We start from the raw sequence: 132,761 nt of genomic DNA on the forward strand, positions 1-132,761 counted from the left end.
ATCTAAATGAAAAGAAAGGAAAAAAAAAAAAAGGCTGCTTATCATCAAATAGCATCGCCTAGGGCAATTCACAGGCTGGTTTTCTATACTAGGGAGTGACTTGGAGCAGGGCACAGCCTGGTCTCCAGTCTCTGTGTTGACAACCTTCCCAGCAAATGCTAGTGGTATTAGAATTCCAGAGAGGGTGGGTTCCTCTCCCTCCCACACCCCAGGGCTTTCCTTGCCTGAGTCTCAGTGCTGAGGGAAGAGACAAGATGCCAGGTGGGGCAGCTGAGGGAGGTCCTCTGGGCCTGACTTACATAGGGAGGGCCTTCTGGAACCAACCAAGGGAATGTTGGGAACTCTTTTTTTTGTTTGTTTGTTTTTGGTTTTTGTTGTTGTTGTTGTTTTTTCAAGACAGGGTCTCTCTGTATAGCCCTGGCTGTCCTAGAACTCACTTTGTAGAGCAGGCTGGCCTCGAACTCAGAAATCCGCCTGCCTCTGCCTCCTGAGTGCTGGGATTAAAGGTGTGTGCCACCACGCCCAGCGGGAACTCTTTGGAAGGATCTAGAAAAGCTCCAGAGAAGGGAAAACCCCAAATCTCCACAGGAGGAGCTACGGTCCAATCAGAAGGGCAATCCTGATGAGTCCCTTAAGAAGAAAAACTAGTTTATTGCATTTCCTGGTAAATCTTGTCTTATTCAGGAAGCTGGAACGTGATGGCTCCATCAGGCGGAACCCCCAGGTCACTGCCGCTGGACAAAGTTCCTGGTGAGCCAGGGCCAGCCACCCCAGCCCTGTTGACAGTCTGTTTAGCCCTTCAAAACTGTGGTGTGAGACCGGCAGTGGTGGCACACGCCTTTAATCCTAGTACTTGGGAGGCAGAGGCAGGTGGATTTCTGAGTTCGAGGCCAGCCTGGTCTACAAAGTGAGTTCCAGGACAGCCAGGGATACACAGAGAAACCCTGTCTCGAAAAAAAAAAGAGAGAGAAAGAGAGAGAGAGAGAGAGAGAGAGAGAGAGAGAGAGAGAGAGAGAGAGAGAGAGAAAGAAAGAAAGAAAGAAAGAAAGAAAGAAAGAAAGAAAGAAAGAAAGAAAGAAAACCGTGGTGTGAATTAGTCAAATGATGGCCCACTTGAGGCAAAGGCCCAGAAAAACCTAGATTGGACTTCTGATCCTCCTGTCTTCTCTGGGGCTCAGTTGGATTCCTGGACCAGCTTGTACTCCTGGCTCTGGTAGGTAGACTCCCATGCTATCCCAGCAGATGAGCCAGCATGGTCATCTACACGGCTGGTGCCTGTTTTCTTCCATCTGAACTCCTCTCCTTCCGTCTTGTGGGTCTGGTATTCAAGTGGTGAGGCTCACCAGCAAGGGCCTTTACCTGTTGAGTCAGCTCATGAGGGTCAGGAGGCAGCAGAGACAGGCCACACTCTTTGTTCTTTAAACCAGTTGCCAACAGGGAAGGAGGCTTTGTTGCTCTCTACTTTGAGACCGGGCTGGATGCCTGAGACACAAACCGACTTATTGATCAAATCTATTTCACGGCTCTGGTGGCTGGCTTTATACCAGGATAGCCCTTTTCAAATGAGGAAACTGAGGCTTGGAGCGCAAAGTGTGTTGGGGAGGGGGGCTTTGATGAGTCATTAGGTAATTCACCTCGGGAGTTATTGCTTTGGTGAGGCCAGACATGGGGAGGCCATTAGAGATCAAAGAGGGGAGACAGCAAAGTCTCCCCAGAGGAAGGAGAGCCCTAGCTGGCCTTCAAGGTATGTGTAGGAGTTTGCTGAGGTGTAGTAGAGGCAGAGGAATTGCTCTGCCACCTGAGTAAGGCCTGAGGTGTGTTTTGAGCTGTGGCCAAGGACAACCTACCACAGATGTCTGCCCTTGGGCAGAGGAAGCAGGGGAGACAGGCCCTTGGCATGCTTAGGGTGAGTTGACATTGTTACGGAGTGAGGAGTACACAGGACCCTGGCCAGGTGTTAGACACTGAGGGTGAAGTCTGGGTGTTCTCCCAGGTGTGTGGGTGGGTCTTGAGACCTGATGAGCACTAAATGACCAACCACATGGAGATGACCCCAGTGCTCCGGAGGTGCTGGGGGGAGACGGGTGAGGCTGAGACAGAAGGATTGTGATACATTCCAGCCCAGCCTGGCCTCCTGTCTAAAACCAAATCAAACCATGAAGCACTGGGGGGCAGAGCCGGGAGGGTCAGTAGCTGTACCCCAGAAAATGGCCCAAGGCCCGAACTTCAGCCATAGCTCTGGACTCCGAGTCAAAGCTCCGATCCCTGGGCTGCCGATCTGAAAATAAGCTCTCAATTTCAATGGGAAGCACCCACCACCAAAATCTTCTCAGTCGTCCAGAAAAAAAAAAAAAAAGGGCCGGGGGGGGGGGGGAGGGGGATCTACATCATGCTTTCTTTAATATGTAAAGAAGCCCGAGGGGAAAACATAAGAAAAACAATGTAATGTAAATATGACCAAGAATAGTAGCCAGTCACAGAAAAATAAGAAAGATGCAGACTGGAGCTGGGGAGTGTTTATGTAGGGGGTGGGTAGGGTGACATGGGGGAAGATGTGGGTTGAGCCAGGGGACAGTACCCCAACTCTTCTACATTTTATTAAGTCATCATTGGCAAAACATGGTAGCTTCCTGCAGGAGAGTACGGGTGGTAGGAGTCGGCGGCGGGGGATGGGGGGGTGGGGGGGTGGGGGGGTATTTATTTATTTATTTTGTTTGTTTGTTTGGTTGGTTTGGTTTGGTTTTTTTCGAGATGGGGTTTCTCTGTGTAGCCGTAGCTGTCCTGGAACTCACTCTGTAGACCAGGCTGGCCTCAAACTCAGAAATCCGCCTGCCTCTGCCTCCCGAGTGCTGGGATTAAAGGCGTGTGCCACCACTGCCTGGCCTATTTATTTATTTTTAATGTAAAAATTATTCAGATGAGTTTGTTGTAGTTGTTTGGGTCCTTTGCCTGTATGTGTGCATGCACGCCGCTGAGTCCATGGAAGTCGGAAAAGGGTGTCAGATCGCCTGGGTCTGGAGTTGTAGATGGTTTTGAGTCATGTCAGTGCTGAGAATTGAACCTGAGGCTCTGCACGGGGAGCCAGTACTATTAACTGCTGAGCCACCTCTCCTGCCCCTAAGGGGCACTTGGTGGTGGTGGTGGTGGTGGTGATGATGGTGGTGATGGTGGTGGTGATGGTGGTGGTGGTGGTGATGGTGGTGGTGGTGATGGTGGTGATGTGGAGGGGTGTGCACATTGAAGAGACACATCAGGGGCACTTGATATGGAGCATGGAATGATGGGATATGTTTGATATTGGGGTTTTAGAGAACCAGTTGTTTATCAAAGATATTCACTAAAGCATGCCTGAAATGTCCCTTTTTCCTTTGGGGTGTCCCCAAACTCAATCCTTCTGCTTCAACCCTTCCAAGTGTTGAGCTTATTACCACACCTAGTGAGAAAGCCCACAAAAGCAATTAAATGAACTGGGACCGAAGTCTTCTTCCAGAGTTTCAGCCCACACCTTCCCCCTCCCTCCCAACCCCCGACTCCCACAGCCTCTAGCAGTCACCCCAGGGTCTTCTGGGTCCTGAGAGGTTTGCCCTGCTACAGGAGGGCAGGCTGGGCTGTCCCCACACGAGGTGCTTCCCCAAATCATGGACCTCCTTTGAGGCTACTGCAGAGGGCCACCACCTCCCAAGGTCTTTAGCCCAACTGAGGCCAGTGGCACTCTTGGCCTGGGGACTTCCTAAGAGTCAGTTTAAGTGGCCTGGTTGGCCTTGGGACAGAGCAGCCCTTCTCTGACCCCTTCTAGTCATGTGACTGGAGAAGGGGCCTCTCAGGCCTTCATTTCCTCCTCCCAACTCAGGGACTGTAGCTCTTCTTCCTGCTGGCCGGTGTATGGGCAGTGAGGGGCTCTGCAGGCTAATGGGGGCTTTTCAGGAAGTGGAAGCTTGTGGAAGATGGCTTGCCTCACAGTCACAAAGCCCTCAGCACAAGCGCAAAGTAAAAGAGCTCTGAACAGTGAAATAAGCCCATTCGAGGTTGAAAAGAAAGGGCCAAACAAGCCTCATCAAGCCTCCACCTACTGAGGACACCTCGGGCATTTTCTTCCCTGTGCACAAATTGTGTTTTGTTTTCAACTGTGACTGTGTCTACATCCTGCTTTTAATTCCCTTAATATTATAACATTTCCTCATATTATCATAAGCTGTTTGTAAACATACTCTTTGATGCATGCATAACAATCCATTGTGCATTTGGCAATTCAGCAATACCCCAGTTTGTTAGACATTTAGATTTGCTCCAGTTTATACACACACACACACACACACACATATACACATACCCACAATTTCTTGTATTGCAGATGACTTTGTTAGGACAGAAGTTGGAAAACTTGGCTGGTTCAAGGCAAACACTTTTTTTTTTTTTTTTGGTTTGTTTTTTGTTTTTGTTTTTTTCGAGACAGGGTTTCTCTGTGTAGCCCTGGCTGTCCTGGAACTCACTCTGTAGAACAGGCTGGCTCGAACTCAGAAATTCGCCTGCCTCTGCTTCCCAAATGCTGGGATTAAAGGCGTGCACCACCACGCCCAGCAACAAACACGGTTTTTTAAAGCTTTGGGATAGCTAGCACCTTTCCAAAGAGAGCTCTCTACCTGAGTCACCTGTGTAGCGATGTGACTGTAGAAACATTCTCAACCAGGCGATCTTTATCCAACCCACAGGGTTCCATAATCCCGTCTCCCCCGGAACCCTTAGCAGGGGAGGCTGGATAGGGGAAAGTTGGGGGGTAGGGAGAGTGTACAAAGAAGAAAACTGCACTGGGAATCAGATTCCTGCTCCCTGTCCCAGCTAGCTTCATCCTAGAGTCTGATGGCTCCACATTAACAGGGGAGTGGGTGGAGGGAGGAGGCAGGGCAGATGGCCAAGAGCCCAGGCACGCAGGGCGTGAGTGTGGACAGAAGTGTCCAGCACCTCACCCAACAAGCATGAGAACCACGAACCCCCAGGGCTGGGAAGCCGGGGCGGGACCGGGAAGTCGGGGGCGGGGCTTGTGTGACGTCACGCCCCGCCTCCTCCGACTCCCTCCTCCAGGGCTCCGGGCTGGCGAGCGAGTTCTCTCCTAGAGTGACAGGTGTGCGCGTCTTCGAGCCGAGCCGTGGAGGCTGACCTCGCTGCATCAGGTAAGCCCTACTGGAGAAGCTCAGAGGCCAGGCTTGGCAGAACCTGGAAGGAGCCGGGTGCTAGTGGCTGGAGGAACTGTGATCCCAACTGTGATCCTCTTCTCTGGTCTCTTAGACACACTTACCTGAACTTTGGAGGTATTTGAGGCTCGGGAAGTTAAGCCGGAAGGAGCTGGTCTGAAATACTTAAACCACAAATACATTGTGACCGGTTTATATGATGCTGTCTTTAGAAGTGTGCACTTGAATGAATATTTGTTGAACCGAGGAAACTAGGGACGACGTCGTCGGTGGTACTGAGACCCAAACTGAACTGTTGTGGGATTTGGGTGTATGTCCTCACAGTCTTTCTGTGCTGGAGGGGGGTGGGGTGGGGGAGGTGTTTAGGCGTCGTTTCCTCATACTGTATTTACAGTTTCTATGTCTTGCTTTTCTCTCAACATTGTATAAGCATCTTCTGCTATTACTCACCCCGGTATCTGTGTGTAATCACTCTTATTAATGGCTGGGTAGTGTTACAAATGAGGGATGGCCAGCGATTGGGCGCCGTTCTGAACCCCAGAGGAAGGAAGTGAGGGGAGATGAAGGTAATATCTGCATTTGGAGAGCAGAGATCAGGAGCCCTAACCTCACCCCCGACCCCTCCCGTCAGTGGAATCTTGGGAAAGACCACCTTGCTCTGAGCAGTGAGACAGAGAGCTACTTTCCCAGGTGTGTAAGTGAGGCTTAAAGGAGTTGAAAGACAGCTGTACATTCGGAGCCTTGGACTGGGAGAAGGTACTGAGGGGGGAGGTCTCCCAGAATGGAGGTCTCTGGTCCTGAACAGAATGACAGGCCCCCGGGGTGGGGGGACAGTGTAGGACCACACTCTGTGATGCAGACACTCTGTGTCCCAGAGGCAGGGCCAGCGAGCACCAGGCATGTAAGAGTCAGCCTCTTGGAATGAGCCTAGGGAAGAGATTCAGAGTGGAAGAAAAGGGGAGGGTGCAGGGGGGCTGTGTGATCAACGCCAGAGCAGACGGCACTGGAAGATAAGATTTGTTCAGGATTCCTGTAGGCAGGGTGGTACAAGTTTGTGACCCCAGCTCCGGGGAAGTAAGGGCCAGAGGATCAGGAATTCAAGGTGATTCTCTGCTACAGCTTGGGCTGTATGAGTTCTTGTCTTTAAAAGGTGTCGGGCAGTGGTGGCGCACACCTTTAATCCCAACACTTGGAAGGCAGAGGCAGGCAGATTTCTGAGTTCAAGGCCAGCCTGGTCTACAAAGTGAGTTCCAGGATAGCCAGGGCTACACAGAGAAACCCTGTCAAAAGGCAGGGGTGAGGTGAGGTGGGGGGCTGGAAGTGGCTAAGTTGGTCAAGTGCTAGCTTAGCTTGTAGGAAGCCCTGGGTCCCTCGCACGGCTCCAGCCTCTAGTGGTGTCTCAACCCTGTAATCCTAGCACTCCAGATGTGACGAAGAACTGGATCAAAAGTTCAAGGTCAACCTCAGCTACCTTTTGAGTTTGAAGCCAGTCTAAGATACATGAGATCTTGTCTTAAAAACAGAGATCCAAGGGTGGGGCTGGAGAGCTGGCTCAGTGGTTAAGAGCACTGGCAGCTCTTCCAGTAAACCCAGAGAACCCAGGTTCAATTTCCAGTACTCACTTGGCAGCTTTGAACTGTCTGTAACTCCAGTTCCAGGGGATCTGACACCCTCGTACAGACATACATGCAGGTCAAACACCAATACACATAAAATAAGAATAAATAAATCATTTAAAAAAATTAAATTCCATATGGGGCAGGGCACGGGTGTGTGTGTGTGTGTGTGTGTGTGTGTGTGTGTATGTGTGTGCGTGTGCGCGCGCACGCACCAGTGAGATGGCCGCAAAGGTAAATAAGTCATTGTCAAGGTTGAACATTCCAGAATCCACTTGGTAGGAGGAGAGAGCTGACTCCTGACCTCCATGCAGCCTGCTGTGTGCAGGCACACACGATCTCAGAGATAGACTGGGATAAGAGTGGGTCAAGGGTGAGTCAAACAGGAGTCTCTACTTCTCTGTGAAATGGGTCTGACAGCTCTCAGAAGCATTCACTACCTGTCAGTGCTTAAGAAGCCAGGCCTCCTTGTAGCCAGTCTTTGTTACATTGTTACCTTTCACAGCCTTCCCATCCCCCCATCCCTTTACCTCCTATCACTAGATAGGAAAGAAAGAAGGAGAGAGGGGAGAGACTTCTGAACCTTATTTCTTCTTGTTTCCTCTTGGAGCATGACTCCTAACAAACTGCACACACACACACACACACTGAACGATCAACAACCACCCACCGTGCCTGTCCAGGCCCTAGCATTTATATACCCTCTAAAAAGTTCCCAGAATTCTGAGTGTCACACAATTGCAGAAACTACCTGCAGCTGGCAAAACCATGCCTCTGCTAGAGCATGGGACAAATCCTAGGCAGCTGCTGTGAGAAATCCGAAGCAGCCCCTTCTCCCACACCTGGGATTAAAGCAGAAGTACGTTCGTTCTTATAATATTTCTGTTTTTAAAAGAAATCCAAACTCCAGGATTTTCACTACACCTCCTACTCTGGGTCAATTTCTAGTCCTGCACCCCACCCTGCCTCTCCCGTTCTGAGCTTCCTAGCAGACTTCAGATGTAAAGTAATAGAGGACTGGGGTGGGGGAGCTGTGGCTTCCTGTGAGCAGCAGTTACATCCCTCTTCCCCTCCCCTGCCCTGCAGCTGCCCTCCCAGACTTCTAGCTTTCCTGTGATCTGCTCCACTGTGCTTCCACAGATGAGGAGCAAAGGCTGAGAGCCCTGGGATAGCACCTAAGTGTGGGAGCCTCCAGTTAGGACTCACAGTCCATCCGGTGTCCCTTTCCACCTGGTCTGATGGCTCGGGCTGGTAGGTAGCCAGGCCCCTTATACCTGGGAATTGAAGAGGAGGCATGTTCTGCTATTGTGAGAGTTAGGACAGTCACCTCTCTATCCACAGACAATAGGTTTCATTTTGTAGCCACAGGGCTTTTATTTATTTATTTATTTATTTATTTATTTATTTATTTATTTATTTTGAGACAGGGTTTCTCTATATACCCCTGGCTGTCCTAGAACTCACTCTGTAGACCATGCTGGCCTCGAACTCAGAAATCTGCCTGCCTCTGCCTCCCAAGTGCTGGGATTAAAGGCGTGCACCACCACCTCCTGGCCATAGCCACATTTTTAACATCTAGAGGGCCCATGAAGTCCAGAACTCAGAATCAAGTCCCTGCCTTGGGTCTGAGACCCATTTACTTCTTTTCCACTGATCTGGTGGAGAACCAGACCTCCCGTTGAGCTTGGACATGCACGTCTGTAACGTCTGAAATGCCCACAGCACTTGGGAGAGGTGGAGGTGGGAGGAGGATATGAGTTTGAGAGTTCCACACTGCCTTTAGCTGTGCTGCCTGAAACAGACAATAACAAACAAGAGCAACAGAGCACCAGTCTCATCTGGTCACCTTCCAGCATCCCTTACAGCAATGCCAAGCTGGGTTTTTAGTTTTTGAGACATAGTCAATGCTTGACTCGAGCTGAGGATGCTGTTGAACTTCTGATCCTCCTGTGTTGGGAAGGCAGGCCTGTGCTACCACGCCTGGTGTATGTAGTATTGGGGCTTGAGGCCAGACCTTCCTGTATGCTGACAAGCACCCTACCTACCACGTGAACTCCATCCCCAATCTGAAATTTACTCTTGTGCTGGGAATCGAACCCAGGGACTTGGTGTTGCTAAACAGGTGCCTTAGCATGGAGGATATCCAGCTTTCAAAGCAGTGCCAGGAATAGGGACATTGTCATCTTACAGATAGGAAACTAAGGCACAGAATAGTGGGCTAACCCAGAGCACAGCCAGGATCCAAAGCCAGGCCATCGAGTACCAGCGTGGTCCTCTTTCTATGCTGGTTGCCTCTTCTAGGAGAGTGTTTTACCTGCATGTGTGTTTGTGCACTACATGTATACCCGATATTGGCAGAGGCCGCAAGAGGGCATCAGAACTCCTGGACCTGGTGGGTGATGGCCACCTGCCTAATGGAGGTGCTGGGAACCAAACCCTGGCCCTTTGTCAGAGCAGTGAGTGTTTTAACCATTGAACCTTCTCTGTAGCGGTTTTCAAAACATTTGGTTGTTTAATATGTGTGTATGTGTGTGAATGCCACAACATATATGTGGAGATCAGAAGACAACTTGTAGAGTTAATTCATTCCTTGCAGAGATGGGACTCAAAGAGTCAGACTTTTTACCCCCGGGGTCATCTCACCGCCAGGCTATTTCTGAGACAGGAAACTAAGGTTAGAATGATCCTTTAATCCCAGTCTCCCAGCATGACCTGGAATAGCCAGTGAAGGATTTGTGTCCACACATACATGTGGCCTACTTGTCTGCCCGGTGAAAGTACCTTGAGCATGAATTTTATATATATGCATATTTATTTATTTATTTGTTTGTTTGTTTTTGTTTTGAGACAGGGTTGATATTTTTTATATACATGCTCACAGTTTATGAGTTCTGCCAGGCTGGTGAATGTACTATAAATATTACAATAGAATACATACAGTCTGGAGAGATGGCTTTGTTGGTGAACTGATCGCCATGTGAACGTGAGGTCTGAGTTTAAGCCCCAGGACTCACAGGGGAAAGTCAGGCGCAGCTGCTGTCATCTCTATGTCCAGTGCCGGGGAGGCAGATCCTTAGGGCGTGCTGGCCAGTCACTCTAGACAAACTGGAGAATTCTAGGTTCACTGACAGATACCGTGTCAACATTAAGGTGGTAAGGTGGTGTCCAAAAGGAGATGGATCTCAGCAGAGGCAGTAAGGCCAGCCTGGGAAGAAAAGAAGAGAAAAGAAAAGACATACTAAAACTAACAAGGCAGACGGTGATGGAGGAAGAGCAGTGTCAGCCCCTGGCCTCCACTTGAACGCACACTCAAGGGAACATGTCCCTGCATGCACATGTAAATACGTAACATCTAGAAGACCAAGCTGGAAGCCGAATAAGAGCTCAAGTTGTGGTTTCTTTATCTACCTATGCTCACCGGTTCTTGCTAGGCGCAAAGGCTCAGCCATGGACACAGCTAATTTTGTAGTGTTTGTGTGTGTGTGGTTCTTGTTGTATTTTTTGTTTTTGCGATAGCGTCTTACTATGTAGTTATACAGACCAGATTTGCTCGGGACTCATCTTCCCTGGTTTTGCCTTCTGAGAGATGGGCTTCAAGGCATGCGCCACACTCAAAGGATACAGCTATCTGAGTGGCCACCCAGCATCCCTGGGGAGTGGACTTGTGGTGTCCTTAAGCAAGAGGGCACTTTTGAGTGGGGACCTCAGGTACCAGGAGTAAGTATCATGGAAACAGAAGCAAGTATCACGGAAACAGAAGCAGAGCATGCTCCAAGATGGGTATATAAGCCCCCTGGGCTTTCACAGAGTTTCTGAAGGTAGGCACTGAGATTCTCATGAGCTCCGTGAGCCTTGAATTTCTCCCTGTACATAAGTAGGGACTCTTGTCTCTCATGAGCTTGTCCTTCCACTCAGAGGACAGCTGCAGAATTAAACCAAATGCCTGAGAAATGTCCAGGGGGCAGCCAGGCATATTGTCTATCCCATACACACCCCCTCTGGCACTCCCCCTGCCTCTCTTCCCTAACCCTAATCTGCACACAAGGTTCAAAACTGTCCCAAGCAATCTAGTAGAGGCTTCCCTCAGACTCCTGGGGTTGTTGGAGTGTGTGACCGTCTGTGTGAGAGTGGCTCTTGCTTCCCAGGAGTGGGGAATGGCTGAAGTAGCGTGCTTGCTGGGTTTATCCAGATTCCTAGCTCCTCTGCCTCTCAAATCCTATCTTCTTCCACTGAGCGAGCTCCCTCCTACCGCACTGCCAATTCTCTGATTCTCTGTAGACACGGTTTAAGGGGGCAATCTGGCTGTGGGAACAAGTCAGAGCTGTATTTGGACAATGCTCCATTGCAGGTTAAGAGTAAACAGGGCTGGATATGATGGTACACCCACAGTTTGGACACTCAGGAGCCTGGGGAGCGGTGTCCTTGAGTCTAGGACCATGAGACTAGTCTGGGCACTGGGGTGTAGCACAGTGGTGGTACTAACCTGGTGGGACGGTGGGTGACATGGATTGCCCTGGGGACAGAGCAAGAGAGTGAGTCCTCTCTAGAATGTTCTCTTGCTACTCTTTGCCCATCTTTCTTATATGATGAGCCCTGTGGTTGAGTCTGGGTAGACAGGTTGGAGTGGACCTCTCAGGTCCCCTCAAAGGAGCTGGCATCAGGAAGTGTTTGTGGACAGGCATGTGGCATGGCCAGAACACGAGCCAATGAGTCACCAAGCTGAGGAAGAGGAGAAATCCTTCTTCATTCTCATCCCAAGCCCCAGATAATAAGTGGTTGTGAGTCCCTGGAAGGGAGATCCTCGCTTCCCAGAGAGAAGAAGAGGAGGCATGTGGACAGCGACAACCTTACAAGCAAGGGGCAGACATCACTTTTTATGGGTTAGAGGGCTGGGGCGGTGAGGAGGCAGGGCCGAGCCAAGGGAAGGGTGAAGGGCCTTTGGGGTATGTGGAAGATGTTAGAATTTCTTGTGGTGAGTACTCCTGGCCCCTCTAGAAACTGATGGCCTAAAGGAGTCCCAGAGCTGCTTGGTAAGGTTTGCTCACTTCTGGCACAGCGCAGCAGACTGACAGAGAGCCACCGGGAGAAGGGGAGAGCTACCGGGTAGTGTGTGTACGAATACACGGACACACACACTTCTATGCATATAAATGTGCCCTCAAAGGCCAGAGGTACCAGATTCCAGGAGCTAGAGTTAGAGACAGTTGTGAACCATCCGACGCGGATGCTGGGAGCTGAGCTCTGTCTGGACTGAGTTCTGAGAAGAGCTGCTGCGTGTACCACTGAGCCATCTCTCCAGCCCCAAGGTTTCTCTCTCTTGCAGCTTATGTTCAAGGACATGCAGAACAGTCTTTCCCACTGCCTCAGTAGTGTGAAGAAAATAAAGCAGGCTTTCTTGTAAAGGACAGAGAAGAAGCCCACTTGTGACTGACCATGTGGCTGGGGGCTGGAGAGAGAGCTCAACAGTCAAGCACTTATGTTCATGCCGAGGACCCGGGTTCAGTACTCAGTGTCCACATGGTGGTTCACAACCATGCAGGCACATACATGCAGGCAAGACACTCATAGACATAAAATGAATATATCTTAAAGAAAAAAAAAGTCTCTATTGATGCAGGCCTGGATTCCTGGGTACTCAAGAGACAAAGAGGATTGCAAATTCAAGGCCAGCCTGGGCAACTTAGTGGGATTCTATCTCAAGACAAAAGGTGAAAAGAGGTTCAGACTAGCTTTGTGAGGCCCTAGGTTCAACTCCACAGTACCAGAGGTGGGTGAAAGGAAAGTCTTTAAGAAGTGACTTGAGAGCCGGGCATGGTGGCGCACGCCTTTAATCCCAGCACTTGGGAGGCAGAGGTAGGCAGATTTCTGAGTTCGAGGCCAGCCTGGTCTACAGAGTGAGTTCCAGGAGAGCCAGGGCTACACAGAGAAACTCTGTCTCGAAAAACCAAAGAAACAAAACAAAGAAGAAGTGGCTTGAGCCATCGGTAGAGGCAGCCATTGAAGAGTCTGGGGCAGGTCACTCTGAGGTACACAGAAACCATTAGGTGAGGTATGGAACTCGGCCTAAGGTACCTAGGAGCCAGATCACCATGACCCTGAGCAAGCGTGGACGGATTTCTTTTTCATTTTGAGGTGGTGGTGGTTTGAGATAGGGGTTCTCTGGCTGTCCTGGAACTCACATGTAGACCAGGCTGGCCCCAAATTCAGAGCTTTCCCCCTGCCTCTACCTTCTCAGTGCTGGGATCAAAGACGTGTGCCACTGCTCCTCGGCTGCGTGTGTGGCTTTCATCAGTAGGTATATTGGGAGCTGAGGACAAGGTGTTAGTGTCTATCTGGCTACTGGAGTGTCCAGGTAAAGCAGAGGCTGGTGGCAGGATTCAGCAGAGTGGGAACAGAGAAAAGAGAGAAGGACTCCCTTGTGAGTAGGAGGTGGCAGGATGCAAGCCCTTCCAACGGAGCCCAGGCTCCTGTATCCCCAGGGAATTCCCCAACATGGAAGCCTGGATCTGGAACACAGAGGAGGTTCCCATCCAGCCCCACCCCAGGGCACAGGGCAGGGAGACAGAAAACCTAGGCAGGTCATCTCGCTTGCCTCCCAGAGAGAGGCTTGAACAATGCAAGATTCCACTGAAGTCCAGAGATTAGATGGGACTCAAACCTATGCCTCCTGCAGCCAGGCCTCCTGGCTCTAAAGGAGGAGCTGCTGTCAGGGGCCTGAGCTGGTTGGCTTATTACCAGCAGCCTGCTAGAAGAAAGACCCATCCTCTGCCTGTCCTTGACTGGAAGAACACGCACGCACACACACGGAGGGGGAGGGGGAGGGGGAGAAGAGAGAACCTCGTGGAACATCTAGGGACCAGGCTGGCAAATCCCTGGGAGAACACTTCTCCGAGCACAGGTGAGTGAGATACACTTCACCGATATAGTGCACAGTACTAAAGGAACCCTCATTAAGAGACCCTGACTAGCTGAGCATGGTGGCCCATGCCTTTAATCCCAGCACTCGGGAGGCAGAGGCAGGCGAATTTCTGAGTTTGAGGCCAGCCTGGTTTACAAAGTGAGTTCCAGGAGAGTCAGGGCCATACAGAGAAACCCTGTCTCGAAAAACCAAAGCAAAAAACAAACAAACAAACAAAAAAACAAAAACTTAAGTCAACTTTCCTAAGAGCAGGAAAATTACCTACAACTGCTTCCTACTCAGACCTTCTTCTGAACAAAGATGTTTTTGTGGCTTTGTTTGTACTTGAGACAGGGTTTCTCTGTATAGCCCTGTATGTCCTGGAACTCACTCTGTAGACCAAGCTGACCTTGAACTCAGAGATCTGCCTGCCTCTGCCTCCAGAGTGTTAGGCTCTAGGTGTGTTCCCCACACAGCCTATTTATGGATCTGCATCATACTGCACTTTTACAAATGGAGCCTGGAGGCTTTAAGGAAGTTGCCTAGGATTGTCCGGTTAGAAAGCAGAAGACTCAGCATTTGAACACAGCTTCCTTCTTTTGTTGTTGCTTTAAGAACTTATTTTTTTTTTTAAAGATTTATTTATTATATGTAAGTACACTGTAGCTGTCTTCAGACACTCCAGAAGAGGGAGTCAGATCTTGTTACGGATGGTTGTGAGCCACCATGTGGTTGCTGGGATTTGAACTCCTGACCTTTGGAAGAGCAGTCGGGTGCTCTTACCCACTGAGCCATCTCACCAGCCCGAAGAACTTATTTTTAATTTTTAGTTGTGTGTGTGTGTGTGTGTGTGTAGGGTGGTTATGTGCCCAGAGTACACATGCCCGCGGAGGCCAGAAGAGGTATTGAATCCCCTGGCTGAAGTTACAGGTGACTGTGGGCTTCCCACAGAAGCCATTGGTATGAGCTCTTAACTGCTGACCCATCTCTCCAGTCAGTCTCTTGGTGGTGGTGGTGTTGTTTGAGACGGGGGTCTCCACACGTAACCCTGCCTGTTCTGGGACTTGCTGTGTAGATCAGGCTGGCTTCAAACTCACTCCTTTCTCTGTCTGAACTGCTGGGAAACCCGAGCTTTACTGCACCCAAGCCCAGAAGCCAGCCTCTTAAAGTCACGAGGACTCCTGGTTCCAGCTCCCCAGCCTCCTTGGACATCAGCCTGGAGGGGTGGAAGTCAGTGGAGGGAAGGAAGGGAGCCTCTGGTTGGCACTCCACAGTTCTCTGACTGGGAGACCAGACTTTTAAAATATTTATTATTACTATCGTTGTTGTTGTTGCTGTTATTGGTTTTTTGAGACAGTTTTTTTTTTTCTTTTCTGGATGTCCTGGAACTCCCTCTGTAGACTTCAGGCTGGCTTTGAGGTTAGCAATTTCACCTGCCTTTGCCTCCAGAGTACTGGGATTAAAGGTATTTATTCACCACCCCAACTGTCTAAAATACTTATTTTTAATTTAAACGTGTTTATGTTTATGAGGGCTGGAGACACGGCTCTGGTGGTCCTGACATTTATTTATTGTGCGCGTGCCATGGCAGGCAGAGAGAGGATGCATTGCTGAAATCAGCTCTCTCCTACCAGTCGGGTCCCAGGAAGCAGGTTGTCAGGCTCAGGGGCAAGGGCTCGTACCACCTCCCCGGCTCTGGAGTTGCCAGGATAGTTTATGGGATAGTTTGGAGCAGGAGCTAGAAAGAGGGTACCAAGGGCTTAGTTCCTCACAAGCCTGGGTGAGGAAACTTTCTATAAGGTCACTCTCTGCTCTGGGGATGGGTGCATTTCATGAGTCGGCAGTGTGGTCTGTTGCTAGGGCCTGACAACAGGGGATAGCGAGCGCTGCTTCATGTTTGAATGAAGGGAGGGGGGGGAGAGGCAGAAGCCTCTTTGCTGTCCATTTTTCCATCAGCTATTTATTAAACGCATACCAGGTGCCAGACACTATTATAGATATTCACAGCACAGTGGAGGCCAAAATAGCATCAACTCCCCACTTTCATGGACCGAAGTCCTCTAAGTGGGAGACGGAAGATAAACAACAAACACACCCAGGGTGTGTTATAGCACTGAGTGTTTGTGGGCGACAGAGTGCAGGAGTCTGGGCTCCCCGATGGATTTTATACAACTGACTTTAAATTTTGTTTGATGCTACGTGGGTGGGGCTGCATTGGTGCCACGGAGCCCATGTAGAGGTCAGAGGACAACCCTGAGAAATGAGTCTTCTCCTATCTTCATATGGATTCTGAGGCTTTTTTCATCAATCAGCCATCATGGCAGGCCAGCAATAGGATTGTTAAGTCAGGAGACAGGGAAGCCTTCTCTTGAAGGCCTGAGAATGGAGGGGCCCCAGCACCCCCTGAAGAGCATGGGGAACATGTAGCTCTCAGGAAAGTGTACCAGGCAGTTGAATGGCCAGGGCCAGGGCCAGGTCAGGAGGTCATAACAGAGAAGCACCCAGATCATCAAGAGAATCATAGGGACATGCAAGGGAAGGTCATTTTTAGGACCAACCTGAACACTTGGTAAGTCCAAATGTCCATAGTCAAGAGCCCTGGACTCATCTGCACTGTGCTGGGTGTCTAAGGCTGTGCCTGAGCCCCTAGGCCAGTGCTCTAGAGGACCCAGGGGTCAGGAGGGGTATGAAAGTAAGAAATGGTACAAGTGTTCAGCTCAGAAATGAGCAGGGGGCGGGAGAGGGGGGAATCTGCTCCTGACCACTTAGAACTGTCAAAAGCTGGTGTGGCCCCTGGTGAGCTGGGTTTGTCTGCCTGCATCTTGTGGGTGAGCAGAGGGTGGCCCCGGGAGAGATGCCATCTAGCTACACCTCTGGGCTTGAAAGCTGGAAGTTGAGGAGGGGAGGATCTTTGCGGGGGAGCTGAAGGCGGAGGAGCCCTTGGCGGTTAGAATGAGGCAGGATTTCTGCTTGGGATAAGTCTCCCTCCTTTCCTCCCTCTCCTCCACTGGGTTTTGCGTCACGGCTGTTTCCCCTTAGAGCTCAGCTGCAAAGCTCTGTAGAGGGCTCACAGCTTGGACTCATGAGGGTGTAGGAAGGAAGAGGCTCGGGCAACAGGCAGCTGTGTGGGGAGCCTCCTTCCAAGGGGGGTAGATCTGGGAGAGGGAGTCTAGGAAGGTCCAGCCACCCTGTACTCCTCTGAAGGTCTGGGGTATGTGTGTGTGTGTTAGAACTAGGGACTTTTAAGACCAGCTACCCCTCGATACCCAGCAGAGAGTCTATAGCTGGAGGGTGTGGGACTGGGAGAGGCTGCAAGTCCTGAAATGGAGGGCAGGTGACAGGATGAGGAGGGAAGCTGGGACAGTGGACTCCAGACAGAAGATTTGTTCCAAAGGATCTGCGATGACCAAGAAGGGGAGGAGAGTGGCTTTAGGCAGTGCTGGCTGAGTTCCATCTCCAGACAGGTTCACCCTTGATCCAGACCCCTGAGTGAGGGCTAAGGTACCTCCAATTCCCTTTCTGGAAACCACATGGTGAACATCAGCTCTGGCTGCTGTCCTCACTGGAGAGGGTTAAACGAGCTGAATGCCTCTCCTGGCGCTGCAGCAGAACAGGCCTACATTTGGAAAGCTGGGCCCAGGTTGGAAGGTTTGGGTGGTAACATTGCTAGGAGGACACTGATGCTTGCTGTGTTCTGTTCAGTCTTGCCAAGGCCCCACAGCCTGGGCTCTGACCACTGAGGCTGACTGCTGTCCAGACCAGCTGCCTCTGGTGAGGATTTGTGCCCTGCGTGGCCAAGGCTTCACGAGAGAATGCGGGTCTGTCATACAAAATCTGCCAATTGTGAATCAGTTGACAAACGCAAAGCCAAAAAGCACCAAGCAGGCCGTGCTCAGTCCACCATCTGGGCAAAGAGAGCCAGTTGCCGGATTTACCATCACAGACGCCTCTGGAGACAGCTCCTCCTCATTCTGCTGGTCTTCTGATCGGCATCCCCAGGTCCACCAGATGAACATGGCCATCTTGCTGGGCTGTGTGGGCCTGGGCAGACCTTTTGCCCTCTCTGGGCCACAGTATCCTGCCCTCCTGCCTTGTGACAGGACCTGGTCTATAGGTCTCCCAGCAATCTCCTCAGCTTCGGGGAGAAGATGCAGTTATTATGAAGTGACTCTTTCTGAGATGTGCTTCCGGGGTGATCAGAGGTACTATGTCCACAGTAACAGTTGTGTGTGTGTGTGTGGTGTAGAGAGAGACTGTAGGTGTGTCATAAGTTGGAGCTTTGCATGACCCACTGTAAATATCATCATTTTAATAGCCTTGTGCTGGGACCTTCCATGGCGGAGCTGGAAGCTGATGGGAAGCCTTCATTAACTCTCCCATGACCTGGAAAGGCTATGGTCCTTCTTCCTCGTTTGCAGTTAAGGAAACCCAGGCATTGTCTGGGGGATGACTTTGTTGAATGAGCACCTCTGGGTCCCTGACTCACGTGTGAGTTCTTGGTGAGAGGCAGGGGGCTTAATGGGTGAAACTACGTTGGAATCTGAGGGACTGTCACAGTGGATCTGAATGGCAGAGAGGATAGAGCAAAGAAAAGTGTCTGCCTGGAGTTTTCTCTGACCACACATCCTTGGTCCTTGTCCACGCCCCTCAGTCCCTATGCTTTATTCCCAAAGCCCCTGGCCAGTGGTCAGCCTTCAGGCTACGGAGCTCTAAATCTCTTTTGCAGTGCCAGGAGTCTCAGCTGATTCTCTCGGGGGTCCCCGCAGCTTTGGCTGGAGATAGGGCAAGAAGGCCGGAGTATAGGAAATCTTAGTTTTGTGTGCCCCTTCACCCAGGGTGGCAGCGTCAGAACACGCTCTCCGGGGGCTGCGGGCCCTTTAAATCCTCCGGGGCGGCGGCGGCGGGCGGGGGATGACATCAGCGGGCGGGCCCGGGGCTCAATGGGAACCGCGGGGACGCGCGCGCGGGCAGGGAGCGCGCGAGCCGGCGGCGGGGGCGGGCGGCGGGAGGCGGCGGAGCGCGGAGCCTGAGCCCGGCCGGGCCGAGCGCAGCGCAGCGGGCCGGGGAGAGGCTGGCGCGCCCGCGGCCCGGCGAATCCTCTGGCATCCGCCCCGGCGGGCCGCCCCGGCGCGGTGAGCATCGGGGGCCGGGGAAGCGGGGTTCCCTCCGCCTCTTTGTGTTTTCTTTTTGCGCGAGCGCGGGGCGGACACGCGCGTCCGCGCAGGGCTGGGGGCGCCGCCCGTGAGGACAAAGGCGCGGCCGGGGACGCGGAGGGGACGGGCGCTTCGCAGGCCTCCGGGTGCACGGAGGCGGCCCCGGGTTGGGGCGGGGGACCTGCGGCAGGGGCCTGGCTGGGGTCCCGGGGGCGCTCGGGTTCCGGGCCGGCCTCGGCCCCTCCTCTGTGCCCTGGGCTCCGGGTCACCGAGGCCGTTCTCGCGTAGGGTGGGGGCGCGCGGGGGTCCTAAGTGATGGGGTGCGTGGTCACCCGGGCCACCGGCTTTGTTTTCCTTTGTGGCGAGAAGAAGGGAGGGGGTTATTTATCGCTTGGATTCTCATTGCGGTGTGCGAGACAGCCTTGTGCTACAAGCCTCTGAAAGCTGGGTGCCTGGGCGCCTCAGAGGCAGGGCTGCGACTTAGGCCACCCCCTCCCCCTACTTTGTCCAGAGTTTTCCCACATATTTCTTAGCATAACCTCCCCCTGGAAAGGGGGTCTAGAGAGAGAGAGAAGGGGGTGCAGTTCCAATGAATACTTGCGTTTGGGACGCCTTTCCTAGGTTTAGGGCATTCCTTCAGTTTTTATTCTACTGATTAATTGACCAGGGTCTTGGCCCTGTGGAAGGTGGGTGGTGTGTGTGTCAGGAGGTGTGTGTGTGTGGCGGGGTGACACGGGACTGCCCATGTGCCCAGCTGCTTGTAGTTGTAATTTTTCTAACCAGCTGAGAAGTCTTGACTCCTCATGGCCACCCCCCCTTTTTTTTTTTAACTTTGTTTATTCCCCTCCCCCACCCCTCCCGTAAGGGACAGAGTGAAGAATTGGAAGGCTACTCTGATTCCCTGAAGAAGCCCCCACCCCAAAGTCGATTTCTTGGGGTGGTAGTGGAGGGGGGCTTTTAAGTGGAGGAGGGCTGGGACATGCTAGACTCCAGGGCTCTGGTCTCCAGGGTGGGGAGACCCTGGCGTTGGTGGGGTCCTTCAGGGTTGGTGATTGTGCAGAGAGCCGTGAGTGGAGAGGGGCTTGGGGGGGTCATGTGCAGTGTATTTATGTAAGACTCCCAGACAGAGGGCACTGGTATTTATATAACCTGGCGTGGGTATTTATGTAATATAGGATGCAGTATATTTATGTTCCTTTCCTAACCTGTGGCTTTCCCAGATGCCATGTATGGTCTCTGAGTCGGTATTAGTGGAAACCCGGCTTTGGGGAGGGGTGTTTGTGAGTACACAGCCAGCCCCCCCTTTCCTGTAGGGATCCTTAGTGTGAGCCTCTACTCCCATGTTCCCCTTGGCGGGTGCCCTTAACAAGCTGGACCATGTGTGGACCTGTGGTGCCAGGCTGGTGGGTTTTCTGCAGATATGCAGTCCTGTTCTTGGCAACCAGGGCAACTCAGCCATGTGGGCAAAGACCCATGATGGGAGAGCCCAGAGTTTGGCTGGCACCCAGCGGCAGCCACTTCCTTGTGGCTAGTAGAAGGACAGTGGTGGCTCTCGGAGAGCTAGTACTAGGCTAGGGTGTCTCTCCTGGCTTGGCTCTCTCGGCTCTTGGGCTGATGGAGGAGCCCTAGTGAATCTCTCCTGGTTTCCTTCCAGGCCTGGTATCTGGGGGCAGGCTTGGCACAGGGAAAGGGGCAGCACCCCTTACCCCCAAGCAAGCCAGCAGTCACTCTGTCTCACTGAAGGGTTTTACTTCTCAAGCCTGGAGTGAAATAAGTTCTGGGTAGGAGGCCACCAGGTGGGCCAGCTGGACCCCTGTTTGGTCCTAGGTGAGATTTCTGCCATTGGCTAGCTTCTGTGGGAATGGTAGCAAGGCCACTCCGGGCTCGGGTTCCCATCTATCTGCCAAAGGAGTGTCCTCTTGTTCCTCACACCAGCTCATGTGTAACCAAGCAGAGGCACCAAGTCTCCCTGTCTCATAGTTTACTATTCCCTGCCTCCCCATTCCCCAGCAGCCCAAACCTGCCCCCATTCATTGAGTCTTCTGTTTTGCTAGCCTGGAACACAGGTACCCAGACCTCTACCAGGCCAGTACAAGGGATCCCTGCCATGGTCCAATCCTTGTTATCCATGGGCTCGGGGGCCTCCGCCTCATCTGAGGAAGGAGCAGGCTATGCAGCTTAGACCCACAGGGACGGGACCTGTCTCAGGAAGCCCTTCCTCCCAGTCTTCAAGGAAGTCTCCCTGAGAGTCCGCGTAAGATGTGTGTGCAGAAAGGCCTGAGAAGTGGTTCTCTGTGGCCTGGGTAGAGCCTGGGAGGCCCTGGGAGGTACCTTACCTTGCCTCTCTCAGTGGGGATCAGGTCCTCTCATGTGAGGCCTATTGGAACTGGCCAGCTTAGCCCTCTATAAGCAGCCCAGAGGCAAGGATAGAGGTGGGCAGCCTGTGTCAGGAGTCTCATGGTGCCAAGGAGCTCTGCGGAGCTCTTCCCTTTATCCTGGAGGTTGCAACTTGCTGATGGGCTATTATAGCTTTCAAGATGGCCAAATTCTGTGGACCCCGTTCCTCCCATTTCTATCAGATTCCTGGGATCCAGGACGTCCCTGGGATATTTATTTTAAGTGTCTCCAGAGTGTATGCAGAGTGTAAAGCATTTTGGAGAGAGAGACTTTTGGCCTTTTCACCTCTAAGGATGGGTGGAGATTCACTGCTGAGCACAAGACACTAGACATGGCCCTTCCCTGTTGTTTACCCTTTGTCCTTGATTTAGGGCCTTAGCCCATCGTAGCCCATCGGGTCTGCTCGGCGTTCCCTTCCTGGGCCTTGGCTCAGAGCCCATCTTTTCTGAACTAAGTGAAACTTGTTCTAAACCTGCCTCGGCCGTGCCCAGGTGTGTGGGCATGAGGACTACCTGACACCTGACTGCCCTTGAGCTAAGTGAAGCCAGATTGCTTCCCAGACAGTGGGAGGGAGGAGGAGCCTGCCAGCCCTGGTGGAGGAAGGGTCTGGGCCCTCTGCTGCTGGAGGTCCTGTCTCTGACCTGTTTCTGCTTCTCCCGCAGCAAGGTTGAAGCATGGAGCTGCGTGTGGGAAATAAGTATCGCCTGGGCCGAAAGATCGGCAGTGGCTCCTTTGGAGACATCTACCTGGGTAAGTAGCTGGGCCTCCAACTGTGGCCCTTTGGGGCGGCTCTGGGATGATGAGGAGGGGAGAACCTGGGATCTAGGAGCAGGACTTTGCTCTGGTCGCCTGACATGGCTTACAAGCCTCCAGGGTCATCCCGGATCCAGAAGGAAGCTCAGGTGGTCTGGGGGGGAATGTCTTCTTTCACAGCTGGGCAGGCCAGGGCTCAGGAGGCTGCAAGAGCAGAGGAGATATATTTAGCAGGCTTCCAGCTGCCGCTGACCTGGGTCTCCATGGGGCATGGGAAAGCCCTGGTTGGGTTGGCACCCCCAGCCCTTGGGTCCTGGCAGAAGGATACTGATGGATAGAAAATGTTTTGGCTGTCCTGGACCCCTGGGGAGGCTCCCCGGAAGTCCAGGCTTCTCCCTTAGATGTGGCTTTCTGGAATGCAGCCTGGGCCTCCTTTGGAATGACAGAGGAAGGATCTCATCGCTCTGGGAGCTCCCTGTCCCTGGATGTGTCCCTGATGTCATTTTAGGCAGATTGCTGGCATCTTAGCGCCCCCCCCCCCCCATCCCCCTCCAGTGTCGCCTTCCTAGCCTGGCCGGCCATGCGCCATTTTGAGTGTTGTCAGCCTGGAGGGGAGAGTTTGCTTGGTAACTGCACAGATGGAGTTTTGCGTCTTGGAGTTGCTCGTGTGGTGGCAAGCCTCCTAGGTCATCCTTGGTGCTGCCCTGTGTCCTCAGGAGTAGGGCCTAGCTGTCTCTTGTTTTCCTCCTTAGAGAACGAAGATGAATCATTCTGCCCTGGGCAGAGGAAAGGGACATATCAGGACACTGACACTGTAGTCATTAGTCAGTTTGGTCAAGGGCTTCTTTTCCCTGGTGCTCAGAGCCTCTGTCCACTGTCAAGTATGAATTCTGCCATCCAGCAAACCTCGGGGCAGTGGGTAGGGCATACAGAGGCCTTCTTAGCTTTAACCTACAAGCCCCTTTCTGAACATTGTCACCCTCAAGGCAGCCCCCGTGTCCGGTTCTCGGTGCTCCCCATTTCCTGTGTGACCCAGGCTGTCCCTTTCTACTGATGGCAGAAGGCTAAGGTGGCTGCCAGGGATTGCTCTAGTTGGGGCCGCCTCAGCCCCACAGCCTCACTGAGTAGGGGTAGAAGAGAAAATGGGAGACAGACATCCCTGGATTCTAGACTTTATCTCGGGCAGCTGCCCTGGGACCTCAGTGTCCCCCATCTGTGTCCCCAGATGACCCGAGCACTGTTGCAGGACACAAATGAAACAGCCGTGAAGTAGTTTTGTACTTGGCGTCAGGTGCGCTGTAAGCAGCTTGCTGTTTCTCTATGGGGTGTGGTGGTGTGTGCCTGCAGATGGAGCTACTCGGGAGGCTGAGGCAGGAGGATTGCTCAAGCCCAGGAGTTAATGGCTAAGTCATTGTAAAGTAGTGGGATAACTGTTCAAAGAATAAGTTACAAGAAATCACAGTGCCTCTGGGTCTTGTCATTCCTTTCAGTAGGAGCTAATGTAAAGAATTTTGGGTCTGCCCCTCAACCCCACCCCAGGGCCCAGAATGTGGCCCGTCCAGAGTGGATATCCAGTGAAGGCTTGAGAAGCAAATAGCAAGGAAATGGGGGGGGGGGGCGTCGTAGCCTGTAAAGACCTCTGTGTGGTAGGGAAGGAGAGAGCAGGGACTTGGGAACTGGGTGGGCCAGTTTCTGCACACAGTGCTCCTAAGTGACCTGAGCTATCCTATCTCTCTATCTGAGCCTAGCACAAGTGTAAGGAAAGTGTGTGTGTGTGTGTGTGTGTGCGTGTGTGTGTGTGTGTGTGTGCGTGTATGTGTGTGTGTGCGCGCGTGTATGTGTGCGTGTGTGTGCATGTGTGCGTGTGCGCGCGCAGCTCTTGACACACTCAGGCACCTGTCTGAAAGAGACCACCCGGTGCTGGCCCCTCTTCTGCAGAAGGGATCCGAAAGCTTGCAGAAGGAGAGGCACAGCCCAAGGTCACTCACAGAGGCCAGTGTCCCTTGTTCCTGAGGTCTGCCTCCCGGGGGGGGGGGGGAGGACTTCCTGTTTATCTGTGGTCTCTATGATGCTAACTCCCTGGTCCAGATTTACTCCAGTTTTGTGTCAGCTCTGGAATGAATTGACCCTGGGTCTTTCCTTTTGCTGGCTGGAAGCTCTGGTTCCCTGCCAGCCTTGACTTCCCCATCCATCCCCAGCGTTGTGAGAAGTAGGGCTGGCCGCCCTGCGTGAACCCCTTGCCTTGCCTGTGTGGGGACAGAGGTGACCGGCCTCGCTGGCACGCTTTGTTCAGAGTGCCGGCCACATTCTCATCATGGTGTTGGGCCAGGGCCTGCCTCCAGATGGCCTCTACAGGTGGGGCCAGGCTGGGCTTCCACATCTAGCTTTCCAGGACTGACCTCGAGGAAGTCTTGGAATGAGAGCTTTGTGGAGTGGTTGTGAGCCCCTCAGCCCCCCTTCCTGTCCCTCTGTCTCCTTCCCTTTAGGGTCTAAGGTGCATCCTGTGAGAGCTCTTTAGGTCTGTTCAAATGGAGGGAGCCTCTGAGCTTCAACCCTCCAGGGGTAGGGAGCGGGTGGTTATAGAGAGGATCGTTAGTTTGTTTGAGACAGGGTCTCACTGAGTAGTCCTGGCTGGCCTGGAACTCACTCTATAGACCAGGGTGGCCTTGAATTCAGAGATCCAACTGTCTCTGCCTCCCCTGTTCTGGGATTAAAGGTGTGTGTTACCACGCACAGACTTCAGCCTTTCGATATAGATGTCAAAGTTGCTGCTGCTCTTGGTGCTAGGGTGGATGGGCTCAGCACAGCCCTTCCCGAGTCTCTGTCTGCATAGGTGGCCACAGCTAGCCAAAGGGGCTGCTCAGCCTCACACTTTCTCCATGTCCAGCACTGTTTTGGGGACCAGTCGGCTCCTCCATTTTGGTGCAGTGTGAAACTGTGAGCCAAGAAACAGGCCATTCTTTCTCGCTTCCAAGTCCACGCATATGTCCCCACCTCAGCGAGGCACCCACACCTGCCGTTTGCCTCTGTGGTTGCCCTTTTCTCTGTCACCCCCAACAGAAGGTGGACAGAGCTTTGGGAAGACCCTGGCAGACCCAGTGCGGCCTGCAGCCTATGTGAATAGTGCGCTTGGGAACTGGGAGGGAGGAAGTGACAGGCGTTGGGAGGGCAGAGGCGTTGGGAGACTGTTGTAATCCTGGCTCTGCTCCAGTCAGTTCTGTCTGGCCCAGGCCAGCCTCTTAGCCTCACTGCACCTTTTCTTAGTGCTTGGCAGGATTAGGGGAAGTCAGAGAGAGGCTGGCTACCTCCCGATAGGAATCAGACTGCCAAAGGCCTGTCGGTGTGGCAGCGGATGGGGACGGAGCAGTGGCCCTTGTCTGGGGGTCAGAAGGCTTTGCCTAATCACTTAGGTCCCAGGCCGCTGGCTTGGGAAGTTGTGTGGCATATGGTCATCCGACCTTTGTGTTGGGTTTTCCCTGTGTCAAATAGAGACTGCCTGTAACACTGGCAGAGTGGCCTCAATTCAAAGGACTGAAGAATCCCGCCTCTGCTCTCTGTGTCTGCTGAGTCATCAGTGACCCTAGGGGTCATCCCTGCACTCTGCCTGGCCGTGGCACCCTGCTGTGGCCGCCCAGGCTTTCCTTTACTCTCCAAGTCCCCTCCATCCCTTTCTTACACACTGTTGATTGTTAGCGAGAGAGGGGGTGACTTTTGTCTCTGGGGGGGCATTTGGCAACTTCTGAAGACACTTCTGGTTATGACAACATGAGGTGTCCGGTGGGTGCGCCCATGGCGTCCAGTGGGTAGAGGCCAAGGATGTTGCCAGACCCCGGACAGTTCAGAAAGAGTTGTCGAACCTCAGATGAGCCAGGGCGGTCAGGGACTGAGAACTCTGTCACCACATCACATCATTCCATCTCTGGCCGGGACACGTCACTCATCGGCTCTCCCAGTGGACTGCTTGCAGTGCGCTGGGGTTCAGCTGAGCAGCTCTCTGTCATGAACAGCCCCAGAAGCTCAGCTCAGCTAGCAGTTTGCAGCAGGCATCTGGCCTCAGAAGTAGGAGATCAGAACCATCTCTAATGGAGAGGGATTGAGGAAAACTCCCAGCATCAACGCTGGCTTCTGTATAGATGTATACATAAGTGCACGTACATATACACACAATGATGATGATGACGACGACGACGATGATGATGATGATGCCACCGCCATGTTGTCCCATGGCTAGGAGATGGTAGGATCAGCAGCTTGGCTCTATGGCAGACAGGCTCATGGTATACAGGCAGATTGGCTTCAAACTCACTGTCCTCCAGTCTCAGCCTCCAAAGTGCTGGGATTATAAGTATCACAGTCACATTCACTGCATTCTCCTGCTTTTGATGCCCATGGCAAGGGAGGGAACCACAGGACTCCAGGTCACTCTAGGTCCTTTTTTTGTGCCATATCCTATGAGCCCCCCAGATGGATCAATGATTGTCGATGTGTTCAAAGCATGGGAGCTGGGAGGAAAATGAAGGGCTTGCCCCACAAACCTGAGTGCCTGGGCAAGCCTGTGCCCTGCTCACACACAGCTTTTAAAAAAAAAAAGAAGCTGGGCCTGGAGGATCAAACTTGTAATCCCAGCACTGGGGATGCAGAGGCAGAGATGGGACCTCTGGGGCCTGCTGACCAGTGAGTCTAGCTGATTGGACAAGCTCCAAGTTCAGTGAGAGACCCTGTCTCCAAAGATTTACTCTTTATTTTGTGTGTGGGTGTGTTTTGCCTGCCCGTGTGTCATGCCCTGTGTGTGTGTGCTGTGCTTATGTTAGATTTCCTGGAGCTGAAGTGTCCGGTGGTTGCGAACTGCCACATGGGCGCTGGGAACCAAACCAGGGACCTCTGGAAGAGCAGCTGAGCCATCTTTCCGGCCTCTGTCTTAAAAAATGAGGCAGAGAGTAGTTGAGGAAAACTTCTCGACACCTCTGGCACACACACACACAATAATAATAGTAAAAATAAACTTTTTTGTTTGTTTTATTTGTTTTTGAGACAGGGTTTCTATGTATAGCCCTGGCTGTCCTGGAACTCACTCTGTAGACCAAGCTAGCCTTGAACTCAGAAATCCACCTGCCTCTGCCTCCCGAGTGCTGGGATTAAAGGCACACATGTGCTATCACTGCCTAGCAAACTTTGAAAATTTAAAGTAGTTTGCAAACCAGTCCCCAATTGCTCCCTGAATTTAGTCATCTGATCTGATTTTCTTTTAGGTAGCTCAGAAATCAGCACATTTGCAAACGTTAGGATAGCGTAAGTAAAAGAAGGCAGAAGAGCAGATAACGAGTGCTTTTATGTCACTACGTGTCCAGACTTGGCAAGACCAAGCAGAAAGTGGTTGTGATCACTAGGGGCTGGGGGAAGGAAGAGGGGACAGTTGCTAAAGGGAATAGGCCTTTGAGGCTGTGGTGGATGCCTTTCTCAGATTGTCTGTGAGCCGGATCGGACAACCCCATGGACATCTAAACAATAACCCAGTTTCGAAGTGCCCGTCTCTTAGTTTACATAGTTTACAAGAGCACGCCAGTAAAAAGCGATACGTGATAAGGTATCTGTGGCGTGCCTTCCCAGTCGGCCATTCCTGTTCTTCACGCAGCTGCAGCACAGACGCTTCCCCATCTGAAAGAGTGCAGAGTACAGGTCTGTGCTTTGTCCTTTTCACTTCCTGTGCCTTGGAGATCTTCCACCGCTACCCAGAGTGAGCTTCCTCCTCCCCGCACCATTGTGCTCTGTTACGGATCAGCTAGTCTTTATTTAGCCGGTCCTGAAAGACGGACGTGTGGGTGGCTCCCAAGCCTTTACTTACTGCAAACGCTCTACTGTGGACAGCCTCGGCCAGGCTCTTACACCACACAAGGCTGCTGGCTAGTGGGGCTGGAAAGATGGCAGAGGTAGGTGAATCTCTTTAGTTCCAGGTCAGGCAGGCTACATAGTGAGGCCCTGCTTTAAAAAAAAAAGTGCTAGGTGGTGGTACATGTCTTTAAGTCCAGCAGTTGGCTCTCTGAGTTTGAGGCCATCCTGGTCTACAAAGAGTTCAGAACAGCCAGGGCTGCACAGAGAAACTCTGTACAAAGAAAGAAAAATAACAACAAAAATAAATAAAAAAGAAAATGAGTTTATACTGCTCTTGCAGAGGACTTGCCTGGGTTTAACTCTCGGTTCCCAGTAAAAGATAGTTAAGGAATGTCGACCCATCTCCTAAGGTAGAGGTGCTGGTCACAGCCGGGCGGTAGAAAGTCACCTCCATAGCTGTGCAGGGAGAAGAGCCCAGTGGCCTTAGCCTGACCTGAGAGAAACATAGGCAGTGTGGGACTTGTGGCTGCGCTTGACGAAACCATCTTCAGGGTCTGTCTGTCTGTCTTTTGTGTCTGGAGGAGGCTGCTCTCTCCCCTGTGGGGGCTGTCAGCTCACATCTTCCATCCCATTTCCTGTCAGGTCTTTCCTGTCCACTAGCTGTTTGCCTGTGATAAGAATTGTGTGTTTTTCTTTCAACCTTATTTCTTGTGCTTTGGCCAGCATGAATGTTTTTGAAGGAGAGGGAACCTTTGACATGTTCCCCCTTATCCTTATTAGTATGTGTGTATGCTTGTGTGTGTGTGTGTGTGTGTGTGTGTGTGTGTGTGTGTGTGTGTAGGTCAGAGGATAACTTCTTGAGGTAGTTCTTTCCTTCTGTGTAGCTTCTGGGTATTGAACTCAGGTCATCAGGCTGGGCAGCAATCACCTTTACCTTCTGAGCCAGCTTGCCATCTCCTTGAGCAACACCTCCCCTCTCCCACCCGGATACACACACACACATGCGTGCGCGCACGCACACATACCACACAGACACCCTTATACCCTTCTCTCTCCCTGTGTCTGTCTGTCTGTCTGTCTGTCTCTCAGAAAATATTAACATAGGTGCTTGAAGGGTTTGTTCGTTTTTACATTTTAATTTATTTGGTGTGTGACGTATGAGTGGAGGCCAATTATCTCCATCTGAGACAGGACGTTAGCAAGTTCCAGGCCAGCCTGGGCTACATGGTGAGGACTCAGCAAGTGTGTAGTTGTGTGGCCCTTACTGCAACACCGTCCTCTCCTCAGCTAAGTCTCAAACGTCCATCACTTCCAAGAGCAGCTCCTGCCTCTGGCCCCCAGCCTGCTGCAACTCCAGACCTGCTTCCAGCCTCTGCTTGCCTTTTGTCCCTCTCCTCCCCGACCCTGTCCTCTCCTCCACACAGCCTCTAGGAACTACAGTTCTCTCAGCTTCTACAATGACTCACCAGTTAAGAGCACTGGCTGTTCTTCCAAAGGACCAGGGTTCGGTTCCCAGCACCCACAAGGCAGCTTGCACCTGTCTGTGACTTTAGTTCTAGGATATCTGACATCCTCACAAACAGGAACAAGCAGGCAAATCACTAATGGGCATAGGATAGAAATAACTAAATCATAAAAAACAAAACCAAAACAAAACCAAAAACCAACCAACGAACCTACTTCTGACCCATCCTCTTCCTCCCTTCCAAACAGTGTCACACTCTATAGCCTAGGCTAGAAATCATTATGTAGCCCAGGCTGGCCTGAAATTCATGTGTAAACTTAGGTGACCTTGAACTCAGGAAGTTCTCTTGCTTCGATTCCCTCCATGTTAGGATTGCAGGTATGTGCAGTGCCCAGGTTCTCTTGTGACTCCTGGAGCCAGGGCCCCAGGCTGAGAGCCAGGCCTTGGAGTGTGTAATTTCTGAGTTAGAACATCTTGCTTCCAGCTGTGAGAAACTGGGAGTGTGTGTGTGTGTTGGGGGGGAGCAGAGATGCAGACAGGCCCCTCGTGCCCAGACTCAGACGCTCAGAGAGCTGACTCCACGCTCCGTCTCTCCCTCGAGCCTGTATCTCATGTGTGTAATGAGGTTGAGAACCGGATCGGAACGCCCTGGGGTCGACTCTGGGGCTACCTTTGCGGCAGAGTGAGGGATTGGTTATTAGGCCCATTCCTTACTGCGCTACCCCACACTTGGCAGTTGTCGTGGGGCATCCCTGCCCCCTACAGCCCCCAGTGGGCCCCTGACCATTCTTCTCTGTGACCCTTCAGAGCCAACACACCCACTGACCCGCCAGTCACTAGGATTAAGTTCAGTTCGTCGTGGTCCATCCCCCACAGGTGTCAGTCTGTCTGGGTGCACCTGACCTGTGGCCTCTAAGCCTCTTAGGGTGTGTCATCTCCTTCCTTCCACATACTTGCCGTAGGCTGCTCAGGGGGCCTCTGGAGTGCCCACCCACCCACACACTCCCTGGTTCCTCTGTGACCAGCAACTCCTGGCTTCTTTCCAGTCTCATTGAGAGCTACTGATTCCCCAAACAGCCTCAGGCCTGAGTTACAGCAACCTCAAATGCTGACTGGATTGGCACCGTGGTCTCCTGAGACTGACCCTTGTCCTTTACCTCCTCTGACTCGGGCAGGTGCCAACATTGCCTCTGGTGAGGAAGTAGCCATCAAGCTCGAATGTGTGAAGACGAAGCATCCCCAGCTCCACATCGAGAGCAAGTTCTACAAGATGATGCAGGGCGGAGGTGAGGCAGGGATGGTGCTGGGGGTGGGGGGGAACGATGAATGAAGGACAGGAAGGAGCCCAAGGCTGGGGTGTCGGGGGGGGGGGGCTGGTGGTTCGGGTGGCGAGCAGGAGAACATGCGTGGGAGTGACCACCTCTGACCAAGTCTCTCTCCCGGGCCCAGTGGGGATTCCGTCCATCAAGTGGTGCGGGGCTGAAGGAGACTATAACGTGATGGTCATGGAGCTGCTGGGGCCCAGCCTGGAGGACCTCTTCAACTTCTGTTCCCGGAAGTTCAGCCTCAAGACGGTGCTGTTGCTGGCTGACCAGATGGTGAGTCCCCATCCCTTTCGTTGTTCAGGTGACTCTCAGGTGACTTCTCCTGCCCTGTGAGCCTCTCTCTAGTCTCTCAACCGGGACGGCGCTGGGCCCTGCATACCAACCCTGAGTCCCACCTCCCAAGCTTGGGCCTGTTCCAGGGACCAGGAGACACTGAGGACCCATTGTGAAACCCAGAGGGTGCAGATTGCAAGCTGCTCTCTTTGCTCTTACTGTGATAATGCACGGGACCAGAAGCAGCTTATGGAGGAAGTATTGATTTGGGCTGAGGGTTCCAGAGAGGGAGCCCATAATAGTGGGGAAGGTCTGGTGGAGGGGCAGGGAGCAGAGAGGAAGCTGAAAGTGGGGGGAGACATTCACTTCTCAAAGCCACCCCCCCACACACACACACAGATACAGACTTCCTCCACCAAGGCTGCCCCTCTCCATAACCTCTCCAGTGTCACCCATTAGAAACCCAGTGTTTAAGTGTCTGAGCCTCAGGAAGACATTGCTCATTTAAACCACCTTACCTGGCGAGTCACCCTCCTGGGAAGCTGGCAGCTGCCAACCCTCCCGGTTATCACTGCCTGACCCGAGCGAGGGGAATGACTGAGTCCCCTGAGTTTCAGCCACCTGGCTTGCATCGCATCACGAGCATTGAGTCGGGTGCCTGGGCCAGAGCAGGTGTCAGTCAGGTACTCTCAGAAAGGCAAAAGCAAGCCACTCTGTGTGTGTCCACCCCATCTTAGTTAGGGTTACGGGTGCTGTGAGGAAACACCCTGACCAAAAGCAACTCGGAGAGGAAAGGGTTAATTTTCCTTACTTCCATCACTGTTCATCAAAGGAAGATGGGTCAGGAACCTGGAGGGGCTGCTGCAGAGGCCATGGAGGGGTGCTGCTCACTTGCCCTGCATGGTTTTTTATAGAACCCAGGATCAGGAGCCCTGCGCTGGCCCCGCCCATACAGGATGGCCCCGCCCATACAGGATGGCCCCGCCCACAATAGTCCAGGCCCTTCCCCATCACATTGTTAATTAAGAAAATGTCCTACAGGGTTGCTTACAGCCTGATCTTATGAAAGCATTTTCCCAGTTGATGGTCTCTTAAGTTGACGTAAAGCTAGCCAGCACAGCCCCTTTCCCTGAGCCGCCCTACTCCTGTTAGAATCCTGCTTACATTTGTGTTATAATAGCTGCTTTGGTGCGTGTGTGTGACTGTATGTACGTGTATGTGTGTTTGTGCTCATGCATACACAAGAGCGCTTGCGCAGAGAGGGATGAGATACAAAGTTCGACACTGGGTGTCTTCTTCAGTTTCTCTCACCTTACTTTTAAGATTTATTTAAAAAGCTGGGTGGGTGTGGTGGCTCACATTTTTAATGCCAGCACTTGGGAGACAAAGTCAAGTGGATCTCTGAGCTTGAGACCATTTGTCCGAGACAGCCAGAGCTACACAGAGAAACCCTGTATCGAAAGGCCAAAAGAAAAAAAAATGTAATTATGTATAAGTGTGTGTGGTGCTGATGCTTCCTAAGGCTGGAGGTGTCAGATCTCCTGAGCAGAAGTCAGAGGCAGTTGTGAGCTCCTGATGTGGGTGCTGGAAACTGAACTCAGGTCACCTGGAAGAGAAATGTGTGCTCTTAACTGCTGAGCCATCTCTCCAGCCCCGCAAAACCTCTTTTAAGGAACTTCAACTTGGTTCATTTAAAAAAAAATAAACCAGAATCTGAACGTGGTGCCCTCACGCCTGTAATCCCAGCTCTCAGGAGACTGAGGCAGGAGAATTACCGTAAGCTCAAGGCCAGTGTGGAGTACAGTGTAAGACCCTATCTTAAAAAAACACAAGATAGCCGGGTGTGGTGGCGCACGCCTTTAATCCCAGCACTTGGGAGGCAGAGGCAGGCGGATTGCTGAGTTCGAGGCCAGCCTGGTCTACAAAGTGAGTTCCAGGACAGCCAGGGCTAAACAGAGAAACCCTGTCTCGAAAAACCAAAAAAAAAGAAAAAAAAACACAAAATAAAACAAAACCACCACCAACAATGAAAAATCTAAAATCAGAACTAGGTCATAGTAGCTCATGTCAGTAATTCCAGTGCTCAGGAGGCTGGAGGCTTGCCAGGAGTTTGGAGGCAGCCTGAGATTCGTAGTTAAGACTCTGTCTCAAAGATAAAAAGCAGAGCTGGGGGTGCAGCTCAGTGATGGGTACTCACCTGGTACTCAAGAGGCCCTGCTGTCAGTTGGCAGTGCTATTAAAAAAAAAAATTACAGCCGGGCGTGGTGGCGCACGCCTTTAATCCCAGCACTCGGGAGGCAGAGGCAGGTGGATTTCTGAGTTCGAGGCCAGCCTGGTCTACAAAGTGAGTTCCAGGACAGCCAGGGCTATACAGAGAAACCCTGTCTCGAAAAAACCAAAAAAAAGAAAAAGAAAAAGAAAAAAAAAATCACCCAAACTTACACATGCATGTAGCCCCGTACATACATATGCAAAACCTATAGGAAGCGGTAGGGCTGGCGGGATGGCTCAGTGGTGAGGTTGCTTCTCGCCAGGCCTGGTGGTCTGAGATTGATCCCCAGGACCACGTGGTAGAAGGAGAGAACTGACTGAGTTCACATGCATGCCGTGGCACCCAATGTCCACAAGCAGATATGAACACAAATACATAATAAATTTCGCACCTGCCGTGGAGGGTGCAGTTCTCGCCGCAGGCTTTCCGTCCTGGTGTATGGCTGTCATGAGTGTTTCATACACATGCATTCATATAGAGAACGGTCAGATTCTTGTGGGTGAAACCCACAATTCTTGAGATTTTCCAGCCATACAGAGACACAAGGCCAGAAGACATGTCACACATGTGATTGTTAATTTGTGCTTTAAAAAATTCTCTTGTCTTCGGCCGGGTTTCGTTCTGCTCTTTGCACTGGCCTTGAGTGTGTGGAGATCAGTCACTATAGTAATAATAAAAAAATCCCATAAAGGAGAGCGGGCTGAGTGTCTGCCTGGCTTTTCGTGGCGTTTGGAAGCTGGGTGATAGCAATGAGTTCCATCCCGTGCTCCCTCTCTTGCCACGTCCTGCATGTGGCTGCCCACATTCTGTGGCGGTTGAGCCAGGCAGGGGTTCTTAGGACCCAGCTGCCTTTCTTGGTCCTACTCTTTGTCTCACACCAGGTTTTTTTGTCTTTGTTTTTGTTTTTAAGATTTATTTATTTATTCCCCCCTCCCCCTTCCCTTTCTCCCTCTTGTTCCAGCCCAGCTCACTCTGGCCCATAAAAAGTTCTTTATTTGTTTCTCATTACGGATGGTTGTGAGCCACCATGTGGTTGCTGGGATTTGAACTCATGACCTCTGAGCTCTTAACCTCTGAGCCATCTCACCAGCCCTTCACACACCGTGTTTTGTGAACTCCCTTGAAGTCCGTCCTCATTGCTTGGGAAAGCCCAGCCACCTCTTGAAACCCTTCATACTGAGACTAGGTCTTTCCTCCTGGGCAGAACTGGGCCATGTGGCCATTTGCTGTCTCCGTGTTGCGTGACCTGCTGTGTGTCCTTCCCTCCCTCAGATCAGCCGCATCGAGTACATACACTCCAAGAACTTCATCCACCGGGATGTGAAGCCCGACAACTTCCTCATGGGCCTGGGGAAGAAAGGCAATCTGGTATACATCATTGACTTCGGCTTGGCCAAGAAGTACCGCGATGCCCGCACACACCAGCATATTCCCTACCGGGAAAACAAGAACCTGACAGGCACTGCCCGCTATGCCTCTATCAACACCCACCTGGGCATTGGTGAGTGAACTGAGTGGGAGCACGCATGCTGTGGCCACTGGCCAGGGTGGGCCTATGTCCCTACCTGAGTTCTATGTCTTCTCTTCTGGAGACCCTCATTGAGAAGATTCTCCACTCTGGCCCAGGCCTGGACTTGTTTCGTATGGACCCTTCATAACAGAGCGGTGTATTTGGCCTACTGGCCGTTTCCTTGAGTGGGTGGCAGTTTCTCACGTGTATGTCTGGGAAACGCAAGCCCAGGGGTTTAACACGGCCCCTGCAGTGCATGCAGCTGAATGAATTCTGGAGCTGCTTTTGACTCCAGCCGTGTCTCCGGCCATCGTGTGAGCCCTAAACACGAGACAGGCCAGGCAAGGGGGCGGCGGTGCCCACACACAGTTGTTGAGTGACATAGCACCTGGGCTGGAAAAACTGGCTGGAACAGACATGAGAAAGTTCTGCCTGGGGCAATCCGGAGGAGGAGAAGGAGGAGGGTGGGCTCTAGTTATAACAGGGTGTCCAGGAGCCAGTGGGTACCATGGAGGGGGAGGGCGGGTGTGGGGCGTGGTGAGAAGCACAGCCCTGACTGGCCCCTTGACCTCCTGACCTGTGCAGAGCAAAGTCGTCGAGATGACCTAGAGAGCTTGGGCTATGTGCTCATGTACTTCAACCTGGGCTCCCTGCCCTGGCAGGGCCTCAAAGCAGCCACCAAGCGTCAGAAGTACGAGCGGATTAGCGAGAAGAAGATGTCAACGCCAATCGAGGTCCTCTGCAAAGGCTACCCCTGTGAGTAGCCTGTGGGGATGGCATTTCCTTCTAAGGGCAAGACCGGGCCATGCATAGATGGGGTTACCCCAGACAGTTTCTGCCTAGGAGCTGGGTGCCTGAACCCCCACATCCAGCTCTTACATACCAGGTGTCCCCAGCCCCAGCTCCTGCCTTGTCCCGAAGGTCTGCTCTCAGCCCGTGTGGTTTGAGGAAATGGAAGCTGTCTTTTTTTGGGCTTAGGTTATGATGGAGGTCTTTGCATCCCATCAGACTTTTTTGAATAGCCTTTTGTATTTATGGCCATTGTCCTGGTGGCTGTGACCCCAGAGAGCTTGATCAGACAGGTAGCAAGCACCTCTGCTTGAAAATGGGCTGGACTATGTTCAGTTCTCATCCTGCCCCTCTTAGATTGATCCTATTGCAGGGTCAGTGGGTATCTAGGACGGTGGGGGCTGCTGAGGCTGCCAGGAGAGTAACCCTCACGGCGGCCTCTTCTGTCCTTGTGACCCACCAGCCGAGTTCTCAACATACCTCAACTTCTGCCGCTCCCTGCGGTTCGATGATAAGCCTGACTACTCCTACCTGCGCCAGCTCTTCCGAAATCTCTTTCACCGGCAGGGTTTCTCCTACGACTACGTCTTCGACTGGAACATGCTCAAATTCGTGAGTCACCGGCAGGCCAAGGCGGGCTTGGGGGACTGGACAGGGCAGGCCCTGACTCATAAGGCCAGAGTGACCTGGTGGGGGACGGGGCTCCCATTAAACAGGAGATATGAGCTGGACACTGTGAGTGGCGTCACAGGGGTCCCAGAACCCCTCGTCTCCAGCCACCTTGGCATAGACAGGGCATGTCGCCATGGGGGGCAGGGCCCTGGGGAGGCACCATCTTCTGCCAAGTGGGAAAGGACCTGGCGTGGGCTCCAGTCTCTCTTGTATACCTGTGGTGAATGGATGGCCCTGGCTGGACCCTCTGCAGCCCTGATAGCTGTCTGTATTCTCCTGTTCCTCTTGTGCATATCCCAGGTGGTGGCCCTTTCTGAGGCCTCCCTGGCCAGCCTGGACCCCGTTAGAGTGGCTTCTTTGTTCCTGGTTATAGGACCCTGGGTCTTACTAGGCAGTTGTTCTGTCTCCCTCTTCTAAGGGTCCTGGGTGGGGAGGTAGGGTAGGGAGAAGCATTCACCAATCATGCCTCAAGCGCTGGAATCCGTGAAATTGTATGTCTTGTTTCACATCTCTTCTGGAAAAGGGGGCTTCCTCGAGCCAGGCTCAGCCCCGAGACAACGAAGCTCTTGCACCACCCTGCCCCCGCCCTTGGCCTTGCGCTGGGCCCGCATACTCACCCACTTACTGGTAAGGATCTTCCGAAGCCTGGCCCTTCGTAGATGTGTGACTTAGCCAGCGAGCATGAAGGCTTAGCCTCAGCTGTGCTCTCTCTGTCCTTTCCAGGTGCCCGGCGCCCCTGGGCACCCAAGGACCCCCAGATAGGCCGGTGGAGGAGGAGGTGGAGCAACTGCCCCCTCAAAGATATTGGCCTGTGGTCTGGACTCCAGGGCCCCAGTTCTGATACCACCAGGGTGTCTCAGCCACCTCTCTGCCAAGCTTAAGGAAGCATCCTGCAGAATGGCAGGGTGACACCCTGTTCCAAAGAGGTGGCTGTCCAGTGGAAAGGTTATGACGAAAGGCCCTGCATAGGATCCTCAAGAGCATACCAGCTGCCCGAGGGCCAGGAGCAGCCTGAAGAAGGAATAGTGACCGCCAGGGAGGGGTTGGTGTCACATCACAGGACACTGCTTCATCTAGACCCCATTATCGGCCTGTGTATTGATTCTGAGCTCATTAAAAACACTTCCTTTTCTTTACCCACGTGTACCTCTCTTTTCAAAGAGTGGCCCTTGGCCTGCTCCATCCTGTGTTAAGAACGAACATAGATAGGCCTTGCCTTCTAGACACCAAGAAGGGTACATTGACTTGGGGCTCTTCTTCTCTTTGGGCCCAAACAGTGGCCTGGGCCTGTTCTCCAAGGAAGCCTCACAGGCTGGGGACCTTGGGGACAAACCTGTGGCTTTTCTGTCTAGGACTGGAGTGAAAGGTGGGCATCGAAGCTCCTTCTAGCTCAGAGCACATTGGCCAAGGGCCTGGTCGTGCAGCTAGCTCTTCATATGACCAGATGTTCAGGCCTGGGGCACCAGGCATGTGATACAGAAAATTATCCAAGTCTAATGTGGAGATGGGCTTTGACCCTTCTCAGTGAAGCTCAAAGAACAGACTTTGTATTCTCTAGACCTGGGCATCTATCCCTCTGTCGTAGCCCCTGGCCACATGGTGCTGACTTTCATTCACTAAAGTATTTGGAAATGGATGCTTGCTCCTTAGTCACCAGCTTTCCCTGAGAAAGGACAAGTGGCTGCCACATCCAGCATGACAACTGGGAACATTTGTCCTCTGGGAGGGTCTATGGACAGCTGCAGGAGGTGGCCAGTTGACAAAGTTTCACACAAGGCCAGATACACCCTCCTGGCCCAGTCGCTAGTACCGTGACCCCCCTCCCAGGGCTCCTCCTTGGAGGAAGTAGACTCTAGAGTTCAAAGCTGGGCAGCCTTTGCCTCCGCCTTGTGTGACCCTGTCACCATGTGGCCAGCTCCGTCGCCAAGACCGTCTGCAGAACACACAGCAGAAACTTTCACAACCCTCATCCCAAGACCAGGCCTTCCCACCTGCCCTGCGAATAGAAGCCGTCCAGCAGACTCTGCAGACAGGACTCCGTGAGCAAAAGACCGGAAGGACCCACTTGACCTTGGAATGACCTCCCGTGTTCCATCCCAGGGGACTGGAATCCCCAGCTGCTTCTCTCTGAGAACACAACCACTGTTGTGTTCCACAAGTCAGGAGGAGGCTCCGTACGGTGACGTCTCTAAGATGGAGCCAGACACTTGTGTAACTTGGGGCACTGACTTCTGTGTTTTCTTGTGGGCAAATAAAGGCCATGAAAACACTCTGGTGTGCGTTTCTTAAGGCATCTTATCCCATTACCCGTGGAGTCAGGTCCATCCTGAGCCTGCTGGAACTGCTGAGACCCCAGCCATCCACCCGGCTATTGCTGTGCCAAGCTTGAAGCATTGATGGCAGGGCGACACCCTGTTTGGGGCTCTGCACCCCTAAGTGAACTCTTTGCTTAGCCTCAGCAAGCCTCCGTTTCCCACCGCTACCACAGGGTTGGCTGTGAGCCCCCACAGCCCTTGCTTCTCTCTGCTTGGGCTGCGTTTTGGCTGACCTGGGCAACCAGGGAGTCTTGAGCCCCGGCTTCTGAGTGGGATGTCCAAGATAAGGTATCTAAACCATGTCCTTTTGAGGGACAGAAATGGATCAGTGGTAGATTTATCACCACATCTGCATGGGCTTTGTAACTCGGGGCAGGTCACAGGGCTTTGACCAGTCAGCATTTCTACCTCAGAGAGGGCCCCAGATAGGAGTTAAGAGCGCCAGCCATAGAGTGAGGTGGGGATGTGCCTGCCTGGCTTGGCTCCTTCCCATAGAACTCTGGGATCATTTGGAATTGAGCCACTCCCTCCCCGTTTTTCAGAGCAGTAGGGCTTCTTAGTCAGTACCTGGAGAGATGAGGGTTTGCAGAGCCCCATGGCCTATGGGGGGTTCCCCACTCAGCCTGTAGCTCTCTCCTCCACAGATGCGGCCCCCCTTCCACCAGCCCCCTGCCCTTCCCTGTGGACGGCCCCAGGACCAGCTAGGTAACTCAGCTAGGAGCTGCAACCATGCTGCAATATCTTTCCGGTCCTTCCTACCTTCCTCTTGGACTTCGCAGTAACTTAAGAGGATAGGCCCCTGGGGGCACTCCAGGCACCTACCTTCTCCAGCTTTGCCTAAGGGCCTCTTTTCTCTCTGGAACATCAAGACTTCTTCCTTTTCCCCTGGGCTTCCAGGCAATGCATTAATGGGGTCCCCTAGGTCCCCTGGCTGTCACTTCATAATAGGAGTCTGGGAGGCCAGGTCTGGGAGCCCCGGGAAGGTGACCCTGTGATTGGGTGCTGGGGGACCTTGGGACAGTGCTGGCTCTGAATTGGCCCCTTTTTCTCTGGTTATGGCCTGTCTGTCAGCTAGTTGGGCCTCTGAATGCCCTTCCTGCTTAGTTGACAACAGAGGAGCCAGGTTGGATGAGCCAAGAGTTACCCCTGGTTATATCCTGGAGATACCAGTCGGGACAGGCTGAGCTCTTTCTGCTTCTCTGCCATGGCGGCTCCCTCTTCTGGGTGTCGGGTGGCTTGGTCCTTGTGCACTGTGGTAAAGGGTAAACTCTGGCCTTCTTGGTATGGGGAGGAAGGTGAGCTGACTTCCTTGAGCTGTCCACACAGCTCTCCCTCCTGCTCTGTCCTGTCAGGGGTCTGGGTTACAATGAAGCATCCTCCTTGGGCTGACTGGAATCCCCTCTCATGTTCCTGTAGGGTGCAGCCCGGAATCCCGAGGACGTAGACCGGGAAAGACGGGAGCACGAACGGGAAGAGAGGATGGGGCAGTTGCGAGGGTCCGCGACCAGAGCCCTGCCCCCTGGCCCACCTACAGGGGCTACCGCCAACCGACTCCGAAGTGCAGCCGAGCCTGTGGCTTCCACTCCAGCCTCCCGCATCCAACAAGCTGGTCAGCAGGGGCCTTGGGCCTTGAGCCTTGGGCTGGGCCTATGGGGGTCAGGGGGTTGCTTATGCCCGTACTGAAGGTGGCTCCCCTCCCCTCCTTCCAGGCAATACTTCTCCCAGAGCGATCTCACGGGCCGACCGAGAGAGGAAGGTGAGCATGAGACTCCACAGAGGTGCCCCTGCCAATGTCTCCTCCTCAGACCTCACTGGGCGGCAAGAGGTCTCCCGGATTGCAGCCTCACAGGTGAGTCAACTCTTCCAAGCTTCTCTGGGGCAGAGTGGGCCTAGACATTCTTAGTGTGTTGGTCTGACCCTGTGGCACCTTTCCTCCCCTGAAGCTAATTAGCCCTCTTGTGTTGAGCAAAGCAAAGGGAGAAACTGAGGCTCAAAGAAATAACAGCCCAGTAAGCGGCAGCACTCACTGCGGTCTGGGTGGGCGACTCTCCGTAGTCCCCATCAGCACTGACAACAGCAAGGGATGAGGGAGGGGGAGGGAGAGGTCTTGTCAGGTCATCCCACTTAATGGCCATATTCGGACTCAGAATGTAGAGGAAGGAGCTTGGCAAAGGTAGATCTACCCGCTCCCGCCTGTGGGAGAAGAACTTCCTTGGACTCAGACCTGGAATTGAGCCAGCTTTGGCCTCGGGAGGGGGGGGGGGTTTCCGGCTCTAGAGCAAGGGGCAGCCTCAGACCCCTGAGTTCACACAGCCTACCCTCCCTCAGACTGAGCAGCCTGCTGTGAGGGATGGAGCTCAAGGGGGAGGGGGGGTGTATGAGACTTGGGGAATCATTGTGGCCACCTGCTTAAGGACCTGCCTTGAGACTCCCCCATATTTCTCTGTCCCCCTCTTGAAGACAAGCGTGCCATTTGACCATCTTGGGAAATGAGGAGAGCGACCACAGACCAGTGTTTGCTTAGGTGAGTGCTGGTGTCTCCTGAGGGCCCTGGAGGGGAGGGGAACATGACGCAGAAGCAGGAACCTCCCCTTCTTATCTCTTCAAGGAAGCTTTAGATTTTAAAACCTGCCATCCAGGTTCTCACAAGCAGTCCTGAATCTGTACACAGGGAAACTTTGGGGAAACCTATTTTCTGTCCTTGGGTCTTCTGTCCCCTTGATTCCTAGGAAAGACCAGGCTCCTGGCCACATGTGGGTTTCTAGGGCTTTCGCCTACCTCCTCCTTTTGGCTGTTATATAAGATGGTATGTGCAGAGCCAAAAAGGAACCAGAGTGTAGAAGGGCCTTCATGTGTTTATACACAGGAAAGGCCCTCTGGCCAAGGCTAGTTCGGGGTGGACTGCCTGTGGCTGTCTGAGGCTTGGGGGACAGAACCTAGTTACCTGGTTTGGGAAAGGGGCCACAGGCTCTTCTGGTAGTATTGGCTGGGGACCCAAGCTCCCTGCAGAACATGGATGTCAGCAGGCAGTGTCCCACCCATTGAGATGTGCAGCTTCACACCATGGTTTCATAAGCAGACTTCACACTGCAGAAATTCTCCCACAAATGGCTAATCGGTTCAGATTGACATGGAGCTGGGATGGCCGCTCAGCCCACCAGAGCAGACGAGCGCATTGGCTGGGTAAACCGAGGCAGCCAGGCACCTGACCGTTGTCTTTTCTTCCCCCCTAGTGTCTTCACTGCATTTTCTTTAAAAAAATAAATAAATACAAATAAGAGAAAGGACAGAAAGAAGGAACCGTTCACACGAACAAAAAAGAGAAAAACAAACCACAAAACCCACAACCCAGCACAAAGTCGACAATGGATTTTGTTTCTTTGATTTATTTTGCCAGTGGCAAAAAGACAAGACCTCTTTAGCACTGAGGATTCTTGTTCCCTTGCCTTGCCCACTGCTCCCAACCTGAAGGCTGCCAACACTCCTCTAAGGACACTGGGTCACATGCCAGCCACCTGTTCTCGCCATCGGCCACCACGTGCCGGGCCGCCATCGGAGGTGCCTGAAGAGCTTGCGTCAGGGAGCGGTTTGGCCAGTCAGAGACAAGTCCCAGGAGATTTCATGGAGCCTTGGATGACACACACGCCATCAGCCCTTGGGTGATGACAGTGACCAGTGTTGTATTGGGCTTTCCCAGAATCCCCTTCCCCGAGCATCCTGGTCTTCCCCCACACACACCTGTCACCTCTCTACAGAGACCCTGAGGGTGCGGTGAGATGGAGGCCATGATGCCTTGTGTGACTGTGAGTGTGTGTGTGTGTGTGTGTGTGCGTGTGTGTGTGTGTGTGTGTGTATGTATGCATGAGAGAGAGAGACTGAGAGACTGACTGACTTGTATTTTTCAGAGCTGCAGGTGGCCTGCCATGCCTGCCTGGCCAAGTTTTTGTTCTCCTCCTCCTAAAGTCAAGGTGGGGTGGACAATGATTTCCACATCCCTCAGGGCATAGAGTCCTTGCCACCACCTGTCCCCAGATGCCAGTGTGTGGCACCCCCCCCCCAACTTCCATTCCTGATCTTAGGCAAGTTCTTGGAGCCTGCTCCCAGATGGCATCAGCTCTAAGATACTGGTTAGTTCCTTGGTCCTGAGAGTCACCTGTGGTCACCCCTCTTCCCAGGCCTGACTTCTGAGTAGGACCCTGGGTCAGGGCTAAGTGTTGAATTTACCCTTCCTGGTTAACACCTGTTTTGTTGTTGTTTTTTTATTATTATTATTTTTGTTTGTTTTCTCGGTGTGTGTATTTCCTAATTTATTTACCTCTTTTTTTCCCCTTTCTTTCTTTTTTTTTTTTTTTTTAATTAAAGAGCAAAACTTTTTATTACTTTGTAATTTAAAAAACTGAAAAAAAATTACTGAAGAACTTTGGGGGGAATTTTGTACTTTTTTCCTGTGTAAATATTGGACTTTTTTGAGCTTTATTGTGGTTGTTAATTTGAAGTAATAAAGTAGAAAAGGACAAAGTGATATAGATACCCTCTGTCTGCCTCTTTGCTCCTGGGGTTTCTCATCGCTGACTTACCAGGGACTGTACATCACAAAGAAGCCATCAGCCTCAGAGGCAGCTGTGGCTGGGGCCATTAGGACCTGTCCTGTGGTCTATCAAGCCTTCAGAGCTCAAGGTACACAGTGCAGCCTCTGGCCTCCGGGCGAGGAGAATGCTCTTTAGGTGGGGCGTGGCCTAGGTCTACACAGTGAAAGATGAGGCCCCAAGGCTGCCCCTAAGACATCATGTTATTTATAGAAGAGTTCTGAGGGTTTGGGACACTTGCTTCCCTACCAGAAGCTGGCCTTAGGTTACAGCCTTGGTATCAGAGCCCAAGCCATCAGACACCTCTCCTCTGGTTGACCTGTGAGGTGATCTCTGCTCACCCTGGTTGGTGAGCAGGACCCTGGTCCCTTGGCCAGATCCTGATGTGGGAGTCTCCACTCTCACCTACTTTGTCTCACTGCTTGTAAACCATGAGTCCAAGTCTCAACACCGGCCACTGCGATAGCTTTCATCCGGGGGAGAGCAAAACTTGTGACAGATGGTGTTTTAATTAGGATTTTACTGCTGTGAACAGACACCATGACCACCGCAAGTCTTATAAATGATAACATTTGATTGGGACTGGCTGACATATTCAGAGGTTCAGTCCATTACCATCAAAGCAGGAACATGGCAGCATCCAGGCAGGCGTGGTGCAGGAGGAGCTGAGAGTTCTGTATCGTCATCTGAAGGCTGCTAGCAGAACTCTGACTTCCAGGCAGCTTGAATGAGGGTCTTACAGCCCACACCCTGACACCTACTCCAACAAGGACACACCTCCTAATAGTGCCACTCCCTGGGATAAGCAATACAAACCATTACAGGTAGCAACTCTGGGAGTTTCCCTCGGGTCTTTCAGAGTCCTGGGCTTAGCTCAAAGGCCCTCCCAGTGTCAATATTTAAAGATTCTATGACCTCCACAACCTGGCCTGGAAGATGCTGTCCTGCTAGCCCCTGTCACACAAGTGTCGGGGATCAGGGTTATAACACGGACTTTAGAGCGTGTCACCCAAAGCCAGGGAATTGTGGTTAGATTGAGTGGTAGGGGAGAGCTGGTAGGCAGGGTTTGCCCTTCAGAATGCGTTTTATTCATTGCCTTTGCTGGCTGGGGTGCTGGGGAGATGCGGCCCCGCCTGTTCCTGCCCAGGACGTATGAAGCTACAATAAAGCTCTGAAAAGATACACAGTTGACCTGTTTCCTTTGTCTTACAGTGGGAACTGTGGAGTGCATTTTGTTTTAAGGAGAGGTGGTGCTTTGAGACAAGGTCTCACGTAGCCCAGGCTGGTCCCTAATTCAATAGCAAGCTGAAAGTGGCCTCGAACTCCTCACCTCCTCCCTGTTTCTCAAGTGATCACAGGCATGTGCCACCATGCCTGGCTCAAAAATCATAGTTCTTAATGACAGTAATGTGTACTTTTGCTATTTCCTGAGCACAGTTAAGATTCAAAATGGAAAGCTGGGCGTGGTGACGCACGCCTTTGATCCCAGCACCTGGTCTACAAAGTGAGTTCCAGAACAACCAAGGCTATACAGAGAAACCCTGTCTTGAACCCTGGTGCCCTCTTCTGGTGTGTCTAAAGACAGCTTCAATATACTTACATATAATAATAAATAAATCTTAAAAAAAAAAAGATTTAAAACAGGACAGGGTAGTGGGGGGAGGAAGTTCAGAGAGTAAAGGTACCTGTCACCAGACTGTCACCTGAGTTCAATTCCCAGGCATACCCAAGCAGTTGTAGAAAGAGAAAACCCAGTCTTGAACTATTGAAAGTTGTCTGTGCCATGTCATGCTCTCGCTCGTTCTCTCTCTCTCTCTCTGACACAAACTTCACAAAAATTAGAAATTTAAAGATCCCAAAACACCACACTTTTAATATTAGTGTTACCAAGTCGGACTGTGATGGCACACCCCTTTAATCCCAGCACTTGGGAGGCAGAGGCAGGCGGATTTCTGAGTTCGAGGCCAGCCTGGTCTACAAAGTGAGTGCCAGGACAGCCAGGGCTACACAGAGAAACCCTGTCTCGAAAAACCAAAAAATAAATAAATAAATAAATAAATAAATAAATAAATAAATAAAAATAAAAAAATAAACCTATAGCTAAGCCCAGTGGTGGATACCTTTGCTCTCAGCACTGGGGAGGCAAAGCCAGATGGATCTCTGTGAGTTGGAGACCAGGTTGGCCAGGAAGAATAGTGAGTGAGTAAGACCTTGATGATAAACAAATTAATTTTTAAAATATGGGCATGGAGTAAATAAATGAAAATTCACATTTCCTTGCCCTTAGGATGTATCTAGATGTGTTGTCCGAGTCGCACTTGACTTGACGTCATTCATCTTCTGGCCGGATCGTCCATTTTACTGAGTTAGTAGTGCTCCACCCCCACTTTGGCTTAATTTGTCTGGAGGTGATTAAACATCCATAATCAAAGCAAGGTGGGTTATGGTGACAAGAGCAGGATAGTATGAGCCCGGGGTGCAGGAGAAGAGACCCTGTCTCCCCAAAACACAAAAGCTAAAATCCCAAAAAGGTACAACCAGAACTATCCCTGTTCCTCCCCAGCCTTGCTGTATGAGGGAAGGGCAGTGACTGACAAGAGGAAGTGAGGCCAGAGGACACAGCAACCATAGTTCGTTATTCAGACCAAATAAACAAACACCAGGAAGTTGCACTCAGACGGAGGGCAGCCGTGCTACCCGATGAGTCATTGTCACTCATGTAGCAAGCATGATGGCGAGCCTCAGAGGTATTTGCCATGTGTTGGCCAGAGAAGAAGCAGGATGCTCAGAGATGGATTCCAGAGAACTGAGTGGCCCCTCTGTGACCCCAGACGCCATCTGAGTTTCCTCTTGTGCAGGTGAAGTTAATAATACGTGTACTTCTGCTTCTAAGAATAGTCAGGACTAAACAAGAGCATAGATGGACACAGGGCTATGTTCCCAGAGGGCACCCGAGCCGAGCCATGACAACCCAGCCTGGCTAGGATCTCTAATCCCCATTAGGAGGATGCAGATACCAGAGCAACAATATGTAGTCCCCGCTCCTCATAGCCAGGCACCTGTGCATGCTTGTCACAGGGACAGACTCAGGCGAGGAAATTGGCTTATCTCACAGGAGAACACACTGTGAGCCGGTCTGGGCATGTGTCTCAGTGACAGAGCTCCTGCCCAGAATACATGAGGAGGCCCTGGGTCCCATTAACAGCATGAGAATCATGTGGGTAACCTCTGGTCAAGCCCAGAGGAAGCAGGGAAGGTGTCTGGTGTGGAGGAGATGCTTGGCCCGAGCCTTGGGATGGGAGTAGAAGTTCTCTGGTGTTGACGAGAAGAACATTGTTCCCAGCAGGGAAACCACATGGGAGAAAAGGCCTAGAGCTCTGGTCTCACTGGACCTTGGGGGGCGGGGGAAGAGTGGGAGAAGTTAGGCAATCCACAGCTGCTGGAGGAGGCTGAGGTCACATCATGCAGATGTGGACCTGGACCCAGATGGCTCCTGCACTTCCTGTTCTCTGCAAGCAGATCATCTTTAGAACCAAGAGAAACAAAAACAAAACAAAAACATGTGAGTGTGAGCATGGTGTGGGTGTGTGCGCGTGCGCATGTGAGTGCAAAGGTATGAGCAGTGAGCATGCAGGTATGTACGCCCTAGTGTGGAGACCAGAGGATGATGGTGCCTCCCCTATTGCTCTCCCTCTTATATTCTGAGGGCGTCTGTCCCTCAATTCGGAACTCCCGAATGGCCAGCGGACACCAGCCTGTCTCCACCTGCCCAGCACTGATGTTAGAGGTTTGTGCTGCCAGGCCCGCCCTGAAATGGGTGCTGGGTAGGGAACTGAGGCCTTCAAGTTTGGGCAACAGACACTATTGACAACTGTCTCCCCCCCAAATTACTTCTATGTTGGTGTGTGTGTACATGTTCATGCAGGTGCCCATGGAGGCCAGAAAGATGGTGTTGCCTCCCTTGGAGCTGACAGTTATAGTTGTGAGCCATTTGATGTGGGTTCTGGGAACCAAACTCCTGCTTTCTGCAAGAGCAGTGCAGCAAGTGCTCCTAAACACTGAGCCATCTCTGCAGCCTACTGTCTCCTCTCCTCTCCTCTCCTCTCCTCCTCTTCCTCCTTCTTCTTCTCTCTCTCTCTCTCTCTCTCTCTGAGACAGTGTCTCATTTTGTAGCCCAGGCTAGCCTCTTAAATATACAACTGTGTTCTGGGGCTGGAGAAACGGCTCTGCGATTAAGAGCACTGACCGCTCTTAACCAGAGGCTGCTCTTCCAGACAACTCGGATTCAATTCCCAACACCCACGTGGCCTCTCACCACTGTCTGTAACACCACTTCCAGAGCATCTGAGAATACCCCATGCACATAAAATAAATAGAATTTTAAGAAATCTACCACAGTCTTGTGTCTTAGTTCAGGCACAAGCGACCATTTCTGGGCTACTCAATTCCCCTGAGCCCCAGCTTCTGCATTTGTAAACTGAGTACTAAGGCCTTCAGGTGCCCCCCCCTCCCCGTTGCTTGGCTGGCTCAGGCCCCACTGGCCTCTGTGAGTTGGAACAGGCATGATGAATGTTCCCTGGAGGATAGCAGTGGGCAGGGAGACTGGAGGAAGGAGCTATGGTCACCACCCAGGCAGAAGGCAAGGGTGCTTGAACTGCCTGCAGTCTGGGGGTGGGGGTGGGGGTTACATTACATTACATAAAGTCTGGAGGCTTTGGGGTTACATTTCTGGAAGCCATGCAAGCAGAGAGAGAAAGCTAGGAGGTGGGTAAGGGGGAGGCTCTGCTGGAGAGGCAGAGTGGCCAGGTGGGGGCTGGAATAAGGGCTATGGTCAGTGGGTTCAAATAACACCAAGCCTGGTGGAAAGGAATCTCTACTGACCATTTTCCTTTACCTTCTTACGCGCACACACACACACACATTTTTATTTGAGTGTATGTGTCTGTGTGAGGGAATGTCACATGTGTGCACAGGTACCCTCGGAGGCCAGAAGAAGATGCCAGATCCCTGGAAGGTGGAGAGGACGCTGAAACTCAAGCTCAGGTTGGCTGGAAGAGCAGAAGTCACCCTTAAGCACAGAGGAGCCACCTCTCCAGCCTCAGGACCACTCTATTCTATGGAAAGGATCTCACACACCGCAGGCTGGCCGGATGGCCTGGCATCCCGGCTTTCTCCATTGCTTTCTGCCCAGACAGGCCAGGCTCAACAAACAGCCATTGTGCTGAGGTTAAAGACCCATCCTGGGGCTCAGGGAGGAACACTATCCCTTTAAGGAGGCCTCACAGGAGACCCTTACCACAGGGCTGCTGGTAGCTGGCAGTGAGCCTCCTCCCTTGCCCTTTGGAGATGCTTGCAGGTAATTATATCTCCCGGGCTTTTCATCCTGCACCTTCAAAGCACCTGTGATTGTGGTGAGCCCCACCTCTGCCTTTGAAGTCAAATCATCCAGGTTTACCCTGGGCAGGCCTCAACTTGGAACACCCAGGCCTCCAGGACTAACCCTTCAGCTCCCTGCACGCCCTCTTCTGCTTTTCTTTCTGTTGTGACAAACCACTAGCCAGAAGCAACTTAAGGAGCTTAAGGATGACTTATTTGGACTCATATTGTGGGGGTAGAGCCCGTCGTGGTTGGGGCATCAGGAATATGAAGAGGCTGCTCACATCTGAGTCCACAGTCAGGAAGCAGAGAGAGATAGATCCTGGTTGCTCAGCTCGCTCCCTCCCTCAGTTCAACCTACAGGACAATGCTGCCCTCTTCAGTCAAACCTTTCCAGAGACACACCCAGAAGTTCAAAATCCCTTCAAATTGACAAGGATTAGCCACGGGCTGAGGGCAGTGTTTCTAGCTCTCAGCCTGCTGCAGCCTGGGGGTATGTTAAGGATCTGACCCCAGACCTGTTTCTGTTAGCTCGGTTTGTCTGTCGGTTTGCAGAGGGCTTTACCTCTCAGGTACTGTAGGGACAGGGATGGGCACAACTGGGAGCCACAGAGAAAGCAGAGTTCTTCTCTTGGGTCTCCACCTCAGGCCCATATCACTCATTCATTCACACACCCCAGATGGCTCCCCGGGATTGACCTTGTTCCATTTCCTGACGACCATCAGTGTCCTGAATGTCACACCTTCACAAGAAGTGTCGTTGCACTGAAGAGATGGCTCAGTGGTTAGGAGCACCAACTGCTCTTCCAAGGGTCCTGAGTTCAATTCCCAGCAACCACATGGTTGCTCACAACCATCTGTAATGGGATCTGATGCCCCCTTCTGGTGTGTCTGAAGACAGCTACAGTGTACTCATAAAAAGAAGTGTTGTTGCCTGAGCTCTCTCTTGCTGACTAGTCAGTCCCCATCTCATGTGGTAGGAAAGTGTTCTAGATTCATTTCACAGTTAACCATTAGTTAACCTGTGTGCAGGGCCACTCATGATAACCTGTGCCAAGTAACATTGTGTCCTTGTGCTTTGGTTTCTTCATCTGCCAAATGGCAGCCACTGTGGCGTGCTAAGCTCTGTGAATCTGTAATTCCAGTTCCAGGGGATCTGATGCCCTCTTCTGAGTTCGGACCCCAGCACTCACAAAGGGCTGGTGGCTCACAGCTGCCTATGACTATACAGTTACAGAGGCTCTGACTCCTGGGTCTCTGCAGGTAACCGCACACACCCACACAGAGATACGTGCACACACACGTGCACATGATCAATAAAATAAGAAATACTTTTCTCTTTGTTTGAAACTGTCTCACTTTATGAAAACCAGGCTGATATTGAACTCACCGGGATCCACCTACCTCTGCCTTTGGAGTTCTGAGATTAAGGGAATGCCCATAAAATATCTTAAAGAAATTGCCTACATATTTTACATCGTATACGCATTTGTGCAAATGAGACATCTAGTGTGTATTTTATAAATAACATTTTTTCTTTTGTTAAAAATGATTTATTGCCAGGTGGTGGTAGCACACGCCTTTAATCCCAGCACTCTGGAGGTAGAGGCAGGCGAATTTCTGAGTTCAAGGCCAGCCTGGTCTACAGAGTGAGTTCCAGGACAGCCAGGGCTATACAGAGAAACCCAGTTTTGAAAGGAAAAAAAAAAAGATTTATTTAGCCAGGTGGTGGTGGCCAGGCCAACTCTTGGGAGGCAAAGGCAAGTGGATCTCTATGAGTTTAAGACCAGCCTTGTCTACTGAGAAAGTTCCAGAATAGCCCAGGACTACACAAAGAACACTGTCTCAAAAAAAAATTTAAAAATTAAAGATGTATTTATATTATCTGTGTGTGTGTGTGTGTGTGTGTGTGTGTGTATGTGTGTGTCACATGTATGCAGGTGCCTGTGGAGGCCAGAAGAGGGCATCAGATCCTCTGGAGCTGGAGTTACAGGTGGTTATGAGCTGCCTGCCCTGGGTGTAGAAACTGAACTCTGGTCCTCTGCAAGAGCAATAAGTGTTCTTAACCACGGAGCCATCTCTCTAACCCTTCTGCCCTGGGGACTGAACCTAAGACCCTGTACATGCTAAGCAAATGAAAACCTTACCACTGAGTTATCCCCAGCTGTTTACTTTTTATTTTGAGATAGGATCTCATTAAGTTGCCTAGGCTAGCCTTGAACTTTCAACTTCTTCAAAGCCCAGCTCTTTTCTTTCCTTCCCCTATCTTCCCCGTCTTCTCTCCCTCTCCCTTTCTCTCTCTCTCTCTCTCTCTCTCTCCCTCTTTCTCTCTCTCCTTCCCTCCCGCCTCCCCTCTTGTCTCTTTATTACACTTATTTATTTTGTGTGCACACATGTGTGTCAAAGGACAACTTGCAGGAGTCTCTTCTCTCCTTTTACATGTACGTTCTCAGGACTAAATTCAGGTCATCAGGCTTGGGCAGCAAGCACCCTTACTTACTGGGCCATCTCACCTGCCCCTCACTCTTTCAAGACCCGATCTCACTCTGTGAGGGTAACCTGAACTCACCATGTAGTCTAGGCTGGCTTCCAACTTTGTGGCAATCCTCCTGCTTCAGCCTCCTAAAAGTGTTTGGATTACAGGTGTGAGCTGTTACATGCAGCTTTTCTCTTTTTGTTTTACTGTTTTGTTTTTTTTTTTTTTTGAGACAGGGTCTCATGTGCCGAAGGCTAGGCTTGACCTTGCTATGTATCAAAAGCTGGATTTGGATTCTCCACCTTCTGTCTTCTCAAAAGCTGATGTTAGAGGCATGAAACCAGCCCCCAATCAGACTGGCACTGGCCCTGAAAGAGGGCTTATGGTACAGCTGAGGAAATGCTGTAGTGGGGCTTAAGCGCTTGCCTAAGGTTGCTCCCTCTGCCTGACAGCGCTGGTTCAAACCAGGCTCAGCCCTACTTCCTATTTCTCTGCTCTGGGGGAGGTGGCTCTTCTTTTCTGGGTGACATTGGTGAATGTAACCCCAACTTCCTGATCTGCTCCCTCCGAGCTTCCTCCCCGTCGCTCCTTCTCCCTTCTGACTGTGATACCTACCTTCTTCAGGTACCCACCATATCCATCCTGAGTGCCCTGGGTTCAGAAGCACTGTCTCTATCTACTGTCTCTCAGGGCTGATCTTCATCCAGGCCTGGCTCATCATTTCCTCTCTTTAATGATTGGCTCAGAGATGGAAGCTTACCACAAGCTGGGCCAATCAGGCCATCCTGAGATAGACAGGAATCCTTGGGAAAGGGTAGCCTTCTCAGTCAGTGGGGTGACAGGGCAGCTGGGAATGCAGCCAACACACACACACACACACACACCCCACACCACACCACAGGAGCTGGGTGGGAGAGTGAGCAAGAGACAGAAGGACTAAAGAAAGGCCCCCTATTGACCCTGCATGAGCCCTCAAATCCTCTACTTTGAACTTCCTCCTTAAGTGAGCCCATTGCTTCTGTATTTAGCATGCATTGTGCTAGATGTCAGTCTGCTGCAACCAGAGGGTCTGATTCTTAAAGGGCTTGAATTGGGGTTTTCAGCAGCCACTGCTCTGGACACAGCAGCAAAACACTGGCAGGTGGGACAACTGAGGCTCAGAGGAGCAAAGCCATATGCCTAAGGTCATTCCGCCAGGAAGTGCTTTCTGCCTGCTACTCACACTGACTCTCTGAGGCACATGATTGGATCTCCTACAGTGTCCTTGGAGAGAGGGGGATAACGAGGCTCCCGATGAGCTGGGTCGCTCACTAGCATGCACATCGGAGGCTTTGGCTCCTTCCTCTCCGCTTTCCTACCAGATGCTAGGAGTGGACTGGGAGAGGGGTAGCCTTGCAGTGAGCTCCAGTCTCCTTCCCAGTATTGGGTAGGCTTTTTGTCAGTGACTATTTACTGAGCCAGTCCTGGGAAGATGTAAAGATGAACTGACCCTGCATCCCTGCCCTGCAGAACACCCCCCCTCCCCCAAGCAGACAGCTGGAGGGTAACACACAATGAGCAGAAAACACAGATGGGGCAAACATCATTTCTTTAAATAACTTTGCTAAGTTTGAAAATACTACAGACTTTCGAAAACAAATTTTGGAAAATTAAAAAAAAAAAAACCCTCAACCCACTACTCATAACCCTACCGCTTAGGAGGCGCCTGTGATAGCCCATCTGTTTGTGCTCCTGCCAATCTCTTCCTTTCAGCACTTCTTAAAAATAGAGTTCAAGCCAGGCTGCCATGCAAATTTCTCCCTGCCCTTATTGTACACTACAGGTCCTAATAATTTCCTCCATAGCAAGACTAATCATGTGGAGAGACCATGGTTTCAGATTGTGCAATTACTTGTATTTTTAAAAGATTCATTTATTATGTATATGAGTACACTGTAGCTGTCTTCAGACACCCCAGAAGAGGGCGTCAGATTCCCATTACAGATGGTTGTGAGCCACCACATGGTTGCTAGGAATTGAACTCAGGACCTCTGGAAGAGCTCCTAACCACTGAGCCATCTCTCCAGCCTGTGTAATTGCTTTCAGCTTGTGTAATTTTGTATGTATATGTGTTCGCATACATACACATACATACATACACACAGAGAGACTGTTTTAAAGGGTTTGGAGAGATGGCTCCTCTGTTAAGAGCATTCCCACATGGCAGTTTATAACCATAACTCCAGTTCCAGGGCACCTGTACCTTCTGAGGGCACCAGGCATGTATTTGCAGGTGAAACACCCATGCACATTAAAAAGGAGAGAGAGAGAGAGAGAGAAAGAGAGAGAGAGAGAAAGAGAGAAAGAGAGAGAGAGAGAGAAAGAGAGAGAGAGAAAGAGAGAGAGAGAAAGAGAGAGAGAGAAAGAGAGAAAGAGAGAGAGAGATTGTTTCAATATCCATCATTGTGTGGATCACTCGATTTCTTTAACTTTCTTCAGTGGCTGTGAGGTTGTCTCTAAGGTTCCCTTAGGGAAAAATGAATTGATCAGAACAGGGAAAAGTCTGTGATCTCACGGTTTGTGAGGCTAAGGAAGTTTGAGGCCAGCGTGGGCTACCTAGTCAGTTCCGAGGTAAACCAAGCAACAGAAGGAGAATGAGGCCCTACCTCAAAACAAAAATACCGGTCTAGGTCTAGTAGCTGTGGCTTAGCTCAGTGGAACAGCAGCGTGACCCGCAAGCAGAGGTCCCGGGTTCTAGGCACTGCAGCAAATAGATGAACAAGAAGGAAAAGGAACAAGAAGATGAGAAAGGGGTGGAGTTGTGGGAGAAAGGGGGTGGAGCTGTGGGTGGGGAAAGACGATCCTTTAGCACTGATGGGCAGGTGTAAGGAGAATGGCCTAGAAGTCGAAGCAGGCTGAAGTCCGGTGGTGGCCACAGACTTGGAGAGCAGACTGGCAAGGGATGAGAGATCTTTGAGTAGAAAGGACAGATAGAATGCTGAGAACAAGTCTGTACGAAGTGGGGGAGGGGATGTTGTCTTACCTCTATCTTTACATAAATTTATTTGTGCGTGTATATGACACGACGGGGGAGGGGCTCACATGGCACAATGCCCTGTTTTCCATCATGTGGGACCTGGGGGCCTAACTTCAGTCCCCAAGCTTCCCCACAAATGCTGCCACCAAGCTAGCTTGCTGGCCCTCATCTGTTCAGTAGGCCTAAGTGGTGAGGGGAGCAACCAGCCCTGGCTTGTGGTGCCACCTGTCAAAAGCTCTGTCACCAGGTCAGGTGACTTTCTGTTTTGAGACCCTTTTCTGGCAACGCATGCCTAAAAATACCCAGCACCTGCCTATGCCCTGCCAGACAAGGCGGCTGTTACTTGAGAACCATGAGTACCCCTGGGGTGCAGGGACTAAGACTCTAGATTTGGGTATGATTTGGCCCAACAGCTCTGGAGAGGGCAGGGACTATCAGACTGGTCTGGTTTGTAAGTGGTGTAGATACAGTGACAGTTGGGGCAAGGAATTTGCCCACAGGAGATAGCAACTCTTCAGGGACAACTGGGAAGTTGTGAATTTCAAACCTGGGTTGGGAAGACTTACTGGCTGGTTTCGTGTGTCAGTTTGACACAGCTGGAATAGCACAGAGAAAGGAGCCTCCCTTGAGGAAATGCCTCCAGGAGATCCAGCTGTAAGGCATTTTCCCACTTAGTGGTAAAGGGTGGGAAGGCCCACTGTGGGTGGTGCTATCCCTGGGCTGGTAGTCCTGGGCTCTAAACGAAAGCAAGTCAGAAGAAGCAATCCAGTAAGCAGCATCCCTCCATGGCCTCTGCATCAGCTCCTGCCTCTAAGTTCCTGCCCTGTGTGAGTTCTAGTCTTGACTTCTTTTGGTGATCAACAGCAATGTGGAAGTGTTAGCTGAATAAACCCTTTCCTCCCCAACTTGCTTTTCTTGGTCATGTTTTGTGTGGGAATAGAAACCCTAACTAAATGCTGGGCAGTCGTGGTGCACACCTTCATCCCAGCACTTGGGAGGTAGAGACAGGCAGATTTCTGAGTTTGAGACCAGCCTGAGAATAAGTTCCAGGACAGCTAGGGCTACACAGAGAAACCCTGTCTCAAAAAACCAAAACCAAAACCAAACCAAACCAAACAAACAAACAAAACCAAAAAACAAAACACCTGACTAAGACAAAAGAGGTCATTTCATATCTCTCTCTATATATATCTAGAGGATTTCTCTACATAGCCCTGGCTGTCCTGGAACTCATTCTGTAGACCAGGTTGGCTTCAAACTCACAGGGATCCACCTGCCTCTGCCTCCCTAGTGCTGGGAACAAGACCAGGCTAATCTTGAACTCACAGAGATCTACTTAGTGCTCCTGCTTCCGATATGATGCAATTAAAGGCTACTATTCTTGGGGTTTTTTTTGTCTTTGAAAAAAAATCTATTTATTTAGTGTGTGTGAGAGTGTGTGTGTGTGTGTGCACTCATGTCACTGTGTGTGCCTCAAGGTCAAAGCTGGTTTTCTCCTTCAGTCATGTAGTCATGAGGGCTGAACTCAGGCCCTCAAGTACCCCGAGCTTCCCCTTAGGACCTAGCTATTATATTTGTCCATGTTACAGATACTTTCAGTGCGTGCTTGCCAGGCCAACCCCAGTGCAGAGTACTAGTTGTCATCAGGAAACAAGAAACTGTCAGACATCTTCATCCTTGCTGCATGCACTTTTCCTGGGGAGACATGAACAAACGTCTCCTCATCCCAGGGAAGGGACTGACCAAGGAATAAAGGAATGATTCTGCTCAGTCTAGCTTGGTTAAAGAACAGTCAACGAGTCTGTTACAGCTGCTTATAGGAGCAAGAGTGAACGGTTGCTTCTTAAGGGTGATTAAAAACAAACAAACAAACAAAAGAAAAAAGAAATAAGTCCCAGTCCCGCATGGGTAATGAGCCCCCCAGAGCTTTATGGGAGTGGCTTGCTTCTAGAATTTTCTACCTCCCAAGAATTCTCAACTCCCAAAGGTCATTCAACTGGAGGGGGGGGGAGGGTGGTTGAGGGGAGGGGAACTACATATTACAGATGCCAGTAACCCCTCACCGGCATTGCCATAGTATGACCAATAAATTCACAGGTTCATGGAGGGAGACTTGTGTAGAATCTTTAGTTTGTTTGGATGCCTTTGGGAGTACGTATCTCCCCAAAGTTAATGCAACAGTCTTTCTGTTCACCAGGAAGATGAATAATAAGACAGGAAAACAATCAATGTGTGTTAGAAGTTAACTTTTATTAGGAGAACAGGGCACAGTGAGATGTTGACTATGGACTGCAGGTGAGGGGCTCAGCAATCTTACTCTGGGAAGGAGGTATTTGTCTCAGAACAATCCTGCCTCAGCTTCCCCAGTAAAGCCAGCCAAGCAAGCCTTTGAAGACATGTCTGGGGAAACTGTAGCCCAGCAGAGGGGACAGCAGGTGCAAAGGCATGGAAACTGAATGCTTATACTTGGTTGTAGGGAAAGCAAGAGGCCAGTGTTCAGGAAAAGGAGATGAGTTCAGGCGTGCCTGTGGAGGGTGATGCTGGATCAAGGCTGTGCAGAGATCTGCAGATGTTGGCTTCATTTGGAATGGCATGAGGAACTAATTAAGGGTTTTGAGTAAAGTGCCACATGGTTCATCTTGGGTGGGTTCGTTTGTTTGTTTACTTTGGTGCAAAGAATCATACCGAGGGTCTGGTGAATGGTAAGCAAGCATTCCTCCAACGATTTGGATTTTTAAAGGAATCCCTGATTCTTACATTGGCACAAACCCGCCGAGGACAAGGTTGGAAAATCGGGCTGTCTAAGTAGATGCTCACAGTACCTGGGCAGAGCCTGGACCACATGGCAGCAGTTCAGTAGTATGGAGGTCAGAGTCTAGGAATACAGGATGTCCTGCCCAAGCTGATGGGACGAGGGGGAGAGGGAGGGGAGCACTCAAGGATGATTCTAGACTTTCTGGCTTGAAGACTAAAAGCAGGGATTGGGGAATGCTGTGAAGAAGAAACGTGTGTGGAGGGGAAAGCAGCTGAGCCCGCTAAGTAAGAGGCGTCGGTAGACATTTGGAGCTGGAGATAAAAATAAACTTGGTTGCATATTACGCATTTCAGTCATCTGGGTAAGACTGGGACCTCACAAATCAAAGTGGGATAGGGGCTGGAATGACTCCTCTAGAATCGTTTCGTTTCGTTAGGCTGCTAGGAACGAGGTGGGGCAGTTCCACTAGAGCAGTTTCATTTTGCATAAATATACAAAACGTTCCGTGGAAGTCCGTTCCACAGTCTCACACTCACCCTCCCCATCTCAAACGTCAACTAGATTTCGTTTCACCTTCAGCGTTGGCATATACAAAGCTTTTAGAGAATTGAAACTCTAGCTAGCTCGCGAGTGTCCGGGACAGTCTGTATCACGTGGGTCAGACTGTGCATCCCAGGACTGTGGTGGGTGGAACTGGACTAGGAAATCTGGGCCCTGAGTCTCTCGCGGTGCGTTTGCGAGTTGCAAGAGAACCGCACCATTCTCCTGACTTGAGATTGCGCGTGGTGCTTCGCAGCGCGCGGCCCCTTTAAGGCTCGGCGAGTGACCTCAGCCGTGCGCTCCGGCCCCGCCCCCGCCAGCGGCGTTCCGAGTGCGCAGGCGCGTCGCGGCGGTACCCGGCGGGGCTCGGGACGCGCCAGCGGCGGCCGAGATACCGGGTTGCGGCGCCGCCTGCTCCGCCTGCAGTCTCCAGCGCCATGGGCTCCTGAGGTACCAGGGCGGCGGATGCACGGGATGAACGGGGGCCGGGCGGGGGCTGCACCTTGGGGAGAACTCCACTCTGGGGACTTCCCGCGGGGAGGCAGGGACTCGGAGGCCCCCAAGCGGCCCGTGGGTGTGCCCGCTTCGCCAGCGTGGCGGGGCCCTGAGTGTAACCCGACCTGCTCGTGGGGGAGTCGGGGTGGGCGGCGCGGGGCCCAGCCTCTTACCGATGGGACTGTGCGCGCCGCGGTGGGTGTGCTGCAGCCTGGCACGACCGAACGGGGCGGGGAGGCGTCGGTCCCCAGTGCAGTGGCTTTGACCTGGCCCGGTGGTCGGCCCTTGAGGCGGTACATGAGTAAATGGGGGTGTGCGCGCGCTTTGCACACAGGTCAGTAGATTTGAAGGGGGACAGGGATCTGGGGACCCCAGGATGCTGGGTGTTCAAAGGAACCCTAGAGATTGGTTTGGATGTGTGGTGCCTGTTTGCCTGGGCACGCCCTTGGACACCTTGCTTGGATAAGGACTCCGGGGCTAAGGAGCTCCAGGCAATGGCAAAGCTAGGGAGTCTGGGGAACGGGCTCGGATTTTTAGTTTGTATCCTTTCTTGGAGGACTGTATGAGGCGGGACATCTCATCCCTTCCTCCCTTGGAGGCCTTGGTGGGGCAAAGCAGGTGTCTGCCCGCCTGATACCTGGGTGTGAGGTGAAGGTCTATGTATTATTCATCTGGCTGCCAGGTGCTTTATGTAAGGAGAGAAGTAGCAATCTGTGCCCTGGAGGCTAGTGCTGCAGACTCAGCCAACACACACACACACACACACACACACACACACCACCAGCATCAGCAGCAGGGGGAGGTGCAGGTCTCCGAGGTCTGGCTTTCTTGGCTTTCTTGACGGGCTGTTTGCAGCATCCCTCTTCGTGTCAACAAGTTTGGTGGGCACATCTGAGTATCTTGAGAGTTCTGTGTAGGGCCGGAGTTGGAACCCTAGGGTTGGGGAGCCCAAGAAGCTAGACTGGTGCTCACCCCGCACACAGATGTGAAGATCGAGGCATCGAAGAGCTCTTAGGTGCTTGGGGCAGAATCAGAATTGGAAAGAATCACAGGGATTCCAGAAACAGAAGACAAAAGACTGAGAAGTATGGAGGTGGATTCAGTGCTGGGTTGGGGGAGGAGGGACAAGCCAGCAAAAAAAGAAAAAAAAAAAAAAGGAAAAAGAAAAAAAAGGCTTCAGTACAAAGGGACAGTCGAGCCAAAGCTGGGTGACTAACATTCCTCAGAGACTTCTTGCTTTCCATGTGTATTTTCCCGGTTTGTTCTCAGGACAGCTGTGCCAATAAAGTATCGGGCATAGATGTGGGTTAGGAAACTGAGGAGCAGGTCAAGGCGGGTGGGGTGGGACGGGATGGGGATTAGTGACTCCCACGTCAGTGTGGGACTAGTAGGCTCTGGTAGCATTCTTCATCCCTGGGTCTTGCCCAAGTTGCCTTGTAACTTACTGAGCATCTACTTTGTGCCCGGCTGAGGGCTGCCTCCCGGCCCTGCTCTCCCTGATGTCCCTGGGGTAGAACACAGAGGAACAGGATCTAATACCTTCTTCTAGAGGCTCCCAGTCTGCTATGGAGGTGGACATAGATAGCGACCCCACTGGCCAGTGTGGGTGGTGGGGCTCTAAATATTCCCCTAAGAGCCATAGGTGACCTGGGCGTCCTTGCGCAATCCTGGGGGATGCCTTGTAGATTGCTCCCAGGGTGGTGGGGTTGGACTAGGGAGGAGAGAAGAGCTTCCGGGTGGGAGAGGATCAGTGGGCAGCTTGTCCTAGTTCTGTGGACCAGGCCTGTCTGCTGGCTGCTCTCTCCCATTTTTTCCCCCTTTTGGTCCTGTGCACTGGATCGGGGACCTCAGGCACTCTGGGCAGGCAGTGTGCTGCTGAGCCGTGTCCTCAGCCCTCCAGGACTCCCTGCCTTTGAGGCTTTGCTTCTGTTTGCCAGCTGGCCTGCCCAGGCCTCTCCCCAAGAGGGGCTCAGTGCTATTTCCAGTCCCGCTGTGCTCATTTCTCTCCGTGTGCTCCCTGGAGTAGAAGCTGCTAGGCAAGGCAGGGCCCAGGCCTTTCTTGTTTTGAAAGTGAGTAGCAGCGGTGAATGAGACTGGGGATTTGGTGTGAGTGTTGGGAAGCCTGGAGCTAGGCCCTCAGAGCTCTATGTGGGGTCTGCCCCAGGACCTTGGCTGAGGCTTTTTTGGGGGCAGCAGGTGCTTGCTGAATACCTCCTGTGTGCCCTGAATTTGCTGGCCATCAGGGAAGAGAGGCCAGAGACCTGGGTTGTCCCCTGTGAAAGGCTGTGGTTGGCTGAGGTAGCCCAGCACGTGACTAATACATTTGAGACAGTGTTCTACTTGGGGTAGGGAGAGAGGGCACTGAAGGGGCCCAGAGGACAGTAGGAACAACAGCTCGTTTCTTGAGCACTTACCATGTGCCAGGCACAGTTCAAAGTGCTTTCATGAGTTCCCATCCCATCCTCCACTATCCGGTGAGGTGGGGCTGCCACCTTCCCCATCACAGGTCAGTTGGTTCGATCTCCAGGCTTTTCCCCTCTGACCTTTGGTATGCTCAGTGCCTTCTTGGTCCTGGAGTTAGAGGTGGAGCGCGGAGGAGGAGAGCAGGGGCCCCAAGCAGACGTAGAGGCCTGTCATGTCTCCCTCTCGGAGGGTTTTGGTGTGATCCTGGTGTGGTCAACAGAAAGCCTTTGAATGTTTGAGAGGAAGTGACACACATACCCTGTGTTGTGGGGCTGTATCATCACCCTGCATCTTGCTTCCTTCATTCTGGCATGTAACTCCAGGATGACCTGCCTCCTTCCTGTTTGCTGCCCCTTTGGTCCCTGGTGTCTCTTTAGTCTCTGCTCTGTTTTTCTTTTGCATCTTTGGGGCTGAAGGTTACTGTGCCCCAGGCCCTGCTTTCCTGCTGGTCTCTTCTGCTCTCTGTCATTTGGCCCCACTGAACTGAAACTTTTTTGTTCTGTTTTTGTTTGTTTGTTTGTTTTTTAATTGGAGACAAGGTCTCATGTATTCCCGGCAGAACTTGAATCCACTATGTGGCTGAGGGTGACCTTGAACTTCTGACCCTCCTGCCTTTACCTCCCAATACCTAGGATGATATAGGTAAAGTGCCCAGTTTATACGGTGCTGCCACGCCAGGGTGGAATGTCAGCGGCTGAGCCAGCCCTGAACTTGTTTTCTTAAGGATTGAGCCCCTGATTGTCCCAGGTCTCCTGGGCTCTTAGCCTCTCTTGTTGTTACCTTGGGAGGTACGGTCAGTCACGCACCATCCATGTTCAATGAACGCGGTTAGAAGGAGCCAGGAGCCAGGAGTGGAGCCAGGCAAGCTGGATGCAGCCGCCTCGTCTTCCTTTGAGCTCCACGAAGACTTCTTGCTCTACTTTGCCAGTTACCAGGCTGGCTGGATTTGGTGCAGTGACTCGCTGGCCTGCCTGTATGAGGAATTAGGCAGTCATTCCTTCTCTGGACAGAGGCCGTGAGAATGCCCGTGCTTCACTAGGGGTCTTTGCCGAATCCTGCAGAAGCACAGCTGGCGGGGGCGGACTGGCCGTATGTAGGATGTGAGCATGGGAGTTGAGGGAGAAAGCCCAGTGGGTGCTTGAGCATAGGCAGCTGAGGGTTGCGGAATCTGGGCCAGCGAGATGGCTCGGTGAGTAGAGGCGCTTTCTGCGGAAGGCTGATGACCCAGCTTTGATCCCCAGAGCCTGTGGTGGAAGGAGAGACCCAGCTCCTGAAAGTTATCGTCTATCAACTACATGTATGCTGTGGCATACATGTGTACCCGCATGCGCATGCACATACACAACATTAGTAATAGTAATGATAACTAAAATGTAAAGTTAGAGACTTCGTAATCACTTTGAAATGTGAGAGCAGGAGAGGGAGCAAATGTGCTGAGCAGTCCCTGTGACCTGGAAAGAGAATTAGGAATTGCAAGTCAAATCCTTGCATTTGTTAGCACTGGGTCCTTGGGCAGGTCACTTACCAGGTAGAATTCATGGTTCTTAAAATTAAGGTAGCCGGGGCATGGTGGCTCATACCTTTAATCCCAGCACTCTGGAGGCAGAGGCAGATGGGGCTTTGTGAGTTCTAGGATAGCCTGGTCCAGGATGGCCGGACTACATAGTGAGACTTTGTCTCAAACAATAAAGCAATAGATAGATAGATAGATAGATAGATGATAGATAGATAGTTAAAATTAAGCTGGTGGTGTTATTGTACATTATGTATTCCTGTTACTTTGGAGGTTGAGGCAGGAGGATGGGTTCAAGGCCAGCCTGGGGAAGGACAGGATCTGCAGTTTGCCTTATCTGTAGAATGCAAATGCCAGCAGCGTAGACATTATAGGGCTATCATGACACAGTGTTTGCATTAGTGCACAGTATGAGCATGGGAGCCAGAGGGTTAGCCTTGGGTGATGTTCCTCATCCACCTTGTGTTTTGCAACAAGATCTCTCACTAGGACCCGGGGCTCTCAGGCGAGGTAAGCTGGCAGGGAGCCCCAGGGACTTGTCTGTCTCTGCCTTTCCAGTCTGGAATCTTAAGTGTGCATCCACACGCCACGCCTTTCACCCGGGTGCTGGGAATCGAACTCAGGTCCTCAGACTTGTGCGGCCAGTACTTCCCGGACCAAGCTCTCTTTCCTGTTCTCACCAGCTTTTGCTGTTTGCTTGCAGGCTGTTTAATGTGGGGAGCTGCATCCAGCTAGGCAGAGAGACACCGGCAGCAGGACAGTTATAGTTGTCATGGATGCTCTGAGGGGACGTTGTTGCCTGGGCAGAGAAAGTGGGTTTTAGGCAGAGGTGACAGCTTATACAGTGATCTGAATCCGTGTCATAAAACCAACCATGCATCCCTACAGACCAGTGCAGCCGTACAAACTGGTCTGTAGCAGGACTGTCATCCATGTTCATTGAATGTGACTTCTGCCTCCCGGAGGCCAGCCAGGGAAGAAGCAGAGTGGGAGCTCCTAGGCGGGAGGCCTCTGGGTTTAGGTTTCCTCCGTGCTCCTCCTCCCGGCTGGTCCTGCTCTATGAGATGCGAGGTGGAGGCTTGTGCAGCACACTGAGAAGTTGCTGACAGCATTTGTTTCTTCTTCTTTAGAGATTTATTAACTTTTATTTTGTGTGTATGAGTGTTTGCCTCATGCATGCATGCGTCTAGCGTGCCCAGGGAGGTCAGAAGAAGGCATTGGTTCCCCTGGAACTGGAGTTAAAGATAATTGTGAGCTGCCATGTGGCTGCTGGGAACTAAACCTGGGTCCTCTGCAAGAGCAGCCAGTCTGTCTGTCTTCCTTCCTTCCTTCCTTCCTTCCTTCCTTCCTTCCTTCCTTCCTTCCTTTCTTTCTTTCTTTCTTTCTTTCTTTCTTTCTTTTTTTTTTTTTGTTGTTGTTGTTTTTGGTTTTCCGAGACAGGGTTTCTCTGTGTAGCCCTGGCTGTCCTGGAACTCACTCTGTAGACCAGGCTGGCCTCGAACTCAGAAATCTGCCTGCCTCTGCCTCCTGAGTGCTGGGATTAAAGGCGTGCGTGCGCTTTCTTAAGCACTGAGCCCTGTCTCTCCAGCCCGCAGCTGGCAGTATCCTCAGCAGCCACTCCTGGAACTCTGCTCTTCAAAGCCCCAGAGAGGAGAAAGCCACATGCAGGGGGTGCTCAGGAGCTGGACTGAGCCTGAGCTGTCATGGAAGCATTAGCTCCCGGTCCTAGATGCTGCTGTGATCATGCGCGTGGCCCAAGCTGTGGCTTGATAGCAGCATACAGGCTGGACTCCTCCTGCCTGCAGTCAGCAGTGTCCCACTGCCTGGCATGGAGCTGGCACTGAGTGCAGGTGTGGAGAGTTTCGGGTGTGTGGGGGGGGTGGCAGACAGAACAGCGGATGCTTAACGCACTGCCGCTCAGGAGGAAGCTGAAATTATCCTTGCAGTGTGATGGCACCTTCGTGGGGATCAGAATGGGGTTGTCCTGTTTGTTTCCTTGATTTTACTTATTTTTTTTTGTTTGTTTATTTTGTTTTCTGAGATGGGGTCTCTCTGCATAGTCCTGGCTATCCTAGAACACATCATATAGATCAGGCTGGGCTTAAACTCATTGAGATCCTCTGTCTCTGCCTCCAGAGTGCTGGGATTAAAGGAGTGTGTCACCGTGTCCAGCGATTTAGGTTTCATTTATTTGACAATTTTATTTATTTACTTTAGACGAGGTCTCCTTATATATCCCTGGCTGGTCTGGAACTCCTGACTAGGCTGGCCTCGGACACAAAGATCTACCTGTCTCTTATCTCCCAAGTACTGGAATTAAAGGTGTCAACACCATTCCTGGTTTGATGTTTGTTGAGGCAAGGTGTGATGTAGCCCAGGCTGGCTCGGAGCTCTTTATCTTCCCACCTGCAACTTTTGAGTTCAGGTGTGCACTGCCATGCTCGGCTTAGTACAGGACCGTCTGTTAAGAGTGAGGTTGTATCACTGGAGGCCAGCAGTGCCCAGTGTCTGCCTACAGGGGGCAAGGGAAGTCTCGGGCTTGTGTGAAGGCAGGAAGCCCAGCAGACACCTCCTTTTCCTTCTCTGAGCTGGAAACCAGAGGGGAAGATCCCACCCAGAAAGCCTTTGTGCCTGACCCGAGTCACTTCCGGCTCTTCAGTGTGTTGGAGTCCCTCAAGAAGAGCTGAGCACTGACTTGGAGAAGCTCTGCATAAAGATAAGCTGTGTGGCCAGCGCTAGTGGAGGGCCCCTGCTGATCAAAGCCACCCTGGGCTATGCGGACTCCATTTCAGCTTCTCCATGATTCCCCGTAGAAGAAGGCGTCGCTGTTGAGTTGATGTTCGTTCTAGGTAGGAGCTTACAGGGTTTCACTATTCACTGAGCATGGGTCACAAGTATTTGCCTAGGCTGGCCACAGGTTGAGAAAAGTGAAGGTCCTGGCGCTTTGTTTGAAGTTCAGTGGGAGAAATTGCCTCTATCCTGGGATGGCAAAAAAAACAAAAAACAAAAAACAAAAAACAAAAACAGGAGCGATGGCCTTGAGCAGGCCGCTTGCTGTGTCTAAGCTCACAGTGGGCATCTGCTCATCTTCCTGTGCTGGGTGGGTTCCCAGGTCAGAAAGGCTGGTCACCAGGGTGAGAGCCAGGTTGGCAGGTCTCATGGTTGTGAAGAAGGGCGTACACACACCCCTGTTTCTTTCACAGCCTGAAGTCTGGGCAGAGATCTTTTGAAGACTGTTTCTCTTGCTAAGACTATCGGGTCCTTTACCTGGGTGTCAACAGCCCATCCCAAGATGTTGACACCTCTCAACAGCCTCAAGAGAGGCTGCTCCCCTCTCTTCCCATCCCTCCTGAAGTAATTACATTCGTCACCCCAGAAGGGTGATTTTCAGATCACACAGCCTCTCTACCCCGAGGGACATACACCTCTATTTTTCTTCTTATGGACAGGCTACATGTTCCTGTGGCACATGGCAGAGGACCTCCACTCTACAGAGCGCAGCTGTTCTCCAGGGCCCGTGGTCATTTTTAGAAAAGCTCTGAAGGCGCTGCCATAGCTGTTGTAGCCTCTGGTCTCCATCTCTGTTCATCCTGTGAGCAGCGAGGGGGATCTCAGCAGCACTCAGTGTGGGTGTCTACACTGCACAGTGATGAGTGTTGGCAAAAATGTGTGGTCGTTTTTATATTATTAATATTGCCATGTAATCACTCTAATTCTGTCCTCAATATGATCTGTGTAGGGCTTTGCAGACTACACTTCCCAGTGGCCTGGGCCCTGAGAATTCTTACTCTGTAGATGGAGAGGCTGAGACTCAGAGGGTGAAAGGCCTGTGGTCCTCAGAAGAAAGCAGGCCTTTTGGATCTTCCTGATCTGAGTGGCCACCATATTGCTCTCCCTGAGAGAGATCACAGCCTCTTGGGAAAGCCTGGCACACCTTGCCAGAAGTAGAAAACTGTAATGAAGGACCTGGTTGATCTGTAGGGCTCCTGCCTGGGGTGGGCTGAGACAAAACTGTGTGGGTGTGGTTCACAGTAGGTGGAGAGGAAGGCAGGACCTTCAGATAGTGGGTCCATGTGGAGCTCACACAGAGGCCAGGGACACAAGTAGATGACATAGCCCTGGGGTAGAGTGAGTCTTCTCAAGTGGCTTGGGGTCCTGTCTTACGTTCTGGAAGGCATTGTATGATGCATGAGTATTCTGACATATGTGGCTTAAGGTTGCAGGAACATAGCAATCTGGACTTGCTAAGGCTGAATCACTGCTTCGTGAAGTAGCTGCTCTAGTGCCGGATGTCTCTGTGGGAGCAGAGTGTGTGTGTGTGTGTGTGTGTGGACTGTCTGGGTCCCTCTCGCAGAGGTCTCCCCCACTCAGCTGGGGCCAGGAGGCCTTCCCTTTCATCCACACTTTCTAGTGGCTGGGTTTGATTTGGGGAAGAGGAGGAAGCCCCCGTCCTGCTGTCCTCAGCTGCCCTCATTCTCAGGGAGGACACTTGGATTCCTACCTGAGACTGCCCCCCATCCTCTATGACAGGCTGGCTAGAGGGTGATGCTTAGATCGGGTGGCTTTTGGGCACATGGGTTATGTAACAGTTAGTGATGGACCAGGAGCAGGGAGGGTGAATGTCATGTAGTGTGAGTGTTTGCATGACTGTGATGTCCCACAGCTGTGACAGGGAGTGTGATACACGGTGCTTTTCTTACCCGTGGGAAGGCTAGACTGGAAGTTAGAGACCCTTGGGTCTCTGTCTGACTCTTCCCTACTGGGCCACCACCTGATGCTCCCCTGCATACATCAGTTACAGCTGGGTGTCTTGGTGACCCATTTATGTCCACCAGGGCATCAGAGCTGGAGCTGGGGAGGGCTGGCAGTCTAGGTCTAGCCTTTTCATTCTTCCTTGTGACCGAGCTGGGGACAGTCACTGGAGCTTATGTACGGCTAGGCAAGGGCTCTCCTGCTGAGCTGCACCCTCATCCCTGAGTCTCCCCATATGTGCACGTAAGGAGAGCTAGTTCACGGATGGGCAGAACACTGAGCGAGTTGGGTCTGATCTCGGTCCAGTACCACCTCCTCACCCAGAGCCCTTTTTGTTGAAAACTCAGCTTTCCTCTGCCATTTCTTCCCCCACCACAAGTGCCATTGCCAACACTAAGATTCAGTTCCTAGGTGAACAACTTAAGCGTACTCCGCCTCGGCCTTGACTTGTCTGCAGTATGCATTTCTGGACCTCCAGAAGCTGCATGAGGAATTGGCCTGCGGGCGTGATACTCTGTGAGCAGAGTGATGGGTTACACAGCTGGGCATGGCTGCTGCTTTGTAATAGCCAAGAGCTGGACTCACCCTCGATGTCTCTGTCCAGGGAGACACAAAGAAATGATGGCCTGTCTGACCATGGACTATTGTGCAGTCACAGCAGAGGCCATAGAGGGGTCAGGGCTGTTGTAGACAAACCGCTGAGTGAAAGCAGCCACTGGAGGGGGCCATGTCCAGAAGCCCCTCTGTAAAGTGAAGGAAGTGTTCCGGTGTGTAGATGGTCCCTAGGCAGCCACAAGAAGCTGGGACCATGACATCTCTGGGGTGGAGTGCGCTGTGCTGGCCATTGCTTGCTGATTGTCCTTTGTGCCTTTTTCACCTCCAAAAGAACGGGGACTCCCAAGCCTGCCTAGAGCTGGCTCCAAACTCCTAGGTTCAGTCATCTTCTGACCTCAGCTTCCTGAATGCTACCAGGCCTGGCTCCCCTTGTACTTCTGATGGCTGAAATGTGAATGTTATATCCCTTGAAGAAAATCAAACAGGATTAACTGAACTCCCCACTTGCCCAGTGTAGGCGGCCAGTCCAGGCCACCCCTTCAAAGGCAGCCGGCCTCACTTAGGCCCTGACCCCATCCAGTGAACTTGGTTTTCACAGAATATCTGAGCAGGGTTGGGGTTCCTTAGTAACGAGGACCTCTAGCTCCTCCCCTGCTGTTGGCTGGCTTTGGCACTTTTAAACCCCTGCTGTGGTCATTGAGCTTCCTCTGAAACCTTCAGGGCTTTCCCTGTGGGCAGCTAACACACTGGGTGTCCCAGGCCCCTCTGTGGTGGCTCTGGATCCATGCTTTCTGGAGAAGCTGGCTTTCGCGCTGTTGGCGTCCCTGACGCTGCACCTCCACGCCTGTGCTCCCTCGCCCAGCACCTTGGCTGCTGCCCTCTGACCTTCCCACAGCCATGGCTATTCCCTGCTGCTATCACTTGGGACTTTCTCCACTATGTCCCAGGCACCTGACTCTTCCCTGGGACTCCTTGTGGTCACTTGCTGTCCCAGGTAAGGATGCTCACAGCTCGGCACCTGGGATTCGTTCTGCTTGGTTTGAGCGTCTGGTGCGTGGCTTCTCTGGTCTCTGTGGTGCCTGGCTTCTTCTCTCCATGTTAGTGAGAGCATCCAGCTTTGTAGAATAGTCCTTTGTTCTTTTTCACTGCTGCGGAGGTATCCACTGGCTGATTTTGACACTGTGTGGCCCTCCCTGTGGGGACAGGCATCTGTGCTGTGGCCTCTTCTGCTCTTGTCTTGAGCCCCTTGCACACTCTGTTGTGGGTGTGCACCAGGACGGGCCGCCTGCTCACTCTGTACGTGTAAATGAAATTTGTTGTTTGGGGTTGGCCATCTACTGACCCTGCACTGAGACTTGTGCTGACCCCCCAGGGAAAGGCACCTGTAGTAGTCTTTGTTTAGAAAGCCAGCTCCCAGAAGGCAGTGGGGAGGTTGGGGTTCAGGATTCTGCAGCCATGTACTTGCTCAGTGGTAGATGGGACACTGGGTAGTTAGAGAGGCTCCAAAGCTCAGCCCTACAGACCGCACGCTGATCTGTTTGTATTCAGTGTGGAAGATAACCGAGTAACCAGAGGTCAGTCTGGTTCATTTGAAAACCAAAACCCTGAACTCTGGGCTGCATGATGGTTCACACTCTTACTCCCAGCTCTCTGGGGGCAGAGACGGGCTTGCCTTGTCTACATAGAGAGTTCAAAGTTAGCAAGGCTACTCTGTCTTAGAGAAGACAAACCCAAAAGACCCCACTACAGAACTGGAGAGGTGGCTCAGTGGTTCAGAGCACTTGCTGATGTTGCAGAGGATCCAGGTTCCACTTCTAGCACCCACATGGTAGCTGAAAACCATCTGAACTCCAGTTCCAGGGAGCTGTTGCCCTCTCCTGACCTCCACGGGCACTAGGCATGCACGTGGTACACAGATATAACATGCAGGCAAACATTTACACACATACAATCATAGAAATCACAAAACAACAACAAAACTCCAAAGAGACCCAAAGCAAAATCACTGAATTCAAGGCAGGGTTAAGTGATTCCCCAGGAACTGAAGGGCTTAGAGTCCCCTATTGCTGCCTCTGCTTCTGATTCCCCCCCCCCCCGGACCCCCCCTACTCCCCCCAGCACAAACAGGCCAGGGTTGGATAAGTTCTCTGCTTCAGGCTCCAGTGGGAATGCGGGCCTGGTGGGGGGAGGGAGGCGTGTGTGTCTTGATGGGAATAGTATTGTGGGAGAGGTGGACCTCTGGCCTGTTGTGAGGCATGTGACCTTTTTTCAGAAGACTCACCAAGCAAAGCTGCCAGCTGCTGGCCAGCCACTCTTTGCTCTAATCCCCTCTGGAGAAGGGCCAGTGTGTGGGCTGATGTCTGTCTCTGATGTGGGCCGGCTTCCCTCCAAAGGCAGCCACTTGGAGGTTGGTCAAGCTAAGCAGCCCCTCCACCCCCCAGGTCTAAGAGCCCCTCATTCCCAGGCTACAGGCCCAGATGCAGTGTTCAAGGGAGCCCCTATGGGGAGAAGGGAGGAGGCCTGTAAAAATGGACTTCCTCCAGGGGATGAGACAAACAGAACAACATTCCAGAGGAGTGCCTGCCCGCCTGTTGCCAGTGCAGCCTGGCCTGAGGGGGGCCGATGGATGCCGGGGCGTGACCTTCCTGGCTACAGCTTGGCAGGGCTCTGCTCTGAAATGAAATGAATGAAAATCTGGCTGGGTGTTGTGGCTCATGCTTGTAAACCCAACACTCAGGCTGAGGCAGGAGGATTACCCTGACTTCAAGCTGGCTTCAGCTACAGTGAGACCTTGTCTCCAAAAGGGGAGAGGTTTGGGGTGAAGTGAGGCTGGAGGGAGGGTTAGGTGGTTAGGAGTGATTTCTGCAAGCACCACCATGAGGACCTGAGTTCAGATCCTGTCACCCACTGAACAAGCTGGCTGTGGTCTCTATGCACAAGTCATCTCAGAGGCAGGAGGCTACACACACGGTACACACATACATACCATGCTACACACACACACACCAAGTATGCATATACCATATTCACACGCACATATTACATACGCACATATGCATATATATACCACACATATACCGTAGACACACCATACACATTATATAAATACCCCGTATATACCACACATAAACATCATACACACATATACCATATACAAACACGCACACTGCACACACCCACAAGATTTAAAGAGAATCAGAGACCAGAAGTAGGGCCAGGCTGGGCTCAGCAGCTGGTGGGAATGTGATACCCCACCACACCCCTCTGTGATGGGAGGATGCAGTTGTGTGAGATCAGTAATAGTGATGGCAGCAGCAGCATGCAGTACTTGAGTCTTGTTTTTTCCTGGAAGCGCCTCTGGCTTGGGCGTGGCTGTGTGCCCTTTGTGCCAAGCAGAGAGAGGTTGCATAATTTGTCTCTGACACACAGCTAGAGTGGCAGAGCTTGGAGTCAGGTGTTGGTGATGTGGCTCCAGGGCTCAAGGTTGAAGAAGGGCCGGGCAGTGTGGTGAGGGCAGTGTGGTGAGGGCAGTGTGGTGAGGGCAGTGTGGTGAGGGCAGTGTGGTGAGGGCAGTATGGGGAGGGCAGTGTGGAGGGGGCAGTGTGGGGAGGGCAGTGTGAGGAGGCTGTCCTCACAGAGGGACAGCGGCCTGTCTTCCCAGAGGAGGCTGCAGACATGGTGTGTGTCGGAGGAGGGGAAGTTTCCTGAGTGGGTTCCTGGGTTTGACATAGTTCATTTCCCAGGGCCTGGTTGAAATGTGTTCCAGACTCGCCTTCCCACTTCCCTCCGATTCTAGGCTCTCAAGCCTCTTCTGGGTCACATCCCGCTCCCTTGACCCTCTGGTGTAAGGCGGAGAGGACAGTGTATTGGCTACCCCCTGTTTTAAGAGCTGGGTTACCCCAAGCTTGTTTCCTTCTTTCCCATTAACCACAGGCCTGAGGCTCAACATGAGCCCTGTCCTTTGTCATGGCCCCAGAGGGTCTCTGCCCAGAGCACTCATCTGTCTGGGTGCTCTGACCAGTTAAGTCTCCTTTGCATGTTGCCAAGGCCTTTGTGAGCTGCACAGTGTCTGTCATATGTGGCCTGTTCAACTGCTCCTGAGTGAGGCCTTGTTGGCACAAGCCTACCGAAACATCAGGAGGGCACGGGCTGGCTCCATACCATTGTCCATGCCGTGTCCATGTCCCCAAATCAGTGTTCAGCAGATACATTCCAGCCTCGTGTCACTGTCATCCAGCCAGATAGCATGATAGCGGAAAAGACTGTGGATCTGACAGAAGGTGGCCATGTGTAGGCAGTGGGGGACAGGGCAGAACATTCCAGTCCCCAAAGCAGGTGCCCTGAAACATGAACTTTGACCTCCAGAAGTTTACAGTGTTGTCATGGAGAAGTCAGGTGTGAGCCCACCTGAGGTGTCTCTAACTCAGGGAACTTCCTCATTCTGACAGTGACTCGCCCCTTGCTTGAGTGACAGCTGGTGACAGAGTCTGTTTTCATAAACTTGCCTTCATGGTGTTGTGCCTCTGCACCGCTGTAATAGGTCCATTGCTCTCCTTGGTGTGGCCTTCTCAGGCTAGAAGACAGTGGATGTAATCCAGCTTCCATCCTTTGCTCTCTCCATACCTCCTTCCAGCAGAGCACTCCTGCTCAAGCCAAGCCTCAAAGAGTCAGCAGTGTGGAGGGTCCAGGTGACAGAGTCCACAGAGCGTGCTGGGTGGCTACAAGGCCAGGCTCTGCATTGCTCAGTAGCTTGCAGTTGCCTCTTCCCATGTCCCTACTGCGTGCCTGGCATCATGGACCTAGAGAATGTGGGAAACAGGAATGCTGAGCGAGCAGTAAGCACTGCCTGGTTCTGCTGGAGTGGGCGGAGCACAGTCAGGTTCTGCTGGAGTGGGCGGGACCCAAGGTGGTGGTGATGTTTTTGGTGAGGTGAGAGTTAGTGGTCTTGTTACCATAACGATCAGGACAGAGGTGAAGCCCCTGGGCACTCAGATATGTGCTCACCTCACACATGTAGGGTGACAGGGCTTCTGCTGTTGAGGCTCAGACAGGAGGCCAGAGGCCTTGGTCGCTGGGGAGCCCACTCCTGTCGGTGCTGAGTAGTTTGGGGGGAATGTTGTAAGTGTGGAAGTCAGTCCTTGTGTTGCAAAGCCTCCCTAGCCATGTTCCTTCGCCAGCACAGGAGACTCCAGATCTTGCAGAAACCCCAGAAGTTCCTCCTTAGTCAGCAGCAGACTCATTTTGCAGCCAAAATCTGACCTGAATTGCTTGAGACTAATTATAACCTTTAGAGGTTTTACCGAGGCAGGTGAGCTACGTTTTTCTCTATGGGAGTGCTGTGCATGGCAGGTTTGGGGGGTCGCCTAGACCCCGGTGTGAATGCCAGACCATGTGCAGTACTATAATCTATTTATTTACTTACTTACGCATTTAATTTTGTTGAAACAATCTTACACACCCCAGGCTGGCCTCAGCTCACTGTGTAGCCAACACTAGTCTTAAACTTCTAAGCCTTCTGTGGGATTACAGACCTGAGCCCCCACATCTGGTTTATGTAGTACTGGGAGTGGAACTTAGGGTGCCGTTCTAAGCAACAGTTCTACCCACAGAGCCAGGTTTCTAGCCCTACACTGTACCTTTTGAAAGTGTGCACACTTCTGGTTGCTAACCTTTTGCCTCAGAGGCCATGGCAACAGGACAGTACACGCCTTTGCTCTGCTCCCAAGATAAACACCTGCTCACCTGTTCAGGTCCAGCTCGGTAAGGTTCAGACTCCAGCTCTACCACCCGACTCAGGGTCGGGGTCAAAGTGCCAGCTTGCCCCAAACTGGCCTCCTCCGAGTTGCAGGTTGTCAGGCAAATGGTGGGAGGTGGGGTGACAGCACTTAAGGCAGAGGGGCCACTGGGGAACCAACCAGTGCTTGGCTTTACTGTCTGTGTGATCTGAAGCCTGGGGGCTGGGGGACTAAGGGACTGTGCTGGGATCAGTTAGCACAGAGACTGCAGAAAGACACAGCGTCAGTGGCCGTTGGCTAGCTGTACTATTGATTACACACCTTTAACAGCAGTCGAACCCCCGAACTTGCCATACTTTTAATCCCAGCACTGGGGATGGAGAGGAGACCTGGTCTAAAAACAAAACAAGCAAAAACCAAACTTGGGCTGTAAGGTAGCTCAGTGGGTAGAGACCTTTCTGTTGCGATCATAAGGACCCGTGACTGGCTCTCCAGCACCTTGTAAAAAGCCAGATGTGGCCTTGCATATCGGTAACCCGGCTTGCTGTCATTCTAGCCAGAAAATAGTGAGCCCCAGGTTCAGCGAGGGACCTGTCCCAAGAGAGAAAGGCCAAGAGCAACAGAGGACACCTGACAGCCTCGTCTGGTCTCCGCCCGTGTGCACATGGTGCACACATGTGGCACATGTACACAGATAAACAAACACCAGGGCTTTTGAGTGTGGGTTTTGGTGTACTGGTAAGTTTTTGCAAAATCACCCTTCCTGCTACCCTTTATCTGTAAGATCCATTCCACATAGAGGTCAGAGGGCAAGCTGATGTCATGAGCCTTAAAGTTGGAGTCATTGATAGCACAGGCCTTCTGGCTTCCTTGGCTGGCGTGTTCAGGGTGGGCGAGCTTTGGCGCTGTGGAGGGAGCATCTGGAAGGCCCGACCCTGCCTTCCCCGATAGAGCTCCCTGCGCATGCCCCTGTGGCTGTGCAGGCCACAGCTGGGGCCAGTGCTTCTGCCTTGGCTCACACTCACTGTTCCGCTCACTGATCCATCTCAGCCACTGACTGTACAAAGGAGCTGTCAGAATTAGCTGGCACATTTCCATTTCCTCTGTCAGTCAGATGGTTTTTATAAACCAAACAGAGGCATTTGCTTCAGAGTCTCTAACATGGGCATTCAAAACACTCAGATTCACTGGGAATTTTTTTGTTTGTTTTTGTTTTTGTTGTTGTTTTTCAAAACAGGGTTTTTTTGGTTTTGTTTTGTTTTTTCGAGACGGGGTTTCTCTGTATAGCCCTCGCTGTCCTGGAACTCACTCTGTAGACCAGGCTGGCCTCAAACTCAGAAATCCGCCTGCCTCTGCCTCCCGAGTGCTGGGACTAAAGGCGTGCGCCACCACACCCTGCTGAATTTTTTATTTTTAATCAGCTAAACAATTCTATTTCATAGTATCTTAGGAGTACAGATTTGAGATTTTTTTTTCAATTGATGCCAGATAACACTGTTTTTGGTCCCAAAGCCCTGCATAGAGCCTTCCTCGCTTGATGTTTCTGAGGGTGTCATCTCTCAAAACAGCAGCACTGTCCTGTGAAGGAATGTCACAAAGGCATCTGAGGACATTTTGAAGGCAGTCCTAGGAAGCTTGCATAGAGGCAGTGTAGAGCTAGTGTCTGTGCATGGGGACATTTGCTGCTTCCTTTCCAGTGTCTAGGACGGAAGCGCCTGGCGCTGAGGCCAGCCTCAGTTTTTGCTTGCCGGGTTTGGCCACTCAGATGCTTTTCTGCAAGATAGGGAGACAGTCTCTCCTTTGGGTCTTGGCTCGGTCACTGGGTCTCAGCTTTGGTGGAGGTTTTGATGTTCTGCCTTCATTACGGTTTGATGGACGGCTCCTTACGTGCTGACGAGCCGTCCCTCCCTCACCCTACACTGGGTTTCTGTATGACCAACCTCACTAACCTTTCTCTCTTCCCTTAAAAGCACCCCAAGCTGGATGCTGGGCTTATGCTCTGAGATGCTGCTCAGGAAGAATTTTTTTCTTCCTTCCTGAGATAGAATCTCATAGAGCCCAGTCTGGCCTTGAACTTGCTTTGTAGCAGGAGATGACCTTGAACCTTGTTTCCAATTCTCTGGGGTGCTCAGAGCCAAACCTAGGGCTTCAGGCATGCTAGGCAAGCACTCTACCAGCTGACCTTTGCCCCAGCCCAGGAGGAGCCCTTGAACACAGGACACAAGAATTTAAGGCCAGGCTCTGGCAGTGGAGATGGGGGTGTGGCTATAGCACCATGGTAATTTTTTTAACCCTTGTAACAAGCCAGTATGCGTCTCTGCATGCTGTAGACTTTAAAGATCTATTTTAGGCTAGGGAGAGGACTCAACAGTTAGCACTTGTTCCTCTTGCAGAAGACCCAGGTTCATTTCTCAGCGCCCACAACCATCTGTAACTGTGCTTCCAGAGCATCTGACACTATCTTGTGGTCTCTTAAGAGCACCCGGTCCACATGTGGTGCACCTGACATTAATACAGGTAAAATACTCATACACATAAAATACAATCTTAAAAAAGTAAAATCTAAAAACAGAAAACAAAGCCAGATACAAAAACAAATGCTCTGTTTGAAACAAATTGAGACCCACAGGAGGTTCAGACCTGGGGTAGAAGGTGCAGGCTCCTTCCATGGGTGACATCCTCCTTGACTGTAGCTACATCAGAGTGGTTCCCTGAGGGCAGCGCAGTGGGGACCGGGCTGAGAGGCTCACTCGGTTCTGTATTGTTACCTCAGGGAGGGCACGTGTCTGTGTAGTTCTGCATGGCTCATTTCGTGTGGATTTATGGACTCATCATGACTTCTCATCCCTGGAGGAACCTGCCTGCACCACACTCCCTCTCACTGTCCCTGGTCTCTGCCAACTGTGCCCTCATCATCATCAGCTGCACCTTTATAGCTCTGTCACGTTGAAAATGGTCTATAAACAGACTCAGACAGTTTCTGACTTTGGGATTGGCGACTTTAACTAAGCATAATGCTCTCCAGGCAGCCCAGTGCTGTATGTATTGATAATGCTGTATATATTGATAATGCTGTATGTATTGATACTTAAAAAAAAATTCCTTCTTTTGGCTAGGTTTCCAGTACTGTGACTTCTCTGGTTTTGAGCAGGTCTTAAGTTCAGTTAGAAAGCTGTTGGTCACTGCCGCAGTATTCGTGCCATTACCGAATCCGTAGGGTTGTGGTGCCGTGCTGGTTGTTGTGGTGATTCCTGGGCATCGTAGCCTGGTAAGACCGTTGTTGGTCATGTCCCCCCTCCCCACTTCTAACATCTATTTATTTGGACTGGAGAGATGACTCAGCGGTTAAGAGTACTAGCTGCTCTTCCAGAGGTCCTGAGTTCATTTCCTAGCAACCACATGGTGTCTCACAACCAACAAATGGGACCCAGTGCCCTCTTCTGGTGTGTCTGAATACAGCTACAGTGTACTCATATAAATTTATTTATTTATTTAATGTATGAGTGCTCTCTCTGTATTGCATGTACACCTATGTGCCTGAAGAGGGCATCAAATCCTGTTACAAATAGATCTGTGAGCCACCATGTGGTTGCTGGGAATTGAACTCAGGACCTCTGGAAAAGCAGCCAGTGCTCTTAACCACTGAGCCATCTTTTCAGCCCCCATATCCTCTTTTGAAAGCTTGTATATAATGCCATGGAAGCTAGTTCTTGAGGAAGCATTCAGGCCAGTTCCAGCTCGGAAACTCTGGGCCCTATGTTTGAGGTATATGGTGTCTTTAGCAATAAGGGCTTAACTTCCACTTCTGGAGGGCAATAGCAATAGGCTGAATGTTTTAAGAGTCTCTTGAATAGCCCTGCCTAACAGAGAGGGCTTCTTTCTCCTAGTGTTGGGGCTGTGGGTTTTTTGTTTTTTGTTTTTCTTTCAAAACCGGGTTTAGCCTGTATTCTGTAGCTCTGGCTGTCCTGGAACTCACCTTGTAGACCAGTCTGGCCTCAAACTCAGAGATCCATTGGCCTCTGCCTCCCAAACTCTGGGATTAAAGATGTTTATCACCATGACCAGGCAGACACTCTTTTTTAATGCTGAGAAATAGTCTCAAGCTCTGGATGTAGTGGTTTATTCTATATTCACTTGTTGACAGACATTTGGGCTATTCTCTTATTATAGCTCAAGAGTTCCCGGTTATAGTCCATCAAGGTAAAGACGTCAAGGCATCTGGAGCTTGAAGCAGCTGGTCAACATTTTAGCAGTCCAAAGAAGCCAGTGAATACATGTGTGCTTGTTTTTAGCTGCTTTCTCTACTGTTAGACCAGTCAGATCTCCTGCCTAGGGAATGGTGTCACCTAGAGTGGGCAAGTCTTTCCATATCAATTAACACAATCCCCTTCAGCCCGGCTTAAAAATCCCATCTTCCTGGTGATTCCAGATTTATCAAATTTTGACAGTTCTGACAATTTCGCAGTGGTTATGAATACCCAAGTTCAAGCGATCTACCTGCCCCAGCCTCCTGAGGGCTGGGACTACTGGGCTGGGCTGCCACACCAAGCTGCATGGTTGAGTAAGAAATGGCCTGACAGTGTTCTGCTGTATCTTCATGCCAGTGTTGCACACTGTGTGTGAGGTTCAGTTTCTCTGCCTCCTTGCCAGCATTTGCATCAACACTGTCTCTCATTGTGTAGTTCTGGGGATACTTCTCTGTGGTTTTCATTTTCTTCTCTATTGTCTGATGATGTGCACACCGTCTGCATATCAACCTAGCCAATGCTCTCTTCAGATTGGATGGTACAGTTGAACTTTTGACTGTTGCCCCGGTTTGTGCTGCAGGCACACCCACCCCGCTACTCCACAGTGCCGCAGCTCTCACAGTATTAACATTTCACTCTTTTCTCCTCTTTCTCAGAGTGGTGGTGGTTCACACCTTTAATCCCAGCGCTTCAGAGGCAGAGGCAAGCAGATCTCTCAGTTCTAGGCCAGCCTTATCTACAGAACGAGACAGCCAGGGCTACATACCCAGAGAAACAAAACAAGAAGGTCTATCTGTTATTGTTTAAGAGATTCCCCTCGCCTCCAGGTTTTTGGAAAGGTCTCCCTATGTTTCTACTTTTTTTTTTTAAAATATTTATTTATTTATTTAATGTAAGTACACTGTAGCTGTCCTCAGATGCACCAGAAGAGGGCATCAGATCTCATTACGGGTGGTTGTGAGCCACCATGTGGTTGCTGGGATTTGAACTTCGGACCTTCAGAAGAGCAGCCAGGTGCTCTTACCCACTGAGCCATCTCACCAGCCCATGTTTCTACTTTTTATACAGTTCATTCTGTATGTTTCCTTCTGTGGGCTATGCTCTGCTGTTAAATCTTGCCCACCTCCTGGCTTCAAAGGTTATTTTCTTTATGGGTTTTGGTTCTTTGGTTTTTTAAGACAGAGTGTCTCTAATGTAGCCCTGACTGTCCTGGAATTGGCTCTGCAGACCAGGCTGGCCTCAAACTCAGATCCACCTGCCTCTGCCTCCTGAGTCCTGGGATTAAAGGCTGGAGAGAGGGCTTAGCAGTTACCAGCACTCATGGCTCAGCAGAGAACCTAGGTTTGATTTCCAGCAACCATATGGAGCTTACAACCAACCAACTGTAATTCTAGTTCAATTACAGAATAGGTGCCCTATTCTGACCTCCCAGGGTACCAAGTACACATGTGGTGCCTGTACATACATGCAAGCAAAATACTCTTGCAATTTACACATTTTTATTTATTTATTTATTTATTTATTTATTTATTTTGGTTTTTTTTTTTTCGAGACAGGGTTTCTCTGTGTAGCCTTGGCTGTCCTGGAACTCACTCTGTAGACCAGGCTGGCCTCGAACTCAGAAATCCGCCTGCCTCTGCCTCCCGAGTGCTGGGATTAAAGGCGTGCGCCACCACGCCCGGCTACACATTTTTAAAAGTTAAAAATACAAAACGAAACCAAAGTCCAAGTGAACATGGTGGGGCCTATAATCTAGTGCGGGAGAGGCTGAGGCAGGGAAGAATCACTGTAAATCTAAGGCCAGCCTGTGCTACATGTTAAGACCCTGCCTCTAATAAAAAATCCACAGTCCATTTTGCATTAATTTTTCACATAAAAAGAGGCATTTATTTAGGGTCAAGCATGGTGGCACACACCTCTAATCTCAGCACTCAGGAAGCAGTGACAGATGGGGCTCTATGAGTTCAAAACCAGCCAGGGCCACCTAGTCATGCTCTGTCAGCAGCAGCAGCAGCAGCACCAGAAAGCATGTGTTTGAGGTTTAGCATGAAGTGATACAAATAATATTGATCTGAACACAAGTCCACAGTCATAAGAATAGGATAGGACAAAGCAAAAACAAACAAATTGGTGGTTGTTTACATTTAATACAACCATGTCTTCCACACCAGAGTCTTTTAAACAATAGTCATCTTAGATCAGCAGAGGACAGCCAGCCTTCAGTATTGTCCTGCAAGATGCTTTCTTTTCATCTCCTGCTTTCTCCTCCTTTATCCAGGCAGTAATTGTTTTGACAGGTGCCACCCTCGAGGCTTAGTTGTAAGTGCACTGTTGATCATCGCAGTGCGCATGTTCCGTCTGTGTCAGACTTCCCGCAGTTACGCCCAGATTCGTTTAAAGTGCTATTTTATTTATTATAATAATTGCTATTATTACTGTGTGTGTGTGTTTGTGTGTGTGTGTGTGTGTGTGAGAGAGAGAAAGAGAGAGAGAGAGAGAGAGAGAGAGAGAGAGAGAGAGTGTTCCAGGGATTGAACTCAGGTCATCAGGCTTGGCAGCAAGGGCCTCTACCCAAGCATCTTGCAAGTCCTAAAATAGTCACTTTTAATTGTAAACCTGTTTATCATTGGGACATCTGTAGACTAGAGCCCTCTCGTCTCGTACGTAGTTGCACTGGAACACTGTAGAACTCCTCTGGCAGGAATCCCAGCCAGCATCTTCCGAGCTTGAAGTTAGTTCAGACTCTTCTGGGTTTAGATGCTGCTGGTAGATCCTTGCCCCTCGGACACCTGACCACACTGACCCCCAGGCAGTCGCCTCTGTGTAGTGTGATGGGATGTGACCTCCCCATTGCAGTGTGGTGCTGCAGGAGCGTGGAGCTTTGGGCTCCCCAAGGTCAAGGCTGTGTCTTCCCAAGTTCATGAGGGTCCAGAGGCTTCAGGCTATGTCCTCAGAGAAGTGAGTCTACTGTATCCCTACCACCCTCTGCCATACCCATGCAGAATTTTGACAGTTGCTCAACTAAGACCGGGAGCCGTGGGCTGGGAAACGGCTCTTGGTTAAAGTGCTAACCACCAAGAATGAGGTTTGGAGTTTGTTCCCAGAACCCATGTTAAAAACAGAAGAGGGAGCTGAATTGGAAAGCCCCAGGCCAGCGAGAGACTCTCAAAAACAACTGCAGGCACACACAAGCACACATGCACACAGATGAACAACCCCCCGCCCCCCCCCCCCAAATAAAAGGATTGGAATCTGCTAGAGCAGTTGGAATGCAAGCCTTGTCTTGTATGTCTCCTCCCCACCTTGAGGAACGTGGACTGATTTTTAAAAGGGAAGCCACAGAGACCATGCGGATTAGAGGGTGCTATACCAGCTGCAGTTCCCCCTGCCACAGGGGCCAGGTGCTCCACCAAGCCAATGGGCTGTTTGCTCTGGGATCTGGGTCATGAGTGCTCCCTCCCAGGAAGACATCTGTCTGTCGTAGCTATAGGACAGTGGGACCCAGTATCTCTCCTCTCCTGTGCACGCTGTAAGCAGTGGGTCCCAGGATCTGCTCCCCCTCGCCCTCTGTGCGCACTGTGAGCAGGTGCAGGGCTTAGGGTGATGTAGGCTGGATTGCAGATGTGGTCGGCAGCCTCCATGTGGGCCTTGGGTCTGGGTGGAGGAGCTGATACTCCTGCCTTTTGAGGGGACCAGAGTGAGGACATTGCTTTAGCTGTGATCTGAGAGAATGTTCTAGAAACCTTCAGATCATTTGGTAGGGGGCTGGAAGCCAAGTTTCACATCTTTATTCTGTTTCCAAGATGTAGATAACATCACTTCAAAGTCGCCATGAGGGGAAAGAAAACAAGCATAAGATAATATTTGGAGGAAATGCTGGCGATTTAGGGGTCTCTTTGCCCACTCCATGTTTATCCTTTTAATCTGGAGTGACAGGCAAAGACGTTGATTCACAGTGCAAACCTTTCTAAAGAAACATCTCAGGCGCTAGCTTTCAACTTGGCAGCCATGCCTACAGCAGCTATTATTAGGCTGCCACGGTGTCTCTCTCTCCAGAGCTTGCCACCAGTCCTCATACACAGACACCTTCTCCGTTTTTTCAGTTTCCCAATTTAGATTCCTTCTCTGCTTCTGAGTCTTGAATCTGTCTTTTAGTTGGTGGTTAGGGATTGTCGATGTGGAAGAGAGCAATCCAAGGGCTCTGCCTGGGTCCCGGTGTTCTGACAGCGAGATGTGGAGGCTGGATGTGAGTGGGAGCCCAGCAGGAGTGCGGACGGACAGCCGGGCAAGGTGGGGTCTGGACCACAGGGCAGGTGTGAGTTGTCTGGACCCCACAAAGACGAGGGGTCACTACATCCTGGCCTAGATGTCAGCTTTGGGGTTTGCAAGGGACTGTGAGGTTGGTCACCTGGGCTGATGATGGAGCTGGGGACTCAAGCTTCAATCAGGCTTCTTCCCAGTGTCTGTGATGTGCCCTCTCTCACTCACTCCACTCACCCCTCTGCACTGGTGCAGAGTGGGTCGCTGGCAGTCTGGGGTTTGGGCAGTTGGCCTTCCGGGTCACCTGATGGCCGGGTAGCACTGACTGCTGTCAGTAGGTGGCAGCACTGAGGAGGATGAGACTCGTAGGGCTCCGATGCCTGGGTAGAAGGCGCAGTTGGACTCCTCTGGCTACCATAACAGGATGCTGGAAACCAGCCTGTTTCTCATTGTTCTGAAGGCTGGGCAGTTGAGATCTAGGCACTGACCACGCTGTCCAGTGGGGCTCATTTCTGGTTCCTAGGCAACTCTTCTTTGTCTTCAAGTTGTAGAGAAGGGGTCTCACACCAGGGTACTGATCCCTTTCATGAGCACCTTCCAAAGACCCCCCTCCTCATGCTGTCACTGTGGCTGTCACTCTGGGGCATCACACTCCTTAAGAGCATTCTGCTTACATATAATAAATAAATAAATAAATAAATAAATCTTTAAAAAAAAAAAAAAAGAGCATTCTGGTGCTCCTGGAAAGCTTTGTTCTTGGAAAGTAGCTCTGGTCTCTGGCCCAGCCTTGCCCCAGTTGGCAGACACGTGGTGGGTACCTGTCAGCAGCTCTCCTCGGGGCTGCGTGAGGATGACGTCTCCATTTCAGATGGGACCCCAGCTCTGTCTAGACATAGAAAGGCTTTGTTTCCTCAGAGGTGCCATCTTCCCTTGGTTTTGCTTTCTCACCGGAAAGTCCCTTGATGTTCGTCAGTTCTGCCATTTTCTTGTGTGGCCCACCTCACTCACCATCTCTGGAGATGCAGATCGAAAGCCGGTAATGAGGCTGAGCATTAGAGATCGCCTGGCTGCTGGAATTGGTGCTGGAGATTCAAAGATGGGAATAGGGGACTTACTGCCTCTGAGCAGGCAGGGAGAGAGACCCGTGGACCGAACGCAGACCATGTGTTCCTTAGAGAATAGCTAGGTAGGGCATGGGAAATGGCCTGGAGTATCCGGTTGGGGAAGTGTCTGGGCAGGGTTTTAGGAAAGTGGATTCCTACATTGAGTTAGAAGATGATTTCTCCGAGGTTGTGTGTGGGGCAAAGATAGAAGTACTTTCCTGGCATGTGTGAAGTCCTGGGTTTTATAGTTTGAAGTTTGAAGATGAGCCATAACTTTATGTCCAGATAGCACAGCTGGGACCCGAAGGGATGAGTGACTGTTAGCCATCATGGAGGTCTGAGAGAAATCTCAAAAGCCAGGCCCTTCAGGTAGATTCCCATAGAAATAAAACAGCTTTGCCAAGCCTGACAGTGGTGGCTCACACCTTTAATCCCAGCACTTGGGAGGCAGAGGCAGGCGGATCTCTGAGAGTTCAAGGCCAGCCTGGTCTACAGAGTGAGTTCTAGGACAGCCAGGGCTACACAGAGAAAGCCTGTCTCAGAAAAACAAAAACAAAACAGCAGCAACCATAAGAAAAGCCAGTCTGTCACATCAGGGCGGTACAGATCTTTTAGCCTAGCACTCAGGAGCCTGAGGTAAGAGGATTTGAACTCAAGGCCTGCCTAGGGCTGCATAGCCTCTAAAGGAGAGTGACAAGGGGCTGGCTAGATGGCTCAGTGGTTGAGAGCACCAACTGCTCTCCAAAGTTCCCAAGTTCAAATCCCAGCAACCACATGCATAATCCGTTGAGATCTGACACCCTCTTCTGGAGTGTCTGAGGGCAGCTACAGTGTACTTACATATAATAAATAAATAAATCTTGAAAGAAAAAAAAAAAGGAGAGTGACAAGAGGCCCATGGGACAGTTCCGTGTGCCACGTGAGGACTCCAGCTTGTGGCAATAGTACTTAGGAACTGGCAGGGTAGCAGTGGTCAAGCTGTTGTTAGCAGTTGTAGGTCAGCGCTCTTCTGTACCCTGCTTCCCAGCCATGTTCTGGCCTCCTATAATGTACTATGGAAGGTTGAGGACGTTTGGCAGACAAAAGTCTTGCCTGACAAAGGTCTCAGAACATCACAGGCCATTGTGTATTGGCCCAGAGATGCCAGGGCAAGGGCTGAGCAGGGGCATGGCTAGGCCCATGATGTAGACCTGGAAAGGTTGTTCACAGCACATCGCTGCTCGCTCGCTTACTCCTGTTTCTTCCCTAGGCCAGCCCGTCACTCACTGCACGAGATCCTCTCAGGGAGCCTGCTGCTGCTGGGAACCATGACAGTGAGGGGGGCCGCGTTGGCCCCAGACCCAGCGTCACCCACAACCACAACAGCTTCACCTAGCATCTCTGCCACCCCCGAGGGCAGCCCCACAGCCATGGAGCACCCTGTGTTCCTGATGACCACTGCCGCCCAGGCCATCTCCGGCTTCTTTGTGTGGACAGCTCTGCTCATCACCTGCCACCAGGTACCTAGGTGTGATGGGGGAACATCCTTAGTGTCCCAAGTGGTTTCTAGTTCCACAAAGCATGCTTCAGGCAGGCCAGGCAAGGAGTGTAAGCTCTGCTTCCTGGGGTTCTCTCCCACACCCCAGCTCCGCTGCAAGCAGGTGGTGGCTTTGGATTCACCTTCAGTCCAGTAGCAACTGGAGCATCGGGATTGTGAGGAGACACACAGATGCTTGTCTGCTACGATCTGCTCAGAATCTGTTGGCCATGCACATATGCAGCCGAAGCCACGGAACTGTTGCAGTTAGACATTTATTGGGAGCCTGAGGGAGGTGGCTGAGGAGCTGGGTGGCAGCTCAGGGAGAGAAGTCAGGTCTCCCGTATCCTGTCGCCCTCAGGGGAGGTTGGTGCCCAAAGAGGAGCTTGCTGGATTCCCATGTAGAGGGTTGGGTGAGTCTGCTCAGGCCCCTGGCAGCCGCTCACCAGCTGCCATGCATCTCAGTCTCTTTCAGATCCATTAGTGTCCAAGGAAATTGGCTCACAGCAGATGGAAATGTTTTGTCCTTTTCCTTAGTCAGGGCTGGCCTGGGCTGGGCCAAGAGTGATGTCATGAGAGTCGGGCCCAGGCCCTGAGGCTGCGCCCTTAGCTCTGTTTCCCCAGAGTTGTGCTGCCTTCTCCTGCCTCCCTGGGGACATTGCAGTCAGTGCTGCCTTAGTTCATTGGACGTAGTGTGAGCACACCACTGTGGCCACACAGCCTGGAAGCGTGTCCACATCCTCCAGAGGGAGGCTCTCGAGTGCCCCACCCTCTCTAGCATCTGTGAAGGGACAAGGCAGAGTGGCCACAGCCAGGTGGCTTCAACTCGCCCTTGATCAGCCCTTCAGCTAACTCAGTGCTGCTGCTGCTGCTGCTGCTGCTGCTGTGAGACCTTGGGAACTTGGCTTTGGGGAGGCAAAATGATAGGAGCACACATTGAGGACCACAACTTCAACAACACTGTGGCCCTACTGTCCCCTGTAGCTGAAGGTGGCCTGTAGATAGTGTCACACCAGCTTTATGTGGTCCCTTTGATTGGACTCTCATGATGGATGGTTTATCATCTAGTTTTACAGAGTAGGACTGAGGCTCAGGGTGGGTAACTTGTATCAGCCCATACAGCAAGGAAGGGTAGAGACAGATGTCAGGAGCCATCCTCTTCCCATGGAGCAGGCGGGAGGAAGAGGGCAGACAGGCAGGTGGGAGGCAGCTGTGGTAACAGTGGGACTTGGCTGACTTAGTGCCCTCCCTCAGATCTACATGCATCTGCGCTGCTACAGCCGTCCCAATGAGCAGCGCCACATCGTGCGCATCCTCTTCATCGTGCCCATCTACGCCTTCGACTCCTGGCTCAGCCTCCTCTTCTTCACCAATGACCAGTACTATGTGTACTTCGGCACCGTCCGAGACTGCTATGAGGGTGAGCACATCTTGGGGCGGGGCTTGGGAGGAAGGTTGGGGAGTGGGGGGCCAGGGGGGTGCACACCCCTCGTTCATCTCTAGGACCTGAGGCTGGCACGTCATTCCTCAGTCTCTCAGGAGCCTCTGGACCAACCCCACAAGGATAGATCTGGATCCCTCTTCCCCACCTGGCTGTCCATCTGTCGCTAACGGACGGGTAACCATCCACATGTAACCCAAGTCTCCGCTTACAGACATGGTTTGGTTTGGGGGATCCCAGGACGCCTTCACAGATGCCCCGAGGCAGGAGCTCTACCTCTGATTCGTTTATTTCTCATCTCTGGCTTCTCTAGCCTGGTTGGCAACTTCTAAATGGTCCATCTATGGATAGGAATCACGGGTATTGGGGGAGGATTTACACAGCTGGCCTGCAAGCCCATGTGTCCCCCTGTGATGCTCTGTTATGCCTCAAAGGAAAGGACTGGCACCCCCTCCTTAGCGCCTTCTGACACATTCCCCCTTATTTCTGTGTCCCCTACCACAACCTCTTTAGGAGACACATCAGCCTCCACCCTAGCTCAGCAGTAGGTAGTTCCTCGGTGTTAGGAGCTGGCATGGTCTGATTTCCAGCCCCGTGTGGGACTGACCCTCGTCTTGTCTCTTCACCAATGTCATATCCTTGTCCATGCACTGTCTGTTCCTTCAGTGGATACAGCCCTGAGAGGAGGCTTCACTCCGTGGGAACAGAGCCAGGCGCGTGACAGCACTATCCCCTCCCCCTTTGAGAAAAAATCTCATGTAGCCTGGGCTGGCCTCAGACCTTTTTTGGTTACTGGGGAGAGCGGGGAGCAGGTATCAGCGTCTCATGCTATATCTCTGACTGACCTGGAGCTCATAGAGATCGGCCTATTTCTACCTCTTTAGTTCCGGGATTGAGGTGTGGCTTTATAGCCTTTTTTTTGTTTTTGTTTTTCAAGCCAGGGTTTCTCTGTGTAGCCCTGGCTATCCTGGAACTCACTCTGTAGACCAGGCTGGCCTTGAACTCAGAAATCTGCCTGCCTCTGCCTCCCAAGTGCTGGGATTAAAGGCATGTGCCACCACTGCCCAGTGTGACCTATATTCTTTGTCTCTCTGTCTACCTTTTATGTGTATGATTGTTTGCTGGCGTGTATGTATGTCTGGGCACCGTGTGTATGTAGTGCCTGAGGAGGCCAGAAGAAGGCTCTGTGAACTGAAAGCCAGGATGATGCTCTGGCAGATCAGCCCATGCTCTTAGCTGCTTAGCCACCTCTCCATCCCTAGCCTCAAACTCCCGTGCCCCTGAAACATGGTTTCTCTGTGTAGCCCTCCCTGGCTGTCCTGGAACTTGTTCTGTAGACCAGGCTGACCTCGAACACAGATATCCTCCTGCCTCTGCCTCCCAAGTGCTGGGATTAAAGGTATATGTTACCATACTTGGTTTTAAGTGGTGCTGGACATGGAACCCAGGACTTTCTAGATGCTAAGCAGGCACAAAAATACATCCCCAATCTAGTCCGTGCGTGCGTGTATGTGTGTGTGTGTGTGTGTGTGTGTGTGTTGGAGGAATGAGGGGCCCTGCCCAACCCTTCTGTGGGGCTGCAGTTGATTCCCCGGTACTGTCTTCCTGGCCAGTGCTTGCAAAGGTTCCTTCCAGGAGAGAATATGGGGAGGCAGGTGTTCCTCTGTGCTTGATGTTCCTGAAAGCAGAAAACCCCTGGGGAGCCTCTGGCTGGGAAGGGAGGAGCTGAGCATCCTCCCTGCAGGTGCCGGCCTCCTGTGGGCACCTGGACCAGCTCCTCCCTGCAGGTGCCAGCTCCTCCCTTCCCAGTCACTGGGACCAGCGTCTGCTCCCCTGGTTCTTTTAGAAACAGAAAGTTGTTTCTTGCTGAGTATGTGTCCTTGTCTGTGTTTGTGTGTGTGTGTGTTGGTGTCTGTGTGTCCTGTGTAGTCTAGGGGCCCTGAAGATAGGACCTGTAGTACATGGGGATACAGGAGGGGAGCTACCAGGCAGTCCTCACTCAACAACACCCCAGAGCAGCCGCACTTCAGAAGCCCCTTTGTTCCTCCCACCTGCCCCAACCAGCTCCACTGCCAGCTCGGGAAGTCTGCCATCCATCTCCTAGCAACGCTGTTGTCTCTGGCCTGTCATCTCCCAGGGCATTTACAGACAGAGCACAGCACCTGTCCCTCACTCTCACCTGTCCCTCACTCTCACCTGTCCCTCACTCTCACCTGTCCCTTCTGTATTTCCCCTTAGATCTCCTGTAACATACCTAAAAAAGCACACACACATGCACGCACAGGCACACATACAGACACTTCTCTTATCCTCACCATGCTGGGGATCTAGACTACAGTTTTCTCTAGGTGTGCATTTAGAATGTGTGTTTAAATGCTGCCCAGAGCCGAGCCTTGCACTGCGCTCCCCCGTCCCCTCCTCTTTTCCTTTCATTTCCTTTGGTTTGGGGGCAAGGTCCATGTGCAGCCGTGCGCTCCTGCCTCCACTCCTGAGGGTGGTGCTTGCAGCCCTCTGTCCTTTCTGTATAGAAACCTGGGCTTTGCTACTTGTCTTAATTTTGGCTTTGCTCGGTTTTCTGTGCTTATCCCTCACTTATCCCTGAACACTACAACCGAGTTTTAAATAACCAGTCCCGCTTTCCATATGGTGGCCATGTGTGAATCTGTTAGCACTGGCTTTGCTTTGACCAGGCTCTCTGCACTCAGCACTGCCAGCTCTCAGGGCCACCTCTGCTGTCACCCAGGTTGCCAGTCACGATCATTCTTAGACCTGTGTTGGCTTCCCCTGTGCTGTGTGGGTCGCTTGTCCCTGTTTCTCCTTCATTTGTGGTTTGTTCTCTCTGTTAGTTGGGGCTCATCTTCTACCAGGCTCCTGAGAAAGCTGCCCATGAGATGCTGGTAAGGAAGCCTGAAGTGTCTTTAGTGGATGGCTCTGTGATTGACATCTTTTGGAAGGGACTACACCTCAAGGGTGGAAATTGTTCTCTGGGTCCTGCAGGCTTCTTCTCTCTGGCTTCAGCTCCTGCTGCTGCCTTTAGGGAGTCAGCTGGATTCTGACCCTGCCTCGCTGCTTGCATATTCTTTTAGGCTTTTAAGATCTTGCTTTCAACCTCAAGGTTCCAAAACCTTACTGAAGATAGAGTAGTGGTCACCGTGCTGGGGGAGGCCTTGTGGGCGTGAACCCCCGACTCAGGGCCTGAGACCTTTCCTTGTTTGTGTCTTTGATATTTTCCTTTAACTTTAAACAATTATTTAATTGTTTAAATTTTATTGTTTAGTTAGCAACCTGGCAAGGGCTGAGTTTCAGAGATACTGGGTGACTGTCCTAGGATGCCCTGGCTCCATACAGCACCCATCTGATGAGGGCTGTGTTTCACACCGAGCTGGGATAGACCACGGGGCCGGGGTGTGAGCTGATCGCTGTGGGTTTGGTGTCTGATGGGCTTGGGATGAGCTAAGAGCCTGGGAGGCTCGAGGGCCAGAGGTGGAGATGCAGCGTCCTCTGCTCCCTACCATAGATTTTGTTACAAGAGTTTGTGTGGCGTTCACAGCTTACCCCAGGTTCTCCCTTATCATTAGCATGTTCTTCCCTCCCCCAGTACCAGGGCGAGTATGCATCGCACAGCCATTACACAGTGTGAAAACGGGGCTGCCCAGGAGGACCCGATGGTGACAAAGCGCAAGGCACCTGCCTGCCTGGGTCTTTGCAGCCAGGATTTGCCGTATGCCGGGCCTGGTGAAGGAGGGGAGCACACCCCATTTCAGAGTTCAGATTCTTGTTGTTGAGAGAGGTCTCACTATGTAGCCCAGGCTGGCCTCAAATCCGTGATCCCTGTGCCTCAGCCTCCCTTGCACGGCTTTGCAGATGTACGACGTCACACCTGGCCCCGGCGTGTTCTACATATACTGAATCTTGACACGTGGCCCCAAATGAACCCTCTTTCATGACAGAGAGGCTACAGAGAATGAACGAAGAGCTTAGGACGGGAGCCAGGGAGGCAGTTCAGTGGGTAAAGATGTTTGCCGGCAAGGCTGATGCCTGTAGTGCCTCTGTAGGATCCATGTGATGAAAGGTGAGGCCTGAGTGCTGCGAACTCTTCAGATCTACACACACACACATATGAATGTAACTTAAAAAGAGAGTCATAAGCCGGTTTGCTGCCAGTAGGACACCCTGATGGGTAACAGCACCACTGGCCACAGCTCACAACCAAGAAGTATAAGAGCTCAGTGGATCTGAGTAAAGGGAGAGGCCTGAAGGAAGAGGAGTCAGAAGCAGCCTGTGTGGTACCGGGAAAGGATGAGGAGCCACCAGGGAGGAGGGCTAGGGATCAGCTTGGAATTGGGCACATTTACACAGGGCAGGTCCCCTGTCCACCAGGCTTGGTCCACTGTACAGCGATTGCCCACGTGCCCCTGAAAAATGGGAGGGATGTTCTGAGGCTTGGTGAACCAAGCAGAAAGTCCTCTAGTCCACAGCTGGCAGTTGTTGTCCAAACCTATCCTCAGTTACCCGAATGTCCCAGATAGCTTGGTCTCTCCAATCAATGCAGAATTTCTATGTAGGAGAGGCTGAGATCAGTGGAAGGTACTCAAGTTTAACAGAGGAGAGAGCTTGGCGCAGCCAGATGCACTGGGACCATCAGTTCTGTACAAGGTACCTACTGTGCCGTAGGTGGTAGTCAGTGCTGTATATTGAAGAGTATATAACTCCTGGCCGGGGGCACAGCTGCAGGAACACTTCCGAGCAGGTTCTCACTGAAGCCCTGAGCTGGATGTTGTAGCTTTTTGTTTGTAGGAACTACAGCTAGGACACTGAGTGGACTGTTAACCTCCTGGCTAAGTAGTTACTGGCTGGAGAAGTTGCCAGTGAGGGAGGGCTGGTGGGACCACAGTCCCTGCTGGGGGTCTGCTTCTGATGCTTGGTTCTGTTGACCAACTGGGGGCTCTCCCATGACGATGCTCACTAGAAAGTATTTTTCCAAATCAGGTGTGCTGGCCCGTGCCTGTAATTCAGCACGTTTGGGAGACAGAGCCCAAAAGATCTCTGCCAGTTTGGGGCCAGTCTCAGCTCCATGATGAGCCCCTGTCCTGAAAAGCAGGAAGGGAGAAAGGTGTGTCCACTCTGTCAAGTGAAGTCCTTGTGGGATCTGCCATGAGATGGTGAGGCACCCGTCTGCTGTGTGGACAAGCCTCCAGGTTTCATTGTGACCCTCATTCTCCCTTCCTGATGGCATTCTCTTGTCTGTGACTTGACATGTGGTATCTAGAATGGAACAGAAAGTTCTAGATATCCAGCAGACCAGGGCAGGAGTAGGTGAGACCATCCCTTCCCTCTGGACTGTGGGTCCCGTGATTGCTAATGTGTCCCTGGCGTAACACATGGCCTGGCGTGCAGGCTGTGGTAGATATTGCCTTCCTAGAGACCAGGTCTGGAGCCACATTGAGAATGTAACAGGATGGCAGCCTACTGCCTGAATTGCACCCATTCCTGGTCACATGCCAGCCTCCCTTTTCTGTTTCCGGCCTGTGTAGATGCCTCTTGTGTAAATGCTATTGTTGGGTCTGTTCTGTGTGAGCCTGTATTTTCCTAGGAAAAGTGTTGTAGAAATTACTTTAATCCTGGCCTGGGGTTATTGACTTCCTGGATAAAAAAACACACACAGCCTTTATAGTTTTAATAAGCCTTAAGCAGCACAAGAGCTGGGCTGCTGCTTACTGTCCTCAAAGTTAGAATCTACTTTGCTATCGATAACCCGAGTTATTACTTACTGTGTTTCTTCTGGGCTGCTCATAACTTCAATCGGCCAGCCCTCAGAACCATGTTCTTCTGGCTCATCTAACCCATGGCCACTTCTTCCTCGTGCCCACCTCTTCTCCCCCTTCATGTTCCTCCTCTGACCCCAAACCCACAAAGCCTAAACCCCACCTATGTCTCTTCTGCCCAGCTATTGTATTGATTAACACGTATCGTAAGCATAAAGGCTGTGTGTGCCTTTCGTCTATCCGAGAGGGATGTGTAGAAATCTTGGGAGGAGTTTAAATATTTACTACCAAAGGGAGTGGATTTTAATAGGTGGTCAGGGGACCTGATTTGATCAGTCCGGTCATGTCTGAGGAAGTTGTCTCCTTTCTCTGAGAATTGATGAGTTTATTAGTGACACACTAGTGATTGTTCGCAGTGAAACAGCACTGGTTGTTCTGTGTACTTGCTAAGGTGACAGTCCTGAGCTGAGAGTGGAGCACAGTGGGAGTGAGCCGTTCAGTCAGAGCTGGGTGTGGCTGTGGTGGACCGGCAGCCCAGGCCCATGCTGCACAGAAAGGGAAGGGTGTAAGCTCGGGTGGGCGGCATGACCTCCCAAGGGCGCAGCCACTGCTGGGCAAGGGGAAGTGGTGTTGGACCCTGTGGCTTCTCTGGGGGAATCCATTTCAAGAAAGGTTCCTTTCCTGTCCTGCCAGGGGGAGGTCCTGTGAGAGCCAGTGTGAGCGTAGGCCTGTGGCCTGCCCTGGCCTTTGCCATAGGTGATAATGCTGGAGAGCCAGAGACCACATCCAGCCTCTGATCTTCATCCCTGCAGTGCTGGCTGCAGGTCCCAGGGCTTCAGCTTGTACTGGGGTAGGACTCAGCAACTCCCTGCAGCATGCCCTGGAGTGAGTGTCACACCACTCACTGAGCGCACGGGAGCATGTCCAGGGAATTCAGCCGTCAGCAGGGCCTTATATGGTCGCTGCTCTTCTTCCCACAGCACCATTGTCCCCAGTTCACAGCTGAGGAAACAGGCACAGAGAGCTTGAGAACCCGGCCTAAAGCCACACAGCTCCTAAGCGGTAGAGCCATGGTCCACAGCTGGACAGTCTGGCCCAGGGGCACGTGGCTCTTCACCCCAGCTCTATGCTGCCCTGTATCCTGAAGGGTCAGAGGTCATCAGACGACTGCAGGGCTGAGTGTCGCTTCAGCTAAGCCCTTGGCTTGCCGCTCCATTCTGAGTGACCGCTCTGCTGACTTTTCGCAGCCTTTGTCATCTATAACTTCCTGAGCCTGTGCTATGAGTACCTCGGGGGAGAGAGTGCCATCATGTCTGAGATCAGAGGGAAGGCCATTGAGTGAGTATGATAGCTTCCTGAGCCCCATGTGGGCAACTCCCAGCCTTGCCCACCCACCTGGGTAGACACACAGACCATACCTACCCACCCCCTGGGTAGGCATACAGACTACCCCAGCCCCTGGCCCCAGCCCTCTCTACTTGTCATTCCCAGGTCCAGCTGTATGTACGGCACGTGCTGCCTCTGGGGAAAGACCTACTCCATCGGATTCCTGCGGTTCTGTAAACAGGTGTGTGGCCAGCGACAGCCCCAGCTTGGCGAGCAGGCGAGGGGTCCTGGTTCAGACCTTTGTCGTGTTGCATGCTGACCTGTGCCATACCTGTGGAGGTCTCCAGGCCCAAGCTATTCAGGAGACACCATGTTAATGTCATCTGCTGAGATTGGCAGTGAACATCCTGGAAGTCTCAGGGGCAGCCTGGGGCCGGAGAAGCTGGCCCAGAGTCTTGCTGTGTTCAAGAACCAGGAAGCACACGGTTCTGGACCATCTATTTAAAAACCCATCCCTGTTTCTGGGCCAAAAGGGTTTCTGCATGAGAGACACCGAGCAGACCAGACTGTGCAGTGCCTGCCCGTCATGGTGTCATGGCTGCTGATCTCCGTGGTCACCACTTCCTGGCTACAGTTGGACTTGCGGACTTGCAGCTTCTCTGCCTGTGTGACCTCATCGTTTGCTTAGCCTCCCTAAGCTTGTTTGTCCTTCTATAAAATGGAGGTGGCAATACTTACCTCAGGAGGTGACTGAAAGGAGCAGATGAGGCAGAGGATGTAGTCCTTAGCACAGCTCTGTCTCATCTAGGGAGATAGTATCTAGGGGTGCCACACCCAGACTTCATGACTGCCCTTGGCCTCTGTAGGCCTCTGTTAGCCTCCAACATGGCCAAGTACTCAGAGAGAAAGGTCCCCCCACCCTCACCTCCCTGCCAAGGGCACTACAGCCTATCCCTCTTGTTGGCCTCTGTAGAGGGCTCAGGGCCACAACATGGCTACCTGCACAACAGCCTGTCAGTGGACATGCCCGAGCTTCAGTTCTGCCTCTCCCAGAGGGAGCCTCACGGTCTCTCCCGCGGAGTGGTCCGGAAGGGGTTAACGCTGTTCTGGTCTAGGGTGGGGCTTGCCGAGCCTTTGTTTGTGTGGTTCAGCCACCCAGTCCAGGCCCAGCTGTGACTCATGGCCGCTTTTGATCATGACATTGCCCTCAAAGGTTTGCTCTTAAGAGCAGAACAGAGAACACAGTTGGCCTCACTGCCACCAGGTACAGACCATTCCCCTCCCGGGACTCTGGGGCCCCCAATGCTGAACCTCACCGTGGCAGTGAAGGCAGGAGTGAAGGAACATGTGGAGGCGCCTGACCCCTGTGACACCCCTCACAGTCCTGTCTTCATTCCAGCACCACAGGGTGGGCCAGGATGTCCTCCGGCCCAGAGCCCAGTGTCTGAGTCTTTTGGCACATTTGTTAAAAGGGGAAATTCCTGGGCTACAATGTGATGGAAAAGCACTTCCCTCGTTGTGTGTGTGTGTGTGTGTGTGTGTTTTCCTGGGTTCGGTTCCTATGAGGAGACATAAGGGGCGGGGTTAGTGACAGAGGAAGGGAGGGGAGCAGGGATTCTCAGGTCAGTGACCCCTCCCCCCCCAACTCAACAGAGCTCTAGAAAGGACTGCCTACTCTGGGGCTGACACATGATTTTGACTTCTCCCCTGGTCTGTGGCCCTCAGACACCCACCCATGGTATAGCTGGACAAAGGTTCTGGTGCTGGCTTAGGTGCCGTTGCTGCATCTGCCTGCCTCAGTTTCCTTGTGTGTAACTGAGCTGATAAAAGTCCCCCACAGGGAGCAGCCCCACCAGCTCCCTGGGCACCTTGGTGTGAACCCCTGCTTTTCTCCCTTTCGCACACTGCCTCTGGTGAAGGTTTGCAGCCCAGGGCTTCTTTGGGGCTTTCTGATCGCAGTGCACAGCCCTGCCTGTGCTGTGCTCCTCTGCTGCGGCTGTCCGCAGGCTAGGCCCTCAGTGGAGCGGAGATGGGTTCCCAGGCGGCCCTTCTGCTTCAGCCTCTGCCTCTGGGCCTAGCCAGAGCCATACTGGCCATGCCGTGTGCCCGCCGCCTCTCCTTCACTCAGGGCTTCTGGCTGAGGATGATGGCCTTGAGGTCAGTGTGAGTCTGCGGGTGACACGGACACCCCACTGGATTACAGAAACTGCAGAGCTGGCTTAGCATCCTCCTGCATTTGAGCAAGTTTGAAAAAGCCTGACTGTGTGTAGAATAGGTAGCCTTGGCAGGAGGACACTGTGGCTAGCTCTAATGTCCTCACTTGCAACTCTGTGCTGTGGACACAGGGTATTTAGCATTCACCCTGATGGCAGCCACTCAGAGACCACAGTGGATAGTCAGCCAGGCCTGGATTCCTGTGTACCTTTTGGGGCGCATGCATATTAAAGGGGTGTCCTGTCCTCACTTGCTGCTCCTGGAGGCTTTCTCCAGCCTACTCAGACCCCAGCTCCACAGAACCCCGGGCCCAGGCCAGGGCGTGGGCAAGGAAGCAGCTGGGGAGGATGAGAAGATGGAGGCCAGGCCTGGCGGTGGTGGCGCACGCCTTTAATCCCAGCACGTGGGAGGCAGAGGCAGACGGATTTCTGAGTTCGAGGCCAGCCTGGTCTACAGAGTTCATTCCAGGACAACCGGGGCTACACAGAGAAACCCTGTCTCAAAAAACCAAAAAAAAAAAAAAAAAAGAAAAAAGAAGAAGAAGATGATGATAATGATGGAGACCCTTGCGCTCCCTGTGTGGGCCAGGTCTTCCTTAGCGCACCTCTTGCCCAGAGCCACCTCCCTCCCTGTTGCTGTACCCTAACCTGCTCCTCCACCCCCCCCACCCCCACCCCGCCCTGTCCTTGTTCACATTCTGCCCTGAGCAAGCCTCTATATGAATGAAAGGCTCCTGTTTGCTTGTTTGTTTACTCTGTGTGTGTGCGTGTGTGCGAGCGCCTGTGTGATTGGCTTGGAGGTGCTTCCTTTGGCTGGATCCTGGCCTTGCCATCTTCCTGAAGGCCTCTCGTCCTCTGAGCTCTCTCTGAGATGTCTTCTGCTCCTGGTCCCCTGGGTCCTGTGGTTTTAGTCTTTGAATCCCTAGTATCCTCTTGTCTCCTTACACATTTGGCCTCCCCCTAGGCAGTTCCTTCCTCCTTCCTAGCAGCCAGCATAGGCCCAGCTGCCAGAGGAGGTGCTAACGCGGAACACCCCTACTTATCCCGCCTCATCTGTCTCCCCAACAGGCCACCCTGCAGTTCTGTGTGGTGAAGCCACTCATGGCCGTCAGCACCGTTATACTCCAGGCCTTTGGCAAGTACCGGGACGGAGACTTTGAGTAAGCAGGGGTCCTCCCTGGGATCTGTGGGTGGAATATTGGCATACAAATGGGTACCCTACCTTGACAGCCCACTGTGGTCTCCCTAAATTGCATGGGCCCTGGGTGAGTCTCAGAAGGTGGCAGCTGCTCTAAGGCAGGTTCTGAAAGGAGCCCTGGGAAGCAGTCCTCAGACCCGAATGTAAAGACCCCACTATGTAAACCAGCCACATCTTTTCACCTGTGGGTTAGTGAAGGCACCTTACACCCAACCCTGTGCTCTGAGATCTTGCCTGTAACCTGTACCACAGCCCACCTAGGCAGATGAGTCCACCAAGATCAGGATGCCCCCTGTGACACTTGTCACCTCCAGCATAGCCCCAGCTTCTCTCTAGTCCTCCATAAGGAGTGGACTCAGAGCAGGGCCTCCATGTGAGTGGGAGAAGCTGTAATGGCAGGCTGGCCTGCTGGTAGCACCCCTGCACTCCATTCCCACTCTGTCCCCATCCCCTGTCCCCTCCCTCCAGGGGATCATTGTACCCTTACTGGAGAGTACAGCTGTGACCCATGGGGAGCAGGTTGTGGGCAGGGTGGAGGAGGGGGCAGCCTGCCCTCCCAGAGCTGGTCCCAGTCACACATGCCTCCCCACAGTGTCACCAGCGGATACCTCTACGTGACCATCATCTACAACATCTCCGTCAGCCTGGCCCTGTACGCGCTCTTCCTCTTCTACTTCGCCACAAGGGAGCTGCTCAGCCCCTACAGCCCTGTCCTCAAGTTCTTCATGGTCAAGTCCGTCATCTTCCTCTCCTTCTGGCAAGGTCGGCCTCCTCTTACCTGGTGCTCACAGCCCCAGTGCCTGCTTCCACCCCGGTCCCATCTCCCACTCGGTTCATGTTTCCAGAACTGTGGGTTCCAGCCAGAGTTCTGTCCTTTAAAATCCTGGCCTGGAACTCACTGGGCACTTGGGAGGGGTGAAGCTTGCAGGAAACTGCTGTGCTCGGTGTCGTCATGCCTGCCTCCAGGAGCAGATGAGCCCTATTGTACCCTGGGGTGTGTGGCTGTTTGGGTGGCACTGCATGACTGCAGGGCGTGGGAAGGGATCTGGCGTGTGACCAGACAGTGGCTCTCCCTGTGCAGGCATGCTGCTGGCCATCTTAGAGAAGTGCGGGGCCATCCCCAAGATCAACTCAGCGCGAGTGTCGGTGGGTGAGGGCACCGTGGCTGCCGGCTACCAGGACTTCATCATCTGTGTGGAGATGTTCTTCGCAGCCTTGGCCCTGCGGCATGCCTTCACCTACAAGGTCTACGCTGACAAGAGACTGGACGCTCAAGGTATGAGCCAGGTTCCTACCCAGGGCGTGACCCCAGTCTTAGGAGGCCAGCTTCAGAGACTCCCACCACCCGGCATCTTGTGAGGGTTGAGTGTACTGAAAGAGGAGCTAAAGATGTCAGAGCAGCGGGGCTGTCAGAATCCAGAGGGACCCTTAGTTAGCTTCTAGAAGCTCAGTTCACCCATGTAGGTCCTAGTATAGAGACCTACAAATGGTATAGAAAGGTATAAACGTATAATCCCAGCATTCAGGAAGCTGAGGCAGGAGGGTTACTGTGAGTTTGAGGAAAAAAAAAAAAAAAGTAGGGACAGAGACTAGCGAACTCCACTGCATAGCGCCTGCTCTGACCTGCCTTCTGCCTGCTGAGGGTGTTCAAGGAGCAAACCACAGAAACCCCACTTCCCTGTGAAAAGCAGGATCAAAGGCATGTCTGCCGCTGGCCCTTCACGCCTCTAATCCTTGTTGCTAAGGCAGTATCCCATAGCCCTGGTGTCCACGAGAGCCCTAAAAAGATCTTGGTGGGTAGGGCCCACCCGCACCTTTGTGATTGGCCCTTGCGGGTGTCTGGAGAAGCAGTGGGCCAGGTGTATAGAAGGCTTGTTCCTGAAGGGAATGCCTGAGGCTGCCATCTGGTGAGAGACGGCAGGGGCGGGAAAGGGAGGCCTCCTGACTAAAGCATCTGCCCGCCATCCAGTTGCTGTCAGCTTTACCTCATGGCTGCAGGCCAGAAACCCCTTTCCCAAGCCTCTGTGCCCACCATAGGTCCCTGTGGTTGGCATGGGAGTCTTAGGGACCCACAAGACAGGACTCCCTGCCCAGCCCCTCTGCTGTTCTCGGTTGGGAAGTGACCTTCAGCTGCCTCTGCAGGACCGTGCTCCCAACACACTGGCACTCTAGCCGCCACCTTGAGGGCATCCCTACTCTGCTGAGAGTTGCTAGATGGTCCACTCCCACCTCCTCTTCCTGCTAGGCCCCAGTGGGAAAGATCCGATAACTTTTATCCATGTCCCTTAAACCTGGTTAGCCAGGCTGCTAGAAGCAAGCCAGGTTAGTTTGCACAGAAGGGTGTTGTGTCTTAGAGGCTCTGCAGGAGCGCTTTACTGGTGGCATGGTGGCTTTTCTCTGTACTTCCCTCAGGTGGGCCTCCCCTATAGATGTGCCCACACTAGAAGAAACAGCCCACCCAGGACAAGCTGCTGTTGTGGGCTGTTGTCCATTCTCCTAACCATGACACTCAGATTAGGCTGGGAGAGCACGCTCTGTGATCGTCTCGATTTCCAGTGCTATACATTGGAGTGAGCTTTGTAAGACACAGAGCTCCCTGTAGGCACAGTTCCAGCAGACCTAGGAGAAGTGGGAAGAGGGGCCCTCAGATATGGGGTGGAACTTCCACTGCCATCAGGGTGACCCCTATTAGCACGAGCACTGGGTATCTGGGGATGGATGGGGGCGTCACTGGGCCTGGGGCGAGCAGGTCCTTTTCACTCAGCTGTCTCTTATCTTCTCTATCCCTCCGGCTTCTCTCCCTGCCCCTTTCCTCTGCATTTGCCCTGGGTTTGGCCTCGGGTAGTGCTGACGTACGGCCCATACGGTAGGTCTGCTCTCTGCTCTGTCTGCACGTCTGTCCTGCACGTCAGTCTGCTCCTGTCACTGGCATGCCTTTTTTGTAGCCCCACGTGTACCCACTCCTCCAAGCTGGCACTCCTGGGTGAGAGCCCCAAGCACCTGACTGAGAGAGCTGCCTTTGCAGAGCTTGGCTGCCTTCGTTCCATTCTCTGGTTTTGAAGTACACCCTGCTTGGTTCTGGAACACAGTGCCCCTAAAGTAACAGGAGAGGCATTTAGTAGTGTTTCTGAGACAGAACAGACAGAGTGGAGAGAGTACGAGGCCCATTCACGGCCTGGGCCCAGTGTTGAGCTCATCGCTCCAGCTGGGCTTGGTTGCCTACACTGTGTCCCCAGTCCTACCCTGATGCTGTGGGGCACAGGTGGATGAGTTAGAAGCAAGTCAAGGTATCGAGTTCCTGCCTTCTGGGAGGGACAGCCAACAGGCCAGCCTGCTACTGTACCTGAGACCTGGTTCAGCAACCATCCCAGGCCAGGGGCCACAGCCTAGCACTAGAGCTTGGTGGGCCAAATGACTGCCTGCAGCTTTCCCCGTCCTGCCCTGTCCTCTCCTCCCTGAGTGCTGTGTTCTGCCCCTTTGTCCTAGCTTCCTTCACAGCTCCCCAGGTCTCTCCTGGTCAGCAGCAGCCTTGGTGTCCTGTCCCATTCATGTCCCAGGAGGGAGCAAGTGAGCCCTGGGGTGGGGTCTGTCCCAGGAGTAGGGGCAGGGACTGACCAAGTCTTCCTCCTCCTGCTCCGGCCCCATGTCCCCCCCTCCCCCTCCCTGCCCTCCCCTCAGGCCGCTGCGCCCCCATGAAGAGCATCTCCAGCAGCCTCAAAGAGACCATGAACCCACACGACATTGTGCAGGACGCCATCCACAACTTCTCGCCAGCCTACCAGCAGTACACGCAGCAGTCCACTCTGGAGCCCGGGCCCACCTGGCGTGGCGGCACGCACAGCCTTTCCCGCTCCCACAGCCTTAGTGGTGCACGCGACAATGAGAAGACTCTGCTGCTCAGCTCTGATGATGAGTTCTAAGTGTGGGCACCGGAGGGGAAGGAGAGGTGCTTCCCCAGCCAGCCCCCAGCCAGGCTGGGGAGCAGAGCAGCCAGCACAGCGTGGCTGCCGCCCTTTTATTTATTGGACCAGAAACTCGCATATCACTTCCAGAGGAACAGGCCTCAGGAATACTTCTCCCTGGCCAGCCCTGCACTAGCTGGGGCAGGGGCAGAGGACAGCGGCTGTAGCTGTCGTCACATCTCTGCGACTCGTCCTGTACTGTGTGTTGGCCAGAAGCTGCATCCTAAGCCCCCTCCCCAACAAGATATCTGCTGAGCTGTCAGGCCCAGCCCACCCTACACCGTGCAATACCCAGACCCAGCCTGGTCTTTCTCCAGGCCTTTGCCCGCTTCTCCCTGGTCACCCTTGCCCAGTGTGAGTTTTGTCACATTCTGGACAGGTAGAGACGTGAATGCTCTGTGGACCCTCCCCCTCTCCCAACCTAGGCCCATCTGGCATGCTGCAAGGACCAGAGCCAGCCCCCAGGAGCCTCAGGGCCCACTTAGGAGGGATGCCTTGTGCCTATGGGCCCTTTGGTGACATGTGGGGCTCTGGATCCTTGGGTATCCTCACTGTGGCCACTCTGCCTGCTGAGGACAGCCAGAAGCCCACACTGCCCTCTCACTTGGGTCCAGTTCTTGATCGTTGGGGGCAGAGCCTCCACACCCCTTTATACTTCCTGACTGTGCCAGGGCTTGGGTTCCCCACCACCTCCTCAATGGAGCAAAGACTCCTGCTAGGCCCTGGTCTCCCTGGGGGTTTATCCCTCCTGGGTCATGGGAAAAGTCTCCACATTACAGATCACTTCCAGAGGGAGGCTGGAGGGATGGTCATACAGCGGAGCCAAGGTAGGGGTGGTCTCAGACCCTCCTGGGTCCCCTGACCATACAGGGCCTGGTGGTCTGCTCCATCTGGCCCCTGGCCCATCTCTTCTGTGCCTTAGTCACATATGAAAGCCCTCCCCAGTTCCCGTCTGCTCCAGGCACTCCTTGTCGAGCTGCTGGCACTCAGGGTTCCGCAGCGCTGGGTCGGGCACCCTTGGGACCACCCATCCTCTCCCTGGCTCCCTCTACACGCACATCCCAGAGCTGCCTCCCAGGGCTGGGATCTCAGAGGTAGGGTGGCAGGGGCCTGGTAAGCAGAATTCAAGCAGCACTTGGTCTTGGCTCCAGTAGCCTCTTGAGGTGGAGAGTGGTGGGGAGCCCTACCTTGTAGCCTTCAGTGGATGCTCTCCCCTTGGTCACCTCTGGAACAAACAGGTTCCTTCCCTGGGGTCCATAGGGAGGGATCCCATGGGGCTGTCGCATCCTAGCAACCTTCTTAGCCTCCTTCCTTCCTTCCTCATGGCCCAGAGGCCAGCTCTCAGCCCCACCCAGAGGGCCTGGCCAGCTGCTCCCAAGCTGCTCAGGGAGGCAGCAGACAGGTGGGAGCTCCTGGGGCACGGCCATGGTTCCCTCCTGGGATTGCTTCCACCAGTGTGTTTCTGAGACTTCTCCTTATCTTCCAGGCCAAAGTATGTTGCTGGTTCCTGTCTCCACTGGTCCCCACCCACCCTGGCACTTGCCCGGTGACGTGATGGGTGAGGCTGTGGGGGAACTCAGTGGCAGGAAGCTAGTGGTCCCTGGGAACAGGGGACAGGAATCTGTACCCAACTGCCCCGTTCTTTCTTCCCATTCTTTCTTCCTAGGATGCATAAACTATCTTGTCTCATTTATTTTTTAATTTTTTTTCAGATAGAGTAGCCCTTTGTACATAAAAAAAAATACTTGAAAATTGTATGATGTATGAGAAGACAGAGCCCCCTAGTTTTGTATTTTGTCCTGTGACTGCCATGCGTTCCACCAGAAAGCCGCTCTATTTTGATCTCTGTAATATTTTAAATGCGTGACAGAAGCAAGCAAATAAAGTCAGGAAGAAATATATATATGAGATAATATAGATTGTATTGAAATCTCTTCTGCCTGCCAACGAGGTTTTTTTTTTCCTTTCCCCTCCTGTCTGGGAGAAGTGTAGTAGCCGTGGGCAGAGACATCCACCCTCTCTCTTCCTGTGTGTGAAGTGGATGTAGGTCATGGGGGCGTTTACACCGTCTGGGTCTAAAATCAGGTTCCACATCCCTATTTGACAGTTTCTTCTCTCTTCCCAGACAGCCTAACATGGGGAATTTCCTCTCCCCATCCCTGAGAGGGCTGGGCCTCAGTCCTTGGTTTTTTCCAGAGGCAGGTGGTCACCTCTTCTGTAAGGCATCTCCCAGAAGACTTGCACACCTGCCTCATCTTCTCTGAGCCAACCCTCCATCCTTAGGAACCAGGAGCCTAGGGCAGGGGTTCCTGGTCATGGGTACCTTCCCTGCATGCACCATGCCTTTCCAAGAGCCTGGCCTATGGGTGACAGGCATGGCTGGAATGCACGTGGGGGAGGGAACTTCCTAAGCAGCCTATAACCTGAAGGTCACCAGCCTACTTACAGTCATCTCCGCACACGCCCACCCCCACCCAATACCCCTTCCAGCTGCCAGGCCTGAGCTGAGCCTCTCAGGGAGAAATCTTGGCACAGCCCCAATCTGAGGGGGAGAAAGTTCTGTGGGTCCAGCCAAGCCACGTGATCCGGCTCTCCCCTCTGCCCCTTTCTTTGGCCTCTTCCCTCACACCCGGACTTGCCACATACAAGATTCCTCTAGCATCTGTTGTGCTTTTAGGGTTTGCAGCCCTTCTGGCTTTTCTAGACTAGTCCTCTATGGCACCTTTATAGTAAAGTGACCCCTCCGGGGGTCGGCCAATCCTTTCATAGGGGTTGTGTATCAGATATTTACATTATGATTCATAACAGCAGCAAGGTGACAGTTATGAAGTAGCAACAAATTATGGTTAGGGGTCACTACAACGTGAACTGTATTAAAAGGTCCCACCATTAGGAAGGTTGAGAACCAGTGTTTCAAAGTCAACTGGAGCTACAAGAAACCAGGCAGTACCACCCAGAAAAACCCTACTGCCCTGGCTGAAGACCAGAGGAGTCCACCCCTCGCCAGGATGGCAGAGTCAGTGAGTATGCATACAAACCCATCCCCTGACTGAGACTGAAGCCTAGCTCCCAGAACTCAGCAGTTCTCTCTCCCTGGCTCAAAAACACAGGGATGTAGTTCCCACAGGGCTGTAGAAAATCAGACTTGGGGCTGGAGAGATGGCTCAGTGGCTAAGAGCACCAACTGTCCAAAAAAAAAAAAAAAAAGCCGGGCGGTGGCGGCGCACGCCTTTAATCCCAGCACTTGGGAGGCAGAGGCAGGCGGATTTCTGAGTTCGAGGCCAGCCTGGTCTACAAAGTGAGTTCCAGGACAGCCAGGGCTATACAGAGAAACCCTGTCTCGAAAAACCAAAAAAAAAAAAAGAGCACCAACTGCTCTTCCAAAGGTCCTGAGTTCAAATCCCAGCAACCACATGGTGGCTCACAACCATCCGTTATGAGATCTGACGCCCTCTTCTGGTGTGTCTGAAGACAGCTACAGTGTACTTACATAAAATAATAAATCTTTAAAAAATATATATCAGACTTATGTGAAAGTAGAAGGAAGACAGTTTTCAAAGCTTAGGACCTATCTCTCCCTGGCTCTGTACAGTCTGAGCTCATTTCTTGCCTATTTCCATCCACACCTGCTTGTGAGAGCTAGCAATGGGATATAGCCTCCCCTCACCCAGAAGTCCCTTCCCACCCATCTGAGGCCACTCATTTAGAGCACACGCAAAATAGTCCAGGACATAACACTTCTCTTGTGGAAAAAGAGAACTTGACTTTATTCAGAAAGTCTACAAAATACTCAAGGCAGATAACTGGCTCACTTGAAGTCAGAAAATAAATAAACTCTGGGAGCTGGGCAAATTTAAAAAAAAAAAAAAAAAAGCTATTGTTGCCACCCAGCTCTCCCTAAATATAAGATTAAATGTGATTTATTTGTAGATATAAAATATAAGTCCAGCTCAGGGCCCACGTATTTTCCAGGGAAGAGGAGCTGGACTCTGGCTGGTGAGAATAACTTAGATTCGTGCAATAAATAAGAGTGTGGAAGAGTCAGCTGTATACAGTGTTGGGAAGGTGCTAGGGCTGGACTTCCCAGGGGGACAGTGATCAGCACCCTCAGACCACCACAGATACTCCGGACCAAAGTGGAAGCCGTAACTCCAAGTCACCCACACCCACCCCATTCCCCTGCATCAGGACTGTAGTGTTTGCCTCTCTCTACCAGTGGTCATCTCCATCCATCTTTCTCTGGCTGGCCTGCTCCTCACCTCGACCCTTTGTGTCACCTTCTCTCTCCTTCAGCTTCTTTCCCCACCACACAGACAGCTGTCTCCCAGGCCCGGGAGGCTCTCCTACCATATTATTCATTCCCGGGGTACTGTTCCCCCTGTGAAAGCCACGCTTGGAATGTTCATTAAGGCAGCTGTAAGAAGGCCCCACTTGGGTTTGTAGCTCAACAATTCCGTGCTCAGTGGCCTTAGGTCGTTTTGCCTGACAGCTTCCCCATGTGTCAACTGAGCTCCATTCCAAAGACTCAGCATGGGAAAGCCTGGCTTTCCCAAGTCCCAAGCACAGTTGGGAGGTCTGCTTCCCAGCAGGGCAGTCTCACAAGGCCACACCTAGTCCTGGGTCCTGGGAGGGTCGGAAGGGCATGCTGGCACAATCCAAAGCCTCTTCCACCAGCTCTCCTGGCCATTTCTACACGACCTCATTTTCAATTTGAGACGGACTTTCAGCCCAGGGGAAACTTAGAACCCTAACGCCTCCTCCCACCCCCAACTTAGCAAAGTTGCCCCTCCCCAGGGCCATCAGGTCCCGGTCTGGGGGCTTGCAAGAGTCAGAGCCCAGGAAAGGAATGTGAAGGAATGGGAAGCAGAAGGAATTCAGGCACTTGAGGAAGGGAGTGGGTTCCGAGGGGTGTGGTGGGGTGGGGGCGGGTACTAGGAGCAGGGGGCGGGGTCAGCAGCAGGAGCGGGGCCCGGCGCCGACTTGACGATGGTGATGACGCTGGCAGGCGCCACCAGTGCAGCGGGCCCGCGGGCGGCGGCCACGGAGCGCGCGAAGCCCTGCAGCGCTTCACACTTGCCGCGCAGCGCGTCGAGCTCCAGGCGCATGGCGGCGTTCTCGCGCGCCAGCTTGTCCACCTCGCGCTCCAGCTCGGACTTCTGCTTCTGCAGCTCCTCCTTCTGGCACACGCGCTTCACGCGGCAGCTGGCCGCGTAGCCGCGGTTCTTGAGTGTGCGGCGCCGCTGCTTCAGCCGCGTCACCTCCTCCGCCGACAGCCCGCGCAGGTTGCGGTTCAGCTCGCGCACCGATAGCCCCATCAGCGCTTCATCCGACAGGTGCGGCGTGTTCTCGCTCAACTCGCGCTTGACCTGAGGGCCGTGGGGAAACAGAGGCACGGGGCCCGTGCTTGAGGATGCCGCCCCACTTCCAATGGTGCCCCCCTTCTCATTGCGCCCCCCACTCTCCCCGTTTCGGCGGTTACTGGACTTGAGCCAAGACCTTGAAGGTTATCAGGACCAGCATCAGCCCACAGGAGGCCACCCAAGGCTCAAACTAACCACGCGCGTCAAGTCCTGGACCCAGCAGAGAAACCCAGCCTGGAAAGCCCCTTGCAATGGGGGAAGCGCGCTCAACAGGAAGTAACCTCCCTCTGTAGCCCCGTTGCTGCTGAGTGTCCTTTGGGGCTTCCAGGAAGGAAAGGGGAATTGGGATGTCGCTGCTCTACCAGGAGCAGCAGCAGAGAGAGAGTACAAGGAGCTAGCAGCCTCACCTTCAAGGCTTTGCTGGATAAGGGATCCACAGCCATTTTCGCAGAAAATGCAGACCTGGGAAAGAAAGAAGTTCAGGGTCACCTTGGTTGGTGTGTTTATGTTTTACTTACATGAATAAAATCCAATCCCCGGACCTGGCATTCAAGGCTTCTATCTCAGAATTGATAGCAACCTCCGCTGACCCCAACGGTCCAGCCTTCGCTCTTGCTCTCCCTGTATTGCCCCAGTTCCCCATAATGACTCATTATCTAGGTCTTTGCCCAGTGCCACCTTTTCAGAGGTGTCCTCTCTGACTACATCCCATCCCAATGGATGGTTTGTCCCTCCCCATCCCCTTCTCCACCGAAGTTCCCAGTTCACTGCAGCCTCTCCACACCAAGGTCAGTCAGTGCCTGTATACACTAGGTACTCAACAAATGTGAACTCTCCTTCCACTCTCCTTTCCCACATGGGGCCAGGGCATGCAACTTCTGGGTTTGTTTCAACTTCTTTTTACATTTATATGCACATTAGTCAGGCACACCAGAGCTGTGACAGTTGTGTGGAGCTCAGAGGATAATATGCAGGAGTCAGTTTTTTCCTTCCACCTGTGGGTTCTAAGGAATCCATCTCAGATCCTTGGGCCTGGCTGCAAGCCCCTTTTACCCACAGAGCCATCTCACCTGCCTTCTTTGTCTTAAAGACATGATCTTACCATGTAATCCAGGATGAACTTAAACTCACTATCCTCCTGCCTCTGGGAGTCCCAGACTCCCTGGGTCTGCCCATCACTGCTCAGCATGGTCCTAGAGCGTGGCTCGCAACCTTTCTAACGCTGCCACCTGTTAACAGTTCTTCATAGTGTGGTGACTCCTAACCATACAATTATTTTCATTGCTACTTCCTAACTGTAATTGTGTTTCTGTTAATGAATTGTAGTATAAATATCTGATATGCAGGATATCTGGTAGGTGACGCCTGTGAAAGAGTCATCCAACCTCCAAAGGGGACAAGACCCCCTTGTCCCCTTTAGGCTAAGAACAACTGCTCTAGAGGGAACAGCAGCTATCCCCTAGCCTAAAGCCAGCCCATTGGTCCTATAGAGCCTTCCCCACGAGCTGAGCTCGGAGCCTCACATTCCTTTAGTGGCCAATTTCTGAATAGCTGCAGTTTGCCATGGACAGGGACTGGGGAGACGAGTGGATAAAAACTGATGGAGGGAAGCTGGTGTGGTGCACGCCTGTATCCCGCACCCTGGAGGTAGAGGGCCAAGAAGGACTTCAAGGCCAGTGTTGGCTACATAGCAACTTCGAGGCCAGCCTGGGTTATGTGAGCCACCTCTCCAATCATTTTCCTTTTTTTCTGCACTCGAGATAGAACACACAATGCACAGACATGTATGCAGACAAAATACTCATACAAATAAATATTCAAAGGGCTGGAGAGATGGCTCAGAGGTTAAGAGCACTGACTGCTGTTCCGAAGGTCCTGAGTTCAAATCCCAGCAACCACATGGTAGCTCACAACCATCTGTAATGAGATCTGATGCCCTCTTCTGGTGTGCCTGAAGACAACTACAGTGTACTTACATATAATAATAAATAAATCTTTGGGCTAGAGCGAGTCGGGCCAGAGCGAGCGGGGGTCAACCACATGATGGCTCACAACCATCTTTACAGTACAGCGTACTCCTATACATAAATAAGTACATTTAAAAGGGCAAGTGGGAAACCCAGAGTTTGGATCCCCAAAAACCTATATAAATACGGGGTATGTGTGGTGTCCCACTTGTAATTCCAGACCAAGCTAACCCATATAAGACCACAAGCAGTCATGGACTGCAAGCACCAACCTCTGGCCTCCATACACACTTGCACCCTGTGTGCTGACACACACTGAGTCTTTACCACATGCATGCAGCACCATTTTGTCTGTCTGCCCTGTGAGGATGTCCCCTCTTCAACTGCAGGGACCTTGCTGAGTCCTCTATGGTTTCCCCAGGGCTGAGAAGAGTGTCTGTCTAGAGAAGATGCTCATGTGACAACTGTGAGACTCTCAGTGTGACTCAGGCCAAGGTGGGGACAGTCTGGGGCTTCTGAGGAAGAACTCCTACCAGGTCAGGGGTCTAGCAGCTCAGTCAGCAGGAAGGAGCTGGGCAGGAAAGGGAAGTTGGCCATTCAAGACAGTTTTGACTGAAACGGCTACTGTGGCCCCAGGGCTAGCAGGGTTTTCTGGGGCCCACTGGAGAGTTGAGGCTTAAAGCAGTGATCCCAACACTCAGGAGGGTCAAAGGTTCCAATCATCATAGAGATCGTGAATTCAAAGCCAGCCTGGGCTCCGTGAGACCCCGTCTCAAACAATCAAAACAAATCAAAGACTAAACAAGAGCCACCAGGCCAGCATGACCTCTCACATACCCTGTAATCCCCAGGGTTGGGGAGGCTGAAGCAGGAAGGATCACATTTTAGTTCACCCTTGGCTACATACCAAGTTCAAGGCCAGACTGGGCTATACAGCAAGACCCCATCTCTACAGAACAAAAAGCCATTGTGTCTCTCATGATGGATGTAGCTTGAAGAACTTGGGACTTGGGCAGGTGTGGGTTCTGGTGCTGATTCTGGGTGAAGGAGTCCACTTGACTTTACAGGAGTGCCTAGAACTTCTGATCATCCTGCCTCCATCATCTGAGGATTACAGGTGTGGGCCACTGTGCCTGCAGTGGCCTCTCTTTAAACAGTCCCCTGCCTGAGCCACACACTGGGGACCTGGGTGGGGGTGGTGCCTGTCCACCGAGAAAATCTGACATAACAAGGCCCACATGGACACTTCCTGCGGGCCCCATGGATCCCTACTAGCCAGGAGACAGTCCAGGCATCCATGCCGGGCTCCAGGCAGGCCCTGTGCCCAGCCCTACCCTGCTGGCCCCATTAGCCTGCCTCCCTCCATTCTGCCTGCTGCCTCTGGGAATCTCTTTCACTGCATCTCTCACTCTTGCCTTCTCCTCTCCAGACCACTGCCATCCTCTGATACCTCTCTGCTTTTCCCCTCAGTTTGTCCACCAGGTTCCTGCTCACCCTCTGTCTGTCCCCAGGGTAGGAAGTTTGCTAGGTGACCGCTGTCCCCTAGCCCTTCTTGCTTCAGCCTTTCTCCCTCAGTGGTGTCACCATCCATTTCCTTGCTGTCCCTACACCACACAGTTGAGTCAGCCTTGGGTGTTTGAGGTTCCCCAGCCAGGGCCCAACAGGGACAGGGAGCAGGTGAACAGGGGTGGGGAGTGGGGGTTGGTTGGAGTCTCTGTCATGGTCACCCAGCTGGTCAGTGTCTCAGCTGAGTTCCAAGATCAGCTTAGGGAAGCAAGCTGTGAGTCTAACTTGCTAGGCAGCTTCCTCATCCTCCTTACCATCTGCCCCTGCAGATGTCACACATGCCAGGAGAACTGGAGCAAGCACCAGGACCCCACCCATGTGACCTTTGGCCCGGATCAGGGTGTAGGAAACAGGGAAAGGGGCACAGGTTGGAAGGCAAGCCCAGAGTCCTGTCTGTGTATTCTCCAGGCTGTGCAATCTGGGGAGAGCTTCTTCTTTCTCTAGTAGATAGTAGATGGGTCTCTACTATCCCATCTGTAGAATGGGACAGTTTCTTCTACAGTTTTAGTGAGAACTTGTCATATAAATAAAGGGACAAGGAACAGCTGGGAACTTAGTAAAACTGCTAAGCCTGACCAGCTGTCAGGGCTGCAGCCAGCTCTGGGAACCAGCATAGCCAGCAAGGGTCACCTGCAGAACTGCATGTAGGAAAGGCCCTTGGTAGTGACCCAGAGAGGGACATTACTTGCTAGAAGCCACATAGCCACCTATCTGCAATAGGGCAGAATCCTAACACCAGGAAAATCTCAGGACTGGTTGGGTGTGTCCCTCCTCAAGACAATGTGTAGCCCGGCTGTCTTAGAACTCTCTTTGTAGACCAGGCTGGCCTTGAACTCAGAGATCCAACTACCTCTGCCTCCCAAGTGCTGGAATTAAAGGCATGCGGCTACCACTGTCTGGCTTCAGGACTAACTCTTGACCTACCATCATCTTCATGGTCTTTCTGATAATACTGCCAAGTAATGTGCCCAGAGAGGGTGACTGAGGGGACACAGCCACACAGGGCAGAGCCCAGGACTGAAGCTCCACTGAGCCAGACAGCTCCTCACAGTACACCCTTCTGTACAGTCCCTTCTCTGTGCCCTGTCTCCTCACCTCTGTGAAGAGGAAGCCAATTTGCCTGTGCTGCCTGAACCTGGGTTAGGCTGGCTAGGGACAGGACATGCAAAGGACAACGCATGTCCAGGCCTTCTTGCGGGTTGGGTGGAGCTGGGTAGGGGTGGAGGTGGGGGTATGGATAACTGCTTCATCAAGACACTTGGTGGAAGAAGGGGGTCTCTCCCGCAGAGGTTAATTAAGGACCTACTGGGTGCGGAGTACTGGAGTGCAGTGCCTATTCCAGAACCTTGGCAGCATAGCCTGGCTCCTCATCAGTCACCTGTCCTTCCTGAGCCTGGTTCCCCACCCCACCCCCACCCCCGCTTGTATAGTGAAGTCAGTGTGTAAAATGCCTTAGTGTGTAAAAAAGTCTTAGGTCAAGTCAGAGTCGGACTTGGGTGGCTGGGCCAGACAGTTCTAACCAGTCATCTGTTTCCAGTGAGTTGAAACAGCCCCAGTCTTTCAAAACCTCCCTGTTTTCTCCTCAAGGCCTTGGAATCCCTCTCTACACAGCCAGTCCCCTGTCCCCCTCCTCAGCTCCCGGCCCCCAAGACATGGGACCACAGCCATGTTCTTTAGAGACAATGAGTGCTTGGCCCTAGGAAGGCTGGGGACCTCCCCACCCTCCTCTGTCCCACCAGCCCCCACCCCTACCCCCACCCCCACCCCCCGTTCTAGTGTCAGGCTCCTCAGTAGCATCCTAGCCAGCCATGGAGGCCCACATTTGCCCAGGAATGTCCTAGCTCAGCAATCAGCCAGTCTCAGAGGGAACGTCCCAACAGGAGAAGGGGGATTTTCCCATCACCTTTGGCTTTTGGCTTCCAGCAACAGGTCCCAGTTTCCAGGACACAAGGACAGCCCGCTGCCACCAGTCTGCCTGACCCGGGGGGGGGGGGCGCCCTCAAGGCTCCTCTTCTTCCTGGGGAAGCCAGCAGGGCCAACTCCAAGTCTGAGGTTCCTAGTGTTCTTTGGAGACCCAGTTGTGAGCTCATTCTCAGGGAGATGACGGCTGCCCCGCCGCGGAGGGCCATGGCCTTCCTGTCCCTGTCTCTGGCCCCTGGCTGTACACCCGAGACATCCTGCAGACGGCCCACCCACTGGCATGGGCTCCTCTCTGGCTGAGGACAGAGGGGAAAAAATGTGTTTGCCTGGGTCTTGGCAGCCAGTGCGGCGGGGCGCCTCCTCCCTGCGGGAAGGGGCAAGGCTGAGAGAGGAGAGGCACGCAGGGAAGCAGCGGCCTTGGGTTCCAGCCCCATTCAGCTACCCACACACTCAGCGTGTGACTTTCAGGTTGTCAGCTCCCGGTTCTCTGGGCCTGGATTTCCCAACATGCCCAACCTCCCCTGAGCCTAAGGTACCACCCAGCAATGTCAATGTCTGAGTTTACAGTGTTAGAGTCTGGCCCAGCATAGAGCTCCATCCAATGCTGCTAGCAGGTTGGAGGCATGGGAGGAAAGGAAGGGAAACCAGGGAGGGCCTCCTGGAGGCAGAAGCATGAGAGCACAAGCAGCCAGTCTATGAGCCCTGACCTCCTTTCTCCTCCACCTGCACAGCTAAGGGCCACTTCCTCTTACCAGACCAAGACCACAGTGGCCTCACCATTGCTGTACCACCCCTTCCCCCTCCTCCGCCACTACCTCCAGTAGTGTCAAAGGGGTCACTAGAGACACAAACCTACAAACTTGACTTTGGAATGTTTTGAGACCTTGGGCAACTTGAGTGTGGTCTCGACATATGCCATAATCGAGGCCCTCAGGAGGCAGAGGTAGGAACACCAGAAATTCAAAGCCAGCTCGGCTACATAAGACCTTATATCAAAATAAAAAAATAAAAAATAAAAACAAAGATTGGGCTAAATCGATCGCTTAGTGGTCAAAGGACACTTGCTGCCTGTGCAGATGACCTACATTCTGTCCTTGGTACCACTTCAAGGGGACTATACTTGCCTGCGGCTACAGTTTCAGGGACCTGATACCCTCTGGCCTCCACAGGCATCCTCACTCGTGGTACGCATACATTCACTAAGGCGCAAACATCTACGTAAATAGAAAGTGAGGGTTTTTTTTTTTTTTTGGTTGGTTTTTTGAGACAGGGTTTCTCTGTATAGCCCTGGCTGTCCTGGAGCTCACTTTGTAGACCAGGCTGGCCTCGAACTCAGAAATCCACCTGCCTCTGCCTTTGCCTCCCAAGTGCTGAGATTAAAGGCGTGTGCCACCATGCCCGGCAGAAAATGAGTTTTAAAGAACCTTTGGGGGAAGAAAAACCAAAACCATAAACAAAATCAAAACCACAGAGCTCAAGCTACCAGCTGCCCCAGAGCACAGAGGCGCCTCTGGCTGCTACCATGTTCCCTCCATTCTCATAGCATCTTTTCCCCTAATAACCAACAAATGAGTAGATAGGATTTTCTATTGACTATTGGTCAAAAGGGCTCTGTGTGTGTGAAGAAGGAACTCCTCTGTACTCTACAGGACCTGCTCATTGGGGGTGGGAAGAGGGGGCTTTTTCAAGCCCTCAATAGCCCACAGTCCTGCTTTCTGCTTCCCTGGACCCAAGGTCCTCTTTCTACCTGTGTCACAGAGCTCAAGGACCTAGACCCATTGCTCATTTCTTCAACTAGCCACAGATGCAGGGAGTACCTACTGTCTGCCAGATCCTGTGCTGAGCCTTGAAGGCCCAAAGAAGAAATACAGCCCTTGTCCTCCTGGTTCCAGAGTCACTATCAGTCACCAAGTTCCTAGCTACATCCCCAGGGAAACCTTCCATGATTGACGCCAGCTAAGTAGAGCCCTGTTGCTACTTAAGCAAACTTGGCTTTCCCCATCATCCCGCCTATCTCAGCCGCTACACTGTATCTACTTCTTTGGTTCTTTTACTTTGTTTCCTAGAAGGCAATCTCTGGATCTGCCTATCAGCCTCACCCCCAACATCTGGCCCAGCAGCTTCCGGGGCACTGAAGCAACCCCGTACCACCACAGCCACAGACAAACTGGTCTGACCACCACGCTTCCTGCCACGGTGAGCATAACCCCTCACACCATGAGCTCAAATAAATTTGTCCTCCTTTCCAAAATAAATAAGGTGGAGAGACGGCTCAGTGGTTACGAACACTTGTTGCTCCTTCAGAGAAGACCCAGATTTGGTTCCCAGCAACCACATGACTGGTAACTACAATTCCAAGGGACCCAAGACCCTCTTCTGACCTCTGCTGGCACCAGGTACACACCCAGTGCAAACATATCCATGCAGACAAAATGCTCGTTAAACAAAAAAAGTGTCCCCTGGACACTCAAGGGAAAACAATCTTTCAATGCTAAGTTTCCATCTGTCAGTGAGCCAGTTAGCCATGTCCCCTCACCTCTGACCCCCCAGCTTTACTGGGAGATGTTTCTTGATGAGGTTTGAGGATGGACCCACATGATTCCTGCGAGCCTGGCTGCAACCCCCTAACTCCCAATTCTATCCGGCCCCGGGCCTTGGGATGTCCTCTGCTTTCCCTGTTTCCCCTGGAAAACAGGCTGTGCATCTCAGCTTCCAGAGCGTCTTGCAGAGCTCTCCTGCAATCATACTGCAGATGGGGACCCTGGAATCCTCACAGTGGTAGCAGAACTCACTGGGCTCAAAGTTAAAATATCACTGATTTCACCCCCTAACTAGTTCAGTTGCCACCTCCTCGGACTCCAGCACCCTCCGGTAGGGGAGGGGGCAAGAGGGAAAGTCTTGAGTGGGATCACAGGACTTCCCAGAACAGGTGTTTTCTGGCAGTGCTCCCCTCCCACATTAACCCTTCCCTCAGGAAGATCCGGGGTCAGCACTGGCTGCTGATCTTGCTGGGCGTGGGTAGACTCCAGGTGTGCCAGCTGACCCAGTCTTTAATTAGCCCTGGGGTCCAGGGTGGAAAGAGGGAGGATGATGGAGGGTGGAAGGGGCGGGAGAAAAATTCCAGACCTGGTGTGACCACCGATCGGTCTGCACAGAGGTCCAGTCTAAGGAGTCCAACCTGAGGAGTGTGACAGTGGGCCTCATGCCATCCTCCTGGAGCCAGCAGGTGCAGCCTCAAACACCCAGACCAGCCACAGTAGCCACCAGAATAGTCCGGGAGCCTTGTCTTCCCCAATCTGTGACAAGGTTTCTGGCCTTGCCTGTTTCTCCTGAGACTGGAAGAATGGGACAATCCAGGGGTGGACAGTCCATACTGAGCCGGAAAACCTGGGGCTAAGGAAGGACTCCCATGTACTAGGTTCCCAGATCCACCAGGTGGCCAGGAGAAGACTGGCTCGCTAACCTCTGCTCTATTCTAAGCTGCAGGCACCCGGGCTAGGCGAGGAACAAACACTGATGTCACATGGCTCCAGCCAGGGGAAACTCCAGAGACAACAGGGGCCGGGCAGTCCTGGCTGGTGGAGGGAGGATGACGGAGGGTGGAAGGGGCGGGAGAAAAATTCCAGACCTGGTGTGACCACCGATCTGGCCACTTCCTTCGCTCGGGTCCTTATTCCGCATTTGCTCCAGTGGACACTAGTGCGCACCCACTTCAAGATACACTTGGCTAGTGTCAGTCTCCAAGGAGCGCGTGCAGCCACACACACACGCACACACTCAAACACACACCCCGAAGTACACCGTGTGCACGCAGCCCGCAGAACTAAAGAACACAGCCGCACGCAAGCCACCGGGAGACGTAAACAAACCGCGCACACAAGGTGCTGGGCGCGGCTCCAGGGACTGTTCTCACCGAGTCACGTACGTGCACGCCCCGCCCCCGCCCCCGCCCCGGCTTCCTCCAGGGCCCGCGCACCGCTCCCAACCAGCCCCTCGGAGGCCCCTCCGGGAGCTGATGTTCAGGGGGCGCCGAAGGGGCAGGAGGACCACGCGCGGCCCAGGCAGGACCCGGAGCGCACACTCCTGGAGCTCGGTCCCCGTCCCTGACGCGTCCTTACCGCTCTCCGCCAGGCCCGGCGCTCAGTGCGCGCTTGTCGCGGCTGTCGCGGTGGCGGTCCCTGGCCGCTCTCGAGCCCCACTCCTCTCCGATCGGGACCGCAGTTCACTAGGAACCCGGCTCCGCGCAGCGCCGCTCTGAGTTTTGTTATGGGGCAGGCGGCGAAGGGGGCTGGAGCCGCGCGCAGTTGTAAGGCGAGCTTCCCGGAATTACTCACGCACAGGATTCCTTTCATTCATAAAAACCCAGTCATGCAGTGACGTCACCGCCCCAGCCGCCAGCGAGCCCCAGAGCGGCCGCCTGGAGCCGAGGCCCCGCCCACGCCCGAGTGAGGCGCCGCCCCCAGTAGGCCCCGCTGTAGAGGCCCACAGCCAGAGCCGCCAGGATTCTCCGTGCTGGGACTGTGTCCTCTGGATGCATTCACGTGACACCTCTGGAGAACGGCGTGGGTGGAGGTGTCATTTGCTTTGCTTTACAGTTCACTGTCTGGCCTCTTCTCTCGTCGATCTACATCCTTTGTCCGGATGACCTCATCCAGTCTCGTGGTTTTAAGTGCCTTCTCTGTACCTGTGAACCCTAGGTTTGTATTTCCGAAGCCACAGCAATTGCCTACCCCTGACCTTCACGTGGTGTCGGCTCCAGATCTTCAACCCTACCTCCACTCGCCCCAGGGACACTTTCCATGTGGGTCGATGTGCTTGCTTGTTACTAAATTCTGATGCCTAACGTTCAGCCCCCACAACTTCCAAGGTGGAAGGAGACAATGACTCCAGAAAGCTGACCTCTGATCTCCACATACTTAGAGCGGTGGAATGGGTCCACTCACACACAGACACATAACAAATAGGTGAATTTAAGGAAAACACAAAAGTTATAAGAAAAAGATGTTCAAAAAAATTACCTCTGAACTCAAGTTCTCAATTCTAGAAAAAACACAACCCTGTTCACCACCCCCCCACACACACACCCTTTTCCTACCTTCTAAAGAGCTGAGGCTGTGCCTGGCAAATAGTAGGTGCTCAACTAATGAAGAAATCCAGTAGACCTGTATGACATGAGGACCCCATGTGGCTAGATCCATCCCCCACATCCTCAGCCTAGGAGAACAAGGGAGCCAGGCTTCTGCATCCACACCCTACTGCCCACAGAAGTCGATCTTTTGGTAATGGCCAAGCAATGTTGTGCAATGCTGCGTTTAGCAGTGGGGTTGGCCTTCTCACACTGTCTTTCCAGTGGCAGAGTCATGAGACGCCCCACAAAAATGGTATCCTGGAAGAAGAGGCTTCAGGGCTCAAGTGGCTGGAGGAGAGAATGATTTGGGATCTATCACATCTTTTTATCTTTCAGTGAGACCTTTGTCCATGTCACTGATCTTTCTGGTAAGAGGGACTGGTGGGTAGGATGAAGGTGAGAGAGCTGAGGCCTCCCTGTTGGCTGTCCTGCCAGACTGCCCACTGTCACCCCCTCTACCAAACTCTGAGTCACAGGATGAAACAAGGCTACCGGACCCAGGACCCGTGAAGCCTTGAGTTCTTGCTCACTTGAGATGAAAGGGGAGACCAGTTGAGGGTGTCGCCTCCATCCCTTCTGAGGGTGTCACCTCCATCCCCTCTGACAGCCTGCAGAGGAAGGCAGGTCAGTGTGGGCACTGTCTGGGCCCTGGCCTGCTCAGGGTACTCTCTGTTTGATAAGCTGCCTTCCTGGAACACCTGGCCTGAGGCCACTCCCACTGCCTAAGTCTGGGACATCTTCAGCATTTAAACAGAGCAAGCCTGGAGTGTTCACACTGGTAGAAATTAAGAGACAAAAGCAGGGAAACCTGCCTTTTCTTTTCTCTTCCTTTCTTTTTTCTTCCTTCCTTCCCTCATCCTCGTCCTCGTCCTCCTTCCTCTTCCTCTTCTTCTTCTTCCTCCTCCTCCTCCTCCTCTTCTTCTTCTTGTTTTGTCTCAAGAGAGCACAATGGCCCTAGAAAATGACCATAGAGCCATCCCACTGTAATAAGATATTGCAATAGGGACCATCAGCAGATATGTGTGTTTGACAAGAAGCAAGATATTCATATACTTGGAGCCAGCCAAGATGGCTCAGAAGGTAAAGGCACTGTCACCCAAGGATGCAACTTTGATAACAAGAGTTTAATCCTCCAGAATCCATGTAAGTTCAAAGGAGAGTACTGACCCCACAGAGTTGCCTTCTGACCTCGCCATGTCACATACAAACACACAGACACACACACATAAACATACATAATACATACACACACATATACACTCACATACACAGACACATAAACACATAAGGAGAGAGAGGGAAGGAGGGGCAGGGAGGAAAGGAGCAGGATGAGAGAGGGAGAGAAAGATGATGGAGAATAAAGAATATGAATATGAATAAAGAAGATAATGAATAAACCTTTTTTTTTAAATTAAAAAAAAAAGGTATTTCTGGCTGGCGAGTTGGTTTAACAGTTAAGGGCACATTTACTCTTACGGAAGACCTGAGCTAGGTTCTCATCGCCCACATCATCTCCTGTAACCGCAGCTTCCCAGGTATCTGACAGCTCCCTCCAGCTGGCCACCTGTGCTCACATGTACATACCCACATGGACACACATATACACATAATCAAAGATATTTAAAAAATAGCCTTAAAGGGAGAGTCTCATAATTTCAAGGTAATTTCTCACCAGAGAACTATTAACTATTATTTTTATGTTTTTATTTTATGTATTACTAGCATGTGTGTATGTGTGTGTATGTGTGTGTGTATGTGTGTGTGTGTGTATGTGTGTGTGTATGTGTGTGTGTATGTGTGTATGTGTGTGTGTGTATGTGTGTGTGTGTGTGTGTGTATGTGTGTGTGTATGTGTGTGTGTATGTGTGTATGTGTGTGTGTGTGTGTATGTGTGTGTATGTGTGTGTATATGTGTGTATGTGTGTGTATGTGTGTGTGTATGTGTGTGTATGTGTGTGTATGTGTGTGTATGTGTGTGTGTATGTGTGTGTATATGTGTGTATGTGTGTGTATGTGTGTGTGTATGTGTGTGTGTATGTGTGTGTGTGTGTGTGTATGTGTGTGTGTATGTGTGTATGTGTGTGTGTGTATGTGTGTGTGTGTGTGTGTGTATGTGTGTGTGTATGTGTGTGTGTATGTGTGTATGTGTGTGTGTGTGTGTGTGTGTATGTGTGTGTATGTGTGTGTATATGTGTGTATGTGTGTGTATGTGTGTGTGTATGTGTGTGTATGTGTGTGTATGTGTGTGTGTATGTGTGTGTATATGTGTGTATGTGTGTGTATGTGTGTGTGTATGTGTGTGTGTATGTGTGTGTGTGTGTGTGTGTGTGTATGTGTGTGTGTGTGTGTGTGTGTGTGTGTATGTATGAGAGACTAGGTGAGAAGGCCAACATTCAGAAGTCAGTGCTCTCCTTCTACTGTGGGTTCCAGGGATCAAACTCTGGTCATCAGGCCGCCACAGCAAGCACTTTCCCAGGTGGAGCTTCTCCGCTGGCTTGAAAGAGTTCATTATTAACTATGGAAAGAGCATAGTGACTCTACAGTGGAGAAAATGGCAGACTCAGCCTTCCCTGAGTGATCCAAGCTAACACACCAGCAGGGGAACAAACAGATGGACTGGAGGACATGATAGCTCCTAGCAGACAGGACCATGGCCCCATCATGTAGCCCCGTTTCAATGGTTGTTCCGTGATGCTGTAGGAGACTGTTCATGATTTTAGGAAACACGACTGTACTTGGAAGGAAGGCTTTTTTAAAAAAAAAATACATTTATTGTATTTTATGCATAAATGTTTGCTGTGTATGCTTATTTGTACCCCGTGTAAACAGGGCCCTTAGACACTGTCTTAGCCAGGGTTTCTATTCCTGCACAAACATCATGACCAAGAAGCAAGTTGGAGAGGAAAGGGTTTATTCAGCTTACAATTCCATACTGCTGTTCATCACCAAGGAAGTCAGGACTGGAACTCAAGCAGGTCAGGAAGCAGGAGCTGATGCAGAGGCCATGGAGGGATGTTCTTTATTGGCTTGCTTCCCCTGGCTTGTTCAGCCTGCTCTCTTATAGACCTAAGACTACCAGCCCAGAGATGGTCCCACCCACAAGGTGCCTTTCCCCTTGATCACTAATTGAGAAAATGCCTTACAGTTGGATCTCCTGGAGACATTTCCTCAACTGAAGCTCCTTTCTCTGTGAAAACTCCAGCTGTGTCAAAACTAGCCAGTACAGACACCAAGCAGGGCATCAGATACCCCAGAAATGGAGTTAGAGATGCTTGTGAGCTGCTCTGTGGGTACTGTGTCCTCTGAAGTATCAGTAAAGTGCTGTCTCTCCAGGCCCTTGATAAGAGATTTAAAGACTCATAAGTTAAAATAAGGTCTTTAGCGTAGACTCCGACTTCATCTGAGTTCAGTCCTTAGAAGAAATGGGAATGTTGATACACAGAGAAAGCCAGGAGTCCCCCCAACAGAGAAACATCTGGGAAGACACAAGCCCAGTAGTGAGGCCTCTGGAGAAACCCACCCTATGGTAGCTTTGTCCTTGACTTCTGGTGTGAGATTCGAGGACATAGGTTTCAGCTCTGAAGCCACTCAAGCGTTTTGTCATGAGAGCCCTGTCATAAAAGACAGATACAACAAACTTTGCTCAGAGATAGCAACATTTGGGGACTCTTGTTGACAATCATAGGAAAAACTGAGCTTGTAATTGTCCTTGAAATTTGAGTTATATCATAATGAAAACAGGTAGACTGACAAGCTATGTGTAGAGCCAGGTCCTGGGCTGCCCCCTCTCAGCTGACCTCTTCTGCTCTGCAAGCTGGCCCAGTAACAGTGCCTGCTCCGTGGGCTGGCGAATAGTTTCATGCACTCACACCTATAAGCCTTTCTACCCTGCTTATTACGTAATAGAAAATCAATAATATTGAGTGAGAGGCAGAGGAGGCCTCCTAGGGCACTCCCTCTGAGAAACCTACTTATCCCACGGTGAGTGGCTTTAGTTACACAAGGTTGGGTGTGGTCTCACCCTGCCAGGACACCTCATCATGCAGGGAGGTACCTTGCTGCCAGTTTCTAGAGAAAGAGAGAGAGTCACCCTCTGCTTACACAGCCATTCGGAGCTGTCCCTGACCCAGCTGGTCCCCCATTTGTCTGCTAGAGTCTCAGTCATGGCTGCCCAGTCTTGTATCCATGAGACTGGCTCACAGCAGAGGAAGTGGCTTCTAGTTGACCTCAGTCCAGGTCACGGGGTGCTATTCATTTTTTTCTAGGTCTCAGTTTACTCCTGCAGACTGAGAGTGTGGGACCTGGTCTCTGGTTTGATTCCCAGTCCCCTTGAGCTGATGTCATTGAACATCCTGGTCCTGTTCAGCATCAGGACATCCATTTAGCACTGGGCCACATGCACATTTCCACGGGTCCCTGTGCCAAAGAGGAAGTGTTGCCAGAGGGATTCCTTCTAGTGCCTTCTGACATCTGGTATTGCTCCAAATGCTTCCACCAACCACCAGTTTTTCGCATTTCTTACTGCTGGTAATTGATGCCAATTAATGATGATGATGGTGCCTTTAATGGGACATTTCCTTTTTGCCAGCATAGCGTTGTGCCCGCAGCCTATTCTCATAGTTTCTGTAACTAACTCTTTCTCTCTTTTATTTTAAGTCAGAATCTCATGTAGCCCAGGCTGGCCTCTAAGGTGTTTTGTTTGTTTGTTTGTTTGTTTGTTTGTTTGATGTAACTGAGGATGATCAACTTCTAATTCTCTGGCCTCTACCTCCTCAGTGTTGAGATTACAAGTGTGTGCCCCCACGCCCTGCTGGGGATCAAACCCAGGGCTTTGTGCAGGCTAGGCAAGCGATCTACCAACTTAGCTACATCCCCTGGCTCCTCTGGAAAAGCAGAGCCATCTTATCAGCTGAGCCATCTCTCCAGCCCCTAAAGCATGTCAATGTATGGTATGTAAAACTCTTGTCTTCCCTTCTTCCAAAGCCTCCCTAGTGAGAAGCACAAACACTTACATCTCAGAACCGTAGGCAGACTAACAAAGCCAGGAGGTGGGGGGCCTCTGGTTCCCCATGTGTAGTGGCTCCCCAGCCTGCTTCAGACAACTCTCTGTCTTAGCAGATAGGGATCAGCAGCTTGCAAAACCTTACTAGCTGGTTCTTGCCAGAGGGGACCTGATCTTGGGGCTAAGTGAAGAGGTGAAGTGTCTCCTATGAGGCTCTGCTAGGGAGGTGTCCCCCAGTAGATGCTTGGGACTGAGGTCAGTACTGAACCTCAGATCTGTTGCTTCTGATACATAGCCAGCTGTGACGAAATCTAATTTATAAATTAGGCACAGTCAAAGAAAATTACCACCAGGGGCTAGAGAGATGGCTCAGTGGTTAAGAGCGCTTTTGCAGAGGAACTGAACTTGATTCCTAGCCACCCATCAGTCAACTTGCAACAGCCTGTAACTCTAGCTCCAGGAGATCTGGCGCCCTCTTCTGGCCTCCAAGCACAATGCACTCATGTGCACGTACCCACACAGACACACGATGAAAAATAAAATGAATCTTTAAAGAAAGAGATTAGCAACAGTAGGTAATGATAAAGTAGAACAGTTGCCACAGGGATTATAAGAGTGACGTGAACATGGCTGCGCCATCCCGTGTCTCCTGTGTCCAGACAAACGTTATATTTTCAGGCCACAGCTGAGGACATAGAAATGAGGCTGTGGGAAGGGAGCTATGGGTAAGGGACTCTACCATGCCTTATACATTCTTATCTGTCTCCTACTTACCTTTCATCTTCCTCTCTAAAAGCATTTTCCCCCTCTGACAGTGGCAATGAATGTCCCTTAACTAACCTGCTGGAGACAGGAAGCAGTTTTGTTTTGTTTTGTTTTGTTTTGTTTTGTTTTGTTTTGTTTTGTTTTGTTTTTTGAGACAGGGTTTCTCTGTATAGCTCTGGCTGTCCTGGAACTCACTCTGTAGACCAGGCTGGCCTCAAACTCAGAAATCCACCTACCTCTGCCTCCCAAGTGCTGGGATTAAAGGCGTGCGCCACTACGCCCGGCTGACAAGAAGCATTTTGAATTTCAAGTCTGGGGATATTTGCATATATTCAATAAGATATTTGAAGGCAACATTCATACAAAGTTAATGTATATCTTCTATACATACCCTAAAGCCAACTGTACCATGGTTTTAATGCATTTGTTTTGGTGTGTGTGTGTGTGTTTTCTCTTTTGTACTGGGTCTTCTGTATCCCAGGCTGGTCTCGAACTCCCCATGTAGCCAAGAATGACCTTGAATTTCTGATCCTCCAGCCTCCACCTTCTGTATGCTAGGATCACAGGCAGGCAGATGTCACCTTGCTTGGTTATGCAGTACTGGGGATCGAACCTGGAGTCTTGTGCATGCTAGGCCAGCCCTCTCCCAGCTGAACTATAGCCCTAGCCTGCCTAAGTGTACCTGTGTCACCTAAGATCAGGTGCTAATGGTGGTATCGTGATGGCAATCACAATGTTTCAGAGGTGGGAACATTTCACGTTTGAGACTGTGGTACTGGCACTAGTCAATTTGCTTCCTTGTCTAGTTCTCACCATGCAATGTGGCAAACCATGACCTAGCTATCAGTAGCTGGGCTCCTCTGACTGCCCCATCACTGGGCTTAAAAGAGAAGCCACTGTCACAGCTGCTCCAGCCGCAGTTGGGACTACACAGCAACATCCCCTGAAGTATCACAGTGCTCTCTGATGTCAGAAGGCTTCTTGATCCAAAGGCAGCCAGGAGAAGACTGACTTCCAGGCTGCTAGGAGAAGGGTCTCAAAGCCCCACCCCCATCCCCCATGTATGCCTCAGTTGAACATTTTCTTCAACAAGGCCACACCTCCTAATAGTGCCACTCCCTGGGCCAAGCAAACCACCACATACCCCAAACCCACCTGGCCACCTGTCCTCTTCCCAGCTCTTTATGCCCACAGCACAGCCCATTTCACCCTACTAGTTATGTTTTCCTTTCTCTCTTCCCTCCCTTCAGCTTCCATCCCATGTCCCTCCCCTCTTTTGGCCACACCCTAAGGCATCTCCAACCTGGCCAGTGCTGTCCTATGATAGGCTCTTGCTCGGAGGCACAGGCTTTGTTTCTGTGTCTAGGGTCTTCCTCCAGCCACTGTCAGTGACATCCTTGGCAGCCTTGTGTACTGTCCCTTCTTTTTCTCTTTCCTCCTCAGCTTTCAAGTCCCCATCTCTGGTCCAGCCCCACCCCTGACTCTTTCCTACCCTCCCCACCCCATTCCAATTGGGTCTCGGAGCTCTGACCTTTGAGCTCTTTCTTCTCCCCAGGGCTTTTGAACCTCACCCAGGTTTTGGGTGTCATCCTAGGCTGATGACTCCCCGGTGTCCGCCTCACTTGTCTCTCGGGGCACATTGGTGTCCCCTGCCCTTCATGCCTTGTGCAGAGCTCAATGTTGTCACAGAAGTTCTCAGTGCTTTGCCATCTGTATTCCTGTTCTGTGTTTAGCAGCTTAGTGGCACCCCTGTCTCCAGCCATTTCAGTGAGAAAGCAGGTCATGTGGTGCCTAATTCATGCCAGCCTTGACTCCCACAGTTAAGCAATGACTCCCTTCCAATGATCTCACATCACCTTCTCCTCTGTCTTCTCATCCCCTTTCCTTGTCAATGGCTTCCCTTCTTGCCAAGCTGTCTCTCCCCAGGACAACTGCCACAGCCACCTGCCTGTCCTCCATGCTCCAAGACTCTACGCAAAGGATTAGGGGAGTATCTCAAAAGCGTGGCTCAGCCTGGCTGCCCTGCTGATCAGAGCTGTCTATGGTCCCCTCCCTCCCGATACAGCACAAAGTGCAGACCTTACTGGATCTGCCACTCTCTTGCTTCCATACCTCAGCTCTCCTCTCAACCCAAGGCTGCAGCCTCCAGGCTCCTCTGCCCTTCCATGCTTTTAGTTCCACATCTGACCCGTCCTCCTGTCCTCTTTGTCTCCTACCAGCTTGGATGATGCTCTCCTCAGCAACTTCCTGGCTCCCAGTGGGAAGGGGCTCAGGCCTGAATCCCCAGCTCCCTTCAGGTAGGACCTTTCTCACTTCCATGTTTCCATGGCTGTCTTGTGGGCAGTTTGGGGTGGTGGCTTCCTCTTCCTTTTCAAACACATTTTATTTAGTAACTACATGTGTGTGCACAGGTGGGGCCTGCGGGTGCTAGGATCATTGTCTGAAGATTCTTGTGTGTACAAAGTATGTACAGGTTGGAGAGCTAAGCTGCCACAAGTATTGCACAACAGCAGTGTGTGAGACAAAATAGGGTCCTGCATTACTACACTCTCACAGATTACTGCACTATCCCAGGTTACCCCACTGTCCCAGGCTACCTCACCGAGCAGGTTACTGTACTGTCAAAGATTACTGCACTGTCCCAGGTTACCCCACTGTCCCAGGTTACCCCACTGTGGCAGGTTACTGTACTGTTACCAGTTACCTCACTGTACCCGGTTACTGTACTGTCATAGGCTACTATATCATGGCAGGGTTACTTCACTGTTGCCTTCGTAACCTTCTCACTCCTTTCTCCTTGGACTCTGAGAGATTCTCTGGCTTCTTGGTGGCAATTTCCTTATGCAATTCAAGGTGGGTTTTTTTAGCTTATAATCAAAAGCTCTGACTCACTCTGGGCTCTTTCTTCCTCCCCCCTCCCCCTCCTCCCTCTTTCTTAATTCTTTCCTTCCCTTCTTTTCTCCCTTTCTTTTCCTTGTCCCCTTTTCCCTGTCTCCAAGATCTTACAATATAGCTTAGTTGGCTCACTATGTAGCCCAGGTTGGCTTTGAACTTGCAACCTTCCTGCATCTACCTGAGTGCTGGGATCTCAGGCATGTGTCACCACACCCAGCATTTGCTTTTTTCTGTCTATTCAGATTGCCCATCTTTTCTCACCGTTCTGATGAAAATATTTATAAATGATGTATTGTTGTGTCAAGTTCATTTGCACATGGTTTGAGAAACCTGTCCAAAGACTGACTAAACCGTGACTAACAGTTGGTCAAGAGCAGAGGTCTTTGTCAGCACAAACCAAACATAACCTGCTGCCATGCTGATCACCACGAGGTCTGGTGAGAGAGTCACAGATTTCCTAGGCTCTTTCTACATTATTTGCAGTCTCCTTACGAGTGTGATATGGCTACATGGCTTGCCTAAGCCCTGAGTGGCATGAGATGCATCACTTCTGAGCTGCCCCTTTAAGAGCTAAGCTTGGATGAGCTTACCCCTTGTCATGGTGACCATGAGTGCCTCTCAGCCTGAACTCTAAGTGGTAGCAATATGCAAGAGGTACCCTCCATCCTCACAGTGAACGGAGGGAGAAGTAGCCTTATGGTGAGCCAATAAAATTGAGGGACTGTTTGGAACAACAGTATCTACCACCTGATACAATCTAAAACATGGTCCATAACCATTATCATGTGTGTGTCTGTGTCTGTGTGTGTTCGTGTGTGTGTGTGTGTGTTCATGTGTGGATGTGGATGTGTGAATGTGTATTCATGTGTGCATGAGTATGTGTATGTGTGTATATGTTGTGTGAGTGCATGTGTGTGTATGTGTGCGTGTGTGTGTGTGTGTGTGTGTGTGTGCCTGTGTGTGTGTGTGTGTAGTGTACCTGCAAGTCTGTGGAGGCCAGAGGACTATGCCAGGCGTCCTGCTCTATCACTCTTCACCCTATTCCCTTGAGACTGAGCCTGAACCTGGAGCTAGACTGTCGACCTACAGTCCCCTCGTCTCTGCCCCTCCCAGTGCTTAGGGTGTGGGAGCACATGGCTACCGCAGGCTTTTCACATGGCTTCTGGCTCCTTGTTCATGTTTAGCAACTGCTTCTGCCCACTGAGTCCTCGCCCCAGTCCATCAGTTCACCAGGATTTGGACCAAGTTTTTTTTTTTTTTTGGTTTTTTGGGACAGGGTTTCTCTGTGTAGCCCTGGCTGTCCTGGCACTCACTTTGTAGACCAGGCTGGCCTCGAACTCAGAAATCCGCCTGCCTCTGCCTCCCGAGTGCTGGGATTAAAGGCGTGCGCCACCACGCCCGGCCGGACCAAGTTTTTACAAGCACCATCTGAGTCCTTTCAAGCTGCTACAGCAAAATGCCTTAGACTGGAAAATGTACAAACAGAAGGCTCATTGCTGGTAGTGATTAGGGCTCACCAGCAGATTCCATCTAGAGCAGGCCTGCTCAGCCTTAATCAATGTCTTGTTGGTAAGACATACAGTGGAGACGACAGGCCAGGTGTGGTGACACACGCCTTTAATCCCAGCACTTGGGAGGTAGAGGCAGGCGGATTTCTGAGTTCGAGGCCAGCCTGGTCTACAGAGTGAGTTCCATGACAGCCAGGGCTACACAGAGAAACCCTCGAACAAACAAACAAACAAACAAACAGTGGAGACGACAAAGTGGACCAACAGGCTTTCTCAAACCTCTTTGTAATGATAGTGTTACCATAACCTTGGTTATTAAAAGCAAAAGCCTGTGATTGGTATAAATATAATTCTTCATTTGCCTGAAGAAGTACACTGGAATCTATGAAAACACCTTCCATACACACACTTCTCTGTAACCAAACTATTGGTTTTTGTTTTTATTTTGGAGATAATGGCTCGGTCCATAGACCAGGCTGGCTTTGAATTTAGAGCAATTCTCCTGCCTCAACCTCCCAAGTGCTAGGCTTACAGAAATGTGCCACCATAACTAGTTCACCTTGCTTTTCTAGCCAGCTGGGAGACAGCAACCTCCTGTGCTGCTCACTAAAAGGCTTCTGGGGTGTGGGGAGGTGGGGTCGCTCAGTGGGTAGAGATGCTTGCTTTACTAAACATGAGGATGCGAGGTCAAATCCTTGTGGTAGTGTATCCCCGTGCCCCAGCATTGATGGATGGAGGAAGGCAGATCCTGAGAAATCACTGGCTGATCAGCTTAGCCCAAACAGAGAACTTAAGGTTTAGTTATGGGATTTTTTTGAGGTAGGAAAGAGTAGAAGAAGATGCCCAATGTCCTGCTCGGAAGGCATAAGCAAGGGGATGTGTGTCCACACACTCATGAGCAGTCACCACACACACACACACACACACACACACACACACACACGAACGGCAGGAAAACATGGTCTTTAGCTGGCTTTTCCTTCTTCAGATTGATTATTTCCATGTGCTCAGTGGGTTGAGCCGGGAACACAAAGGAGAAGATGGTGACCGTGGCGGCAGCAGCAGCAGCAACAACACCACGGAGGCAACTGAAGAGTTCCAGAGGGGATCATCCAAGGCGGAAGGAGGAGGGGCTGTGTTGTCTGACCATAGACGAGCCTCAGGGAACAATCAAGTCTTGAACTCAAGTGATCTGCCCGACAGAGATGGCACATGGACACCTTTAATCCCAGCACTCAGAGGCAGTGGCAGGCAGATCTCTTGAGTTCAAGGCCAGCCTGGTCTACAGAGTGAGTTCCAGGACAGCCAGGACTATGATGTAGAAAGAATATCTTATGTATTATATGGATGCATCGCCAGCCAATTAAGAAGACTATGTCCGGACTGGAGAGATGGCTCAGTGGTTAAGAGCACTGGCTGCTCTTCCAGAGGTCCTGAGTTCAATTTCCAGCAACCGCATGGTAGCTCACAACCATCTGTAATGGGATCTGAAGCCCTCTCTTGGTATATCTGAAGTGTACTCATATGAATGAAATAAATTTTTTTTAAAGATTTATTTATTTATTATATGTAAGTACACTGTAGCTGTCTTCAGACACTCCAGAAGAGGGCGCCAGATCTCGTTACGGATGGTTGTGAGCCACCATGTGGTTGCTGGGATTTGAACTCTGGACCTTTGGAAGAGCAGTCGGGTGCTCTAACCCACTGAGCCATCTCACCAGCCCTGAAATAAATTTTTAAAAAGTAAAAAGGCTATGGCCTATGGCTTAGGCAAGCAATAGAAGGTGGGACATCTGAAAGGAGAAAGAATTCTGGGCTAGAGCCAGGCATAGTGAGATGGGCCCCGGCAAGGTAGGAGGAGACAAATGCAAGGTACCTGAGCACAGGTAACCAGCCATGTGACAGAATGTAGGCTAAAATAAATGGGTTATCATAAGTTATGGTTGTAGTCAGAGGAGAGTCGAGCTATATGATCAAGGTATTTATAAATATATTTTGAGTCTTATTACTTCAACAGAGAAACCCTGTCTTGAAAAAAACAAACAAACAAACAAACAAACAAAACCCACAAGCGGTGACACTAAGCTCTGTTAGAAGTCACAAGTCCCCACACCCTATGCTGGGGATGTATAGCACCAGCTGGCACTAACTGTTGCTACTCTAGTTCCTGGTGAAAACTCAGGATTTCACCACCTGCCAAGTGCCAGGCCACTCAGAACAGAGCCTCTAAGGGAAGGATGTGGAGCGCAGAGCCTCCTGGTTTTGGTGCCTGGAGCCGTGAGCCTCTGACTGTATCAGCCCAGCTTATAAGTCTTTGGCACTCAGGAGCCTAGAACTACCAATATGATTTACATTTGAGAACAAAGGGAAGCAGACCAGGTGACCATGTGACCTCGTCACATGCTGCCCATGTGGGCAAGGGTCTCCACCATGGGAAATCCCACCTTTCCTGACCAGGGCCAGGTTTTCCCCTCAGGATGGGAGTGCATGTGGCTGCTGCTTCCTTCCTGAGGAGGACAGAAGGACACAGCCCCAGCTGTCTCTTAGAAACCTCATAATTAGCCTAACCACACACAGCTGCCGCTGGCCTCTACACTGCGCCCCCCCACCCCCACCGGCATCCTTTCTATAGCTAGAGGGTTTTCCACCCTGTTCTGCATAAGCAATCCTACTGCCTGCAGAACAGGGCCTCAGCCACAGCCTAGTGCTCTGGACCGCAGGGGTCTGCTCACAGCTCATGCACCAGCTTTGTCAAGATGCTAGCTGGCCTTAGCTCTCCTCCTGCACAGTTCCTTCCAACTAGAATGCTCTTCCTTTCCTAACCTGACACAGTTGGTGTGACAGCGATGCAGTAAAACTTGGCAGAAACCTGCGGCAGGACTGAATGCCCGCTCTCGCTCACGAGGCTTCTCGCTCACAGAGCTTCCCACAGGAAGGATGGACGCCTTCGAGCAGCTTCCCGCAGGAAGGATGGACGCCTTCGAGTTGTGACCTTTCTTCACCTCACAACTTTTATCCGAATTCCACGCAGGACTACTGTGACTGTCCTGCTCAGATGATTAATTGGGGTACTGTCCTGAAACACCTCTGTCTCCTCAGCAGCCTCCTTGTGGCTTCCTTGCTTTTATAGCCTGTTCTCCTGTAAATTCCATCAGGCCGCGCCTCTGCTACAAATCCTCCAATGACTTTCTAAGTGCCATGGGAGTGTAAACTAGTCTTAAGATACTCTGTAAATCTTATGGGTTTGACACTCTCATTACCTACACCACCACCACCATCTCCTCCTCCTCTTCCTCCTCCACCTCTTCCTCCTCTTCCTCCTCCTTCTCTTCTTCCTCCACCTCTTCCTCCTCCTCTTCTTTCTCTACCTCCTCCTCCACCACCACCATCACCACTATCACCACCATCATCACCACCACCACCATCATCATCACCACCACCACCCTGTTCATTCTGTTCCAGCCACAATAGCCTCTTTACTTCTCTTGGAAAAACCCAGGTACACGCTTTGCGTGGGGCCTTTGCCTTCACGCTTGCTCCCTTCATCTGGGGTACTCTTCCCCAGGTAAGCTGGGCTCTCCCCAGCTCTTCTTTTGTGTCTTTATGTAGTCTCCCGTCTCAGTGAGGTCATTCCTCTAAAAGCTTCAGGGTTTGGGGGCACAGCTTGGTGGCAGAGCACTTTCCTAGCATACCCAGAGATCTGGGCTAGATTCCTGCCACAGCAGAGGAAAGAAATATCTGCTGGAACCCTCAAAATGTGTCTCTTCCCAGCTTTGATTCTATAGTGCATGTCATCTGTAAGACACTAAATACTTCCCCAACCTCTCCTGCCCATTTACACCAATGAGAATGGTAAAAGGCTCTCACTGTGTGGCTCAGGCTGGTCTCCAGTGTTCAGCCTTCCTGCCTCTGCCTCTGGAGTCCTGAGACTAAAAGTAATGTCTATCGCGTCTGGCTGGCCTACTTTCTGTATAAATATAAAACTATTCAAATGCACAGCAAGTAGAAGGTTAATGCCCTTGGCTCGCTGTGAGGTCCATGCTCTCAGGCCAGGAAAAGAAGAGAGTCACGGGAGCTGAGAGGTTAAAGGGACTGTGAGGGACCATAGGCAGAGAGGACAGTGTAATTTATTCACTACAAGTCAAAGTAAGTAAGCAGACAAGGGCCGGCAGGCACCCAGGCATATGCCAGTGCCCTCAGACCAGTAGTAGTACACAGGTTTTATAGAGGTAGGTACACAAACCTAAAAGCAAATATACACAGGCCGGCTGGCAAAGGCCAAAGTAAAGGACTAATAAGAACTCTGACCTGAAGGCCATGTTTATACAAAATCACACAAGAGGCGCTCGGCCAAGCATAATTATATAACAGATTATATCACTGTTTCCTCTGAGGTTCCCTGGACAGTCACTAGCAGCCATTTTGTGCTGACTCATAGCTCCACCCATGCACCATGTTTTAGCTGACTCAGACCTGTCTGAGGTCAGCATCACTTCTGCCCTCGACACCTGCTGGTCTCAGCAATCCCCCCCACCCCCCCCCCGACCCTAGAGGTCTGGGGTCTGTTTGAGACAGGATAGCAAGACTAGGAAACTGAGGCAGGACATGGAAGAAGTCTCTTGTCATCTGAGGATCAATAGTTCCCTCCGGCAGAATGAACAGTGGTTGCTGTGATGTTTGCCTATGGGGACAATAAAACATCACCTGGCCACCAGGTTCTCCCAACATCCCTCAGTCACTACCTGATACAAGGTCCTCCCTGATGGCAGACCCCACCTTCAATGCTGAACTCTCCAGCCCTGGGGCGGGGCTGCTCTTCCCTAGACACTCTTCCCTATATAATCCAGACATTTTGGTTGCCTGCATGACACCCCCCCACACACATACACCCACTTCATTTTTACCTTTTGCCCTCTTGGCTACTGCACCTTCTCCTCTCTCTAGCCTCCTCCTCCCCTTCTCAAACGCAACTCGGTCTGATCATGTCCACTCCGGACTCTCCCACATGGCCCTGTCTCTGCCTATACTCTCCCTTTTATCTACTATAAACCTTCTCCTCCACCATACTGAGGGGGAAGTCATCTTCTTCCTTTTATTTCTTTATTTCATTTTATTTATTTATTTGGCTTTTCAAGACAGGGTTCCTCTGTGTAGCCCTGGCTGACCTGGAACTCACTTTGTAGACCAGGTTGGCCTCGAACTCAGAAATCTGCCTGCCTCTGCCTTCCAAGTGCTGGGATTAAAGGCGTGCGCCACCACTGCCTGGCTTCTTTTTTATTAGTATTATTAGTATCATTCCATTCAGTGATAGCAATTAATCCTGCTTAAAGCTTAAGGATACCTGACAGAATATGAACTCTCACAAAAATTCTTTTGACCCATGGTTTTATTTTGTGGGGTTGCAAACCTGTCCAAGGTTCCTACAGAGCCATCCTAAGATTCCATTCATAAAAAAGGACAAACTTCAGTGGGAGCCGTGCAAGTTCTGAGGCCCTGAGCTCGGGTCCCTAAAGTCTTTAAAAGCTCCTCTGTAGTCCCAGCCCTCCTGCCCTGTGATTAGTGGAGGAGCCAGGGCAATCTTTGAAAGCTTACAAGCCAGTTAGCCTGGCACATACAGTGGAAAACAAAGAGTTCTTAAAATTCTATTTATCTATGCATTTTCTGTATGATACTCTATCTGCATGTATACCTGCTTGCCAGAAGAGGGCATCAAATCCTATTATAGGTGGTTGTGAGTGCCATGTGGTTGTTGGGAATTGAACCCAGGACCTCTGGAAGAACAGACAGTGCCCTTAACCGCAGAGCCATCTCATTATCCCCTGAGAGAAGTTAAAAAAGGATTTAATTGTGTTCTTTTTACTAGGTACTGTGTATAGGTATGAGGGCAGGGGTCTACAGAGGAAAAGGAGCAGGACTCCCCTGAGCTGCAGTTACAGGCGGTTGTGAGGAGGCTGGCGTGGCGTGGCCTGGCGTGGTCCTCTGGAAGTGTATAGGATGAGGCCATAACTGCCTCGATGAGCTATCTTTACAGCCCTGAGAGCAAGCTTTAAAGGTGGAAATGGGGGACTGACAGCCAAGGCTGTCTTCTGGAATCTACAGTTGTTCACTAGCACTCTTGTGCAGGCACACATGATCACACACAGAAAAAACGCTACAGGTGCTAGGACACTTGGGAGCAGCTCTCACTTAAGAAATTACTACCAGGGGCTGGTGAGATGGCTCAGTGGGTAAGAGCACCCGACTGCTCTTCCGAAGGTCCAGAGTTCAAATCCCAGCAACCACATGGTGGCTCACAACCATCCGTAACGAGATCTGGCGCCCTCTTCTGGAGTGTCTGAAGACAGCTACAGTGTACTTACATATAATAAATAAATCTTAAAAAAAAAAAAAAAAAGAAATTACTACCAGGGCTGAGAGAGATGACTCATCGGTTAAGAGCACTGACTGCTCTTCTGGAGGTCCTGAGTTCAATTCCCAGCAACCACATGGTGGCTCACAACCATCTGTAATGGGATCTGATGCCCTCTTCTGGGGTGTCTGAAGACAGCGACAGAGTAGTCATATAAATAAAATAAGTAAATCTTGAGAGAGAGAGAGAGAGAGAGAGAGAGAGAGAGAGAGAGAGAGAGAGAAATTATAGGTGTATTTATGTGTATAATATGTACCCCCCTCTATCTGTTTCCCTTTCCTTTCACAGGTCTCACTATGGAGTCCTGAACTCTCAGAGTTCTACTTGCCTCTTCCTCCCAAGTGCTGGGCCTAAAGGCGTGTGCCACCATGCCCAGCTTTGCTATCCTATTATTAAGTGTGCTCTCTCTCCCCAACATGTATGCAGAACTGCCCTAAATTTTCCCCCAAATAACCCCCAATTCTGTTTCTTTTTCTTTTTTCTTTTTCTTTT

The 132,761-nt window shown here is 51.8% G+C and overlaps 3 protein-coding genes across 11 annotated transcripts; 2 read left to right on the forward strand and 1 right to left on the reverse strand.

Annotated features, from left to right (window-relative positions):
* Window positions 1-5,148: 5,148 nt before the first annotated feature.
* Window positions 5,149-42,965, forward strand: Csnk1e (casein kinase 1 epsilon). Of its 5 annotated transcripts, XM_029470017.2 has the most exons (11): window positions 18,671-18,835; window positions 21,916-22,003; window positions 30,476-30,586; window positions 30,750-30,898; window positions 34,443-34,671; window positions 35,266-35,436; window positions 35,933-36,081; window positions 39,873-40,065; window positions 40,166-40,305; window positions 40,917-40,980; window positions 41,690-42,965. In XM_029470017.2, exons 2-10 carry the CDS (start codon window positions 21,928-21,930, stop codon window positions 40,947-40,949), a joined length of 1,251 nt encoding a protein of 416 aa, XP_029325877.1. In that variant the 5' UTR covers window positions 18,671-18,835; window positions 21,916-21,927; the 3' UTR covers window positions 40,950-40,980; window positions 41,690-42,965. The 5 variants fall into 5 exon arrangements, with proteins under 5 accessions (XP_029325881.2, XP_029325877.1, XP_021038610.1 ...); XM_021182951.3 differs by lacking the exons at window positions 39,873-40,065; window positions 40,166-40,305; window positions 40,917-40,980; window positions 41,690-42,965 and adding exons at window positions 36,665-36,768; window positions 36,865-38,498; XM_029470021.2 differs by lacking the exons at window positions 18,671-18,835; window positions 39,873-40,065; window positions 40,166-40,305; window positions 40,917-40,980; window positions 41,690-42,965 and adding an exon at window positions 5,149-5,168 and having other exon boundaries at window positions 35,933-36,585.
* A 14,579-nt stretch (window positions 42,966-57,544) lies between these two features.
* Window positions 57,545-101,683, forward strand: Tmem184b (transmembrane protein 184B). Of its 3 annotated transcripts, none has more exons than XM_029469801.2 (10): window positions 57,545-57,655; window positions 83,578-83,827; window positions 85,099-85,264; window positions 92,298-92,388; window positions 92,542-92,617; window positions 95,658-95,749; window positions 96,380-96,549; window positions 96,869-97,063; window positions 98,633-98,653; window positions 99,466-101,683. In XM_029469801.2, the coding sequence occupies exons 2-10, from the start codon at window positions 83,636-83,638 to the stop codon at window positions 99,705-99,707; spliced, it is 1,245 nt and encodes a 414-aa protein (XP_029325661.1). In that variant the 5' UTR covers window positions 57,545-57,655; window positions 83,578-83,635; the 3' UTR covers window positions 99,708-101,683. The 3 variants fall into 3 exon arrangements, with proteins under 3 accessions (XP_029325661.1, XP_085688053.1, XP_085688054.1); XM_085831927.1 differs by lacking the exon at window positions 57,545-57,655 and adding an exon at window positions 57,834-58,034; XM_085831928.1 differs by lacking the exons at window positions 57,545-57,655; window positions 98,633-98,653 and adding an exon at window positions 57,834-58,034.
* A 1,613-nt stretch (window positions 101,684-103,296) lies between these two features.
* Maff (MAF bZIP transcription factor F) lies at window positions 103,297-114,991 on the reverse strand. 3 transcript variants are annotated; one of them, XM_021183045.3, is made up of 3 exons: window positions 114,191-114,444; window positions 105,517-105,571; window positions 103,297-105,115 (listed from the first exon to the last, which is right to left on the reverse strand). In XM_021183045.3, the coding sequence occupies exons 1-3, from the start codon at window positions 114,241-114,243 to the stop codon at window positions 104,681-104,683; spliced, it is 543 nt and encodes a 180-aa protein (XP_021038704.1). In that variant the 5' UTR covers window positions 114,244-114,444; the 3' UTR covers window positions 103,297-104,680. The 3 variants fall into 3 exon arrangements, with proteins under 3 accessions (XP_021038704.1, XP_021038705.1, XP_021038706.1); XM_021183046.3 differs by lacking the exon at window positions 114,191-114,444 and adding an exon at window positions 114,681-114,991 and having other exon boundaries at window positions 103,298-105,115; XM_021183047.3 differs by lacking the exon at window positions 114,191-114,444 and adding an exon at window positions 113,689-113,980 and having other exon boundaries at window positions 103,298-105,115.
* Between the last annotated feature and the right edge of the window lie 17,770 nt (window positions 114,992-132,761).

This window comes from Mus caroli, unplaced genomic scaffold, assembly GCF_978045245.1.
Source record: "Mus caroli unplaced genomic scaffold, Mus_caroli_1 scaffold_16, whole genome shotgun sequence".
Classification (NCBI taxonomy): domain Eukaryota; kingdom Metazoa; phylum Chordata; class Mammalia; order Rodentia; family Muridae; genus Mus; species Mus caroli.

Coding starts and splice junctions, on each gene's coding strand:
- Maff (XM_021183045.3), bottom strand. CDS start 114,243: ATGCGGAATAAGGACCCGAGCGAAGGAAGTGGCCAGATCGGTGGTCAC. Junction 105,572..114,190: donor CAGATCGGTGGTCACACCAG/GTCTGGAATTTT, acceptor TTTCTTTCCCAG/GTCTGCATTTTCTGCGAAAA. Junction 105,116..105,516: donor TATCCAGCAAAGCCTTGAAG/GTGAGGCTGCTA, acceptor CACGGCCCTCAG/GTCAAGCGCGAGTTGAGCGA.
- Csnk1e (XM_029470021.2), top strand. CDS start 21,928: ATGGAGCTGCGTGTGGGAAATAAGTATCGCCTGGGCCGAAAGATCGGC. Junction 30,899..34,442: donor TGTTGCTGGCTGACCAGATG/GTGAGTCCCCAT, acceptor TCCCTCCCTCAG/ATCAGCCGCATCGAGTACAT. Junction 35,437..35,932: donor CCTCTGCAAAGGCTACCCCT/GTGAGTAGCCTG, acceptor GTGACCCACCAG/CCGAGTTCTCAACATACCTC.
- Tmem184b (XM_085831927.1), top strand. CDS start 58,006: ATGGGGGTGTGCGCGCGCTTTGCACACAG. Junction 85,265..92,297: donor CGTCCGAGACTGCTATGAGG/GTGAGCACATCT, acceptor GACTTTTCGCAG/CCTTTGTCATCTATAACTTC. Junction 95,750..96,379: donor TACCGGGACGGAGACTTTGA/GTAAGCAGGGGT, acceptor GCCTCCCCACAG/TGTCACCAGCGGATACCTCT.